The sequence below is a fragment of the Chlamydotis macqueenii genome, chromosome 11 (assembly GCF_036417535.1).
Source record: "Chlamydotis macqueenii isolate bChlMac1 chromosome 11, bChlMac1.mat, whole genome shotgun sequence".
In the NCBI taxonomy this organism is placed as follows: Eukaryota; Metazoa; Chordata; class Aves; order Otidiformes; family Otididae; genus Chlamydotis; species Chlamydotis macqueenii.
This window is the reverse complement of record NC_141566.1, coordinates 8,439,200-8,583,378: the sequence shown is the minus strand read 5'-3', so window position 1 is coordinate 8,583,378 and position 144,179 is coordinate 8,439,200. Positions and strand designations below refer to the sequence as shown.

Sequence of the window (144,179 nt, the reverse complement as noted above, 5' to 3'; positions counted from 1 at the left end):
AACTGTCTTTGCTGATTTAGCAATGCAGTTCATTCTTGGGCACAAGACTCTCAGCAACTGTGGAATTCCACTGACTTCATATTAATCATTAACACAATGTTCTGGGGAGGCTCTGCCGAGCTAGCAATAAGGACTATATTGAAATTATTTTTTTTTTTTACTGGGTAAACGTTATAGACCAAGATATGTTTACAGTATGAAGTGTTGTTCACAGTCATAAAAGGAAAATATATGTTCCTGTTTATTTTTTCCTCTCTCTTCTAGTTTCAACAATAATATTGGAATAATAAATCTCCTATCATGTCTGATGGGAAAAGATGGTCTTTTAAATGAAACTCTTTCCTTAACATTGATCTTACACCGTACCTTCTTTGAGGTCTGTGCTGTAACCTCGCAGGCATGACAGATTGTTAAATTCAGTGTCCAAAAGCCTGTGAGCCTGGAATCCAATCTCTATTAACTTCAAGGAGATTGCTCCTGATTTACATGAGTGTTACACATCGCTCAGAATCTGGCCCTTTTCAAAAGATATTTGAAGAAAAGACAGCCACTTTTTTTTTTCCAAACTGTTGTCCAAAATTATTTACAATAGCCTTATACATTAAAGATAGGATGAAATCGGGGCTTTGGGCTTTGTCCATAAAACCAGACTTTTAAGTACCCAGCTCAAGCAGAATTTTGCAGGAGGATGTCAAGATTCTGGGGCTGTATTTTGCAAGAGGCTGGAAACCTTGTAGAAATTAGATGAAGTTTTTTATGAATTAAATATGAAAATGAATAATGTAGTCAGAGCAAGGGCCATATCATGTTTTTTCTTCCAATATGATATTCAGTGTATCTCATAATGGCTTGTCCGTCCTCCCCGTTTTCTATCTGTGGTGTTGTACTGCAAATCCAACCGTTTTTGGGGCTGAAAATGCATAACTGCCATACAAAATGTCATGTACAATGTCAGTGAAGATCACAGTTAAGGTCTATGGCACATGTGGATTTCACATGTGGAGGGAGATGGTATGGAATTTATGGGTAGACATATTAGATAAATGTTTTTGCTACTGCTATCAGGTAATGAAATACTAAACTTTTCTTTTTTTAACTGTTAGGTTTCAGAGTTAGCCCATTACAAAGAGGACAGTCATTCGTACTTCCTGGAGCAGTTGTTTGCAAACTGAGAAAGAATTAATCATGGTGTCTTCAACTCCTGATTTTGAAGTTAGTGTTTGCCCAGTTTGAGAAATATGTTCTTTCAGCTGAAATCATACTGAAGAATAATTTCCCCCAGATTTGTTCTTTCCACAGGTCTCTCATTCTTTTACCAGCCTGGTGCTGGGCCAGTACCACAGGCGTGAGCCATGTTTGTTGTTTCGGGTGAGGTCAGTGCACACATTGCTGTGCCAGGCGCTGCTGTGAGCTGACTTGAGCCTGTGGCCATGGCAGCTACTGAGGATTTTTTCTTAGGTGTCTTCTGCAAAAAAAAAAACCCCTAGAAATAACGGGAACTTTTCTCTCAAGCAGTGTCTGGGAATGGTCTCATACGCTGTCTGCAGTCAGGAAGGACCTTTCTCTCACTTCTACGCAGAGGTCTCCGCGTGACTACGCAAAGAGGCAGCTCTATCTAAACAAGTTTCAAATTTTTTGGAGGCAGGTATCTACTATCATTCCGTAAACGGCTTGGTGAGACATTACAGTTGCCTTTATACTTCTGATTCTGTGTCCCCGATGCTGCCTTGGCATGCTGATAGCATATGAGACAAAACATTGGAGGCATCAGTGGAAGAGTCAGTAGAAACTGGATTGTGTGGCTGAGTTACCGTACCCAGGTACCAGTATTCCCTGGTCCTTTCAGCAGAGCTCTTCTGCATGCCAAACTTACCATCTCTCTGCATAAAAATACACAGGTCTGCAGCTGGAGCCTAATTTTGGACATGCACTGAAGTATCTCTGATACAGTCTACTTACATTTATTTTTTGCTGGTACAAGATCAGTATCAGTCTGAAGCAGGCTGGTGTGGCTTGCTGGAAGATTTTCAGAATACCCAAATGCTTCACTGCAAGTGTGAGTGGAATAGCTTACGGATCGCTTAAGGAAAGGAGCAAAACTTTGTTACTAGAGATTTTAATCTGTCACTTTAAAAGATAGTGAATGTTTCCAATATATGCTCCAGGATGTTTCACAGTTGGCAGAGCTGATTTATTTTGGAGGCCTGTAACCCTGCAAGAAATCAGAAGTAGCACACTTGGGGCCTCTGATTTTAAGTTACAGAGTACAGATGATGGAGATTTCCTTGACACAGTTTCTCTCTTTTCACTTATAGTAGCTGGGTTTGAATATTGAGCGCAGTGGTGCCCAGCTGCCAGCCACCTGATTATCATAGAATCACAGAATGGTTTGGGTGGGAAGGGACCTGTAAAGCCCATCCAGTCCAACCCCCCTGCAAGGAGCAGGGACATCTCCAACCAGATCAGGTTGCTCAGAGCCCCGTCCAACCTGGCCTTGAATGTTTCCAGGGATGGGGCATCCACCACCTCTCTGGGCAACCTGTGCCAGTGTTCTACCACCCTCAGTGTAAAAATTTTTTTCCTAATATCTAATCTGAATCTACCTCCCTCTATTTTAAAACCATTACCCCTTGTCCTATTGCAATGGGCCCTGCTGAAGAGTTTCTCCCCGTCTTTCCTGTAGGCCCCCTTGAGGTACTGGAAGGCCACTATAAGGTCTCCCTGGAGCCTCCTCTTCTCCAGGCTGAACAGCCCCAGCTCTCTCAGCCTGTCCTTATAGGAAAGGTGCTCCAGCCCTCTGATCGTCTTTGTGGCCTCCTCTAGACCTTCTCCAACTGGTCCATGTCCTTCTTATGTTGGGGGCTCCAGAGCTGGACACAGTACTCCAGGTGGGGTCTCACCAGGGCAGAGTAGAGGGGCAGAATCACCTCCCTCGACCTGCTGGCCACGCTTCTCTTGATGCAGCCCAGGATGCAGTTAGTCTTCTGGGCTGCAAGTGTGCATTGTGCAATGCTGCAATATGTTCCTCCTGGAGAAGGACATGGAATAGCCAAAGTATAAACTGAGAGAAGGCTGGGGGTTTTTATTGCAACTAGGACAAAACACAGGTTTTATCGAAGGAACCCACAAGCATGAAACATCTAACTTCTACATTTTGTTGGAGTGGAGTTTCCAATTATATTTGACTCATTTGAAAATCCAAGGATCAACAAAAGTCTTTATTTTAGAACAAGATCTATTACAGACTGCTTTTAGCCCTATGCTGGTTTTACACCCATGTTCTCACTCCTTCAAGCCGTGACCTCATGTGATCAGAATCAAACCCGCTGCTCCCGTCTGCCATTCTGATGCTGCAGGAAAAGCAGGGAGATATCTGTGTCTTTCCTGATAGGTAAATATCTCCCTTGTTTGTATGTGAATCTTCTCCGTAAACCTGGTGGCCCTATGTACTGATAATTGCCACATTTCAGCATTTATAGGAAAAAGGTTTTTCATAAGTATTAGATTTCCACTGGTAAAAATTTTAAGGAAATGTAATTTGATGCCAAATATCTATGCATATCAAACCTTCGTGACTAGTCAAGACAAACATCCATGGTAACATCTGGGATGTATCTACGCTTTAGCCATTTAACCAGCCTGGGCAGAAGTTTCAAGGCAGTGTCCATCTGGCCCTGAGAAAATTTTTTTAAGATTACTGGATGCAGTTTGAGGCCTACAGACCACCTCCTGAGATTAATGAATGTTTATGGCTTTCAAATTTCTGCAGAAGAACAAAAAAGCAGAAACCTTCACAGACTCAGATATTGTAAGACCCACTCAGTGATTATTGGGAGGATATTTTAACTAGATACTATAGAAATGTTTTAAATTATGAATAACAGCCAGTATGGTATATCCTCACAGGAGGTGGTCAAAACTATCAGTACTGAAGATATGCAAAGAGTTAAATAAGACTTTCTCCAGGCTGATGAAGCAAGTGTCTCTGGAACCTATTAATTCTTTTCCCAGAGAATATTGCTGTGGTATTGGGGCATGATTCCTAATGGACTTTGGACTGGGAAAAAAGGCATGTTTAGATGCTGCTGCTGAAGGCTGCTCTAACTTATGCTTGGGGACTGTCGAGCAACTAGCTTGGGATCAGGGGATTTCAGAAGTCACTTTTGCACCTCCTGTTTTGAGCTGCAGTGTGCATTTTTGTCTTGTACCCCAGATCATACCAGGGTGGGTGACTGGAGCAGTAATTTACTGTATTACTTTTCCCTACACACCAGTAAATAGAAAACATTTTGTATCTTTTAGAGATTTATCCTTTTGAAATAACTCCAGAATTTAGGATTTGTACAATATTTGTCTGGGAGGAGAACACCTTTGCACGCTTTTGCTGTTATATATATTTTTCTAAAGATCCTTAACGGAACACGATGATTCCACCTGTGTGTCATCACTCAGTGTAAGGGTAAAGTTGTCAACAGATTGTGCAGGGAGATGAGCACTCTGGTTCCCTTCATGTTAAAGTGAGATATATGTGCGTTTTTTTCCTTACATGTCACCTGGAAGGTTTCCCCTGAGAATTACCAAGTCATGCAATTAACACTGCTGAATTCCCCAGAGAGTCTACACATCTAATTTTCTACCCATCCTAAGACAGTGATTTCAGCCCCAGAGTAGCTTCAGTATTGAGTAACAGTCACATACAGGAAACTAGAAAATTTGAATACGTGTATGTATGGCAAAGGCTTGTCTAAAGCAACACAAAGCACTAGCTTAGAATACAGAATGCTTTCTCTGTCTTCCCTTTATTTTTTCTTTTTTTTTTTTTTAAGGGGGTGGGGAAATGGGAAAGAAGAATCTCTTAGGTCAAGGTTGAAGACTTTGTAGCACAGAACAACAAAGCTTGACTGTGATAATCTACAGAGCACCTGCCCTGAGGATAAACAAACAGTTCACTTTTCAGTGCTTTCAAGTGTGGTATGGGCAAAACAGCACAAGCAGAAGACTCGTTTGAACCTTATAGAAAAGGAAAAATGGAAATCTTAAGAACAAACAAAATGGTATTTTATATCCTCTGATGGATTTTCTGTTTAAGAGAAGCTGCAGCATGCAAATAAAGTTGATCAAAATCAACCATATCATTAAACACACGGTTGGATCCAAGACGAGAAGCTGTTCTCTCAGTTTTTACCAGCTCATTCTTGAGCATAATTTTATCTTCCGTGCGATCCTGGGCGGCCCTGAGCCTCGCTGCTGGCAGAAGAACACTGCTTACCTCACAGAACACGCCTGCCTTTAGTCCCTCACAGCCTTTGTTTCACCCCGGTAAGGATTCCAAGTTCTAACCCATGAATTAGCTCTGCGCTGGTATTTTCGGTCAGGGTAAACCTGTTCTTGTTTCACTCTCTGATCCTTTGAGCAGTGCCAGCGCGTACAAACTGTAACTGTAATGTGGCCAATTGCTTCGTTTTTTTCTAAGCTGACTGAACAAGATTTGTGTTAACAATCTCATTCTCTCCTACCTGGTTTCCCTTAAGCAGGGTCATTTTTTCCAAAAAGTTTTGCTAGTTGCTATTCTTTAATATCTTTTGCATGTACTCCAGAACTTCCCAGCACTCTCTATTCCTCATAGACTGAATAATCACATTTTTAGACTTTGCTGTTCTAAAGCCTTCTCCTAGCTAGCAAAATTTGCATAGCTGACACACCACACACCGATGACGTTGCATGCTGGTCGTCCCACTGACACACATGCTGGTTTTTCGTCCCTTTTCTGGATTTCACTCTGCTGTTCAAATATGGTGTTGATGAGACTCCAGGAGAAGTCTTGCATGATCCCTGCTTTGTGCGTGATACACTCCAGCCTTTGTGAAAATGTTATTTGGGATAATCCCTCAAGGAAAAATATTCCCTTTCAAGTCTGTGACTTTGGTCTCCTAGCACAAACACTGAGCAAACAGGCTTCTGATAACTTTAATTTTACTTCAGATGATATTCTGATATAGATCGAAATGATAAAGAACTGAGGAGAGAGCGCACGTTCACAGACTGAAGAGGGGACAATTAGCCAAGAGCATATGGTTCAGCGTGGAAGGTGAGCTGTGTATTGTTGAAACACAGGCAAAGCGAAAGGGAATGCAAGCCTCAGAAGTTCACGTCAGCCTGAACAGCAACGACCGAGTCCAATGAACAGACAAGCTCGCGGGTGTCCCAACAGTTCTTACGGACTATGGCCAGGCTCTGTCTGATCCCACTGGAAATGCCTAACAAAACTCTGATTTATTTCCAGGGCTGCACAGATTGGCTGATGTGATTATTTCAAGATTTATTTGATAATAACAGAAACATCTATATGCACAGAAAATGTGTGTGTTTACGATTCTCCTCCGGGTTCTATTTTCTCCAGAATTGAAGTCCCAGTTCCCACTTCATGATGAATCAAAGTCTTCAGTTCAGCGTCACTTCTGTTAGCACCACGGAGAAATCTCTGACAAGACAGATGTCTGCAGCCACCAGAAGCACTAAATTGAACACCTAAAAATAGGAAGCTACAGAATTTGTAAATATTTTTGCAAATCAACCTTTTATAACTAGCCTCCTTTTCTAGCAGCAGTAGGTAGCATGGAAATCCAAGCGTATTTCAGCAACAGAGAAAGCTGACAAAGCAGCCCAAGAAATTCTGCAGAGTTCTGCAAATTGCAGGAGGCCCAGGGAAGGAAATCACTGCATGCCAGATTTTCCCACTGATTCCTGTTGTCTCTCCTTATCATACGTAGCACTAGGAACTCACTGTGGAGGGCTGTATCTTCCCCACAATTCTTACCTAGCTCATAGCCTGATTATGTTTTATGACTTTGTATTCTCATGCAACATAATTTACTCTTGAGTTAGAAAATATGACTGTCCCCAGAGAAACATCCAGCCCTTTGTTCTTTTTGTTCACAAATCAGTTTGGAGAAGGATCGACTGGCAGTGTAGAAAGCCTGTATTAGATCTGCTAAGATCTCTTCCTATTCAGATTTGCTTTCTGTTGCTGGAGGCTACTCTTGATATTTATTTGGAATGAAATATTGTTCATCCCCTTAACAAAGAGATCGTTGGCCCCATTCAGTACTTCCATGAACCTCAGACAGTGTTTATATAGCATGTATTCAAAACACGCCAGCTATTTCTTACCATCATGTAGTTTCTCTGACCATGGGCTGGGTTTCTGTTTTATCAGAGGGCTTCTGTTTACCAGGCATCTTTTTTTTTGTTCTTTTATATCTTTCTCTTGCAATCATTTCCTAAACTGCCTAAGTAAATATGATTATGAAGAGGAAGAACTGCAGAATTCCCCTGCAATAATTCTTTCAGCTTTCCTTCCAAAGACTCACTCCCCTCCCCCTTTCTCACACCTCAGGTTTGGATACCCCCATGTAGCTCCTCACAAAACCCAGTGCTCCCTTCTTCACTTTCCTGATGCCAGTGTGTGGATGTTGCTGTGAAGCCCATGAGCAAGTCACTGTGGATGATTTCCATTTCTATCTGATGTCTCGGTAAACCTCCACCTGAGGACCTGAGGGTGGTAGAACACTGGCCCAGGTTGCCCAGAGAGGTGGTGGAAGCCCCATCCCTGGAAACATTCAAGCCCAGGTTGGACGGGGCTCTGAGCAACCTGATCTGGTTGGAGATGTCCCTGCTCCTGGCAGGGGGGTTGGACTGGATGGCCTTTAAAGGTCCCTTCCAACCCAAACCATTCTATGATTCTATGACTTCTCTCCTCTCCTGTGTATCCCACAATCCCTTTCTTTCTGGTTTCACATCACTACTGGAGTGATCTGTGCCAGACAGAAACAAAGTCAGGAGAGTCTTTTAAGTAGAAAGTAACTCACCCCTGAGTAATTTCTACTTCCAGGAGAGGTGTTTGCTGTTGAATATAACTCTTGAGGTTGATCCATGCTACCAAGAGTTTTCCAGGGAAGTCAAACCAGTAAAAGCTTCTTGAGAAGGATCAAGTTCTGTGTATAAAGACTGTCTGTGTTGCCAACCAGGCTTCCTAATTGCATAAGCCATCCTGCGAAAGATGTCTTTTGCTGCTATAAATCATGCCAGCCTTGGTGATTTCCTTTCTAAGCTATTTTGGTAAAACACTGCCTATACAATGCTTTGTAGACTCAACTGATCCCTTATAGAGGTTTGTTGGTTGTTTTTTTTTCAACCAGGTGAATTCTTTCTGTTGGCCCACTATGAATATCAATGGAAATCTAACTTGGGTCACACCAAAGCCTTTGGTTGAACCTGCAGGAGTGGGAAAATGAGAGGAGGAAGGCAAGAGGCACCTTCACTAAACTTCAGTCCTAGGCACTATGGACAAAAAAGCCCCTGGCAGATCTCAGTATGGCTAATCCAGGTGAGTAGCCCATATATATGTGTGTGTATATTTATATATCAGCTATCACCAGAGTATGTGAACGGAAACGGTGCGCATGCTTCCTCTGCTGTGCAATTAACTCATCATGGACAAGACATATTAGGCATTTTCTTACGTTTATGCAGGCCGTTGAAAATGTAGGGCCAGACGCGCAGCTGCTTTAGATCAGCACTAGTGCACCTATATTACAGCTGCCAGCTGACAACCCACTCCACAGTTCCCGAAGTGCTATTTATTATTTTATTTTGTTTGCTAGAGTGACAATAGAAATGACATTGATACACAGGTCAATTCAATCCTGCTGACACAGCCTCAAGGGGTTTTTTGTTTATTTTTTTATTTTTCCCTTCTCCCAAGAGAATTTCCTTTACAGCTTTATTTTTTGTTAATGTTTATTTAATAAGATCAGCACATTGGCAGTCTCATAAGCTTGTTATTTTATGTATCTCTCAATTTCTTTAGCTTTATTAATCATCGTGGTACTTGAAGTTGCTAGCACAAAAAATGCACTGTAAGAATAAATAATCATTATCAAAGTGCTTTCATAAAAATGATCTGTAGGATAAAATCCTTATTAGAGCAGCATTATTGATCGTGATTATTATTATAACATATTAATTAGCAGTACTAAGATAGTGCAGCTTTCAGAATTATCTTTACCAAAGTCAGTTAAATACGAAGGTTTAAAACTTCAGCAGATTTAGTGGTTTAGGACACGGTGGTGGGATTACAGTTAATATTACTCAGTTCAGTACTTGCAAAGAGCTGATGATGTGCTCAGTGCTGTGCACAGCAGACCTTGGTGCCTGAAACACATATTTTAAGAAAGGGAAAGGAAATAGTTGCATCAGAATAGGTCTTTTTTTTTCTTAATTCTGCAGTCCGGGAGTTCTGTGTTGTTTATGGCTCTGTCATTTCCCGTGTCTATTAAATTTTGTGGTTTGTCATTTATTTAATCTTTCTCTGCCTCAGTGTATTGATGTGCATAAAGTATGTCACATTAATTAATATGTAAAGCATTTTGAATTATAGGTACTATGTAAGAATGGAGCATTTTTTACCATACCTGAGAAGCTCTCGTTTACATGGATTGCCACATTACACGGCTGCGTGTTTCTCAGAGATGTGAATGTATCTGTGAGGTGACATGATAGGCAGATTGTGTACAGCATACTTCTTTCCTTTTCTTTTATCTGCAATGATACTATTACTTCTTCCCTTTGATGCAGTAACCGAGTCAAGCTTCAAGAGACATAGGATGAGAAAAGACTGACAAATAAAATATTGTTATGGCAGGTGTCATGAGATGGGGCTGTTATATAAAGTCTTCCAAGTTCTTTTTTTCCCACCTTATTATGTGAGCCAATGTTCAGTCTTGGGAAGACACGCTGCATTTGTAAATTTTCTTTTGCAAGGTCCTGGATAGAGAAAGTCAAATAAATAATTTGTTTTGTTGCCTCAGCCGCTGGATGGAGTTGTTCTGGAGACAGTCACTCCCCAGTAGACAGGCGTTAGTACTTGGCTAAAATTCCTGAACAAAGCCATTGCCCTGCTGTTGCCATCTCTTTTCCAGGTCTAATTTTGCTTATTGCCTTTCCTCTTTGTGTCATGCCCCAGATTTAGCATCCAGGCTTTTAAGAGCAAAGGCTCTGCGTTAGATACAGAAATCCAGCTTAGGCACAGACTCTGCCTGCAAAGCAGGAGCCAGGCTGGGTACTTACAAATGCCAGGCCCAGGAGCCAGCGTACTGAAGGGGAGCCAGTGAGTGAGTCAGGAGGAGATGCCGGGGAAGGACAGCCTTTCAGCCCGGCCTCTGAGTGCACAGGTGTCACCTGGGATTCAGAAATGTCTCTTGAAGGTAGGTACCCAAAAGAAGTTGACCCTTCCCTACCAAAGCAGAGTGAGGGAGAGACCATTTTGGTTTTGATCTGCCAGTCTGGCATCTTCTAGGAAACGGGAAGCTAAATGTCCCTCTGCCAAATCTGGCATATGGAATTAAATTTCGGTCTCCCCTATCTCTGGGTGGCTCTGCCCACCAGGCTTTTTGAGTGCTGTGGGCTCTCTCAGTGGCACTGCTCCAATTTGCACAGCCAGTGAAATACCGGCCATTGAAAGAATTACTTGATGAGATGTCCTAACTTTGTCATCTGCCACGTGAGCGATGTAACCGTTGGTTTACAGGATCTTCCTCTCATAACCCTTCTGTCGTGAGAAGAGCCTGACACTCCTAAGAGATGGAAGTGATGCAGGTTGTGATCTCCATCCATGTGAGACAGAGTAGGGTTTAAAATGCTGATCACCCAGATGACAGGCAAACACCTTAGCTCCTAGAACATGGTTTTCAGGACATGTTTTAACGGTATCTACCAAACCAGTCCCTGTTGGTTAGTAAATAGGAGATCCTAAGGTCTACTGTGCTGAGCAACCTGGTCTAGATTCTTGTCATTAGTGTGCCATGGGTGGCTCAATGTATTATGGACATAATGGCTCTTCCTTTAAAAGCACCAAACTCCTCCTGCCCTCAGTGGCATTTTGGGATACACACGGAATGCAAGAGCAGGCTGCTGAGAACGGCAGCCAGGCATTTCAGCAGCCTGAACTTTTTGCTTGGCTGCCCTATTTAAAATGGGTACCAGTGGAGCAATAGATTGGCATCTGATGTGAGTTAGGAAAAAAACCTCCACACTTAAGTGATGCAGTAGCAAAGTGATTTTTTAAAATCTCTGGAATTAATAACTACAGCTATTTGAGAAGAGAAACAGTATCATTCATACTGAAAAATATTCTCTTCCCTCCCACAGGGGAAGCCTGTGTAGGTGTGGAGCTGTAGTCTGGGAAATTAAAAAATGCAAATTAAAAAATGCAAATGTAAAAGAGAGGCATTGCTTGCTGCAGTGCTCTAAGGGTTTTCTTGAATAGCAGCAAATTAAAGAAATGCTATGTAATCAAAGTTTATATCAAGCCTATCAAGGAAAAGCACCATTATCTCTAAATATAGTGGTGGTACTCTCTGCTCCTGATCTTTACATTGTGTACATATTACCAGTAAATTACAAAGACACTGTACTGTAGTTTTCAACAGGTCCTTGAAGAAAATGCACATTACCTTTATATATGCCACTTTATTCCATTGTATTAAAACATTATTAATAGGAAGGAAGGGTAGTTGGGCTACTTTTTTTTTTCAACCCAGTTAATTCAAGTTTCTTCACTCCATGTCCCTTTGCTGCTCAGTACCAGTGAGGGCTTCCCAGCTGCAGCTCTTCACTGCTGATACTAATACAGTTCAGTCACATGAGCTGCATTGATTGATTGTATGTAAGTTTAGACAGTAGATATGTTCCGTCTTTCACATCCCCTCTCGATGTAGCATCCTATCCGCTGGCTTTTCTCAGCTCCACATCAACATCATTTGTGGTCCGTTTGCAACATTTCCCACAAAAGGTCAACACAGGCCATCTAAGAAAAATAAATGTATATGCATGTATTACCTGTTCAGTATTTCAAGATAAGCACAACAGGCCTTACTGAAGAGTCTCTCCTTGTCTTTCCTGTAGCCCTCTTTAGGTACTGGAAGACCACTATAAGGTCTCCCCAGAGCCTCCTCCTCTCCAGGCTGAACAACCCCGACTCTCTCAGCCTGTCCTCATAGGAGAGGTGCTCCAGCCCTCTGATCGTCTTTGTGGCCTCCTCTGGACCCTCTCCAACTGGTCCATGTCCTTCTTATGTTTGGGGCTCCAGAACTGGACACAGTACTCCAGGTGGGGTCTCACCAGAGCAGAGTAGACTAGGGGTAATGGTTTCGAAATAGAGGTAGATTTAGATTAGATATTACGAGAAAAAAAATTTATAATGAGGAACAGGTTACCCAGAGAGGTGGTGGATGCCCCATCCCTGGAAATGTTCAAGGCCAGGTTGGACAGGGCTCTGAGAAACGTGATCTGGTTGGAGATATCCCTGCTTCTTGCAGGGGGGTTGGACTGGATGGCCTTTAAAGGTCCCTTCCAACCCAAACCATTCTATGTTTCTATGAATGTAAGCCACATGGCTAGTTAAGGACTTCCCAGCATAAGGGTACCCTGGGCAACATCCAAATGGCTTAAGAGCACAGGGAGTGGGCAATATGGCTGAGAAAATGAAGAGAGAATCGGGTAAATGGGGCATCCTAGCAGCATCCAGGTAACCTGTTGGTCTCCAAGGCAATATGTGACTGGTTTTGAGAGTGAGGAGATCATCACCAACTAAAATGACAAATAAGCCATGATGGAAACATAGTTATTTGATTGGTAATTACAAGTCGACTCTCTTCCTCCAGCAGAACCCAGGATACTTTGGGCACGGCTAAGGACACAGGCACAGCCATAAACCATGTAGCTGGGAATTTCACCAAAGGTAAGTTAATGCTATTTAAGTTTTGATTCCTCTGTTTGCAAGAACTTGTATTGCTTTGTGCTGTGATGATTGCACAAGTGTCACTATCTTTTTGTGATTCTTGGTCATTCCTCTTTGACAGAAAACTGACTGGGGCCAGAGATGTGTACAAGAGTGTCTCTGGGCTCCTGCGGGATTAGGTGGAAAGTAAACTAGAAATGGAAGTTTCATGGATGCTTCTTTCCTCAAATGTTGCAAGGGAAGCTTGCAACCACAGCAAGTTGCCGAGCCCAGAAGTTGTGGACAGCAGAGCAGAGGCAGAAAGAGCAGATTTGTATAAAAGGAATACAGGCCCTACGCAAATGCTTGTGACCAGTGAATTCAGATTCTTTCAGCTGAAAATGTGCCCGCAGCCTGAGCTGTACACAGTATGCAGGTCTGTGGATTTGGCAGATGGAGGAAATGAAGACTTCAGCAGAATCTCTAGGCGCTTGAAGAAACTAGGCCAAGCATACCCAGGTAGATAGCCACTGAATAAAAAAAAAAATTTTAGACCCTGATTTTAATTAAAATAAAACATAACTACCCCACTGTGACACCAGTACAGTTTACAATTCTTTCTTCATTTATGTAATCCGTTAAAGCAGATAAGTCAGCAAGTCGTGCTTGCAAAGTCTCCTAGATTGAGAGATGAATCTCAGATAACCTTCACCAAATACATTAATAAAACCAGAATTAGCAGATTTCCCCAAATACCTCTATGGATGAAAAATACTAAAGGGATTTGAAAACAGCTCTTATCAATGGTTGTAAGTAGCATATATTTTTAATTTAATACTGTAATACAGGATATGCTGCTTATGTTCTTACTCATTAGACAGTGGATATGTGAATAAAAATCAGGTCTGAAATGAGATATCCTGCAGTAGAAAAAAGGTGGCATTTTCAGCAGCTGTTATCACCATGATGTGGTGAGGTGAGCAGACTCTTCCAGGGCATCTTCTTAAGCTACATCTTGTATTTCAATGACTTTCTCTTTCTCTTGGTCTGTCAAAGAGGGAAAAAGAAAACCCACAGAACTGCATTTAGGGTGCAAAACACTCACTGTTAGGACTGTGGAAGTCACTTATGATGTGGCCTTTACTATCTCTGAGTGATGGGATGGTGAACTTCTCCAATCTCAAATCGATTACTGCGAAGGAGAGTCGTCATTGCTGTTTCTCCACTCACATACTGTATCTTAACAGACTTCAGTAACTAGTCTAGCTCTGCTTCCAGAGTGGCAGTTTATTAAAAAAGAACTTAAGTGTTTCCACAATCAGTATTCCAAATACTTCATGGTACAACATACGAAATGCAAGTCTACATGTCCTTTGACATTTTAATACTAAATTGAGACAGCCACTTACATTTTACAATCACCAGTGTCTCTCTGCGGTGTGCATTTAGCAGCCTTGAAATTCTTCCAAATTGTCTGGCTGTAGCTGCTTAGAAGATTCCATTACTCTCAAATTCAAATACCATCATAAAAGCTGCTATAACACCAGGGGTCCTCAAAAGGTCTCTGTCCAATTCACCTAGCATGATCAAAGTGCTTGTAACTGGACATTTATGTTATATTCCTAACTTTAGTCTATTTTTAATGTAACTGGCATTAGGAAAAGATGGTGGGTTTCTCAAGGTCTTAAAAGAATCTAAAATACCTTTTCTATTGGGTCTTCTGTTCTTTTCACATTGTTTCTTGCTCCTGACAGCTAGAGTCAAGTTCTGCTACCAGCAGTTACTGGTTTTACAGGTGTCAATATTAGCTGATCTGCAGCCTTTAAAACTGCTGAAGAAGTTATTGAAGTCTTTATCATTTCTGTGGGGCAACACAGGCAAAACAAGTTGAGGTGAGAGGCTCATCATTTTCAAACCAAGTAAATCATACCTTCCTGCCCTGACATCACTGGAATTATCCAGCTGTTTCCTGCATTTTAGTGCCTTGTTGATCTGAGGAGTGCCTTGCACATGTTTCTTACTCAAAGTGAAGTCCTGAAGCACATCAGCAGGCACTGAAGCAAGCTTGCAGCTCCTGTTCGGTGAAAGGATTGAAAGATTTTGGCCTCTAAAGCTATTAATCTTGTAACTTCCAAGCACGGAAATCAATAGTGTTTTGGAAAGTCAAATTGTTCATAAAGGAACTGTGGGTGGTGTCAGTGCAGAAAAAAACCAACCCATCTTTACTGGAACATACAGAGAAACATATGTATTTATTTTATATGGGGTGGAATGTATCAGAAATGTAAGAAATATATCTAGCAAGAAACTAAGGAAATCTTTGTAAAAGCTTAGCTGGCCAAGGAAAGGGGAAAACTGATCTAAAACCAGAAGAAGCAGGGCTGTAAGAAATAATAAAATCATCAAATGCAAATAGTAACTAGAGCTGGACTACAGTGTGTAACCTTTTCCTTCACATGTGGATTGAAATCTTTCCAAATATCAATTAATCCCTAATCTATCATGCATTTCCTAGTTGCTTCCTGTGCATTATTAATGGGCTGGTCACCCTGAGATGAAGGTAGGAAGTAAAAGCAATTAAATTCCTCTCCCACCCCTGCAGATACAATTGACCTACAGGATTCAGCTACAAGTAAAAATGAAAAAGCTCCAAAAAAGAATAAACATGTGCTTCTTGCCTGAGCCAGACTGTGTAGTTTAAAAAGCAGCAGGCAAGAGGAACAGCAAGCTCCCTTTATATTAACCATCCAATTCTAAGATCCAGGGCTGATCATGGAAAGGAGCAGGTGCCCACTCTCTGCTGATTTTTCCTGGTGTTGTTCTGTAGCTGAATGAATACTCTGAGCCAGAACTCCAGACACTGATTCTTTTTTCAGTGCAGAAAAGAAAACCCCATCTGTCTCTTGAGAGGTATTGATCCCATTTGCATTCGAAGAAACAATTTTAACTTCATGTTTTTGTGCAGGGTGACGGCCACAGAATTCAGTGAGGCTTCTGACTGTGTACCAGGGTTAACGCTGGCCTGAGAGGGATGCAGTCATCCCAGCCTGCAATTATCGTACAGATCAGTCAGCAAGGATAACAAGGAGAGCTCTGTGGTGGCTGTTTGCGCTCCAACATTACAGATTCATGTTTGTTTCCACAATGTTGTAACGCTGAGGTGAAAGTCTATCCCTTTTGCCCCGTTCAGCATCATTGGAGATAACACACTAAGCTAAAACAGGCATCTTTCCAAATCACCCTGATTACCCTTCTATTGAGGAAGAGTCTCCTAGCTTAAGAAAGATTATTTTACCAGACTCAGGGTGTATGAAGAACTAACTGGTAAGGGAAGAAGAAGGAAAACACTGACCGTGCCTACATAGCACAGGGAAGAACAGGGAACGAGTGGTGTCATGTGGTTCCACTAATGCAGAGGGTCAGTTCTGAACGTCTAAAAATGAGGTTCTTGGTTATACCCATCCTGTACGTGACTGGAAGAGTTTTGTCACTATTTGTTTTCTATTTCTTTCTCGGTTTTTTAGGACCATAAAGTCTCTGGGAGCACGCTATTTCAGGTGAGTGGCAGGGAGAAGAGAGGGAAGGCAGAAGAAATTATAAAAAACATGAGCTGGACTTCCTTTTGAGCTTGAGATCTAGTGAGCCATTTGGTCTTTCTTATGATAAGAGGTCTCAGAAGGGTGGTAACAGGAACACAAACAGAAACAGAACCAGTGGCACTGTGGACAACCAGATCATAGGTTTTGTTGAACCATTATTTTGCTCGCGATGATAAAGGTTTTGACATCAATATATGGTTCTCTGAATCTGCGCTGCTCTCAGGTGAGTCCGTCACACACAGTGCCTGCCCTTCTGGATGATTCTTTTATTTGGTTTAGAAATGAACACCCAGTAGTTTTGCACAGGAGCCCAAGATCTACATGAAATGAAAGATTCAAATATGATCATTGTGGGGTAAATCTAGAAATTTAAAGGTTAGGAAGAGCCAAGTTTTAGGGTGGCCATGGGACCCTGACACGGAAATGGCCAGAGGAGCGAGGAGGATACTGAAGTCCAAAGCAAAACCATACAGGAGAAGAGCTGGGGAAGGGTAAAGTGAAGGAATAAAGTTCCTGGAAAGCAGCCATCCTAGGGCTTTGTTGAGCTGCTGGCTTTCCACATGGTCATATTTATTTCTTTTGTAACAATTTATACCTACTAGAAAAAGACATTTTGAGTAACCAACTTTGGCATACCTTTTCCATTTTCTCTTTGCATGTATTTTTTTCAGATTAATTTATGATACAAAGTGCAAGTTTTTACAAACAAATTAATTTCTGCATAAAGACATCAATTACATGGCCTATTTTATGGGACTTCATTAGCTCTTTTGGGATAGCCGGTAGACGTTGCCATTAAGATCTACAGTGAGTGAATCAAGTACAGCTCTCCTTGATGTGAAATCCTGATGCAGTCGGAGCTCCAAGAACAGAAACGAGAGCTGACTCATGCTAGAAGGGTGAGTTGGGCTCACAATGGAGTACGGTTCAGTATGACTGGAATGGGAAACAGGAGGTGCTCGTTTTGCATCGTAATTAAGAATGGCAGTGGAGGCAAGGAATGCAGAAAGATGGGCTACTAGCTAAGGCTGAAGGGACTGTAAAACCACAGGCAGGGTGCAAATTGGTCTTGCTATAAAATAACTCAAACAAAATGATATCAAGTACTACAAACTAGGCTTACATGGCAGCAAGACTAAAGTAAGAACCGAGAGAAGCCACAGAATGTGAGCCTTGGTTGATTCTGTGCCTTTTAATAAGACCATTGTGCCTGTTCTTCATAACAACATAAATTAAGGAGAGATCGTCCGCTTTGATTTTGGATTTCCATATGTTTGTCAAACTGAATTTCTAAAGCAATTTTTTTTTCTCTTTTTATTTTAAAAGCATAAAAAAAGATGGAGATCATATTATATTCTAATCACTTGCCAAAATTCCTTTTAAAAATCAAAGCTGTTTAATGTTCAAGAATCCTTTTTATGCATATAAAGTACTATGTTTTACTCTTCTATGATTTAAAACTGGTTTTATTAATATTAGCAAAAATGTCCCCACAGACAGGCTGAACTCTTGTGCTGTAACTCAAATCTCAGCTAATTATGGCTCAGCTGTAAAGTTATAAACCCTTGAAAAACAAGGTTTATAAGAGAAGTATTGACAAAGTCTTAACTATAGCCATGTGAATGGAGCCACTGTAATATTGTTTGGAAATAGTGTTCTAAAAGGGAATCTTTTATGAAAAGAGATGCCAGCTGTTCACTTTGGAAACATTTATTTCATTGGCTCATGATAAAATTGGCTGTGGAAGATATTATTCTGAAACACAGCGACTTCTTAATTTCATTACGACCTGAAGTCACTGAGAAAGACATGATGCCTAGGAGCTGTGTAAAAGGATTGTCACTGTGTCTTTTGCTTATATTGCTTTTCTAGAAATATAGACATTTTCTTAGAATAATTCAGGTTGGACAGGCCCTCAGAACTTCATCTAGTACCTCCTGCTCAAAGCAGGAGAAAATATGTGATATACCATTTAAATTTCATTTTTGGAACAAAGATTTTCTTTTTATATATATATATTAAAAAAAAAAATTAGGCTTAAGAAAGCTTGCTTTTTAACTGTATTTTTTGGCTTTTGGCAATAGTTTGCCAGACAAGAGCTGCTTGCTTTGGTTTGAGAAGGCAGAAGTCTACAAGCATGGCTAGAACCACCTGCCAACGCCAGCCGTGCTCCACAGTCCAGGATCACACATTAATAGGTGGCTTTAACCACAAAACCCCAAAATCGAAAGAGATAAGTAAGAAAAAACTGAGAGAAACAGGGAGGAGTGTGTCCTGTTGACTGGCTCATTATGATCTGCCATGTGGAGTCTTGCTTCTGAGTCAAAAAGGTTGCTGGGTCTGGAAATGAGACCCCGAATCTGAGATGGGAGATGCCACAGCTGAAAATGCTGCTCCAGTGATATTTTTCCATAGAGAACCTAACAGGAAATAGCTGTCTACCCTCAATAATAAGATCTGGTATGATTCTCTTGTACATCAAATGGAGCTTGTTCATCTGACAGCATCCCCTTGTCCCAAAATTAAAGGAGAGGTATGAGTGGTATTACCCGATATGTGCCCAGGTGTGAAGTCACAGAATCACAGAATAGTTTGGGTTGGAAGGGATCTTTAAAGGCCATCCAGTCCAACCCCCCTGCAAGGAGCAGGAACATCTTCAACCAGATCTGGTTGCTCAGAGCCCCGTCCAACCTGGCCTTGAAAGTCCTGAAACTACATCCTATATTATATTCTATATATCTTATATCCTATTGTAGATCATATTTTAATGATGCAATGCTCTTGGAGACGCAGAGGAGGAAAGAACTGTTTTCCTGAGTTATTTTTCTGTAACGTACAGTGCAGCGCGAAGACACAGATCAGTGTGTGTCCTTATTGCTACGTTTTCTTGTCCTTGAGTAGTGCTGATGAACTTCTTGTACTGGCCAGCATCTGCTGCTATTATTGACTACAATCTCTATCCTCTGCCATGTCATTGAACTTCTATCACCATTGGCTTCATTAGCAATTATTGTTTTGGTGAAAAAAAAATCCTACACCACATATTATGGGATGACCTGAGGCCATTATGGAACTGAACGTTCCCATAAGGATAATCTAGCCACAATATATCAAAGTGCTGAGAAAATATCCTTTGTCTCAGGTCACGTAACCAATGTGGCTGTTAAATGTTTTAAAAGCAGTTATATAACTGGTATTTAAAATGTTTTATTGAAAACCCTTAATGCTACTGTAACTAAAATGACCTTTAGCGGCGTAAAACACATCACACCTTAAAATGGGATTTGATTAAAAATATCAAATGTTATAATGTGCTCATGGCTGTACATGCACCATCCTGTCATACCCACCACAGAAGCAGACGCACTAGCTTTGGCTTTTGAATGTTATCTTCAGCGTAAACTTATAACCGAGCTACTTTATAAGGAACGATTGTTAGGAACTTTTAAAGATTCCTTGCAATATTTGGCATATGAGCACTTTATTATTGGTATTTTTTTATGAACAGGTGCTATCTTTTAAGGCAGATGTTCCCAAACAGAGCACATTTGATCTAGGGAGAGCTGGCTGATCAGAGGATTCTCACTGGCTTCTCTTCTCTTCCCATGCTATGATTAGATCTTTCTGAGAAACAAAAAATGCATCCATTAATCTGCACTGTCGTAGAAGAAACCACAGAGCTGCAAGAAAGTAGAGAGGTGGTTTTAGATGCTAATGCAAAGCAAGATAGCCATGGAAGTTTTTTTCTCTTAAGAGACTGCCTCAATTTTAAAAGCCCCACAGAGCAAACTTACAGGTAAAATATATTAAATGTTATGTTACAAGTCATATACTACTGATGTCTGGAGATCTGAAACACAAAACCATCTGAATAGTGAGAGTGGAAATGTTTTTGAACTCAGGATAACAAAGCTGGAAGTAGAACAGATACACAACTGAAAAAAAAAAAAAGAAAAAAGAAAAAAGATTCCCTGGATGACAATTGAAATGAGAGATACTTAAAAAAAAAAAAAAATGGAGAAATGCACTTTCTGATACTATCTGGCCCACTGAGAAACATAATCCTTTTTTCACTTTCAAGTACTCTGAAGAGGGATAGGTGGAAAAAAACCTACTCCAACCTATGAGAGCAAAAATTCTTTTTATCTTTCTGCTTACTTACCTGTCTATAGCTCTTTCCCCACAACCTCATGGGCACTGGCCATTCCAAACGGATTATTATCCTCATTATTTTACAACTAGGATATTGAGCCCTATAGAAATAAAGCAAGCTGTCCAAAATCACCGAGAAGCCCTGTGACTGACAGAGTCAGGGGCTGAAGGGAACAGGGTCCTCGACACGTGCTTTCATAATATAAATACTCTCCCCTTCCCAAATTCCACTCCCAGTGCCTATGCAAATATCTCACCCATAGTGAACTGATACATCCAGGACGAGCAAGACCCCTGTGGTGTATCAGATGGTCTGGAGCAGGATACAGGATCCCAGAGAATGAATTTGTGACCAAAGAAGATGGTCATTTGCTGATAAAGTGAACGTGTCTGTAAGTGTGGCCAAAACAGACATACAGCTTTGAAAATTCCATACAGAAAGACTGGAAAAAAAAGTTTGTCAGAGGTGTCAAGAAAACAATGGACAGGTAACAAAGTTTTATGTTTAAAAAACTGACTTGATAAATTACCCATTTTCATTCATGCTTTCAGACAGTCACCTCTACACCCACAAAGTTACAAGATACAGCCACAAGCTTTTAAACACATTAGTGCAATTCTACTAATTGAACACTCAAGGCGTTAATTTAGCAACAACTGTGGCAAATAAGGGAGGGTCCCGCAGGGAGGCAAAGCTTTTCAGGGGAGCTGGGTGCTGCTTGGGAAAGGCTGCAGGTCTGCAGTGGAGAGAGAAAGGCTGGACAAGGAGCGCTGGATGGATTCCAGAGTATTGGAGGAACCTGGAACCACAGATGGAAAAGATGGGGAGCATGAGGTGAGTAAGAAATCCTAGCAAAACCAGTGTTGTACTGGAAGTTGTTTGAGAAGGGAAATGGTGTTTCAGGTATCAAAGTGTTTTTCTGTGGGCTGGCATTTGACTCAATAGTGTAAAAGCTGGCTGGAGGAGATGGAGTTGGTGCTGGTATTATCAGAACTGCTATCCGTAACCATATCCATATCCATAGGGGTGATCTTTGGAGTCACTGGGGTGCCCGAGGAAAAAGTTTCCTCAGAAAAGTTTACAAGTTGCAGGAAGTTGAGAGTCCTGTTAAATACATTTAAACAAGAACACAGAGAAGGCTCTAGTGTGGGGTGGCGATTGCGCAAAAACCTGGAAGTTGAAACCAACCAGGTGGTAGAGAGAGGGGAGTATGGGGGAGACTGAAAATAACTCGGACTGTGAGAATCATACTGAAGAGTCAGATCAGCTTTTGTGCTCAGTCAGACCAGGACCTGTCTGCCAGAGAGGTTGATTTTGCAAAATGAGAACAATGGAATCACGCATGCAAAAAATGGTTCTTTGTGGAGGGGAATGTTGTAGTCTCTTGACCAAAAGGAAAAGACGGATGTAGGCAGCACGGGCTAAACTGATGCTTAATATATATATGTGCACGAGAAGAAATAGGAAGAGAAATGGAACAAACAAAAACAATACTATCCCTGAATAAACAGCTCCAAAGTCACTGGATAAAATAGCAGGCATAATGGTGGTGGCCTCTATATGGCACTGAGGTGCTGGGCCACAGTGGAGATATCAGTCTGCTTTGCTCATTACTCATTTTGGTGTCTTTGCAATCGTAAATGAGTAGTAACAACAAACAAGGAACAAAATAGATCCAAGAAATGTCACTATGGAGCTGGGGAGCCGGTAGGTTTCCCATGGAACTTCTTCTAAAAGGAAAACGTTAAATAACCCAGAGAACAGTAAATCCTAGTAAATGTTTACACACGAAACTTCACACTCTGATGTGCAGTTCAATCCCCCTCCACTACAGGGCCCTGGGGTGGAGCTGGCAATTAATCTACAATTGCTTGGGAGGGAGCAGTTCACAGCTGAAGGGGCTCTGTGGATTATAAATTTAGCAAGCAAAATGGGAAGTCAGAGCCCTGGTAATAAAGGAAGTGCCAATAGCTAAAGCTATAATCATCAGAACTCTAGGGCAGATAATCGACACCTATATGGCAATTTTCAATTCAATAAATAAAGCTAACCGAGTTGCCTAACAACGCCATTGAGCTGCGATTACAACTGGCAGCGTTATGTAACTGTGACAACCAGACGAAGTGGGAAAAAAAAAAACAGAGAAGGAGAAATGCATCTATATTTCCAGTCTCAGTTACTGAGGGAGTCTGGGGGATGGAGCCCCATATTTGAAAGCGGCAGACAGAGGACACTACAATCCATTTCAGATACTCATCAATACCCCAGGGACGCGCACACACACACAAAAAAAAAAGCAGATTAGACAAAGGCACTTTTATTTTTTTTTTCCCCTACCATGAAAGTGGCACCAGAACAATATTCTTTCCATTCTTTAAATAATGCAGTCCAAGTACAGTTAAAAAACCCGGAGGCATGGCTAGCCTCGGCTCAAGCCACCAGTGTGGAATTTTGCACTGCAATGTTCACATGCTCAAATTTACCATAGCAACCTCCACATCACATTTAATACACAGAGACATCCCTCCTCTTGCCTGTTTAAAGAGCCCCTGTTAAGTGGTTTTGCTGTATTTTAGATGCCAAGATGTCGGGAAGATTGATGGAAGGGTGCACAATCAAACTTGCAAGGAGAGCCTAGCATCTAGCTCATTATGTAAGAGAATTAGCAAGGCAGTTCTTTTGACATGACAGTCCATTATGGCGGCTGTCAATCATACCTTAGCATATGCTTTTTTTGTCCCCTTCAGTGATTTTTTTTTTTTCTTCAAGATTGTTCCATTCCTGTTCATCAATAAGGCAGAGCGTAAATGCTTGGTGTGCACGCACAGTAGCTGTTTCAGTTCTAGATGGGCAGTGCTTTCTCAGCAGTAATCGCTGGGTGAACATATTATTATGCACGCATGTGTAATCCTTACTCGTGCAACTCTTTGTCCCAGTTGTATGTGCACAGAGGCTTGAATCTTCTATTGCTTCTCGTCCATCTAATAGTTTTGGTCCTTTCATATGAGATAGTGGTGCTTAGACATTTTGGTGCAGAAAGTCTAGGCTCATGCCCTGAGGAAAATCCATCTAGAAGGGCAGCTCTATTTATTCATTCTCCCTTCAGGAGAGGGAAGGAAAACTTGCGCTAAGGGCTGTCTTAAAATGACAGAATAATATCCGTGCCTCTCCCACTTTTCATAAAAATACTTCCATATAACAAAGGGAGCTTAATGAACTAAGCCTGGAAGATGTGGTGGTGTAGTAGTTGGTAAGTGGAGAAACAGAGGCACAGGGAATCCCAAGTTTCTGACTGGAGTTCGATATCCTTCCGGAACCCTTCTACAACTGAGCCATCTCCTATTTAGAAAGGAGCTGAGATGGAAAGGAAACAACTTCTGAGAAAGGCTCTTTTCATCTCCAAAAGAACATCTGAGTGGGGGGAAGGGGAACTAGAGGCACAGATTGCCTCTGAAAAATGAAGAAGTTCATCTGAAAAGCCACATTTGACTGGTGTGCTCATTTGAGAGAGATGGTAACTGGCAGTAATGCGTACTAGGGAGCCTTAACACATACCAAACAATACTGCATTTGCAAACGTAGAATATGTATTGAGGTAGAATTATCTTTGTGTTATTTTTAAGGAAAAAAAAAAACCCTCTACATTAAAAGGCAACTCTTGTAAATTGTAGCTATACCTGAATTTGATTCACACGTGTATCAAGCAGTACAGCTGAGACTAGATGCACACTTTACTAGAAGTGGTTTTGGTTCACTTCTGGTAACACTCAGGTAAGTTGGAAAAAGAAGCTTCATAGTTGCACATCCATCTTTCTGCCACTCCTTCCTTCTTAGTGTATCTCTCTTCTGCCCATGTAAAACTATATTATTCTGGGGCAACATGAAAAATAACTAGTAACACAAAGCTGCAGCAATGGGAAAGATGTACCTCTGTCCTAGTAAAGATGAACTTCCAGCAGAAGGTTAGTTCACTGGGAAAAACAAGGTTCAACATAGTAAAATGCTTTATCTTGGTTATCACCTTTATTAGGGTGAGTAGGAAAGTGGGATTGGACTTTAAGAGCACAATGAGAAAGTAGATATTTGGGAAAGTTTCTTCCTAAAGTAAATGTTTTCAGGAAAGTCCTTCAAAATGTTCTCCAGTTGCTCTCCTCTTAGTTTATCTGGAAAGGAGAGATGTGTGACTATTTAAATTATCTGCTCATTAACCTTGAGATTATTTATATCTTGCTTGTTTTTATATTGATACTTATAATCCTAGATAGGACTGGGGCATCCTTGTATATATACACCTTATAAATACAGACAAATTACACTCTCTGCCCCAGGGATCATACAGACTAAGGCTTTGGTCCTGGAAATTGCTGGCTAAGGCAAATACTCCTGCTCACATACATTGGCAATGGTTTCAAGGGGGTCCACCAGAGCCAAGGCTCAAGAGATCTTGCAGAAGAGCAGGTTTTGGACAATTAATGTCATAAGCATTGGCCTTAGTCTTTCTGCACAAATGGATTGAGCATCATTGACTTCACTGGTACTGCTCAGATGGGCAGTGGTGTGCAGATGTTTTCTTCTGACCTTTCTAACATTCTTTTCCATTAAAAATAAATAAATGATGCCCTGAAATACCAAAAAGCAGTCAATTCACATTATTCTAGCTGACTGCAGGTTAGATTTTTCCCTTCCATGCTATTATTTGATATTCCTTAAATAAATACTTACTCTTCTGGGGGCGGGGGGGGAATATATATATATATATATATATATATATACACACACACACACACACATACAACCTGTTAAACAACTTCAAGAATGCTTTGTTCTGCTGTTTCATCCTGAACCAGCCGTGTGGTGACTCTTCTCCTGATCTGGTCTGCAGTGAAATCAATGGGAAGTGTTCTATTAAATTCATTTGGCTTCAGATTAGATGCTGCCATTGAAAATCGTAATATAAGCAGCCTGCTCTTTGTGATAGCTGCCATAATGGCACAGTGTGGTCCCAATCCTGCAGTCTTACTCTGGGAAAATCCCTATTGACTTCAATGAGAGCTCTCCTTAACTAAAGATTTCACAATCAGGTAATGAGACGCAATGAGCATACGCTGCCCTCTCTATTAGATCCTGTAGTCAGACTACTTCTGATGGGCTTCTATAAAGTGATTTTCTATGGCAATCTGTGCTTGCAGCAGCACCTGCTCTGTTAGTCTCTCAATTCTTCACTTAACAAAACAGCTTGACACCGCAGGTGAAAGATTCTGAAATGTTTTAATTAACTAGCTTGAGCACCATTTGATTTCTGTCTCCCTAGATGTTTCAGAAATTCTAAACTGCTTGGTTCCGTGACTGCCATCAAACAAGATCTGAATGTATGCAATAGGCTTCTATAAGATGAAGAGATGATGAATTTTTATTGGAAAGTTTGTATCAGTCCACTGTAAACAGTGTGTTTACACAGCTCATTATCGCTGGGAGATTTGACCGGCAATAATTCTTGGACCACAAGAACAGTTCTAGAAATCATGGGCCAAATCTTAGAACTCTGATTTAGTCAAAACTCCTATTGATCTCAGGACTTTTGGTCTGGGGCTCATCTTGAGTTTTAGAGAATGAAATAAAACATCAATGGGAAGAGTGGGGAAAAAAAAACCAAAACCAAACAAACCCACCTGGGAGTTTTTAAACTATTCATTTTCCAGGTTATACAAGAATATGCATTTCAGTGAGCTGACATTGTACAGAAGCAATCGGAGCCCTCAGTCATAAAAGAACCTCTCTGTCATACAATGAAATAACTACTGAAACGTTCTGGCTGTATTAGCATAGCTCAGTTCAGTAGGTCAATGCTGTGCACCTACTACCACACAAACAGGGATCAAAGCAAGGCAATAAAACCCAGTGCCGGCAATCTTCCTGAGACAGCCCGCACCACCGGCTGCCGCGCCTTTCCCGGCCGTTTGCCACGGAGTGGCAGAGCTGGAGATAAGGGCTGCTTGTCTGAACGCAGAGAAATGGGTTCCTCTCAAAGGGCTCAAAATGGACTTATATTTAGCAGGGGCATAATCTAGCAGGAGTAGCTATTAGCTTGGAGAAGACTGTTTTATTTGCATGTATCAGCCTCGGAGTGACTTGCTTATGGGATTTGATACCAGGCTTCTGAAAAAATGTGAAAAGTAGGCATGTGCAAGAAGGGAAAACCATCAGATGTCTGTCACGGCCAGCGGCAATTTTTTTTAGTCCTACCAAAATGGTAAAAATACACCTTTAGTAAAAAGATAAAAGCTAAAATTCTCCTGTAGTAACTTGCCTCAACAATCTGAAATATCACAATGCTCATAAAGGGATGAAAGCGTAACAGTCTTACTGGTACAGCAGCAAAGTCACAGCGTACATTTGTGGAATCCAGGATTTGAACATGACTTAGTCTATATGGAATGAGTTTTAAGTGCTCTACACATGGTAAGAAATACCAGTTACCAACAAATCTTTAATAATCAGTAAAGTGCTGCTGGGAGAAAAAAAAATAGGTTGTTTTTTATTTTTTTTAAATCTGGGATTATGATACAGGTATCTTTGCAGAATTATGCATATTAGTGTTCTGAAGTCTTAATCTGTAGGTTTGTTTCCCCTCACATTAAGCACAGTAAGCTAAATGAAGTGTTTTGTGCTCCATTGTGCCTTTTCATAGCTTCTGAACAGAAGCCAATTTAAATAGTTAAAATCCATTTACGGGTAACGTTCCTCACAAACACTGCACCACTGAGACTATTTGTCTTTCTGAACTTGTGCTAGTGCTTGCTGCATTAGCAGTTTAATCAGATTTGTTAATGAATAATGTTTCACTCGCAAAGTATATCTTACATGCATTAGGCTCTCAATTGTGGAGTTGCCACAAACCCTGGATAAAAGGCAGAGCGCACTGAAGGAGCCGGGGAATCCAGATCACAGCTGGGTTCCTGCTCCCCCTTGCTCCTTGGTGTAATTCCCACTGGCTGGGTACCAGACCCCAGTGAGCCCATTTGGGCTAAGCTGAGGTCTACTGGGTGCTCTGAGCAGGGGAGGCCCACTGCCTGCTTCCCTCTAGCCCTTGGTGGGGCTGGGAGTAGCGGGGGCAAATAAGATTATTTTTCTGGTGTGGGGTTTTTTGTTTTTTTTTTGTTTTTTGTTTTTTTTTTTTTGTCTGGTGGGGTTTTCTTTGTTTTTTTTTTTTTTTTTTGGTTGGTTGGTTTTGGGGGGGGTTGGTTTTTTTTTGGTTTTTTTTTTTTTTTGGTAACTTGAAACAGGGGAGAGTACAGGGATGCTGACTCCAGAAAATGACAATTTAACCCCACAGAGTGGTTCCTATGTTGCTGATGACTGATGTGTTTTTCCCTACTGACACCTCTGCTCTAGCCTTGGAGTTTTACTTTTGCTCTTTAACTTAGCATTATAAGAAATGAACCAAAACACGGAAGTTTGATGTCAGTCTTCAGTAAATGTCTTGAACTATTTTAGCCTGATATTTTTAATGCCCGGTCCTTATTTTCATCTCAAAGTTTCCTTCATGTCTTTTTCTTAAGTGGATTTAATTTATTAGTCAAATACATTTATGGTTGGGCATCACAGTTCTACAAACTGGGCAGTCTTTTCTACTAAGGTACAAGCTAGCTTTTGCGTTCTGACTAATGACAGATCACAGTATTGTGTATGAAACTAGTCATTTAATTGCAACGGAGAACAGTGGGACAGAAGTAGGAAGTGAGATTTTATTTCTCTTTGAAGTTGAACACTCCATTTCTCATTTTCTTATCATGTTTTCAGTTTCACACGCCTTTGAAATAGAGCTATTATATAAAACATTGGTTTGAACTATGTCAGAGAAAACTGCATGCCAGATTTTTTTTTTTAAGGCCTGGAAGTGCATATAAACGTAAGTTGTTTCGCATCATATCTGATTTTTGTAGGTTTTTTGGAATACAAACTAGAATATTGAATCAGAGTTAGGCACCTGTTTAAGGACATAATGAAATCTAGCATTTATCAAGAAGGAAATCAGGTCCTGAATCCAGGTATTAGTGATCAATTCCTTCCTCGGGTTTGGTGGCAAAAACTCCTGCAATGTTTTTAATACATCCATTTTCCTCCATGGTGATTTAATTTTTTTTCTAGGGAGGACCAGTACGGCCTCAGGTTGGATTATCTTAAGGTGCCTTCCTTAAGCCATCTTTTTCAATATTGTGAATTGTAACTTTTGTTGAATTATTGTGAAATCTGTTTGACATCAAAGAAACAAGAGAGGCATGCTTCACCGGGGCGGTTTCGTAAGCTGTCTGCTTTGTGCCTTTGCTGTTGGGCTTTGGCCCAGCAATCTGAGGAACCCGTGGGCTGCACGCACACATGGGCTGAGAGCGGGCAGCTGCAAACTATCCAAAGCACCCGTGGCCAGTAAGCTGAGCTGGGTGTTCGCTGTCCCTCACCTCTGGTGACACCTCGGGTGGCTCAGCTGTAAGCAGAGGTGAAGCAGTACATGCGTGGGGGACCACTCATGAAGGCCAACGCAGATCTTTGGCGCCAGGACCTCTCCCCCTTTCTTCTCTGTTGACCCTCAGCAGTGGAGCTGTTGGGTCCCAGCAGCTGAGCACTTTTTGGGAGGCAGCAGCTAATGGTCCTCCGCTGCCTGAATGGGAGCAGAAACCATCCACAGACATCTTCCTCCAGGGAGGCAGCGGTCTCGGGTGAAAGGTGGTGCTGACAGCTGGGACTCCTGGCAGTAGCAGGAGCTGCTTTTTCAGACGGGCTCTGTATTAAATGTTCCCCTCCGCCTGCGTTTGCTCACGTGCTCCTGCCCTTTCCCAGCTGATACTGGGAATCGCCCTGCTCAAGTGGTGCTAATTCTGGAGTATGGGGCTGGCATGCTAGCCTGGATCTGTGAAGCTCTCCTGGGTTTTTTCCTCCTTTTAAAAATAAATAAATAGATTACTTTGGGCTCTCCTGCAGTGGTTTCCCAGGTCTGGATTAGCTGGTGGCACTGCAGTAATGTGGCACTGCGGTGGCACGGCTGCTCCCCAGGCAGGGCTGGAGCCTGGGGCCCTTCTCCCGCGAGGCTCCACCACCAAGCACCACGTCCAGCTGGCGGGGGCCACCACCGGCGTGTCCCCACGGCAGGGGTGAGGAGCAGCCCTTGCTTGTGCAATCAGGCTCCCGCCGCAGTGAGGGCTGACGCTTTAACAATGTGCACAGTGAGTGAGGCGGGGCACGGGGCCAGCACAGAGCGGGGTCAAACGCACGCTGCGGACGTCACCGTTGCTGACTGCTCTTCTACTGGCCTTCAGGTCCTTCCTGGTTTTATTTATTCCTTGTGGCGAGCACCAGCTGAATGCTCTGTTTTATCCCTAGCAGAACAGGGCACGCCCAGTGAGGAGAAGCAGAAAGTTCATCGTGGCTCCAGCCAAGCTGGGAGTCTCTGCGGGGCTACTGTCAACAGTAGCTGGTGGGGCTCATTTAACTGGGGAAATATGACAAGTAAAACTTAAAGTAGGAGGCAGAGCCAAACCTGTCAGCTCTATCCGCAGCAGAGCTACGTAAAGCTCCTGTTCATCAGGTTACACCAGCTGCCGTAGCCCCTTTTTCCTAGCGTAAAGGCACAAAGAAACCAGATTGTGACTGAAAACCTGATTTTGTATGTTTGCTGCTCAGGTCCTGTATTTTGGTGGTTGGAAGGACAGAAATTGTTGAAATTAATGTATATTTGACTGCGATTGCTCTCATTGTCTGTACTTCTCTGATGCTTACACCCTGGTATCTCTCGCTAATTCTGAATTGAACTTCCTTCTGCTTTGAGATCTCTGCACAAGTTTATCTGGCTGCTCTTCCTAATCGCTGCAAGGCTTTTATTTAGTACCTGTCACTGTGTCAAGTTCTCTTCATCTTCTCCTTTCCAAATACAGTCTGTGCTTGGGAGGCTGCTGGGCACCCCCACCCCAGCTTGCCCTCAGGTGATTCCTCTGCAGCCCTGTGGCAGAGCATTTCAAAATGTGGCTAAGCTGACGCCGTTTTTCTGCAAGCTTCCCTCGTAAATCCAGCAGACTTAGAGGAAGTAATTGCTCCATCTTTGGCTCAAGATAACTTCTGACACCATGTAATGTTTTATAAACACTCAAGAGGCAGGTTTTTCAGGAGAGAAGGCACACTACCTGTTATTAAGTGCATGAGCAGTCAGCTCTGATTTTTATTCTGGTGTTTAGAAACTTCTGAAGCTTTACTACACCAGAACCAGGATTTCACCTTTTTGGTAGACACAGGACACTCTCAACAGTTCAGCACAGTCACATCCACACCAAAATTATATGATTTCATTCCTTAGTCATGTTCCTCCTTGCAACTAGATACCTCATCCCTAATATTCCTGGGGTAGCTCTGGTATCTTTTTATATACAATCCTGTTTCCTTTCTGGACACGATACTGAAACACAACCGGGGGCTGAGCCATGGTGCCAAGGTATGAAGTGCATAGGAAGAGCGGAGTAGCTCATCGGCACAGCGACTAGTACTAGAGCCAAGAGCCTGTGTACAGATTACATTTTTGAGTGGGCTGAACTATGCTATAAACACACAAAAGAGAAAAATCCCAAGTCAATGAGAATACTGTTACATAAATAAAGTCATTTATTTCTTTGGCCTAAGAAAATGTTGTGACTAAAACACTGAGGGAGATCAAAGAGGCAAAAAAACCCTAAATAAAACAGTAATAATTGGTGACTCCAGCTTCCCTCTTATAAACTGGTCAAATGGAACAGAGCAAAACAAGTTCTTAAGCCCTTCAGTAATCACAATTGCAATGACTAGCTGCAGAGCACACACGCGGGGCGGCTATTCTTAGCTGTGTCCTAACTCACACAGACAAGTTGGCTAAAGATGTGGCTCTAGCTGAACCGGTACGCAGCAGGGAGTACAGCGAGTGGTGCTGTGGTTTGTTTGAAAACAAAGCTTCCTCCTTCGTTAAGAACACAAGGAATACCTGAGGAAAATGTGATTTTTAGAATACTTTAGGAAATGGGCAAATTGGGTGCATCAGGGAACTCTCAAGACACCTTTAATCATTACAAAGTCAAATGCCATGCAAGTTATGGAAAGATACTTTTCTTTTAAGCTATGGATTATTTTTTTTTTTCACTGTTTTTCTGGCATGTTGTTCCCAGTCAGAGGAGTGGGAGCCTCTTCTTCATCTGCCTGCAATGCTGGGTCTTGCTTGCTCAGGACTTTAGCAGTGAGTGAAGTTGCTCAGACTTCATACTCACAAAGTTTTTTTTTTTTTCAGCCCATGTGTAGAACAAAATATTGAGCCCTTACTAGTAATCAAGAAAGGACAATTAAATGCTCAGAAACAGGTCATGAGCTTATCTACAGTGATATTAACTGGGATAAAAATCTTAAGAGATTTAAATGCTTATGATTCAGAGCGTATATAAGTACTGACTGATGAGACTTAAGGAAATATTTCCCTTTAGGGCAGGCTCTTCCATAACCAACCATTACAGGCACACTTCCTCTGGTCCGCGACACCAGACTGCAGGGACAGCTAGCGCGATCCCGGCTGGCAGTTCCCATCTTCCTGCGAGGTGAAGTCTGTGGCCGGCAATCCCTGTTCTCTCAGAGACATGCCTACTGCTAATGCAGAGTCCGCTTTTGGGCTTCATCAGGCAATATAAGTTTTTTTTTCTACTTATTTCTTTTTCCCCATTTCAAGCTCCTGCCCAGGTAGCCTGGTTCAAAAGCTTTCAGAATTACGGTGTGCATTGATTGTTGATCTGGTGTTACACCCAATCAGCCAGTGACTGGTGAGAGCAAGGACTGCTTGCGTACGTGTGTGTTGCTATTGAAGACCAGGCTGGGGACAATGCAGGATGTAATTTCAAGAGGACTTCCCAGTTAGCCTGGGAGAAAAAAAAATCTTGGCTGTATTAGGAAATTACTTAGCGTGATCTACTTTGGGCAGGGTCTTGCTTCTGTAGTTGTCACCTGCCTTACTTCAAGCCCAGCAGAAAGTGCAGGTGGGACTGGCAGGAAAGCACGTGGGATTTTGAAACACGTATGGTCCTGTTAGATCAGCCATGAAACCTGTCCTCTCCTGCCACAAAAGAGAGCGGTCCTGTCAGGCTGCTGCATCTATATCGTGAAACTAATGTATGGCTACGTTTGTAGGGAAATGTAGGGGTGTCTGACATAAGCAAATAATGAGGGTTCAGCAGCTGGCGTGGGTGCCTACATCTTGCACATCTAAGGAGCAGCTTTGTACGCTGACTGAAGCAGCAGCAACATGATCTGTAACAAGTCTCCTGTACCATGAAGGCATTAAAAGTTGAAATCAACTCCCTTCTCTGTTGACAGATCTTTATGATCCTCTCACTGGAAATACTGAAGTCTGCAGTTAAAACGGAAATATGTTTAAGAACTATACTTTTGTCTGTATTTTATTTGGCTAGAGGCTGAAGTAAGTACAGTGTGCAAGTGTGATGCAATAAAAGAGGTTTCAAGGAAGAAAGGAGCATGAGATGAGTGTGTTACAGATGTAAATATCACTGGCAGAGCTGAGCTGCAGAATAAATTGAAAGGTTTATAATGGGTTTCTGTCAAGAGGTTGCATAATGGTTAGAAAGGCGATACACGGTTCAAATTCACAGTTCAAGTCTAGAAATGGCAGCAGATGGAAAAGTATTGATTTATATTAGCGACAGTAGAAAAATAAAGGAAATAATTGAGCTACTACAGCTAGTTTCATGCTAAAAGAACAGTGCTCATGTTCCAGTTGCTTGCTGCTACTGGGTGTCAGGGTGACTACAGTAGATGTGTGTATTTCAACCACTGATTTGCATCTTTGAGCTTTGAGGGCCAAATACTTTAATAGCTATCAACACTGAATTTAATGGCATTACTCTGTATTCAGCTAGTGCTACTGGAAGCATGATTTTGTCTCAATAGGAAACAAAACAAAACAAATCTGTATTTCTACCAATTCTCTCTAGTAGCACAATTCTACTCAGCATTGCAGAATGGGGAAGATGTCAAAGATGCAACTATAACTTCCTGTATGCTGATCAGTCCATACTGACTGACCCTGGATGACTTAAAAATGATCATGAGATCACTCCAGTCTACACTATTGGAATGGAGTTTACATGACATAGAGAATCAGTGGAGCAGAGCATCCCAAATACTCCCTTGTTCCCATTTAAAAGCCTTAATGAGATTGGAAAGGCACAGAAATCACTTCCACTTGGCTTTATCCCCATACAGAGGGATTTTTTTTTTTCTGGTCACTTAAAGTAAGATCTGTTCCTTTGTGCCACTCGTGCAGGGTCTGAATTTAAGTCACCTATGGGGGCTGCACCTAGACTGAATGGTTTAGGAGAGTTCCCAGTGGGTCTGAGTCCCCCAGTCACCCAAACCAGTTCCCTTCTGCCCAGGCAGCCAGTCTTCTTCCTGTGAAATCGGGAGAGCGCATCGTGGGTTGCTGGGTCTTCCCTTGACACGGGCTAGCAAGACAGCTGAGGCAGGAATCTGAGATGGGAACGTGCTCCTGTATCTTCCAGTTGAGCCTGAGCCTGTGGCATAAGCATCGGAGAATATCTAAGCTGAAGAGCTGCGTGCAAAGTGACCCCCTCCTCCTCTTTCCGCTCCCTTTCTCTCCATTCATTTCTCGACTGCCTTTTCCAAGTGGAAATGCTGAGCTGGAGCAGGCCAGGTTCCAGTTTAGTTGTGTCTCCCACAGGTATTGAGCTGCCTTCTGTTTCTTGGAGTTTGGACAGAATTCATCTTGCTTAAATGCAGCTTCTCTTGCGAGTGTAGCTGCCTGGAGAGGTGCACTGGAATGTACGCCTTGATGCAATTTAGTCCTGAACCAATAAAGGTTTTGTAAATTAGGATTAGGACTTGAAATCTGATCCAAAAATTATCCAGGAGCCAACTAAGGATGTGAAACACATTTTGAAAAAAGATGTATTTTCATCAGCTGCCTTTGCACGCTTAACCAGTAGATACTGACTCCTGTAGCTGAATTTACACTATGGCGAGGTAGCTTTCTGGCAGCAGTAGCCACAAGTCCACATTGGCAGAGTGAGGCCTAAATCACCTTGCTGGTATTCGTTCGGAAAGATCAGGTGTGCCCAGTTCTGAGGGTGCTGCTGACAGGAATGCAGCTGACCCATCCTACCATTTTCCACCGGTCCATCTGCCCCAGTAAGGGACAACGCAAAGTCACAAAGATTGAGTGAGACCTCTGTGGAGACCTAGACTTCTTCCTAAAGGACTACTGATACTGGCTGCTGCAGGAGCAGATGGGATTTGTAGGAACCCCAAGCTCCATCTGTTCACAATAGACTTGATGAGCCCAAGATCCAGGGTGCAGCTGAATGCCACAGCCAGCCCAGCGTTGTCAGCTGGAGGTGAAGAACAAGTGGGTCAGAGCAGCAAGATGAGAAAACAGGCTGTAAAGGCTTCTGTCTCTAGAAAACACTTTTAACCGCTGTTGAAATATACCTGTACTAGAACCAAAAGCCTAGCGAGGCCCGCATCTAAATATGACTGGCTATCCTGTGAGCAGCCTTCTTTTACCTTCGAAGGTGCATGCAGTTGCGGCCGCGCTGAACAAATCAGCCAGCCGACTGCAGCGTGCAACCTTTTACTTAGTGGGTGGGGCTGGCACGGCAGCATTTGTAACCTCAGAAGCTTGAATAACCCAGTTTCTAAAATAATCGTGCTCGCCAGCCTATGCAAAGAACATATAATTAGAGCAGCCTTGACTATTTCTGTTGAAACAGCTCTTGCAGCTTCTTGTTAGTTCTGATAACAGGAATGTTGCTGCTTCTGCACTAATTGCTCTAACAATATTCTGAGGGCTCAATCCTGCAGTTAGTACGTACAGTTCCTGCTGAGTGTGCTGCTCTAGGAGACTGTCAGCCCTGGCAAGAGCAGGGAGCAGTGCTGGCTGATGTTCTGCAAGGTTTTTCTTGCATAAGAGCTAGAAAAGACATTATTGCTTGCTATTGATACACTTCTTGACTGTAATCTGCTCAGATAAAGGTGTTTTCTCCATCAGGATCTCCACAGCTAGCTTCTATCAATGTTCATGAGCTCAGCTGTGACTTTCAGGAGCAGTCTTTCTCTACTGCAAAAAGCTAAGCCCCCTTGGATAAATGATGGCTTCATCTAGGATGGCATCCCTCTACTGATTAACTCACTGCTTCATATGGGGTGAAGACGCTAAGGCGACCTTAACTCTCCGTTACCTTTTACGTGCTTACCACTCTCCAGGATGGGAAAGCTTATGCCTTCTTTTGGCTCTGATCCTCAATTGCCACCTGGTATTTCCACTTCTGGAGCACCAGGGCACAGTTTGCCTCTCTGTGGCATAAATTTCTAGAACTGCTCAGCCTCAGATGAGGCCACATTTGCAAGTGAGCTTGTTTTCTCACCGGTATCATCTTGCCAGGGCAATCTCAAACTACACCTGTGCATGCACGGAAGACAAAATCAACTGTGTATTCTGAAATGCCTAGGATCATCAGAACTTTCCACACAAAAGGCAAAGCTTCCCTTTTAGAGCCTCAGCTGATGGTGGTGGGGTCAGGCTAATGCATTAGCAAGCCAGGATCTTGCCCACGTAACATAGGTTAGAGTAGCGTATTTGAAGTACTTTAACACAAATTTATCAGTCACTGCCTCTGGGGAATTTGCCTGATATGTTGCAATCATCTGGATATTTTAACAGAGTTTCAGTAGACTTGCATCAAAATCATTTTGCCATCATCTTGACATAGTAATGTAGTCTCCAGTGACTGCAGTGACATTATTTTGCCATCATTTTGATATCATCTGTTACAGCATTGTGGTCCCCATGCTCTGGCATTGCTGAGTGCTTTGCCTCATTATATTATTTTCATGAGCTTGCTCTGAAATTAGTGCAAAATAGCTGGGGTTTTCATAGCAAGTTACATGCAAAGGGGGAGTTCCCTGAAACCAGAAAAGATATTTCAAGTGTACTGATCCGCTATTTTAAGAACACTCAAGATTTTTAACATTTTTTTCCTTTAAATGACCAAAATGTTTAATTCATACAAAACTGCCAGAAAAATGTTCACTTAGGAGGTAAACGATGTTTTACTCGGAGTTTGGCAGGAGTACTGAAACTGGTTCCAAATTATGCTTTGTTCAATTCTCCATCATTAAAAGCAACACAAACTTATTTAATATTTTTGGGTGTACACTGGAGGAAAGATTGCTCATTGCAGCCTGAAATAGCCGCAGTATTCTTATGTTTGTGATCCAATGGCTGCTATGTTTGGGATCCAGCTTATTTTGAATAACCTCAGTCCTTGACTATATCGTTTTAAGTCTTGATCACAAACCTATCCCAAATATCTTCACAGGCACAGATAATTTCAGAAATGGATAGTCTTGATGAGTTTTCTTGGATAGGGAGAAGCTTGAGTTTGGGCTTAGCGCGGCCAGGTTTAGCTAAAGCCATATTAAAGTCAGCCATTTTTTGTGGTTAAAGCAAAACCATGGGATTGTTCATGCCGGTATGAAGGATGCATGTAAGTACTTGGAGAATCCAAGAGTGCCAGAGAGAGATGTAAAGATTCCCACTGACTTTAATGGCTTTAAAATGGCTTCAGTAGCTTTACATCAGGCCCTTAGAGAGCTTCTACTTGTTAATATTTGTAGAAACAGGAGGAAATTTTAAGCTTGGTGCATCAGTCAGCGCACAACAGTAAGCCTCTGGCAATCCTGTAAGTACTGGCGTTTGAAACTTAAGTATGGGAAATGCTGTCTGCGGTATTTCAGCTCCCTGTAAACACTAGGAATGGGGAGGTACAACACTGACATTACTGGAGAGCCAGTTGACACAGGACCCGATGCTAAACAGCAGTTCATATTTTGCAGCCTTTCTGTCAATTGCTGTAGGGTCCCTGCTTCTTAACACCCTGCCTTGGTGTTGTCACATCTCTGTTCCACCGGTCTCTTTTTCACCTTTTTAGTTAATCACATTTTCTAAAGAAAACAGCAGTTAAAAATAGGTATCCAATGAAGGCATTAATCCTTTTTTTCATGCCTTCATAGGAGGCCATCGAATTATAAACATGAAGTTGGAAAAAAAATGAGTCTGATTATTTCTTAATCAGGGGGAAAATAGCTGGGATTTCTTTTTTTTTTTGCTATTGATGTTGCCCTTTTCAAAAATACACACATAGTAGGAGTTTTAAAGTTTCAGCTTTTAAAGTATGTTGTCTCACATTCCAGTACTGATCCTTGCAGTATTGTCTCTTGGTTGGCTGCCCTTTCATTTCTCTTCAATTACAGCTCCCTCAAAAGCTGTATAGAAAAAGATGCAAAAGAATAACACAGGCCATTATTCTAGGCTTTCAGTGGTGATAGAGTCCGCTATAGCAGACATTCAAATAATGACTGAACTATCACTTCCCTCAGAAGCTGTTCTAACAAAACACCACCAACAAAATTCATGGAGTTAGTTAATGTTTAATTGTGACAAGTTATGGGATGGTATGGAATCAGTTTTTGTTCAAAACCAGAATTACCTCATGGTTCTGTTAGCTACATTAAATCTTCATTAGTCCAAAAATGAGACTGAAATCAGGCTATTCATACACTGACATCTGCTGAGCTTGCAGATGAATAAAACTTTGTGCTTCTCCCCGACATTCAGTGGGTTGGCAAACAAATAATTATTTTCTGTTTCTATTTTGTTCATACAAAGCCACCAAATCTTGGTGCAAATACATGCAATAGTAAATCTCCCATTGTCTCTGACCGGAGCCATGTCTGGGTCCATCTATATGCGAATTGTTAAGTCTGTCCCAAAAAAAGCTGCCCAGTAACCCTGTTAGTATGCCAGCAATCATAAATGTGGTCTATTTTATGGGGCATGCTGGAAAACTACTTGTGCTAGGGAAAAAGTTACTGACAGAAGCAGCCGCTGTCCCCAGGATGAGAACGCAGGCATGTCCATTAGCAATTTCTTTGTCAGTAGAAGGAGCAGCTTATCTTCATACCGCAGCCAGGGGAAGTCTGAATTACTATCAGGAAAACAGGCGAGTAGCTACTGCTATAAGCTGAGTGGGAGGAGAAAGAGAATGGGGAGTAGGTCGCTGGGACTCTTCTCTTCTGTAGGGGAGGTGAGAGGGGGGATAGATAAAATAAAATAGGGCCAGTGTCAAAATGAGGATGTTTAATTAAGAGGCAGCAGAGGCAGGAGAAAGTGGGACAGAAGATCACACAAGATAAAGGAATTGTGGGGAAAGTAACAAAGTCAAAAAGCTCAAGGGTCGTCTTCTAATTCTCTGTTGTTGTTTTTTTTTAACAAGGAGAAATGTCACTTCTGGAAAAGAATCTGTGCAGAACTTCAGCAGTCATACTGGTAGGAGGTAGGAGCTGCAGGAGGAAAGTCTGAGGGGGTTTCACTGATCCTCAGCGAGAGGGGGGACCCTGGGGAAGGGGACATGGCTGTTGGAGGAGAGACAAGGCTTTGTGGGAGGAACCCTTCTGACATTTCAGTGTAGGTGAGTAACAGTAAATTGTGATGGTGGGGACAGGCAGGTAGAGAGCCCCGTTTCCCCAAAGGCAGGGAGTGGCTTTTGTGATCCTGTCTGCTGAGGCTGGTGAGATGAGGTGTGTGAGGAACAGCTCAGCATGAAGGAAAAAGGGCTTTTGCACTGGGCCCCTGGGCTGAAGCACAGCACAGTGTTTAAAATGCTTCTGCCAGGCTCTGCTCGCATTTTTCATTTTAAAACAATGAATATAGTGATTCCTAATTTATCGTAGGATTCTCAGAGCTGGCAGATCATCAGCGTTGTTTCTTTCCTCCTTGGATTAACCCAGCCAGCGCTCTCTGTATTTCCCTGAGCTGCTGCTGCCAGCGTTGTTGTTTTGAATCCTGCAGCACCAGCTAAGTCAATCAATCACCACAATCAGTGCTGGCATTGAGACACAGAATAACATGGAAAAAAACCCGCTCTGTAACCCAGCGGAGGGCTGGGTGGCACTGTGAATCCAAGAGCAGGCACATCCTGCCGCTGGCTACCAGCTCTTCGTTCCTGCTGTGTGTTTGTGTGTGCAGGCACGTGTGTTGCGGCTTTTCTCTTTCCTGCTACAAGTTCGAGAAACTTGGCCCGATAGGCTAGAAAAATAATCTACTAAAACAACAAAATATTTAATGCATCCTCTTTATGCCTTAAATCCAGTCCATGCTAGAGCTGAATGGGGGAAGGATTTGTGGTTAAAGAATTAGTTTAACATATTCTTAATACATGTTTTATTAGCACATAACTAAGTGTTATTAATTGAATGAAATATGTTGTGTAACAGAACAAGATCCTTTACAGCTGCCACCCTAAGAAATACATCAGTGCTTGAACAGGAGGGGAATGCGAGAATTCTTCTACACTTTGCATTTACCAGCAGACAAGCCCTGCCTTCTTCTGATCCCCCCCAATTTTATTATTATTGCAGCAATGTCAGCTCACACTGTGTAAGTTCAGATACATTAACTTTCTCATTTATTAGCTTTTTGCAGCGCTGTGGCTTCAATGGGCAGAGTCTGGGACTTCTGTGGGTGGTAGGAACGTAAATATCTTTGTGACTGAAAAAACGATCAGAGCCAATTTTAATGGAAACATTCAACAACTGCATTACTCACTGTGTTCCGCACGTGGCTAGGTCTAGGTTTAAATGCAGGGATAAGTTCCTGGCTTGCGGCAACGATGCAATGTCTCCACTCGGCGTGTGCGTTACCTGCGGGTCGCGCAAACGCTCCCAAGCAGGCCGTCATCTGCCACAGGAGACTGCGACTTGGGCTTCAGCCTCTCTGGATTTTAATGACAGTGTTTGGCAGTTTTCTTAGCTAAAGCATGGCATGCGGGTTACATTTCCTACCAGCAGTTAAATAATCTCTGGAAATGTGGGGCAGAATGATGCGTCGGATAAAGCCCCTCTGCGGCCTTCAGAAGCGCTCCCAGGCTGCGCACGCTGCCACAGGTCCAAGCGGGAGGTGGTAAAAACTTGGACAGTTGTGCCGCAACCTAGCAGGGAAAAGGCTGTCAGTTTAGCCCCCCGGATCCATAAAGCGTTGAAATGTGTGTTTGAGTACAGAAATGCCCGCAGGAGGGATTGCTGCTCTGCTCGAGGTGAAGGACCTGCTTAAGCGCGCTGCTGAGGCTGCGACAGTGTGAGAGGGCTGGGACGGGGATTGCTGCGGTGCTGTGCCGCACCAGCAGCTAGGCAAGGCTTCCTTTTCACCAGGGTGAATTAGCCTTTCAAACTGGGGGGAAAAATAGTCCTAGTAAAGTGGAGTGGATTTTGAGAGGTCATCCAAGTCCATCTGCAACTTTAAAAGCATCGTTTCTGGTAAGTGCAAGTCTTGCATACTCTTGAAAATGTCCAAGCAGGTAGGCACTGCAGCCTCCCCAGGCGATCTTTTCCAGTGCTTAACTAGCCATGTTATTGCCATGTGTTTCCTAATGCTTAATCTAAATGTCCTGTGCTCCTGTTTCACCCAATACTTTTTATCCCATCCACAGTGGATAAGGAAGACTACTTACCCCTTTCCTCTTTATTAAACATAAGATTTTAAAAAATTATTTTAATTTTTTTTACTGTAGGGTGATTGAACAGTGGAACAGATTGCTCAGAGCACTGTGGAGTCTCCATCTGTGGAGATTTTCAAAAGCTGACTGGACGCAGTCCTGAGCGACCTGCCTGTGCAGGTGGGTTGGCCCAGGTGATCTCCAGAGGTCCCTGCCAACCTCAGCTATTCCGTGAGGCTGTTACGTAGCAGTCCTCAGCCTTTTCTGCAGGGTGTATGAGAACATTCTTTCCAGTTCGCCTTGCAGCTTGTTTTTCCTAGACCTCTGGCTGCTCTCAGTGCTCTCAGCTAGAACTTTTCTGTTTGGTAGCTTTTTTGGAAGCTGAAATGTGTTGCCCCACACTGGATACAGCTGTCAAAATCACATTGTATTCTAAGCAAGCATCCTCAGACAAGCCTGCTATCGCCTGTGCAGCCCTTCTCGCTTTTACTGTATGCAGAAAGTAAGTCACTCTGTTCTAACAAACAAGACTGCAGTAGGAGCATTTCACAGAAGCAAATCCAGGGCAGATGCCTGCAGAAATGTACTTAAGAAAACCCTTCCAGTTTGACAGAGAATTTTGTAGGTGGAGGGAGACCACTTTTTTCCTAGCTCACTCATGACCATGAGGAGGCTGATACTGGAAAGCTTTAATAAAGTTGAGATTTATCTGCTGGTTCTTCCCTATTCCCACTGAAGGAAATTAAATTGGTTTAACAAATCTGTGTTTTTGACAAAGCCGTGCTAGCTGTTACTCATCTCCTTGTTATTTCCTGAGTGGTTACAAATAATTTGATTGTTTCCGTATTTTTCCAAAAACTGACCTTCACTCACTGCTTTTTAATTCCCCATTACAATCTTTTCCCTCCTGGTAAGGAAACACACTATGTGCCATTTTTCTGGATATTCACCCATCTCACATAAGCTCTCAAAGATAAATCGCTAACAATTCTGAGGTTGTTTCAGACAGTCCAGTAGGATACCTTAGGACGAATTGTATCTGACCCAGCCAATTTTAAAGATCTAATTTATCTAAGTACTATTTAATCTGTTCTTGTTTTCACTTGTGTTTCTACCCCTTCCTGCCTGATCTCATTTGACCTTTTTTAGAAAAGACTGTAGCAAAAAAAAGCTTTAAGCACTCAACCTTTTCAGCATCACCTGTCAATAATTTTCCCTGTCTTGTTCAATAGCAGGCAAATACTTTTTTCTCATCTTCCTCTTATTATGAAGTATGTTTGCAGCATGTTTTCTTGTTGTTCTTTCTGCACCGATGTGTTCCCTGTTTTCACTTGACCTTCCCTCTTCTTTCATCCTGGTCTTCAGTAATCTGACCTAGGCTCAACTTTCTACCCTCTAATGGTTTTTGAGGTCAGCAAAGAGTTCATGACTTAGCTAAGGTGGTTTCTTACAACATTTCTAATAGTTTTGCTGCTTTGGGATAATTTGCACTTGCGCTCTTTATAGAACTATTTTAAGGAACTGTCAGCTGCTCTGAGCTTGCTCCTCATGAGATATTACCTATGAATTCTCTGACTTTATTTAAGCTGGCTTTCTTCAAGTTTGTTGTTTATATTTTGCTTTTCTCTTTGCCTTCCAGGAGCTGTGAATTTTCTCATTCTGTGATAACTATCACCCAAATTGCCTTCTATTTTCATATTTCTAAACCTGTTTCTGCTGACTCTTAAAATCAAGAGTAAGGAGCCAGCCTTGGTAGCAAGACATTGGCAGCATGGAGTTTGTGTCCTGCAATACCCTGTGTCCCAGCAGGTATCTCCATTAGCCTCCCTGCCATGTGCCTCCATCATCTTCAAGCCCAGTGCGCTGGATGTATGATTCATCTTGTTGCCCTCCGAAAGAAGTAACTCCGTCCATCTGTTCTTTGTGGCTTTACTCTAGACACCCTGCACCCCCCCATCGTGACAGCACCTGTGTTCATTCCCCCTGTTATTATTAGCTAGGGACTTTCAACTGGTTCGTCTCTGTCTACATTTTACACTGTGGAGTGAATGTGTCTGTGGACAGCATTTCATCCTCCTTCTCCCTGACAAACTGTACTGTCTATATTAATATTCTAGTCATGTGAGTTATCCCAACAAGTTTCTCGTGCCAATTAATTCACAATTTTGAGCACGTATTGAAACTTCCAAGTCCTCCTGTTTGCTCCTCATATTTCTTGCATAAGTTCTTGTGATTACTTTTTGTGATTGCACCCAGCATATATCAGGAGTAACTCTGTGAAGTCAGTGGGTCGTGTTTTGCTGTCGTTTACATGAACGTCAATCCAAGAAGTTATTTCAGATTTACTTGCATGAGGGTAAAGGAAGAATTTGGCCCATTGAAATGAATTCTGTGTGAAACAGGTCTAGGCCAGCAGGATTAAGCATGTTCCTCTAACTGCTAGATGTGTTATATTGTATGTAACCACTGTAGTGGCAATAAAATACTATTGCCACACCCCAAATATTTCATCACTGAGCTCTTTGGATCCCTTTATTGTCCTTCCCTCGTTACTGTGCTCACATTAATAACGTGCAAGGTTTTACATAATTGGAAAAATAAATTTTAAAAAATTTTAGAAGAGAACGGTAGCTGAGGTGTGTGTGCAAGCAGACTGTAGTTTGTGCTACAGTGAAGCAGCAGAATTTGAGGTAGAAAAAGTTGGCTTTTAAGGTTTTATTACTTTTTGCTTTGTGATGACTGGCTTCGAGCCCACACATTTCTTGAATACACAATAGGGAGTTGGGCAAGACTGCAGAAATAAATTTTATTAACACACAATCACTGCAGCACCAGACAGAATAATCTCCTTTAGTCTCCTCTAGCTGGCAGAGTCCTCTTTGTACCAGGTCAAGTCAATTAGCAGTATAATGTACGACAGGTTTTATTTAAAAAGGGTTTAATTAAAGTTTTGTTACAAAGCTCATACAAACTAACAATCTGTCTTTTAGGGATATGTATTATCTAGAAATTGATTTTAACTTAAACACTAATTTATAGAATGTCCCCTTTAATAAGTATAATTCCTTGGAAGATATTAAGGTCCTCCTGCCCCAAATAAATTCAGGTCCTGATTCAGCAAAACACATAATTACTGAGGACTTCAATGAGGCCACTCATGCACTGAAATCTGAAGGTGTGCTTCAGCACTTTGCTGAACTGGGGCCTCACTGTATAACCACTGCCCTGATTACACACATTGTTCAATTCAGGCTTGTCTTTACTGGGAAAGATGTTTAAAAGAATTAATGATGTCTTTAAAGTATCTCGTACAGGCCATTAAAGATGGGAACATGCCCCTCTGGTAGATGTAGATTATTTTTCACTAGTCCTGGCATCTTCTCAGTTCTTACATCTAAATATATGTTTTGTTTTTCCCAAAAAATATTGACACAGTAATCATTTTTTTCCCCTTTCCACAAGAGGCTGGCTCCCAGGAAGATGTAGCTAAGCATAGCTATGTTAACTTACATGGGGCTATGTCAGTTTATGCCAACTGAGGATTGCACCCAAAAACCTTATTTAAGTAGACTTTCTTAATTAAAACTAGCTATGTTATTCCACCAATTACAAACTACAAACTTTCACCTTATTCTAATCCCTATAGAATAATAATACCCCCAAAAGCTGAAGAATATATCACGTTTTCAGGGTAACTTATAATTCGTCATTTGGAGGTTGGACTAGATGACCTTTAAAGGGTCCCTTCCAACCCAAACTACTCTATGGTTTTATTCTATATGACTTTTTTTTTTTAATTCACAAGCTATATAATTTAGAATAAGAACTGAGTGGATAGAAAGGATTTCAGTGTAGAAAAGATCCCAGGTGTTTTTCTGGCTCTTGCCCAGGCAGTGTGGTTATATTACGTCAAAACCTCCAGATAATTAATTTGCTCAATGGTCAGGGAGGCAGGCAAACTGGGTTCTGTAATCAGCCTCAGAGACACCACAGAACGCACTATATGTTTATAGCATGTGCAGGAGCCAGGAATCCTGCGGGATCCTGCTGGACCCTGCTGGGGCAGCCGAAATGGGTGGGTCAGATGCTCGCCCCGTGCTCTGAGCAGCTCTGGGAAAGACCCAGCAGCACCCGTTTTGTCAGCCTACAGCCATGAATCCCCAGCAATGGCCACAGACATCAAGAAGCCTTAGAAGGCATCTATCTTCTCTTTATAGCATATTTGGGAAAGTTGTGCCTTTTTGTTGTAAAGTTTGTTACCAAAGCAAAGCCCCATTATTTTTTTTTATTTTTAGTTTTTAAATCTTTGAGACACATGGAATGGAGGGCCAGAATTTGCTTTGATTAATCTTCAGTCTGGTTCTACTGTCTTCTTCCCTGTGGTATAAATCTAGACTGCAGCTGGTAGGGGGTTGTGTGCTTTAAAAAAAAAAAAAAAAAAAAAAAGTCTCAGCACCAAAACATTCAAAGTAGCAAGGTTGCCTACTTCTAAGTCTGAATAGCCTGAAAACCAAAATATAATACAAAAATGCCTTTTTGTGCCGCCTCCTGCCTGAGCCTGCAGAGATGAGGCTGGGAAGGCAGGTATGTATTTGAAATGTGTGACGAAATAATAAAATGGGGAGCAAGCAGAGGGAGAGGGAAACAAGTGCATTCAGAAAACCTGTAGAAAGGAACAGAGAAAAACTTGAACAGATAAATAAATTCTGTGGGACAAATCCTACAGTGATGGCTGCCATCACAAATCCCCTGATTTTGATGAGGCCTCTGACACTGTAAGCTGCTCGGGCGATTTCGTCTTGATGGCCTCACCTGTTTCAGCGTAGCTGGTGGGTGGGGATGCCTGGCCCTAGTATACATCACAGGCTGCCTGCTAGCTAGAAGAACAGGCTTGCTCATTTAAAATTGAGTCAGGCTTTGAGCTTATGTTTGCAACAGAGAAGCATCAGACATTAAATAGTTTGCAAAAAGAATCTTAAGCAATCTGATAGATTCTCTTCAAGATTTGTCCAGGATTAATGCCCAGTCATCTCGGAAGTTAAATGCATGCCAGCCATTTTACCAAAACGGAAAGTGCCTATGATTTGTTCCACGAGCCCTAGCACACAATGGGGTGCGGGGTTCTGCTGGAACGACCGGCGGGCTCGGGTCTGCTGGGAGGCACAAGGCAGGACCTGTGCTCCTAACGAAGCTTACGAGGCTGAGGCAGCCCTGCCCCATGCAATTAAACAAATATTTTCACTGATTGGATTTCTTGCTGGGCAGTCAAGAAGCATGAGGTATTTTCACTTGCCGTTTTACAAGTCTAAGTCGATGTGTGACCAGGTTGTTCGCAGTACGTGGGATTATGGGAGACACAAGTATTTAAGGACACGAGTACTATTTTCCTGGCTCTGTGTACGTGCACACACAGGTGTGTGCTGCACGTGGTGGGACGGCTGTGTCTGAACGCGCAAACCCTCCTGCGCACGAGCACTGACCAAATGCCGAGGCTGACGGCTGGCAGGCAGGGCTTAGCTGCTGTGTAAGCTACTGTCTGGTGTCGCAAGACGCCGAACGCTGGCCCGTGCCAGGTGACTAAGCTTTCAGGTACACGGTTAACTTTTAAGGTCCCACAGTTTCCACAGAAACACTTGCAAGTTTAAAGTTAAGTGTGTTTTTAAAAGCGCAATTGGGTTTGGGGCCAAACTGATCAGCATTTTAAGAGCTCAAGCCCAGAGCTGTAAAGCAGAATAAACCTCGGCCTCCTCGTGCCAGAGCCTAATGCATTAGCCCACTCTTTCATCCACCCTTTCCTTCCCTCCCCTCCAGAAACGGTCTCACCCAATTTTACTGTACCGTAATGGAAAATAGGAACCAGAACGCATTTGGGCCTCCTTTACCCATTTTTTTAGTGTCCAAATAGGTCCCACAGAGCTTCTCACCAAGTGATTTTGCTTCTCTCAGTCCAAGTACCCATGAGGGATAAAATGCAAACAGCATTAATCCTAAAAGACAAAGTGCAGCAGGAGAAAGAGGTGCAATGACAATTAAAATATCTGCAAATGAATTTTAGCTAGCGTCCACCGTCCTTTTAACATTTGGAGTGATCTTCCTCTGGAAAAAAAATAAATTAAGGTCAACACACAAACTTCCTCTGCTTCCTGGAATTCTTACATATTTTCACTATGATAACATGATTTGTGTGTGTGTAAATGCAAGGGGAGAGGCGGCCGAAAGCTGGCGGAGAGCCCCCTCCCCCTCCGGTCCTGGGAGAATGCCTGAAGCATGAGCTCAGCTGTTCGGGCTCCATGCATGGTGTCATACACTTCCACAAGCAAATTCACAGTGACATTAAGAAAAGAAGATCTGGGGCCCTCGTCTCTGAAGTGTTCACAGTGCCCACGAGACAGCTCCTACATAAAGGGCTGTTTATTTGTTGAATTATCAAATTGTTCCCCATCAAGGGGGTTGAAAGTATCTGAGCAGTTCTGGGGTTTTCTTTGGTACGTGCACAAAAATGTATTCCCTTCCATGTTAGTTTTCTCTGACCGAAACCCGAGTCTTTGCATTTCTGCTTCTCCCCCCTCCTCCCTCCTATATAAATACCCTTGGAAAAAAAGGTAGCTCGCAATTAGCCATTAATTAAGTCCTTTACAGGTTTAAAATAAATACTTGATGAAAGCTTAGGAAGAGGATCTCGGCACAAAGCACGTCTGTACGACATGGTGTGCTTCTGAGAAACAGAATTTAAATGATTTGCATATGGCCACCTAAATATTTAATGGTTTTGCAGTTTAGGAAAGCAGGCTTAAAACGGTGCTGTGCAGTCTATGATCTTATCTGGCTCCGCTGGCTATGTTGGGTCAAACATGTTGTTATTTTTAGGGCCTGATCCTGGAATTTCAGAACCTGGCGGCGAGCTCAGCACCATTTTTAACTGAGGCTCCTCTCCGGTGTTTTATCTGCGCGCAGCGGCGGCTAGTACACGTTCAAGTTTCTAAAGCTGCTAGAGTGCCTGAGACTCTTTAAGCCAAAACCTGACAGTGTTGTTCCCTGCACAAAGAAGTTTCACACTAGCATCGTATTGGCTCTCAAGCTGCCTTACAGCCCCTTCTTTCTTTCCCCCATCCCCATCCCCCAGCCGCGGCCCACTACGTACATGCTCCCAAACTCAGCTAAGCATTTCGTGAGCGTGCAGGGCTGAATGCACATTCACAGGAAACAAAACCGTGAGATACTTTCAAAAATGCAGACGCACAAAACACTTCTAGACAGCTACAGGCAGGTGCAGGGTTATGCTTCAGATGACTGTCCGGTGCTAAGGCGCAGGACAGGGGCATTCTGAGGAGACGGCTCCCAAAGGCCACAGTGAAATATTAACTGAACAGAAAAGTTAAATAAAAAGAAGCAGCTCTTCCCAGTGGAATTGTAGCATTCTCTCCTCTTCACATTCTTTTGAGCTCATTCATTCCTTTGAGCTGCAATAACAAGTCAGCTATTTGTATATGGTGAGACTTGTAATGGAGAAGAGAGAGGAATTTGCTCAGAAGCAAAATCCTGTCTCACTGCAGTTTTTATAGTGATCACCACGGTTCTTCCCCAGCCACTGACAGACTTCTTCCCAATTCCACTTGTAAGCAGCCTAACTTTTTGGCACAGACACTCAATCCCTGTCATTTAGAGATCAGGTCGCATCAAAACAGCCAACGTTTTCAGAGCCCTCACTCCACGTTACCCCATCAACTAAATGCTGGAGCTGAGGAGGCCAGTAGCCCTGGGGGTTCTTAATATCATGCAGAGTCAGGTTTTACTGGCCCCAGATTTTCCTGGTTACCCAAAATTCCTGTTGACACCAATGGGAGTTGCAGGTGCTTGAAAACGTCTCGCATACGTGGATTGCTCATTCATCATTCAGCTGCAGCCTTGTCTGGACAGGAAGACAGTAACCTTTAAAGAGCAACACTTCACAACCATTAAGCAGCTAATATTTTATGCATTTGTATCACAGTTGGCTCCAAAGCCAACCTTGGCAAGTGTCTGGGGGTTTCTCTTGAGAGTCATTTTGTCTATTTACACTGCTGTTCTGTTTAAGGTGTTTAAGGGTTGTTTCCCTGATCCTTCTTCATTAGAGGTAATTGAATAGTTTAGAAGCCTGATCACTGTTTGGCTGAGTCTTCCAGTCAACAACCCGCTGATTGAATAATCGCTCACAAGATATGGAGGCACAGAAAGATAAGTTTATCACCATTTTCTTGCACTCAGAACATCTTCAAAGTGCTTGGCAGGCCACTAATTACATTTTTATAAACAGCTGTGGATTCAGATCTTGCCAAGACGGAGAAAGATTCCTGTAGCCCACAATTTCAATTTCCCCACAACTTCACTGGTGACTTAGACGACAACATCCTTTGCACAAGCTCCTCACTTAGGGAAAAATAATCCTTCCAGTTGCTTTGCAAGGAGGTTCTGTGAAACCCCAGGTGCCAGCCCCTTCCTGCAGGCTTCTGAGCGGCTCCGCGTTCTTTCTGTGCTAAGAAATTTCCTTTCACCACCCCCAGCGAGACGGAGTTTGCCTTCTGCCTGAGGCAGAGCTGCAGCTCAGCCATGCCAATTATAAAAGATGCCTCCCAAACGTGTATTCCTGGTTTCCAGAGTGACTCTGAGGTCCTACCACACCTATCTTTAGAGGGGCTACAAGTTACCAAGAGGGAATGTGGTCACAGGGAGTCACATACCGTGGTGATGAGCGTAACGTGAATTGCTAACTAGACAGTCAGGGACACTTGGATTCTCAACCCAGAATCCCTAACTGACAAAGGAAAATATCTGGGTTTTTTTTTTTTTCTCTAGACTAAAAATTATGTGAGTGAATTGTTGTTTGGCTGTCCTTGCATTCCTGGGATCTATCATGCCTCGCTTTCCTTGTGTGCGTTATGCCCAAAGTTATGCTTGCTGGTTTCCCCCCGCTCTTCAGACTGCGTGGGCAGTCCCAGCGTGGGGTGGAGGTAGCCAGGGGATCAGTTGGCCACGTTGCATGGACAGGTTTGAAATGGCTGTCAAACAGGGATCATCAACACAGAAAATATGAACTATCACATTCAAAGACAGAAGACCTTTCTGGAAAGAAATGTGATAATTGAACATTGTACCTACCGTGTTTGTATCACAGCTTAGCTGGCATCGTCTCTGTATCAGAGGTGTGCCTCAACCGAGAAAACCGCTCTTAGCTCTGTGCTGCTCCGTTTCATTCAGCTGTCTTGAGAACACTTTCCCATAACCCTACAGAAACTGCGATAAGTGTTCGTCCTAGCATCTTACGAAAAGCCTTCAAAATAGTGTGAATCCTGGTGAGTTCTGAATGTGTGATTGCTTTCATCCTAGGACTCCTGACTCCCCAAAAGCCTCAGAATCATTGAGCCAGAAATGGTATCAAGATCTGTGATAAGTGTCCAGAGGGCAATGCAGCTCGAGCAGAGTTGCATGACTACCGCATACAGGGAAGGGAGTACAATAATTTGGCTAGGGTTAGGGTCACCTGTGCTACAGGTATTTCAAATCCATCCAATTAAACAATATTAATTAGTAGTGGTTCTTTTTTCTAAATAGTCAGAGCTGTTCTTCCCTGTCTAATAATGGAAGAATGCCACCAGCTTCAAAAGTGATTTCTAAGGACTGATTAAGGAATATTTGTTCAACTTGGAGAACAATAAAGTCCTACATATATGTTAATACATCCCCACTAACACAGAATGGCTTTTTGTTGTTCTCCTCTGTCTGGAACGTGAGCAATTTATAGTCTGCTGCTGCCTCTAATTAGTGGATCTGATCCTTAAATTCAAGCAGTAGAGGCTTGTGATTTTTATGTCAAACATTTCCAGGCTCTATCATTGGGGGGGCGGGGGGGAGAGAAAGCTTCATCAGAGACTCAAAACATGAAGTATTATGGTATTTAAATGCTGAAGTCGGATACAGCCAGAAAATAAAGGCGGTTGCATGGCTGTCTGTTGTTTCAGCTTCACAACACAGAGCGAAGGTAAACTGCATTCAACACAGATATGTGGGAAAAACTTGGCCTTGCATAGCTCCTTCCTTGGTACTAGCCAAGATAAAAATACATCAGGATTACCAGCATCTAGGAAACTAGCATATGGTGCTACTGCAGAATGTAATACTAATATATTTCAGAAACCCATTATTTTTCTCTTTTTGTGCAGTTCCTCATTAATCTAGATGCCGTTCATTCTCTGCCTGAGTTTTTCCCGCATTTTTCCCATGAAAAGAGAGGATATGCTTGAATTAATTTAATTGCCAAATGTTTTGTTCAAATAGCTGTGGCAGAAATAACTTTTCAGAGCCAGGTTAAATAGCCCCCTTCACGGCAGCAGTTAACACTTATTGTTGCTGTCAGCCTCTCTGCCCTGAGTCAGGATCATGCCGCTATTAGCGTTGAAGTGCCTTGGGAAGTTGCAGTGCTTCCTTTTCTCTCTCTCTCTCTCCTTTCTTTTTCCTGCAAGAGCAAGAAGATCTCACCGTAATCTGGGAATGAACTGTTTTCAAATACTTTGGGAAGAGCCAGAGCGCTCAAAAGGAATTTAGAGGTTCATTACCATGCCACCTGAAAATTGTTGTTAAATGAGTGGGCCTGATCCTTCACTGGGGCAAATCACCATGCTTCCGTGGGGCTGTGCTGTTCATGTGAAGTAGGCATCAGCCAGGTGGCATCCCCTACAACTGAGCACTGTCCGCCCACCTGTCCCCTCCTCCATGGCAAAACACAGCTTCCCTCCGTTCCATACATGAGCTGCAATTGATGCTGCTCCAAATAGCAACGGGTACCCAAGAGCCGTGGAGCAGAGTGTGGTGATCACCACCACCTTTCTGAAGGGGGAAATGCCTTCCTCATCCTGACCCCAGCTGCACCAGCCATGGCAGAAGCTGGTTCATGTACCTCTCGCAGCCTTTACCTGCAAAGGTCGGACTGGCTTGTATGTGAGGGCAGCGCCCTTTTCTGCTGTTCCCGAAGTTCATCTGTTCTGCCCTGTACGAAACCGAGTGAGGGTGAAGTGACAAGACAAAAGAAAATGCAATCCTGTTGATTCTGTCATTTCTGCCACCACTGTCAGCCCTGAAGGTTTTGTATTTTAGGAAATAGAGAACTCATTATGACATGCAAGTGACTTGAGAAAAGTGATGGTAAAACAGAGATTTCTTTTTTTGGAGATAAATATGAAAACACAAACATGCTCTGGACACTGAGATGGGTATGCACCAAAGAGAGCATGCAGCAGAACGTCAGCCTCTTTCACTTAATCCCACAAATGCTGTTGAACTTCATAAGCAACTAATGACTGAACCACAAAGGCCCAAAACCTCATGGACTCTTCTGTGGGTCTGTGAAGTCCACTGTCCGTGGGCAGGTACCTGCTGCTGACTCCACAGTACGCGGTGGCACGTCCTGGGGGCAGCGGCGTTCGGCAAGCACTAAGTCAGAGCCAGAGTCGTCTCCACCCAGGAGCGTTTCCCTTGGGAAAGGTAAGGCAGCAGAGTGGGTAGCTGGGATTAGAGGTGTGAGCGCAGCAGAAGGACCAAGTCTTAAGGAGCAGCAAGGCCGAATGAAAAAAACACTGTGCAGGAATGCATGAGGTGTCCAGGAGCAGAAGATGGGCAGGAGAACAGCAGGACCTAGGGGGCCAGGCTGAGAGGACGCACATGCCCAAACTCCCAACAGCTCACAGTTGGGATATTCTCTTTTCTTTCTCACCTTTACAAGTGCCGGCAATTCAGCTATTGCTCTCAGCCCTAAGGAACAGAGAGTTACTATCCCACCATCCATTTGCACTTGCGTGTTGTGTAACTTACTTGTGACAGATCTGTACCTAAAAGTAGTTAAATTCAAGCTGTTTCTTGAACTATCTGAGAAGTCTGAGGCTGTACTTGTCTCGTAATTTAAAGATTCTCTGTGAAATCTTTTGAGTAATTTCCTTTGGGGGCTGAGGGGCGAGGGTGGTGCAATTTCTCAGGACAGTGCCTTCTTATTAATTTCAGAACAAAATGTCTAATTCTGGGTGGGTGCTGCAGTTGTGCAAGTCATGCTGATATTATATTGGACATAGAAATGTATCTTAATAGCTGATATTTGTTCCTGCACTGAAGGGAAGTAGAGCTTTATTTTTTGGCTCAAGAAATCTGACACTAGTGGAGACAACGCACATTTTTATACAAGGCTGCAGCCGCTAGCAAATGGTTGCATATTTATATGACAGGATATGCTCAGTAGCCCTGGGAAACCAAGATTTGAAATCAATAATTTCTGGTAAATCACAAACTGACATTGGCAACATCCTAGTCTGGCTGAATATCTGTATCATCGCAGACACTCTGCTTTAATAAACAGAACACACGATGTTTCATGCGTTGCTTTTGCATTTTCTTGACAAGTGCATAAAAGTATAATTTCTATGCTGGATCCAAGGAATCTCTGACAAAAGGAAGAGGGTAACATTTGTTTCTGTGGGCTTTATGGTTTTAAATCTCAGGGCCAATTCTGCCATCAGGTAGTTTATGAATATTCATGTAAATTGTTTTGAGTTGAAGAATATGTAACTTTGCCATGTATCTGGCATGGAAAGAGTAGTTTGACAGTCATGGAATAGAGAATGCTTTAAAAAATAGTGTCAGCTCTAGCAGAGAGAGGACAACTCTAGGAACAAAAGGGAAAATTAAGGAAGAAAGGTGTGTGTTTCCCGAGATAAGCAAAATTATGTGATTCTGTCTAAATGAATATAGAAGCCTTTTTGCAGACAGAGATATTCGAGCAATTTGGAATCTCTTGTATCAGGTGTGGGCCAGAATCTGTGTTTCTGTTGACTTCTAGAGGAGTTGAGGCAGGTCCATATGTTCCTGATCAATGTGTGTGTGTCTGAACTGTACGATCCAACAGTGAGAAAACAGCAAAGCTAGAATTATTACCAAGCCTTTTTTACATTATTATATCTTCTGAGTGGTGCCTTACTTGCAGTCAGGTACCAGAGTCAACTAAGAGTGTCCAGTGCCTATTGTTAACTTGGAAATTTGGCATGTGACGCCTGTCACTGTTTGCTCCTGGTCTGATACCCCTTCCGTGGGCTGGAAGCTGCTTCTGTGCCTGCTTGGCTGCTGGAGCTCTGCAGCAACCGACAAATGTGAGAACGCTACCGAATGCAACGCTTGGAGAACAGGCATCTCCTCGGTAGTGACAGGCATTGCAAACACAGGCTCATTTAAATGGTGCCTGTGCATTTGTGCATTTGCATGTGGGCTTTCGGTTGAGCGTATGACGGCTTTTATTTGTAGTTGCAGCTGAGGCTGCAGGTGAAATGTGCCGTGGCCTCCACCCTGCCACCCCACGCCCCTACAGCCCAGCAGCTTCAGTGGGGAAGGCCAGCGCGGTCTGTGCTCCCCAGGCAGAGCCAGCAGCAGCCGTGCTGGGAGTGCGCGTCGTAAATCGAGAGGAAAGACTTTTTTGCACAAGTCAGAACTGGAGAAATGCCATTAATTAGCAAACTTTTTCAATGTATCGTTGCTAACAATACAGCTATCAAATGTGACATTTTGTTCATTTGTATCATCTTCTGTATTTTTAATGGAAGATCTTATTAGCAGCAAGATGATCGGAATTGAAATGACCATAAGCACCTGTACAAAGACAGTTAAGCATGGTCATAATTCAGCCTTTCTGTAGAATATTTTGGCCTTGACGAAGGTGCATCAGGTATTTGATATTCTTCTAGCACTGCTTCCTAGGCTCAGTCATGGTGGAGATCTGCGCTCAGAGCGCTTTGCAACTTTGTACGGCCTGATGGCAAGTAGAGATGGAGATAGGTAAAGTATTGCAGAGCTACATCCTGCAGGCCAGATTTCACTCAAGTAAAAATGAAATGCCTGGCTGAGATCATCGGACTTTTGTTTACACAAAAAGATTTTGAGTAGTGGTATTGGGTTTGGGATGTCGGTAGGGCTGGGATTTTGCCTCATGCAAGCAAGACGATCACACCAGTGCTGATGGCACAGATGTATCCATGTGCTTACCTAAGCACTCGAGTAATCCCCTCAGTTTCTGAGAGCGCCATACATAATGTTAAGCATGTGCTTAAGAGATCTCTGAGCGATGCAAAGAATTTATTTCTGTATTTAAAATAAAAGCTCAAAGTGGATCAATTTGGAACAAGCATTTGGCAACCAAGGAGATGCTAACAACTTCACTTCAACCTACACTTTAATAGCAGCTACATACTTTATGCTATGCACCTTTCTATGAAAATATGAAGAAATTACTAATGGTGGTGTCATCTGTTAACTCCTAAGCACAGAGATTCTGGCTAGATCTGTGTCTGGTTTTCTGTGCAAAAGACAAAATCAGCATTCACTTTGATTTATATGATTCTAAACTAGTTCACATACCCACTGAAATGTTAGCATGCCAGTCCATCCTTTGATGGTTTTACCTAGATGCTCTTCCATAGACACTCATGTAAATAATGACCTACTGAAGGGAAAGTTGATCAGCTGTGCTCTTTCATGTCCAAATCCATGAAGGCCATGCTGAAACCCTTTAGTTAACTTCTCACAAACGAAAGCTTTTTCCTTGAAGCTTCCTATTTTCCTAAAAGTAATGTTTCTTTTTAAAAATAAAGTCAATATATTAACAATTATACATATTTTTCTGCATAACTTATGAAATTATGTAATGTAGCAAGCAGTAGTGAGAAAATTAAAATTGTTTATTGGTGTAATTTATCTATTTTCAGGTATTTCCCATATACTTTTACTATGAAAAGAAAAAAAGGGCTTCCCATTAACCACATTCAGAAATGACCTGAGATGATGTTTTACTCAACACAAAATGTTACCTATGCTAATAGTATAACGGGTTTCAGAAATGAATCGACATTTTGCATGCCTTAGAAATCTCATCCCCTATTTATTATAGTGTCCTATGGGGGAAGTACACAAAGGACACAAGCCGTCCCGGTTCTGGGCATCAACCAGCTACAAATTGTCTATTCTTAGGAAGAAACTTGCTAAGAAACTTGCACTGCTCGGTGCAATTTGTCCTGCAATTGTTCAGTAAAAGTTTCTTTTCTATCCTCTGAAGCATCAGCTGTTGCCTGTGGTCAGAGATGAGGTACCAAATTGGCTGGATCACTGATCTGATCTAGTGTAAGAAATGCAATACTGACCAGTCAAACCGAAGGGTCATTTAGAATCATAGAATAGTTTGGGTTGGAAGGGACATTTAAAGGACATCACATCCAACTGAAGGGATTACATCCAGTTCAACCCCCCTGCAAGGAGCAGAGACATCTTCAACCAGATCAGGTTGCTCAGAGCCCCGTCCAACGTGGCCTTGAATGTTTCCAAGGAATGTGTAGCCCAATATCTGTGCCTAGAAGTGGCTGCTACTAGACCCTTAGGAAGGAACCTGCTTTGTACACAAGCCATGGACAGAGAGAGTCCTTGCTCCCCTCATATGGCCTGCCAGCTTCCAGCATTTAGTGGTTCAGAACCAGAGGTCACGTCCAGAGCTTCGTGTTAAATAGCCGCTGATGAATTTGCCCTCCATAAGTACTTCCAATCCCTTTTGAACTCATTTATTCTAAAAATGTCTGTCCCTGGTAATGATCTCCACATAAACATTAAGTGCTTTTGGAAAATGGATATCACTGATATCCCACAAAAATAGGTGCACCTTTGATCGGATGGAAATTCTTACGTTCTCAGTTATATTATGCTGACTTGTGATTACGTCACAGTTGTCTTCATTCCTTAAAAGCAAACATGGCTGGATTTTTGTGGGCTTTCTGTCCTTTTCTATCAGAGGAACAATTTAATATTTTTTTTATATTCTTCCTTATCACTCTGCTTATATTCTGCCTAATAATTGTCTTTGCTGTGGGATGAGTTTGTCCACAGCCCAGTTTACACATCTCTCCCTTCTATTTTGCACCTCATTCTCAGATGCTAAGGGTTTGTGTTTTGGGTAGAACTAGGACAAATTCTTGTTTTAGCTTATGGAGGCCTGTGTAGATCTGTTGCAGTCCATATGATTTTACTCCCCAGGAGCTTTGCTTTGCATTTTACCTCCCAATAAACATACACTCGAAATGTATTTCAGCCAAAGCCATTGATTTTACCTGATTTCAGGTCAAAAAACATGCAAGTAGCAAGCATCACATGATTTCCATCCATCTGATTCTGGGTCACTGACAAATTTATGAATCCTTCAGTGAATCTGTGGTGAATCCTTCAACTGCTCAGTCATTGCTTCCCTTCAGCATACAAGATGTGCTGCGGAGCAGCCCCTGTCTGCTTGGACTTTTGTTATCCTTACTGATGTCAGGAACACCCAGAAGCCAGCTGGGAGCTGGGTGTGGTTCTCCTGGGAGAGCAGAGTCCCAACATTTAGGTTACCTGGATGTTCAGTTTAGTTCATGCCCACCTAAAAGATGTAAATCTTTTCTCTAGCCCTTGGCCATCTTGTGTCAGCAGTGCCTGTTGCTTGCACAACTCATCAAGATTGTCTCTGAGTGCGTGATCCTTTCACTTGGTGAACATAAAATACGGCAGTTATTTAGCGCATCGCAGCTTTCCAACTAACCGCTCTCCTTAGATAGGTAAAAAGATACTGCTTTTTCAAAAACCATGGGGTACAGGACAAGCGTTGGTCCTGTTTGGTTTGTTGTTTTGTGTTGTTTTGTTTTTCAGAAAAGATACAGTACTCCTTTCATCGGTTTGCTGTTTGTTAGATAACGTGTCAGCTCTCAGACTCTGGCTTTTGAAAAGACATCTCAACTTGGAAAGAAATTACGCTTGTTTCATTAACTGAACAAAGTAAATTATATTTTCTATGGATATTCACGATGGTAAGTAAAATATAGCAAACTCATGTAAAATTGATAAAGAATAGGATTAATCCCAGCCAGTCAAGCCTAGGTTTGATGCCTAGCCGTGGGGAAAGCATTTGAGGTACTAGAATACATTCTGGCAAGCCCCAGCCTGTGGCCATAACAACAGCCTTGATGCCGTTCAAATTGCCTCTCTTCTGCAGGATCCCACAGCTCACTTTTTCAAAATAAGACAGAAGCACAATAAGATAGTCTGCAATTTGCTTAGGGTAGGCCTAACCTAGGAAGATAAAATACTGCCCTGAAGAAGCCAGTGGAAGTTTTATCATTGATTCCAGAGCAGCCAGGGATTTCCCCAGGTCAGCTATAGTATAGATGCCTAAAGAAAGGGCTCGTAATTTAATCACCAAAGACCAAAATTGCAACCCTGAAATTCCCTTCTTAGCCATTACCCATCACTGAAAATGAGTGATCTCTGCAAGGGATTGTTAAATGCTCACACTGCCTGGAATTAGGCTTCTGCGTACACCCAGAAGCCTGGCATCCTTGTTGTGATGCTGTTGAGCACCCGGGCGTTTACCCTACAGCTTCGCCCTGCGTGGGGACACCTGGCACTGGGCTGCCAGAGTGAAACCCACACCTCCAGACCTTGCGCAGCTTGAGCCAGTGTGTTTGAAAGAAGAAAATGTGGCCACAGTTCTGTTGTGGACAAACCAACTGCTAGAAGCACCTCTCTCAATTTGATTTCCAAGTCCTTTGGTCTGGTTTTATGAGGTGAACAAAGCAAATGACAGTCCTCAGGACTTTTGCCATTCATCAGGAACTCCAGATGTTTGGCAAGAGTCACAAATGACATGGTTTGTCCAAAACTTCTGGACAAATGCCTAGTGTGCACTGTAGGTGCCGCATAGAAAAACTGACATGGCCCTACCCGCGCCTTCATCATCCGAGCATGGTGTTTGAGTGGGTCCAGTACATCCACTGAATCCCTGCATGCCCCACATATTTAATATATACATACTTTAGTCCAAAAAACTCCAGGGAGCCCTTACACACACCCATATACCCTCAGGGGAGGGTTCCAGACATTGCATACTGGGCAGACAGCGGCACCTCCTTGCAGGTGGAGCTTAATTCACACATGATGAATGCATGTCTCTGCTGAGCTTGCTCATTTTAGGTGACTCCTGCTCAGCATGTTGGCTCTTTTAGATCCCACACTGATGCCCTAATGCTGTGTTTGAGCCCCAGCACCTCAGGCAGGGTTGTGGATTCGATCCGGGCAGCTCAACAAACCCAAACATTGGGTGTCAATACACCTCCCCATGGACACCGAAACCTTTTGAGATCCAGCCCTCAAAGTCTGTAGAATTCAGGCTGCTCACACCCACACAAGTTTATTATTTTTGTGTTTCTTTTTTTTTCAATAGACAAAACACATTGAAGTAATTTTAAATAATACAGAAGGAAAAATCATTAGAAAAGCAAACCACTAAACTTCCAAACAGTCCAAACTGCAGTAACACAAATACTGCGCAGGGGAGTGGGCCCGTTGTTACAGCAGTCACAGGAAAGCTAGAGGCTTCAGCAAAGGTGGAAATGATGTTTTCTCTGTTGATGAACTGATACTCGTGACATGTATTAAGTCAGGGTACAAAGACGGGTTTGGTCTATAAGTTAACTGCAAGTTGAAGGTCATTGCTGTGTGGAAAACTTTCAGGAAAGTGAGGCCAGATTCTGGCTCCCCTTGTATGTATTTGGCCACAGTAATTGGATTTTATTCAAATACCTTTCTTCTTAATTTTATAGAGCATAATGTACTAATATTACTATTTTAGGAATGATTTTTAAAATTAGACATTTTATTGGTACTATGGTACTATTGGTACTGTGTCTTCTGCATCTCATCCATTGAGTCAGCGTACTGGGACAGGGTTTTCAGCATCTCCAGCGTATCAGGACAGGAGTGACACTCGTACTGATTTAGCAAGGTAATGAAATGAAATTACACGAGCCGTTATTTGTGTTCTCCTAGCTGCCTGCAGCTTGCTTTTCCCAGTCCTTTCTGCACAATCCAAGAGGAGGGCTGAATTAGGCTCTCAGCTTTCAGTTGATGGTCTGTCAAAATTAATATTCGGAGGTGGCAGCTTGTAAAAAGCACATTTATAGTCGTATGAGAAGTGCGTGGTTTTATGGAAGCTCTCAATTCCGAATTGTGGCTGTCTTCAGAAATACATCTACATAGCACAAAGGGAGAAAATGAAACAACTCTGCTGTTTCCTTCTCGGTAACCTGGGTTCACCTGTGTGAGATGAGTTTAACCCTTTAATGAGTGTTAAGAGTGCTGGGTATCGTATCGTAATGGCGTAAAGAGACGCCACTAGACTTTTTTAAGAATAACTCAAACTTTACACTTCATGCCTCGGGCTGTCTTTTCAGTGATTTGTACACTTTGATTTAGGGGGAAAAAAATTTTCTTTAATGGCTAGTATCTTTCTGAGCTACTCTACTTTTGTATTAAAGGAACTTGAAGCTCTGCAAAAAAAAAAAAGGCAGTAAAAATGCTGAGCAGCTTTTTGCGTGTTTAAATGCTGTCCGGAGGCTGCAAGGTTTTGACCTCCATGCACATAAGAGAGAAAAAAAAAAATTAAAATGTTTGGATCGGTGAGGTTTCCAAAGAAAGTGTTACTGCCCCTTTAAGGCCGGAGCCGTGAGTGTGTGTGTGAGTGTGTGCGTGTCTCCTCCTCTTTGAGTGACACAGCACTCAGATATGCCTATCAGTAACTTAAACCCCGCAAACTCCACCTTCGGAGTGAGGAAGCTGTGGGTTGATGGAAATGTAGTGAGCAGATTGAGACAGACAGTGAATCATTAGCGAACTGCAACGCCAGGATGAACTTGTCTGGAACCTGAAGGGAGAAAACAGCCTTGGCCGTGCTGGGGTTTTTTTTTTTGTTTTTTTTTTTTTTTTTTGCTAAATACAGCCAAAGTGGATCTAAAAGCCGGCTGATCCCCAGTCCAAGATGCTGCTGGTTTCCCAGCGGGTAGAAGCACCACGCATGGAGCCGCATATTCCGGTAAGGAGAGTTTCAAATCCATGCGGGTTGGAAAAGTAGGAGTTGGTAGAAAAGGACTTAAGCGCCCGCGGAATGGTCGCTCGGGGAGGGGGCTGTGAAGTTTGTGGAGTGGAGGGGGGGAAGGTGCGGGCTGTGGCCGGCCGGTCCGTGTCTGCGGGGAAGAAGAGAAACCAGAAACTTGGGGGAAAGATTTCGCCCTCTTTTTGTGGTAAGAGCCGATGTCAGCCCGGGGAGGGGAGGGGAGGGAGTGGGTCCGCGGCATTTAAAATGGTGGTGACCAAGGTGGTCTCGTGGGGTGGGGGGTGCTCCGTGGGTTTTTGTGTCACCGCTCGTGTGGCGCCTGGCCGGGGTGCAGGAAGAGCAGGAGGCGGCTGCCGGTCTGGGTGCCACGCCGGGGGCGAGCGGGACGCGGGCAGTGCCGGCGCTGTCCCTGTGTAAACACAGCCGGGCGATTTTCATTTAAACTTCGGTCAGGGAAGGAAAAACCCGTTCTCGAAAGGGGCTTCTCCGGGGAGGGCTCACACGCAGAGGGGCTAGCGCCGGTCTGCAGCATTCGGCTTTTTTTTTCCTAATGACTCCTGGTATTCGTGTCGGCAGCGGCGTGCCGGGTTATTTTGGGAGTCCGGGGCGCGCGTTACAGAGGCAGGATTTTGCAACAAAAGGCTCCGCCGAGCCCAGAAAGAGCCCTGGGTTATTCCTGAAAAGTGAGGAGCCCCGCGTTCGGCCTCCCGCCCGGCGCGGCTGCGTGCGTGTGCGGGTCTCTGCGCGGGGGAACGGCCCCGAAGTGAGGGAGACGCTGCGAGCGCCTGCCCGGCGGTTTGAAACAAAACGCACGCTGACTCACGGCTCGAACTGTTTTGGTTTCTCATCCTGTGATTAAGATCGGGGGTTGAGAGCGATTGCGGGGTAAAGGCGGCACTGCCTGACTCGGTCCCGCGTCTCCTCCTGAGGCAGGAGCAGCTCCTCTCCCCCAGCAGCACCCCCCACCCGGCTCCCCGGGGCTCGGCGCGGGGGTACCCCGGCTTTTGTTCAGGTTTGGCTTGGGGCGGGCGGGGGGGGGGTCACCAGGGTGACCCGGAGGGATCCCGGGGAGAGCGGCTGTTTCTGGGCAGAAAACGAGCTTCGTTTTCCTTTCACACCGCTCCCCCGCCCGCCCCATCGCGGAACAATAAATTAAAAGGCCGCTTTTGTTTTTCCAGGCTGGGGGCGGGGGGGGGGGGGAGCGGCGCTGGGGACCGGTTCCCGGGAGGCGCTGGGCGCGGACGCGGGGTCGCCTCGCCGCTTCCCGTCGGGGGCCGGAGCGCCCTGCGGGTACCGGCCGCGCCTCCGCAGCCTCCTGGCACCAAGAGCCCGCCTCCTCCTCCTCCTCCGGCACCAGGGGAGGGGGGACGGGACACCCCGCGGTCCCTCCCCCGATCCGGCGGGGCGGGGAGATCAACTGCGTCTGGCTTCGGGCCGGGGGCGGAGGCGCCGCCCCCCCGTTACCGTGTGCCCCCCCCCCCCCCCCCCCGGCTGGGGAGGGAGGGGTGTGGAAGCGCCGGGAGGGGCGAGAGAGTCCCCCCCGTTAGATAATGTGAGTGTTTCCCTGCTTAGCCCGGTAATCCCTGGGTAATGCCTAATGCCCGTGCCCCGGGGGTCCGCCCCTCCCCGGAGCTCCCCCCCCTCCCCCCGCCCCGCTCCGCTCCAGGCCGGGCTGATGGGGACATAAAGCTGCCGCTGTGCGAAACGGGCCAGATGGTGCCTGCGGGGGAGAGGGAGTGGGAGCCGGGCCGGCCTTGGACCTGCCGGACCCCGCAGCTGTTTGCTGGTCTCCCCCGCCCCCCCCACCCCGGGCAGCTGCCGGGCTTCCCCCCCCTCCCCCGGGCAGCGGGGGCTTGGGCCCGGCTCCGCGCCACCCGCAAAGCGGGCTGCCCCAGCGGAACGTGGGTTTTGGGGTCTTACCGGGCGAAAAGCCGACTGAGAGTAACGGCGAAGGGGGTGGGAGATGCTCGGGAGATCGCCCCACGCATGGGTGGGAGAAGCTCCCGCGCCCGGGGAGGCTGCTTGCCCGCGCATCCCCGAGTTACAGGCAGGCGAGAGCATTTGGAGTAAGTTACGCTCCAGCACCTAAAAAAGCAGCGATCCCGTTCTGGCACTGACCATTTTCAGTTCTCTCCCCCTGCCATATGTCTGGAAGGGGAAAAAAAAAGAGAAGAAAAGAAGAAAAAAAAAAGGGCAATTTGGGAAAGATGCTCTCAGCTGAAGGGAGGAGGTGGGCTGGGGGAGCGAGATAGAAGGAAATTCCATGTTAGGAAAGCATTAGCAAGGGGTGACTTCTAATGTTTTCCTGCCACTGACGTTGACAGTGACACACATGTGTGGGCTGAAATTGGAACGTCACAGAGTTTTTAAACTCAACCAGGAAATAGTCTGTTGCTCGGGGATAAAAAACAAATAGTATCTATTGTAAGGCAGGTAACAGGCAGTTAACAGCTCCTCTCGAGTGAGGGAAAAGCTGTTTAACGTTCAGAATTGAGCAGCTCAAATTTAATTTAGCTTTTTATTTTCAGAGGTTTTTTTTTTTTTAACTTGAGGTTTTTCATCTCTATTTTTAAGTCTTTTAACTAATACTTCAGAATCAGAAAAGCAAATATTGACAGGGCTTCGCTTTTAGTCCCTTGTAACTAAGTAGTTCAAACCTGCAGTCTCTTGGATTTTTTTTAAGGCTAAGGTGGTTGTTAAAGAGCTTGGGGGGGGGATTAGTAATTGCAGGAGGCAGTTACACTTTAAAAAATCCTTTTGTATGCCTTCCTATTACACAGGTAGAAGTGTTTTATAAATACAGCGTGTTTAGTTTTGGTTCTGTACCGACCTTGTTACAAATGTTACAGTGCCGTAGCGTTCAGAGATTTAAATTGGGATTAGGGAGCTATTGTGCCAGATGCTTTCTGAACATGCAGGAAGATTTACTGCAGGAGTTCTTCATCCAAGGTGTCAGGCTGACACTCCTGCCCTGACCTAAACGGTGGTGAACCTGCCTGGATGGGACTGCGAGACAAGGGTGGACCTGGGAATTGGCTTCAGGAGAGAGACAAAAGTTAGGGAGGCAGAAGGTAACCCAAGGGCAAGGATGACAGTAAGTAAAATCCCTGAGTCGTTCTGTAGGTTAAGTACAGTGCAACTCACCAGTTCCCAGTCATTTAATCAATAACTCTTCTATGCTACTTTTTACTCTGATGAAAGTCGCCTTAAAATAACTTTTTTTGAGTACGTAGGCATGGGAAAGTGAAGTAAATCTTGCAGAAGCTGTGAGAAATGGATTTATCCAAGCTGGGGGATGGAGTAGTAGGAAGTTGTCTGAGCTCCGTAAATAGGGGGAAAGGCAGGATCCCCAGGTTTTCATTGTTCCCTCGTGCTGGCTGTTTCTGAGTGTCAGCGTTTTTCAACATTTAGGCAAAGGTGACTGTAAGTTACAATTCCTTTGTAATGGGCATGGTCTCCAAATAAAGATAGCTAAATCAGTTTAAATGATGCTGGCACCTCTCCAAAGAACCCTCTTTGTACTGACATATTTGCCACTCACTTCTTTAAGGCACAGTTAATATTGTACACTCCTATTTTTTCCTCTACGGGAAGAGCAGTCGTGTAACTCATTACGAAGGCTTTCTACCTGATGTTCCAGTTTGACTTGCTATGTTTAAAAAAAAAAAATAAGGTGTTTTGAACTGAAGGAAGTAGAAGATACACCAAGGCTTTGTGTTGAACTGTTTTATATCAATATTGATTTTTTAGGGGGGTTTGTGTTATAAAGAGGGAGCTTTTATCCCCCTGAGCTCTTTGGCAATTATCTTCCTGCCATAAATGTTGATACGCACATAATGGATGTAACTAAAAAATCTCCTTATCCCAGCAGAAAAGGCTGACTGTTTGTTGGAGCAGAGAGAATGCTGAGAGTGTGAATAGACAAACCCATATGTCGCTGGTGAGAGAGATAAATGATGGACGAACAGGAGTTGGTTACTATGGATCAGCACAATAAACCAATTCCCGTCATACACCTCTCTTAATAATATCCCAGTTTCAATGCCATTGACGGGTAACCTAGGTAGCACCAGTCAACTGTAAGTTTTTCAACTGTTCTTTTATACATCTCCAAGAACAGTTGGGACTGTTCTAATTTTTTCAGATGTTGAGGGCTAAAATTATGCAGAACTTCCTTCCTTGCCAGTAAATTTGAAGGGGAACTTCAGAGCAGTGCTGTAAAATGCCAAGCGTGCACGATACCGTTGTGCGCTCGTAGCGAGTTTTGTTTTGTGCACCCGTAAAAGGGGTGCACTCAGAAAGGTGATTGCTAAACAAATATGTGAGGAAATTGTTTAGGCGTTCAGTATTACCCTCATTAGTGTTGTTTCAGATGGGACTGGATACTGGAAGATTCTGAAGTATTGTTTTAAGTGAAAATAGCAAAAGAACAATGCTGTTTTATTAAAACAAACAAACAAACAAAACCAAACAAACAGTCCTGCAGAACAGGCAGTGATCAATAACACAGTTTTAACTTTCTGTAACCTATTTCGGGGCTGCCAGCAGCTGAAGGGAAACTTTGCAAAGCAGTCTGTGCTTGCGTTGCGGTCTCCTTCCCATGCTCTTTATTGTAATTGCTAGCACTTTGCCCAGAAAATTGAAGTCTTTGTCCGTTAAAGGTTTCACTTTATGTCCTTGTCTTCTGGTAGGTATTCTTCATTGCAGTTGCTGTGGACTGGCCTGTTACCTCTGTTCAAAATGAAAGTGTATCTCAGGGTGACAGCATAAGCAGGGCTCGTGGCTCATGGCTCTTGGGATACGGCTCCATCGTTTTCAAAGTCACTGGTTGCGCTACCAGTCAGAGAGGGATAACTAGCAAATGCAAATGAGCTATGAAGAGTCTTTATTCCTCTTGGGAAGCCTCCTCACTGATAATAATTTTCATTTTTTAAGTGGAAGAAAATATATTACTAAGTTATTACTTTCCTTCAAGAGGAAAATACTTACTTTTTTTACACTGAGGGTGGTGGAACACTGGCACAGGTTGCCCAGAGAGGTGGTGGATGCCCCATCCCTGGAAACATTCAAGGCCAGGTTGGACGGGGCTCTGAGCAACCTGATCTGGTTGGAGATGTCCCTGCTCCTTGCAGGGGGGTTGGACTGGATGGGCTTTACAGGTCCCTTCCAACCCAAACCATTCTGTGATTTTATTCTATGATTTTGTGCGGCATTTACTTGCAAAGTTGCAGTAGCTCTTTTTAGAGCTATTTACTTTAGTGGGTGTCTCGGATGAACTGTAAGGTGTTTGTTAGGCCGGGCAGTGGGAAAGTACACCAGTCTTTCTCCTCTCAGGGCCCAGCCTCACAGTCCTTTTCCATTTTGTAGTGCATGAGGCTCAGATTTGATCCGAGAAGTAAGGTGTCGTAGTTCAGCCCTGAACTGTTCAAGGATCAGGCCTTTGGGTAGGGAAGGGGAATATTTACGTGTCCCTCCCTGCTCACTCTTGCCTGTTGGAGGAAGTGAAATGGAAACGAAGCAAGGCAAAGAGAATTGTCTCTGCAGGCTGATTTTTAGCCGGCCCTTTGCTCCTGTGGAGGAACAGTTGTGCCCAAAGGGTAGAGCGGGGGAAAGAGTTGTGGGTTTCCTTCCTCCGCTCCCTGCCGCGCGGCCCAGCCAGCCAGACTGGCAGAGGGATGCAGGCTGTGCCCAGGGAGCGGGCGGCCCGTGGCTCTTTCTGTGGGGCCGGTGAAGTGCCCAGGGGGCCCAGGCGTGGGAGATGCAGGGGGATGCGGGTTTCATGTGACCCTTCACTTGAGCGCCGCCTCGTCTACAATGAGCCATTGATAAGCGCTGACCTGATTAAAGGGCTGCTGCTCACGGGAGGCTGGGGTGCGCCCCGGGCTTCAAGTGGGGGCTGCCGGCCTGACCAAAATCGCTCTTTGGGAATGGGTGGTCGGGCTGAGAAGGGGGAAACCAGGATCCATCGTCGTACCCTGTCTGAAGGCAGGCGTCGTATTGTGACTTGTTGGAATCTGCTCTGTTTCCCCCTGTGAGGGCCTTGGCAGTTTTATTGATAAAGAAGTGTTACATAAGTACCCCATCAGGCATGGCCTAATTTGTTAATAATTGATGATCTGGGTAGCACAGAAATACTGGTGGTGCTAACGCACTGCCACACTGATCTGCAGTCTCCGCAAGCCCCGTGTTCGGCTTTCACTTTAATAGGAATAGAGGCATTTTTTCCTTTTTATTTTCTTTTGAATTTACCTGGCGATCGGACCGCAGCTGCCTGTTGTGCTCTGCTGTTCAGGCAGGGACAGCTGGGGGCTCAGCCTGTCGCAGAGACGATCCGGATTACCTCTGCAGGGGAGAGTGGTAACTCCCTTGTTGTTTTGCCCCATGTCATGCAACCTATTGAGTGGCATCAGCATTAGTCCAGGGGGAAGCCAGATTTTTTGCACCTTCCACCTTTGGAGGTAAGGTGTACGTCGAGTGGGACGGACGCGGTGGCGCATCTGCAATTCCCACGCCGGGATTTGTCAGCACAGGGAAGCCGGGGTGCTTTTTGCATGGCACAGAGCAAACACCCTTCAGTTCCTTCCCTTCAGATTGCCGCCTGTATTTGCACGGGTTTAAAAACCGGCTCCTTTTGTCACGCCACAGCTAGAGAGATCGGAAACAACATTTACTTCTGTTGACACGCACAAGAAAGAAGTACTTACTGGATATCATCAACATGATCTGGCTGCCTCTGTTGTCTTGCGTTGTTTTTTCTTTCGTGTTTCTGTGGAAGTTTCTTTTTCTTTAGAATTAAGTACCTCAGAACCTCGAGCAGGTTCGGGAGTTACACCCACCTGAGCCATACCTATTTATTGTTTTCAGAATAACACAACGCGTTTACTCTGTTGTGGGCAATGAAACCCATTCCCAGCATTAAAATCAGAAGCAGCGAGGTAACTTTCTAGTTATGTTGTGAAATATAATGCCATTGTTCGCTTTTTATTAACGTCTCGAGGTTGATTATATGGCTGTTAGAAGCCTGTTCTGCTGCGCGAAAGGCTGTCTTTAATTTCAGGTGGTTGATCCTGATCAGGCAGTCAGAGCGGCTGCAGCAGCAATTGCTTGGAGCCCGAAATCGCGTTTGTCACAAGATGGGCCTGGTAGTGTTGGCTGCGGGAAGACGTACTCCAACTTTTCGCTTTGGTTGGATCGCAGTGGTGAGGGACTTGCCAATCTCGCCTGTTCTTTGTGCCTCATTCTGAACGACTGGCAAGCTTTCTGCGATGTTTTCTGAAGAGGCCCCAGCTTTACTAAGCTGCCTGTCTGTCAGGGATTAATTTAACCTCTAATTACTACATTTTCTTCACAGTTTGCTGCACATGAGCGTGTTATAACAAAAGCACAAAGAAGTATGTCATTTTATTTAGCCACTACTCTGAAATTAATTTAGGGGGTATAGAGTCGGATCTGACACACTTGGTGTTAAAATAATTGTGCTGGCATTAGAATTAAAGTACATAATCTTGTTGTTTCTAATGATACAACAGCACTAGTGTAAATAGTGTTGTTAACTCGTTAGTCATAGCCGCAGTAATAGAAATGATATCTAGTTACAGAGAAATACTCAAACAAGCATGGCAGCAAAAGTTGCCCCAAAATAATTCATGGTTTCTGCTTGATTCCCATCCATGGAGTTGAGGATTACATGTCTAAAAGTAGTTTGTTGTTTTTTCTTAAAAGGTTTTCCAAATTGCCATAAACAAACATTTACGATGGCTTGGGTTTTTTCCAGCCTGGATAATGATTTTTTAATTTTTAAATTTTTTTAACATGCAGCATCTTGGGAACAGTACAAAAGGCCATATGTCCTCTTCTGCCTGCTCACGCTGACATGAGCAATGCCGCAGTTCGCATTGCATTGAGTAGTGTGTAGTCTTGATGGAAGGGAGTGAGTCTCTTTCTGTTATGAAACACAGGATGACTTCCTTCTTTTCCAGGTCTGTGTTCTGTAATATTTACAACAAAGGTGGTGATTTTTTTTCCTTTGGGAAGGTCTGGATTGGGAAATGTAGCTCATCTCCAGTTTAGATAAATATAGTTAAACTGTTGTTACACGAGAAATTTGCAGTAGCTGTCTCTTCGTTCCACCCCGTGTCCATCACCTCTGAGTGGGCTTGTTGAAATGCCATTGAAAATGTTATTTTTCACATAGGGTTGGGTCTGCAAAATCATTGCTTGTGTACTGACGATTTATTTCTAGTGGAAACTGAAGATCGGTTTTATATTTTTGTGTCATGCATTCAAGTTATAAAGCGTGGGCCCAACTCTGTAATTCTCCTTCAGTAAAAAACTGTAACTGCATGTGATGGGAAGCTTTCCTCAAAGATTCCCCAAGGTCAGACAGGACACAGTTACAGAGTCAAATCTTGTAGTCCCTTTCTCAGAAGGAGAATTAATGTGGCATCGTTATCCAGCCTTGTGACAACAGTGACACAGGATTGCCAAAAAGACTAATGGAAGGAGGTGGATGATTGATTCTCTTTATAGTAGTGGATCAGGTTATTTCTCTGAATTCTTTCTTCAGTTCTCTCAATTCCCAAACTGTAACCAGTTACTGTAATTATTTACTCTGATAACTTCCAATCTACAAGTAAATTGAACATAAGATCAACTGATGTAAGGGGTGGGATGGTTCGGTGCGCTGACTGTAAGGTATGGAGATGCTTTTGCTGATTTTTGTTTGGTGTGGAGTGACTTGGAAGTCTCTGCCCTGATTTTTGTGGCTTTGAATTTTCATATAAGAATTTGGAGATTTCCTAAGGTAGAAGCCAAGCTGGAATAATACCTACTCTAATTTTAAAACTGTCAGATTTTTTTTCAGAGGGTCTGAATATCTGTAGCCCCACTGGCCTCCAGAGGTGGAGGCAATTTTTGGAGAAAATGGTTCCCAGGTTCTTAACTGTCCATTGCAAAATGGGGATAGTAGTGACTTATCTTAAGGGATGCTTAGTGTGAAGATTAACTAGTTAAATATTTTGTAAATTTTAAGTGCTGAGTTACCAGCTGAGTTCTTAGGGAACTTTTCACATAGTTGGAAATTATGTTCAAAATAAAGGCAGGTACATTTTATTTGAATACCCTCTCAGTGTGGATGATAGTTTTATTTCTTTGATTTAGCTAGAATGCTAATGCAGGTGGATTATTATTATTATTATTATTATTTATGAAAAAAGTGGCATCTGCTCTCAGGCATGTATTTTAATGTTTCCTTCTCAGTCACGGGTCTTTATAGGTTAAGTTTTGTGCAAAGAGAAAAAAACAAGTCTTTTACAAATACCCTTCATACACAGTTCCACTCATCCACGAGAAGCTTTTCCCCATTCATCAGTATGTAACGTTTAGTATGTAAACATTTTTGTTAATTTAAGAATAATTATTCAACACTCATTTCATGTGGTGATCAGAATGGATACTGAGTATAATTTCATTTTGCTTTGACTAGTTACTTTAAATCTTACTAGGATTTTTACAATTCCAAATTTATATACAAGAATAATTTCTGAATTCATCCACTATTTCAGTAACACACTAGATTGAGCTGATGGTCAGGTACTTTAAGGACTTCACTTTTCCTGTTCCTTTAACTTACTTATTTTCTTAATTAACAGTGTTGATTTAAAGTCACACAGACTGAAAAAAAAAAACAACCCAAGTTATATACAATCCTGCAGTCAGAAATACAGGCAAAAGGTTTTGATCTCTGACTGCCAAATGGTGACTCATTAAAAAGGAATTTTTGTTCCTCCCTTTTCAAAGGGTTACTCACTACCATGCAGTAAATATCTAGTTTGGATGCTACTGCATTGAAATGCCTGACATTGTTACTGTAGTAAGTCCCAACTCTGTAAGATTATTTGGTCACAGGCTCCATGAAGTTTTGTTTTGTTGTTTTTCTTGATTAAAAAAACCTGTTGGGGGATTTTCTTCCAGCTTTTCTCTGTCAGTTTGAGTGCAATCTAAAATGAAATATGTTTGGATTTTAGTAACAGAGCACCCTTTCCATACTTTAAGCACTGGGTCATTCAGATTATTTTTAAACACACAGGACCACGCAAGCACTCATTTCTTTATAATTTTGCATTAGATAACATTAGATATGGACATTGGAATTTGTCTAAATTAAAAAAATTCTCTTGGTCTTTTCACATCAAGGGTTGTGTGCTAAGCATTTTCTGATATTACATTGCACAAAGCTGGAAATAAATTGTACTGAAGAGAGACAGTCAAAATCCAACCAAGGGCATGCCTTTTATCTCCATTTCCATATCAGGCTTGACTCTTTGAGCTGTCTCCTTTGTCTTCATGTTTTATCTATTCTACACATTTGACGGAAGGCCAGGAAGGCATGTTTGAATCCTGCATCTCATCTCCTCTTCTTATTTATGGATGGGTTGGTTTGAACTTTACATGGTGTTGGAAGGATGTTTTCTTGGCTGCAGCAACACTTGTGTTTGACTTGAAGCACAACGAGAGCGTTCGGGCTTTTCTCTATGAGACGTGAATCTTGGTCCCTGATCCCAGAAGGTAGATCAGCCTTAATTTCAAGTGAAAGTCCTGCATCTTCAAATAACTTCCCGTGTCAGTTAAAGTTCAATATTCTTGAATTCCAGAGATATAGATGAGTTGTATCTGAAGTTTAGAGCAAGTGTGAAGGATGTAAGAGAAAATGTAGATGTTTCTTCTGATGCCTCTCTCCTCTCCCCTTCAGGGCTCTTACAGTCTGTCAGATGTAACCGAGTGATTTGATTACTTTGTAGTGTTAAGCTAAAAGAATAAATCTAAGTGCCTTGGGAATGGGGAACCAATGCAACAATCAAAACCAAACAAGTTAATAAACGTGAAGCATTTCTGCACAGAAATGCTACTTCCAGAAATGCTTGGGGGCAGCCAAGGCTATTGGACCAGTCAATTAGTGTAAGTATGTTTGCTGTACACACCACCATTAATTGGATGCTGGGGGGTGCACTCTGTGTTTTGAAGAAGTGCGTGTCTTCTGTTGGTTATAAATTATGAAAATCTTGAGTGTCGCAGGCCGAACTATTTATTTCTCACCCCACTGCTTCCCAGTCACTCTACCATACCTGGAAAAATCTTGACTTGGGCAGTCTTAATTGCCCTTTCTTTAAGATCATTCTGGCTCTCCACATCTCCTACAAATTCTTTTTTTCCCCTTGACAGCTCTTCTTTCCCCTCACTCGAGCCCCTAAAAGTCTGGCTGGATTTAGAGCATTTGAGTGACTGTCCACAGAGGCAGTCTGAAATCCAAATTAGCCACTCGGACTGGTTTTTGATGCCCACGTGCCAGGCTACCTACAGTCTGGAGTTGTTTGTAAGGACAACATGCATGGAAATGTTGTGAGCTACAGCAACAGTGTCATGTGCTGGTGTGTAAGAAAACCCCTGCTACTCGCCTGCATGGAACTGATTTTGGATGTTGGTACTTGTGTAGATAAGGTGCGGATTAATTACCAGAAGTCTTTTGCCAGCCCGTAGCTTTTATCTTGTCACATCTAAGAATGAGACAATGGTGAACTATCAGGTAAATGACCGATTCCGGCTGCTCACGAGTCCTCCCTTTGGAGCATCTGTATTGGTAATGACATGTCTGTTATTTCAGGATTTAAAATGGTCACCCACTTTGCAGCTTTCAGCTAGTCCAGCAAACACCCTTTCGTTGACATTTATATTGTGAAAAGAAACAAGTATAGGCCTTTGTATGAAGACCGTGGAAAACTCACCATGGAATGGCTTGCCCTCTGCTACCCAAAATGTAGAGAAGCAAACTGTTACACTTCGTGTTGAGCTTAGGGCTTGATTAACTTAAATTACCCTCCTGTTGTACGTGTTTGCAATGCCGAGGGGATTAGGTGGCATTTATTTTCAATAAATACATGTTCATAATTAAGAAAGGTTAAGCAATACCATCCAGTGGTCATTTCCTTTTGGAGCACAGCTCTGCCTGTAGCGTAATTTGTTTGTTTACGCATACTGCTGGATGCTGGTGAGGAGGCGGACCAGCACCGCGGGTGCGAGCTGAGCTGCTCTGCGGCGCCGGCTGGCCCGACTGCGCGGGCTTGTGCCTCCCGAGCCGCTGATGGAGAGCCAGAGACCTCTGGGAATAGAGGTGAAGAGCTCCAAAGTTAAGAGGAGGCAATGGTAGGAGAAGAGAGCGCTGGGAGAGGCTGGGGTGGGCTGGGACCGAAGGGAGAGCAAAGCCAAGGAGGCAGAGGAAAGAGCTGAGGAAGCTGAGCCAGGTATCTGGGGGGAGGATGGTCAGCAGGTCCAGGCTCACGTTGGGAGACTGGGATCCCTCCTGTGCCTGGTTCACAACGTCCAGGATCTCCTATTGCTTCCACTCAAGCAGTGAGGGTTTCCTGTGTGCAAACTCGTTCTGTGCTCCCGCAAGACCGACTCACAGACAGTGCTTCTCCTCATCTCTGTTGCCTTTTTTTAAGTCTGCGACTCTTGCTTTTTTTCCTTATATTTTTGCTTTCATACCTGTGTTGCGATTGTTCTGCTGGAGAAATTGCACTCTTAGCAGCAGTGAAGCGATGCTCCGGGGAGCTCACCCCTTAGGGGCAGGCAGCAGGCTCAGCGCCGGGGCCACGCACCTCTGACTGCCCTGTCATCACGGGCGGGCGTTGCTTTGGGTTATTTTGGGAGAAGGATTTTCCTTTGAGCAAGCGGGGTGCTCAAGCAGCCCCACCACTGAAGAGCTGACCGAAGCACACAATTGCTATTCAGTGTGCAGCTGCGGTCCGTGCCGGCTGGCTTTGAGCCGGTGCAGACACCGGGACAAAAGTGAAGGTATCCCTGCGCTGCTGTCCTTGTGTAAATTCACTGGTTCAGGCAGAAATAGTGAAGACTGCTTTCACCTGGCCAACCTGCTGGTTACTGCCAGGAGGACGGACAGCCACGGTTGCATGAGTTAAGTTTGAGCTGCAGAAGTTGCTTAAGACATTAAGTAAATAATCTGGCACTTGACGCACACGGGAGAGCAGAAGTGCCCGGAGCAGCATCGCTAGCTTTCCCTGGGCCAGCCTCGCGGGCACGTCCGCATGAGATCAGTGCGCCTCGCTGTGCCCGGGAAGCTGGTTTAGAAGATCAGCTGAGCTGCTAATGAACATTCTCTCGTACACCTGGCTCTGAAGCAGTGTAGCTTCTCCAAAGTAAGAAAACATAGTTCAGTGTATACAAAGGCAGACAGGAAAGTAAAAGATTCTTTGGTTCTCTTTGAGGGCTTTTTCACATGCAGACAGAATGAGTCACTCAACATTTCATTATTGAAGAGGAGCTGATGTACACATGTGTATGCTCAAAGATGCATGTCGGTGGATGGACTCCTAGAGTTTCCTCCACGACCATGCAGTAAACGGGCTTCAGTCAGTTTGATCTAACACATTCTGTGGCACTGTGCTATCTTTTGAAATGGGAGCCTTCTCCTTCTTATGAAGGCTAGAAGGCCGATTAACATGGAAATTCTTGATTGGCTTTAATTCAGTTCTACTACTCCAGGAAAGCATAGTTCCTGAATTGTATACAGAAAGACTCTTCAAACACGGATCCAAATCAGCATAGTGGAGATCCTGTTGGTAGGTGTGGTGCCTATGATTAATATTTACTTGATGCCTTTCATCTTCCAAGTTCTTTACACAGAACAAGCATTTCATCTTCACAAAAGATGCGTGAGTTAAGTGAAATAAGTTTTACTGTCTCTGCTTTATTAATAAAGGCAGGGAAACTGAAGCAAAGAGATTAAAGTAGCTTGCTCATGGTTACAAAGAAGCCCAGAAACTGTGTAATTTCTGGTTTCTCCTTCTGCATCCAGACTAATATCTCTTCTTTGTAGGAAGAAACGGGAAGACAAACTTTTGAGTAAGAATATCCTAAGAATTTAGGGAGGTGACTTCACAGATATTGCAGTGGCACCTGTGGCACTTACACTGGTGCCCTGGTGAGCAATGCACTGTTCCCCTCTCTTGGCACTGCAGTCTCTCATCCACCCTTCTGGAGGCATTACTGCACATGGCTGCTTGAGTTGCACAGCATCCGTGGACCTTTTCTTAGTCTGATAGAATGGCTCCATTTAGTCACTCGTCTGGCTGGACTATTGGACACCTAAATATGTGTTGAGATTTCTGGAGTAAAAGAGTTTCTGCTGGAGTGAATGTGAGTTGGGGCTGTTCAGTCTGGAGAAGAGAAGACTCTGGGGAGGCCTTATAGCGGTCTTCCAGTACCTAAAGGGGGCCTACAGGAAAGACAGGGAGAAACTCTTCAGTAGGGCCTGTTGTGATAAGGTGAGGGGTAATGGTTTTAAAATAGCGGGAGGTAGATTCAGATTAGACATTAAGAAAATATTTTTTACAATGAGGGTAGTGAAGCACTGGCCCAGGTTGCCCAGAGAGGTGGTGGATGTCCCATCCCTGGAAACATTCAAGCCCAGGTTGGATCAGGCTTTGAGCAACCTGATCTGGTTGGAGATGTCCCTGCTCCTTGCAGGGGGGTTGGACTGGATGGCCTTTAAAGGTCCCTTCCAACCCAAACCATTCTGTGATTCTATGATGAGGTGAATACATGATTTTTCTCAACTCAGTGACTTCTTGAAATGTTCCTTTGGCAGTGCACTAGGAAGTGCTTAAATTATATTGTTGTATTTTAAGCATGCAAGTGGTCTCATTAATAGGGAAAAATTATTTGTTTACCTTTGGTTTGGATATATACGCTCAAGTGCGTTGCTGAATCAGGGCCCTGGTTAGCAGCAAAGGCTGCGTCACTCTGAAAAGCAGACTGGCAGAGAAGTTTTCGAGGGCTCAAAGGTAGTTTTTTGTTTAAAGAGCTTCCTATCAAAATGAGTCAGTGGACAAGGCTTAACATCTGAGAAAGTTCTTATCTGAGAAGACATCTGACCTTTTGAAAGAGAAACCTCCTTTGTAGACGCGTACAAGTTGCATGCACCCTCTATCAGATTGTGCAGCCGGCTGGCTGTAATGGAAATCCTCACCTGGGGAGAATCCTCACTGCGTCAGCCTGGCCGGGAGCCTCCTTCCCTCTGTGCGGGGGGCGTTTCAGTCCCCTCAGTCCCACCTTAATGAAGGAAGAGAAGATGCCCTTGCTGGAAACTGCAATCTGCTTGGAGATGGCGGCTGTAGAAGCCACTTCATTTGGTCTAGATTTGACTGTAAATTCCGTCTCCTGTTTCACGTGGAGTAACGATTTTTACGCTGCGGTGAGGAATCACTCAGCGAGAGAAGGGAGACAGGAGAGCAGAGCAGTGCCGCCCTGCTCTCCTTGTAAGGCCATGGTTCAAACTGTTTAATTAGTTGTTTCGAAACGGTGGCTCTTCTCCTTTGAGGAAGGAATGATACATCAGCAAAAGCTGACCAAATTGATGTAGCAAATCAATTCTATGGTAATCCGTTTATTTAAACTTTGGTACTTAATTTTATAAGCTCTTCTCAAGTGTTCCCGTGCTCCCGTTCATTAGCCGGTATTCTTTTATGCTCTTGCTTGGAGGTTTGTGCTGCAGATAGTGAAATGGCCAGGACACGCCACTCGAAACTGCCTCGAAATGTTATTGCAGACCTGCTTGAATTACAGCGCTAAAAGAAGAGCTATTTAGCGGCATTATTAATGGGCAGAGGGTTCAGGCAGGATTATGAAAAAGTAAATTTTTATTAAGAGTGGAGGAGCTAGAAGAATGGACTGATTGCCCTGAGTCCTCTGGGCCCTCGAGCAATCAATTTCCCTTTCTAGTATTCAGTTACTTGCTAATTGTATTGATTTTTATCAAATATGTGTACAAATCAATTTTATATTTTAGTGCTGTTAAAAGCTTCCTTCCTTCCTCGCAGGCAGTGGTGCTCTGATCGTTCTCATTGTCCTCCTTTATTGTAATGCTTTCATCCTAACGCATATTTTCATTAGGACACGCGTGTTTTTCTGTAGGGCGCTGAACGGGGTAAGGGATGTTACACAGATGCTCAGGGCAGGAACAAACGGGCGGCGCTCGGACCAAACCTCTGTGAACCCACTGGAACCGGCTACTTCGGTAAAAATTGCAGGAAAGGGATGTGCTGTGTCGTAAAATGGGTGGGTGCGAGTGGCCATGGCGTGTGACCCGCTGAAGAGCAGGAAGCGCCGCTAGCGCCGGAGATGGATTGTGTTGCGGAAAGAGTGTAGCTAGAAACAAAGAAGGGGATAAATGCTGAACATGATGCTCTGTTAACGAGGAAACACGAGAACAAAGTTGGGGTGACAAAAATTAAACCCCTGAAATAAGGCGAGCTGTTTTATGAGCACAAACTCCATCATTTCTGAAAACTAAATCACTCGGGCACTTCAAGCAAAGTGGATGCTGGAGACATCTCTAAGCCAAATGAATGTATTGAGCTCTGAACAAAATAAAACAACATTCTCCATTTGTGTTTGTTTATGCCCATGGCGGTTTAAATTGTTCCTGTCAAACGTACCTATTTTCTGAGATAGCACACGCTCGCTTTTTAATGTAAGCTGCACAGTTTGGAGTCGCGGAGAATCTCTCTGGCTGCGTGTGTGAGCCTGAGAAATTGACTCTCATAATTGAAATGTTTGGGGTATGTACAGTGCTGCCGGAGCCGGTGGGAGAGACTTTGAACTTCTAATGGTGTGAGCAGTAGTCATGAGAACAGGGAGAGGGAGAGCTCTGCTTTTCCACTTGCCTCTGACTTAATGTTATGCTGTGGAGTTTATGATGCTGGGTTTTCTGCTTTTATTGCCAGAAAAAAAAAGAAAAAAAAAAAAAACCAAGGAAAGAAACCCCAAACCTTTTATCCTTTTCTTCAAGAGCGAAGAGTTGCATCAGCAAGTGTCCAGGTGTATACACATATCTGGTAGAAATACACTTTTAATTTAAAAATCTAATACAGTGGTAGAAACATAAAGCATTTTATATTTCACGTTGATTGCTTTGGTCTTTTTGGTTTTGTTCTCCTCCCTGGTTCCGCTGGTGTTTCTTCACTCCACAGCGACGCCAGCTGCCAAAGCCAGTAGAAAGCTGCCTGCCAGAGGCTCTCCCAACAGAACTGCGGTATGAGCTGACGTACCCAAGCCCTCCTGCCAGTTCGGTTGGTGTGTAGGGACCTGGCCGGTGGCTCATCGGGAGCACCCAGAGAACAGCTCAGGAAGGACCAGGTGTCCTTTGTGCCCCGTAACACCATCTTGCCGCACTCCCTAGCAGCCACAGCAGCTTTTCTCGCTACGCGGTGCTTCGTATTTTCAGCTCCAGTGTAGGCACCTCAACCATAATAATCAGTATGATGTTTTAGAAAGCTTGTTGGGAGAAACTGGTCTTGTTCTTCTTTGATCTCTACGCACGGTGAGATTCCTCGCTGCGTTCCTGGTGAGAGTGAGGGGGGACGGAGTCTGGGTGTGTGAACATCACTGCCTGCCCATGGAAGCTTGGCCAGCTCCGCGACCCGATGGGCACGGGCTCAGCGGGAGGAGAGCCTCCACTAGTGCCGCCTTCGGCTCGGTGTCATCTTGCAAACTGTGAACGCGGTTTTGTCGTTCGCTTTCAACAGCACCTCTCGTACGAGAAATCACCAACTGGGTAAAGCTGTGCGAGGGGTCATTATAACACAGAGAAGATAAATGTACCGGTTCTGCTGGAGGCTTGTCCTCAGGCTGTTTGTTATGTGTCCCTAACACTGTCACTACATCACACACTTCCTCGATCTCCGTATTACCCTACAAGCCTGTCTAATGGGTTGCTGATTCCGGCTTACCCTGACCTACTTCTTCCTTGTGTCCCAGCAAGCTGTCAGGAGCTATCAGAGCACTGGGAGCTGAAATAAACACTCACTGAGGGGAAAAGCAAGGCTGTCTCCAGTGAATTTAATTAGCTTTGTTTAACTGGCTTGTTTGCTTTGTAAATCACATCATTTTTAGTCAAATTTAAGGGATAAAAAAAATCTGTAATTAAAATAAAATGATGCACAACCTTATTAAAAGTCAAGGGCTTTAGAAGTTCAGTACAAAAAGTCATTTAGTTTGTAACACGTCTGCAGTGCTTTGAATATTTTAGGGGGAAGAATGATGAATTTGAGATGTTTTTTGGTTTTGGGGTCTTTCTTCAGACAGGGAGGAGATAGTTATTGAGTCAATATCTTTACCTTTCCTTGAATTTGAAAAAAAAAAACCAACATAAAAAAATCACTGTTTTCTTTAATTAAGACCTGAGTATTTTCATCAGTATTGCAAGCTGACTGGGTAAAATTTTTTGAATCCAAATAAAGATTCTTACTGTTTCATTCTGTCCTGTGGCCTAAGCATCAGTGTATTATCCATAGTTTGAATCCCTGCTGCTATGTGAGGCCACGGTTTAAGTCATGGCTTCCCCTTGCACTTCTGTAGCATTTCTGAGCATTAGAAGATAAGTCATTGTCTGCCAGAGCCAAAATTACAAATGAAGCACTGGCTCGGCAAGTCATCACTGGGTTGAATTTGAAAGTGCTTACAGTGTTTTTATCAGACAGTATGTTAAGTCTTTCAGGTGCTTTACTGTATTTCGGTGTGGCACGTATTTCTTTTAACAATGGATGTTCTTGCTCTTTGTCAGTATAGGGTCTAATCCTCTTGCTGCTGAAAATGATAAAAGCTCTATGAATTCCTAATATGTCTTATCAAAATCTGGCTAAAATATAAAGCGTCTGACCCCAACTTCTGATTCTTCTTCAGCAGAATTATATTTCTTCTTTGCACCATGCGTGCATATTGATAGAGCCTCCCAAGTACGTGGCTTATAGAAATACACCCGGCCTTGTGCTGAGCTGTGGCACGACCAGAAAAGGATTAGGGGACCACTGAGAAAGAAATGGGTATGGATGCACTTGCAGTGTGCAAAAAGGTAAAATACAGGAGACAATGACTAGCCAAGAGTCTGAGAGGAATTAAAAATCTGTTTCACAAAGCCACGGTACTTCTTCCAGTCCTTTGAAAAGGATGTAAGATTGGCCAACCTGCGCTGAGAATTACTGGTGGTAGTAATTTCATTGAGGAGTACAATGAGCGGCCTGATTGCTCGATGACTTCTGAGCCACTCACTAACTTACTGATCACTGTGAGATTTCAAAGAAGGAGAGATGTTCTTTCCTCAGTAGGAATTTTGGAGATCGCTTGGCTCCACTGGAGCGCATGGGGCCGTAAGCTCACTGCCGTGCCGGGGTGGAAGTCATGGAAGTCTGACCTAAAGAAACACATTGGGAAACCTCCATGGTTTGACAAAATTGAATCAAAACAAGAGTAGCCAGGTGAGGGGTAAACCGGCGCTACGCTGTTGAAGTCAAATGAACTCGGTTTGCTGAGTTACAGCAGTGGGGAACAAGGCAAGGAAAACTTGAGACATCCCAGTTGAAGAATTCATGTATCTTCAATGACTCCACCGAATGGAGACCAGAAAAACTGAAGTATTATAACTTCCAAAACTTTGCTCGCATTCTGCTGCTTTACCGGATCCTGTCTCTCCCTCGTGGATTGGGGTCTTAAGTATTTTTGGCATCCGTAGCTGAGATGTGTAGAGTGGGAGGGATACAAGTACTCCTGGGACATAGCTCCAGAAAAGTGGGTGAGGTGGATGTCGTGGAGCTTTTATCATAGGCAGGAAGCAGACGTGTTTCATAATCTGATCCAGTATGAACAGCAAGAAAAATGTTATGGTCTTAATACCCTAGCAGGAAGGTGCGTGGTGGAGCAGAAAGGTAACGGGGGGGTGAAAGCTAAATGCTCATTTGGACCCATCGGCTGCGGAGTGCAGTGAACCAGGCGTGAGGACAAGGAGACTCTGGCGCTGTGGGAAAGTGGAAATTTAGTGTGTTGAGTAACAAACGTGATGAATAGATGCGTGCCTGTCATCTCTGCGATAGCACCGTGGTCCCTCCATTCATTTCCCAGGCTGCTGGGGGAGGGGAGCGGGAGAGTTCTCAATGCGCGGAGGGCACATTTGCTCCTGGGGTAAATCAGGAACAGGGAAAGGGATCCATTCCGGTGCCTCTCTCTCTGCGCTTCGGAAAGTGCCTGGCGTGCTTGGGGCACCGCTGTAATCTGAATAATAAACACTTAATTTCCAGCTCCTCGCGTTTGGCTGAGGTTGTTCTGTTAAATGATGCTTTGCGTAGAGGACACCGAAAGGGGCAAGTGCTCAGTAAGCCTTGAGTCGTTTAACTTAAATCAACCTCCTCCCACCCGCTATTGACATCTCAAGAGAAGCAATGAGCCATGTTTAATTACATATGCACCGAATTTACAGTTAGTCTGCAGACTGTGATTTTTTTTAATTATTTTTTTTTTTTCCTTCTGACACAGCAAGGAAAGATTTGATTCTGCAAGAGATCTTATTAGCTGTAATACGAGCAGGGCTGGGGTTTGGGGTTTTTTTTTCAGTTTTAAATGCAAGTGGAATGTTTTTATCTTCTAGGTCAAATGATTTCAAATGATTTAATCTGATGCTCTAATGTTACATGGTTTAGCAATCCTTCTGCTCCCCTTCTGCTTGTAATAAGTGACAAAAGTATGGCTTCTTGCTTGATAAATGGGTTAACAGCATTCAGAAGGCAGGTAATAGAAATCCATGTTAATAGGTGGAAATTGGCTTTTGATGCCAGGCAGGAGAGTCTAATGAAAGTATTATTGTTTTAGCTTCCACCTCCTTTGGAAGCTGAAAGCTGAATGCCTGTATTACATTCTTATTACCTGTTTATCACACCGTATAGCTGAGTGGATGTTTATTAAATTACATTCATGTTTAATGCCTGTTTGTATAATTTTCACTGAACGTGTTCTCAAAGGAAATTTTCTGGAAGCGTTTCATAAATGCACAACTATTTTCCCATTCTCTTTTCATAAAGTAAAACCATTGTTGCCAACTGTCAATATACAATTGGCTTGGAAATTAAATTGTTTCCTGCTAAGCTGTAAGAACTAGCTAAACCTCCTCTATTTAATATAGGAAATAAATATTTAAAAATCTGAAAAACACATGGTGTTCTTGGGTAGTGTCGATTCTATTCTAGTCTTTGAAAATACCCAAGATCCCAAGAGTTGGGCTTACCTAGTTTCGGCTTTAATTTAGCATTAAATTGCTTCATCGGGGATTTTATTTATGACCTCCTGTATGTTTGTGATTCTTTTGAGAATATTTAAAATAGTACTGAATACCATCAAAGATAAGAAATTAGAAGCCTGTTTATTAATATACTTACTGTGCTTCTCCAGTGATGCATTCTTATTTTTTTCTTAAGCAGCACTTTCAATTAATTCTACCTAGATTAAAAGAAAAAAAAAAAAAAAGAAAAGAAGAGCAGGAGGAAAAATGCAAACCCTAAATCCTAAAATCCAGCACAGCACAAAGATTTTCACCTAGCTTTGACTTGGAGAATGCTGGGATCTCAAGGGCTTTTTTCAATTTCTGGTGGGGGGGGGGGAGGGAAGGAAGGTGGGCTTCTATTTCATTCCACCTGTATTAGCCACAGCTTGTACCCCTCATCAGAGCACCGTAGGGTGGTGGGAGCGATGCAGCTTCGGTCACAGCATGAGTCGGGTGAGGACCATGGCTGGTAGCCAAGGGCTCCTGGTCTCATCTCTACCTCGTTGGAGTCGCACCACTCCCTTTCCTGACCCAGCATCCTGCCTGTGTCCTGTACTTACAAACCAGACGTGAGGGATGCCTGGCTTTTCTGGAAGCTGTGCTTACTGGTCCTGGGCTGCAGACGCCCATGGCTGAGAATCTGTGCCGGTTTATTTAAGCAATCCCAAACAGGAGGTTTGACTCCCACTCTCACACCAAGAAATGTCTGTAACGCGTAGAAATCTGAAGGGTGTATTCTTTCCCTTCACCAAGTTATTAGCAGATGCCTCAGATATACCTGTGACTTGGTGCAGGTGACTCTCCTGTGCTTGCAGAGAGCCTTGGCAGCTCTTGCAGGCACCATGACCATGGCTGAAAGCAGCCCGAGAGCCCGTGAAATGCAGGGGCTCCTGCCTGTGAAACCCTGCTTGGACATCAGGCTGTGAGATCTGGACCCAAAGGAGAAAGACCAAGGGTTTTTTAATCACAGGCTTTGATAGCTCCTGTCTGCTTGAAGTCTAAGTTCAGTGGAATACTGCATTGATCCATCAATGCAATCTGCTAAATACTGCAAGTTGAACTATGCTTACTTGCTTATATTGAGAATAAATAAATAAATCAGAGCTGCTACCTGCATTTCAGCTCTGTGCTGTGGAGATAATGATGCAAACACTCTCACTTCTGTAATGAGCAGGTTAATCGCTTGATCACTTTCACTAAAATTTTGCTGCCCTTTAAAGAGCTAATCTTTGTCATTAGTGGGTCCTAAAAATGCGCAGTGAACATACTTTCAAGTTAGAGAGGCTGAAAGAAAGCTCTATAAAAGAATGTCATGTAGTGCCCCATTTAGTACTGATTAACATTATGAATTTAACAGAACAACTCCAAACACAGTTGTAATCATGCTACTGATTTTTTTTTTTTTTTTTTGAAATGGTGAGGAGAGAAACAACAGATCAGTACCTGGAGCATATGAGAAAGCAGTATTTCAAACAAATTTTAGCAGGCTTATTGGGTTTTGAAATTTTAGCTGTCTTGCATCAGCAATCTATTATTAACGCTTTAAGAGCCATTTCAAGTGTTCCTTAGATTTTATATATATATAAAAATGTATATACACTAAGAAAAATTAATATCTGTGTGTGTTTTTATATATAGAGAGAGAAATTCCATCTCTGTTAAGCATTTTAGATGTCCTGGGAATAGGCTCTTTAATCTCTTATTCTTTCAGTTTTAATAATCTGAAGTTCCTTTTCAGTACTTGCACCTCTGCTTTACCTTTGTGTTCACTCAGTTGGATCAAGACTCTATGGACTAATTAGTTTCATTTCTGCTTATGGCTAGTCTCTAATAGTTTTAATTCTTTCGGCTTCTCCGATCTTGATCGATGCTTCAGTATATTCAGTAAGCACTGCAGGGATTGTTCTCTTTTCTCTACCCCAGTAAAACACATTGCAATGCTTTACTTGTTCTTTGTTTTGTAACACCTTTAAAATATGGATCTGTTTGAGTCAGAATGCATACAGTGCTTTCTTAAATCGTATCGATAGAAACGGTGCGTTAGATCCTTTTTCATGTAGAGTAACAGTACAACAGGATTTATAGCACTGGAAGTCAGCTGAAAGACTTCCATAATAACGCTGGTATTTTCTGACCTACCTTAATTTCTTTTCTTACTCTAGGCGTCTGTAATTGGCTGTGTTAATTTTTTTCCATGAAGTTCTTTAAGATGAGATTTTGCCAATTGGTGTTCAAGCAAGTCTTTAATAAGATTTTTTTTTTCCTTTCTAAAGTTATTATCTTACTCTCCAGCAGTTTGTGCATATTTGAGTTATGTGAGTTTGGCTTCTGTCCTTGGAAGCCAACATCAAGTACTTAGCATGAGGTAGAGATCTTGTAGATCCTACGTGGAGCATGAAAGCAGCTCGTGGGACTGCAAACAGCAAAACCACTTACAGGCTTAATATGTTTGGATAGGGAATGCCCAATGAAATGTATTTCTGAGCCCCGCGTTGTTTGTTAAGTCACGCTGACGCACAACCGAGGGCCTGAGGAAAAGTTCAGGAACAGCAGAGCTTGGCGGTGTAGAGCGAGGGAGAGACTTGTCCATGGAGCATTGCTGCGGCGCTCGTTTGTCGGCTGTTTATTGATTGCGCAGGTCATTGGTGAAAGGTCAACAGCTCTGCTGTGTCGGCAGATAAAGATAGAGGAATGGCATGTTGAGGTCACATTGGAAAGGAATTCAGTCACGCTAAAGAAAGAGCGGTTTAAACCTTTATTTACTCAAAAAGGGTTGTGAGGTATTGAGCTTGCACATTTACAACCCTTCAGTGTAAGATTAAGAAACCTTCTTCTCAGCTTTCCCTAGGAGTTTTCCCCTTCGCTTTACAATCTGCTTTTAAAGTTGAACAATTTTTAGCTTATCTCTGTAAGTCCTTGTGCCTGCTTTTGTTTTTTTTGCAGAGGATATTTCTTTGTGCAAAGCAAGGCTGGTAATTTTTCTGAACTACGAAATTTTGAAGCAATTATGCTTTGATGATTTTTTTTTTCTCAAAGTGCGTTCATAGAGTGCTGAGCACTGTTTGTACAATTTATTTCTGTTCTGTTTTGCTTTTACCCTATTTGAAGGTAACTATTGCATGGCAGAGCTGGGATTTAACACATCTGAGAGGTAAACTTTTATGTTCAGGACAGAATTTAAGTCAGGAGGACTCAGGTCCTGTCTGAACAAGGCAATTACACTGGCCATCAGCTAGTGCGTGCCAGGGTTTAGGCTGGGTGAAACCACTCCTTTTCATTTTATTTACCTCAGTGAGGAACCAATGTAAGTGAAAGCTAATAGGCCATTGTTATACTTTAGAAAAAGCGTTCTTACAAAACCAGCTTAAGTTCACACTTTGAACTAATCCGCTGCAGATTTGTGGTGCAGGTGAGGTGTAAGTAGATGGCTAGCTGTTTTCTGAAGTTAGGAGCCAAAACGCCTTTCAATAAGCATTGCACTTCTCTAATGCACAGTCCTGGTCCAGACCTTCCCTGTCAGGTTTAATATGTTTGGACATTAAATTCCACTTCATCCCTGGCAGTGGTGCAGAGCCTTTTCCGTAGAGGGAACTGCACCCAGAGACAAGGATAACCCTGTAGAGAGACACTGGCAGTCCCTTGCGAAGTGGGTGGCAAAGAACATCCTTGTTTCCTTTGTTGGGTTTGGCATAAAGGCAATATGAGAATAAGATTTGCCTTTATAGAAGGTGTGAGAAAAGGTTTGTATGTTGGAGACAGGGTTGCTTTGACTGATGATTTTAATATTACCACTTATTCTGGGCTTCTAAACTCCAGAATTACATTAAAAAAAAAAATCCATGTCTCCCTCTCCAAACTCAAAGCCCCTGAGTTTACAATCAGGGTAGATTTTTAAAATATTTTAATATTAAAACTAATAAATCCTGCCAGTTAGGTCTTCCAAGGCTGCTCAGGTAGTTTGCTTCCCCCTGCCCTGCCGCCAGCCTTGATGTGAAGCACTGTGTAGAAACACTTCTGCTTTCACGCAGTTCCACAAAGATACTCAGAACTGCTCTAGAGAAGATGCTGAGGAGCACGTCCAGGCCCCGGCTGTGTCCCCACCAGCATCCTTGTGCACTCCAGCATAACCACTGCCAACTGGGGCTTCTGCTTGCTCAGTTTTACAGGTTGATATTTTCAAGTACAGTCAGTTACCTTCTGTACCTCACAGGGAACAGTAAAAAAATAAATGTTTCACCTGCGTTTTGCAATCGCCTTATCTCTGCTCTTCCCCAGCAGCCCCTGTATGTGTGTGGGAGATGATAGCGTTCTTCCAAGCTCTGCCCATGGAGCAGGGTCCACCGGCCGGAGGCAGCTGATGCCCCCTGCTCTGGCGCAGTCGTACCGGGACAGAGCAACAGAGAAGCTGCTCCCAGCTGTTGGTGTGAGACAGCTGTGGTGGGGGCTGCATTTTGGGTAAAATTTTGCTAATATGGGGAAGAAAGCTTTTCGGGAGCTAAGGCCGATGCGGTGCTGCGTGCAGGATTTATTTAGTGTTATTGATGTGTGGCAATACTGTGATTCCTCATAGGTCTTCTGAATACTGGATGAGGGGTTAAGCAATGTGTGTGATGTTACATCAATAGTGTCTGTAAAAAAAAAAAAGACCAAAGTGAAAAATTACTAAACTGAATTTTCGTTTAACTTATTAAAAGACAAGGAGTCTAGAGGATGCAAGGGATACACTGCTAGTTTCCTGTAGCTGCTGAATCACATCCTGCTCTGTCCAGAAGTAACTACCTGTTGGCATCTAAATGCTGCTGAGTCACCTTTGCAATATGATTTACATTCATACATCAGAAAAAGATCTCTGTTTAATAGTTAAAAAACAAACAAAAAAAAATCACTTTTGCAAAGGGCTGCCCCAGAAGAAAACTCTCTGGAAGGGGTTAAGATTTCCATTGGCAATAGGCAGGGAAAACTTTGCGAGGAACCAGCCCCACGCAGCTGCTCGGAGAAGGTGCGGAGATTGCAAACACCCATCTGGCAGCGTTGGCCAGGAACACGTCCAGGAGCCCGGCGCTGGAGGTGCAGGAGCTGCAGCTCTCTCCTTTCTCATGATTGCCTGGTCCCGAAGCCTGAAGCGGAGCGCGGGGAGCAGACTCCTACGCTACCGGCAGAGTAACTTGCCAGCACCGTGCCCAAAACACCGTGACCGTGTTTTCTGGTGTGCGTGCCCTCCTCTTGCAGAGAATCGGGCCTTTGTCCCAACGACTCCTTTCTCCTTTTATTTTCTTTCTGAAGTTTTCAGTTGGCGACTGGGAAGGCGGGGGGCAGGGGAGCAGCCTGCAAAGATGAAGCAGCTCATGAAAAGAAAGCTGCTGAATAGGCAAATTGTTTTATCTGGATGGGTTTTGTGTTCCTGACCGTGTTGCAAGGGAAGGTGCAGTAGGAGCAGCGCTCTGGCTCACGCGCTGCTGCTCCAGTCAGGAGATCGCTGTTTCTCCTGCTGCTTCAGATGCTCAAAAGCTCTGAGCGTGTGTTATCTTTTTTTTTTTTTTCCCCTCCTCCCCCTAAAGAAATCCATTTGCTGCTGATGGCATTTCTATTTAGGAATGGCCGTGTTTACGCTCCGTAAAAAATGTGAACTCATCTCAAGGATTCTGCAGCTTTGTGCGCCCCCGCAAAGCGGTATTTCCTATGGCTGCGGACTCCAAAAAGGTCCTGTGTTCCCAGCCTCGTTTGCTTAACAGTCTGGAAGGAAAACTGCAAAGTTGAGGATAAATCATCCACGTGAGCTTTAGAAAGACATTTGAAAGCCCAGGCGTGGAGTGGGGATCCCCATTTGCTCTGGCATTGACTGAATCTTCTCCTCCTTCTCTCTTCTTCCTTCAAAATAACTTGAGGAGTAGCTGAGGCTCTGGTCGGCTGGTGGTCGCTTCGGCAGCCCGTGTAATCCCAGGCTCTGACATCAGATGCGTTGATAAGTCTTTGAAACGGAGAGGCGGTGGCCTCTGTGTTATTAAAGGTCATCAGGCATCTGGTACGAGCTGAAAGGATTTTGTGCTGTGAAGGCAAAAGAGCAAAAAGGATGTATAAATTTCTAAAAGAAGAAAAGAAAAGAAAAAAAAAAAGATGGTAAATTCAGTGCCTCAGCTTCAACACAGGAAGGTGAGATATGTGTGTCCAGGCACAAAAAAATCCTGATAAAATAAGTCCTGTTGATTCAGGGCCCTTGAAAAGAGAATTCCTCATCTGATGCGCCTGGGTTTTTCTCCATCCTGAACTGTGTCAGTGAGACACTGAAATCCTCATCCGCGGTGGGGGAGAGGAATGGGGCTGCTGGCTTCTGAGGTGCTGAAATCATAACTTAAAAAGAAGGGGGGCTCTGGGGCTGCTGGAAGTTTTCTGGCTTTTCCTCTGAGAATAAAGTGCTAAGGCATCCCTCCTCCCACTCAAAAGTAGAAAAACAGTGAGCAGGACTCTCCGCAAACACAATGGCTCTATCTTGCTCCATTATGCCACAAAGGAGTGGCTTGCTTAATCTCCGAAATTAATAGAGCAGAGAGGAAACGGCTCTTAAAGAGATGTGTGTCTGCTTCCTTCCTGTGCCTAGCGCGGGGCGCCCGGGGCTGTGAGGTAATGTCATTTCACATAACTAGAGGGCTCTTCTTATAAAGGACAATTACAGTAAGTGTAGCGAGTCTGGAATTTTTGACTTTTCAGTGTTTTTTTTTTTCTTGCTACAGTGGTGGGGATTTTTGTTTAAAAACTGACATTATTTTGCTGAAAGATGATGCTGTGAGAGTTTGTCCCACATTTGATTTCCAAGGGGTTTGGTTGTTTGGTTTTTTGGGGGGGGGCTGCCTCCTATTTAGTGACATGAGAGAGAAACCAGCCCGCTGCTCCGTTCCCTGCCACGCTTAGCACAGGAGTCGAAACGCGTTTTTGAGCCGTTGTCCTAGGAGAACGTCAGTTCACCCAGAATTAACGGAGTGTATTCTAGTAGAACAGCTCTTTTTTCACACTGTGTTGGCCCTTTATAGCAGTGTGTTACTCTTGGTGTGAAGCCAAATCGACTGATAAGCAATGGACGAGATTTTCCTGCACGTGGTCAGGGCTGCTCACATCTATCCAAATATTTTCAGTTTAAGGAAAAAGACCTAGCACTTACAAATCTAAACCCCACCTAGCCGTTGTCGCTTGGGAGGGAGTGAGAGAAGAGAAAAAAAACGGCTTGCCAAGAAGCCTTAAAAATTATTAATTGCTTCAGGGAGAAGGATGGGAAGAGCAGGACGAGATGCCGTGGGGAGCTGGGCTCCTGGGTACCAAGCTGCCTCCAGCCCGTTTGACTTGGGCGCAGGGGGGTGATACTCAGCGTGTTTCAGGAGCTGGATTTAGTTGCACAGATGAAGCTTTGCTCTGCTTTCATTCCTTAACTTGTGTTAATAATTTATGTGTGATACTGCCCAGTAGAAATATCCCGCCGACAGTGTTGTAAACCGCTGTCTGTAGCAGCGTAACATAATCCAGCCATGTTGTGCATCTTGTGCGTTTATTAAAAAGAAAGGATGCATGAAGCATTTGTTTTCTGAATCAAGGGGAATCTGTAATAAAATTACTATCTGTGAAGCGCAGGACAGTTCGTTCTCTACCATCAGCATGATGTATTTTACATATGAACAAGAGTAGGTTGCTTTGCAGAAAATGTGTTTTTGATATAAAGATTATCAGTGCTGCCACCCCTCTTCCCTCGTTTATTATTGGACTCACCGCAGCAAAATTGCCGAGCTCCAAGAGCTTTTTCAGCTTTCATTCAGCTGCATGATTTGTAATGACTGTTGTGAGCTGGGGAAAGGAGGAAGTTTAAATTTGGGCAGTTGTGCATCTATCCGCAGTTAACGAGGCATCTAATTTCTCTGCAAATTCAATACAGCTTTACCACAGCCCTGGCTGTAGCTGCAAGTATGCTCTAGTATTTTTCAATTTGTTTCTGTACCTCTGCTGTTATCTGTGTGTGTTAAGCTCCATCTATTTTGAATTTTATTTATTTGAAAGATGAGATAAAGAACTGGCTCTTATCAGTGCTGCTTGCGAGGGGCCAGGGAGGCTCAGCAGCATTTTGGCTGCCTGACTCCATGCTGCCTATGGACCAGATGCCGAAAAGGGCCGATGTTCAGTGACGGTTGTATCGCTGCAGTGTCCTTTTCCTCTTCACGCGCTTTCAGGAGCACCAAGTAGCTACGGTCTGTCCGAAACATCACTTTAATGCCCTGCGCCACGTCTCCCTTCCGAGTGTCGATAACGCTTGGCTGCAGAGTTACTGCAGGCTCCTGGGGGCAGGGGCCGTCTTTCTGTCTGGTGTTGGGCAGGTATCTCACATCACATGGTTGTGAGCCTGTCTGTCTTGCAAGGCATCGCTGTGATACACGTCATACTGCCTTGGAACGGACGGCAGCACCCCACAAGGTGGGATGGCTGCAGTTTAAAATAGAAGATGGCATAGTGAAGTCCTTAGGCTAAATGCCAATATAAAATTAGCATTTAACCTCCTCCTTAATATTTGTCTGTTAATTGGGTGTCACCGTCTCTATTGGCAATGTTTTTAGAGATTGTTACAGCAATATTAATGTGAGTGATATGCATTGCATAAAATTATAGTTTCCATCAAAGTTTTCTCCCGGTGGGGGCTTAGATCACCCAGCCCACAGCTGGGAATGGTGTTATTTTACTTGTTCTATTATAGACACCCAGACACATACGCAGCCTTCAGACTTTCAAGAATGTGTCTGCAAGGTGAAATAATAAGCATACACTAGACAGTCCCCAGGATTATAAGGCTATTTAAATGAGAAGGAAAAAATTGCAGGCAGAGATGAGAAAGGAGAGAATTACATGGCTGGTAATGATACTCTCTTTCACCTTCCAGCTAGGATTTCTCAAACCAGCTCAGGGCACTGGGCTCCAAGCATCCTGTAGCAGGTTGGATAGAGAGGATTTCCATTACATCTTTTCTTTGGACTTTTTTTTTAACTAAATCTTGATGCAGTGCCTTTCATGAATTTTGATGTCAAGTTTCACCAACTTGCAAAAAAAGTTTCCGCTTCTGGCTGTTCTCCCAAAACAGACGTGACCCTGAAATGCTGTTGTTGGGCTTCTCTCTGCAGCCAGGGTCTTTCTGAAATCCCGTGAAGTTCTGGGATCCAGTGGGTGCGGGGCCACCTGTTCCTTACCTCCCATTCCCATGCAGTCGCTGTCGCTCTCTGGGGGCCCCTGTGGCGTGGGGTCCATCCGGCTGGCCTGCGAGAGCTCTGCCTGTTCACTTTCCCCAGCTCCATTTCTCTCCCCCTCGTCACCGGCGCGGGGTTAGAGGGAGGCTGGGGCTGGATGCAGGCTCTGGGGTCCTGTGCCGTACACCGCAGCGGTACCAGAAGGCAAGCAATTTGCATTTTAATAACTCCCTCATTATGTATTTGTATGATCTTGTCAATATTTTGCATTTTTTAAATTTTGCTGACTGCAGACGTTGTGGACTATCAAGTCGATAATTAGATTGCCTGATTTTAAACACCTCCGTTCTAAATCGGAGCAGCCCATTTCTACAGCCCAGTGCTTTGCCTGGAAAGCAGCTGTCCTGTATGTGGAACCCAAAAGATTTTTTTTGGGAAAGCATTGCACGCAGATTTACTGTTGTTAGGAGTTCCTTGATGAACATACTTAAAATGTGGGGAATTGATCCTTTTTTGGAAATAAAAATTCCAGAAATTAAATCTTTATCACAGGATGTAGCGTCTCCTTGCCTCCCAAGTGAGCGTGGTTCTTCCCGCACCGGGTAGGAGTGCCACAGACTTCACCTTCAGTTTATTCCACCTCTCTAATGAGAGGTTTGGGGTTTTTTTTGTTTCACCTAAAGCTAAAACTTCAGCTACCGACAAAAACATTAAATGCAAATTGCACTTTCAGGGCCCTCTTTGAATCACACAGCACAACTTGTACGGCAGTTGATGCTAGGATTTTTATCTCGATTGTTGTCTAAAGCTTTGGAATTATAAATGTTTGTGTAAGACGCATAGTTCTTTTCCAGGTAGTGCAGTTCTTTGTATTGCACATGGGGTTTGAGACATGTCAAATATGGTGAGAAACAAGAAAATCTCTTTACATGCACAGGTATGCAGAAAGTGAGAATAAGCACCAAAACCGTTATAAGAGATGTGGCGGTCATTTTGTTCTCAAACGAGCTAACTCTGAGTAGATACACAGAGAAACGCCCACTGAAGTCAGCTGGAAAGTTTCCAGTTACTTCAGCAGCCCAGGTCCGGTTATGAAACAGAACAGAGATTATTCTGCATGTAGAATGTCACAAAGACAAATTTCAGAGAGGAAAAGACCAAGTTTGCTTTTATTTTAAAAAACATTACTGGCAAACGCTGAGATACCCACACAGAAACGTGTTTGATGCGTGAGGCAGTGGAGAGCCTGGACCGGTGAGATTTGCAGTTGGCACTGGACCGTGGCAAAATGGGTCCTGGGAGGACATCTGCACGAAGGAGCACCTGGGAAGAAGTGAGCGTAGGAAAAGGCCAGTTTTGCTTCTTTAAATTTGTTTCAGAAACCAAGGGAAAGTTGTGTGCAAGTGTGTTGGAGAGGGAGGCAAAGAAGCATTAGAGGTTGAGTTATCACTTACTGTAAGCAGCTTTTTGTTCAGCATGGAAAGGCAGCAGCTCTTCCACGGGGTTGTTTGCTGTTCTCACATGATGGGTCAGCTCGTTAATGGACCAGGTTCCTATTAAAACTATTTAGTTTGACAGCCACGTGCTTCAGAAGCCAGAAACGTATTACGTGCTGGGGAAGGCTGCTGCTGCTTTCTCCTCTGGAGATAAACACATTTTTAAGGGTCAAGAAAAATTTCAACTTGTTCTTGGATTACCCTTAGTTTCCATTCGCAACGAAACGAAATGCATTTGAGGTTAATTCTTCTTCCCTCCCATTCAGTCCATGAGCTTCTACACATTTTAGGGAGGAAAAAAAAGTCAGTCTCTTTCAGAAACCCAAAACTAAGATATGGCAATGAGAGATCCAGACTGTGGCGACGTGAGAGCTGTCTAGGAATCCTGTTGCAGCTCCATGTTGGCGTAATTGAATGGGCGGTCCCGATGAGCTGGTGGTTTTCAGAGTCCTTGTGCAAGAGCTGGCAGCAGTGCCCTCCCAGCAGAGCCCTGTCCTGCTGGGTGCCGCGGCATCCATCCCGCCCTGGAAGCAGGAGGTACTGACTGGTGAGCAAAACCTCGTCTTGCGCAACTGCCGGGTGAGCAAACGTGGTGGCACGGCGTCTGGTCGGCTCGGGCTGCAGTCCTTGCAGGAAATCACGTTTTCTTCACTGGGTTGAGGAATAGGGCCCTGCGCTTTGCTGTCAGTGCAGCTCACTTGCAGGCAACCCGATAAGCTCCTTCCCCGCAGTTCGGTTTCAAGTCCCACGTTAGAAACACTGCATTGTAAATGAGCTAAGTTTATTTTCAGGGAGTTACTCATATTGACACTTCTGACTTCGTGTCTGTCTTGTTACAGAACAGATTTGTCTTGCAAAAACCAGAAAACGCCATGTAAGGGAACACACGGTGTGCTTCTGGAGAAGAAACTTCCTTAAATCCAGAGTCTACCCCGATGTCACCCCATTTCTCCCATGCGTTGTTTTTGGTCTCTTGTGTACTAACAAAGTACTTCAAATTGGGTTCAGTATTGTGAGTTAATTGGTCATGACCAAATATAATGCAGACTTGATTTTTCAAAAATGATCAGCAGTACAAATGGCATCATCTGGAAGACACTGACTGATCAATTAGAACCTGTAGATTCTCCAGTGATAAAATAAGTAATGTTTTCTTGGCAGTAAATAGAAACTACTAACAGGTAAGATGACTATTGTGAGAAGAAAGGACTAATCCAGGAAGGAGGAGATTATTTTATTTTTTTTTTTAATTGGAGGAGTGATAAATTGTGGTACATTTTTCCTTTAAAGATACACTTGACATTTATCTTTCCCTGCTCATATATAACTAATGGGGAAACAAAAGAGGAAAACTGTATTTCAATTTAAGGTGTTTAAGGGGAAAAGAGGAGTAGTTTTGTTAGAGAAATACATGCTGTATCTAATTCCACTTCCTTACTCCTTATGCTGCCATTTACACCTGGACAAAGTGGATATGAAATGCTGCCAGGTTAGAGAAGTACTATTTTACATCCATCGTCCAAATGACTGTGCGAAGAAGCAAGGTGAAGGACTAGGGCTTCGTTAGTTTTCTGCTTTGGATTTTTTAATGGAAGCAAAATTAAGACGACTGGAAGAGGGAGAGGGAGAAATATAACAGCCGAAACCTCCTAACTCATGTGTTTAATCATCCTGCGCCTTTTCTGTGCATCAGCACCTCTCATGTCTGTACAGAGCTGCAGTAATACCAGTGCTTTAACAGTCTTTACACTGGTACCAGAAGGAGCAAGAAAATAGCCTGAGTTTTTATATTTTTATTGACCTTATAAAATTCATGCAGTTAAAAATTCACAGTTTGTTTTAGATTTGAATACAAATAGGTATGAAACAGGGTGTCAGCCTTTTTCGTTTTTAAAAAAAAAACAATTGAGCAGTGTGTTTGGCTTTTTATTTTGGCTCTAGATCTGACTCAAATGTTTGTGTAAGAAAGGCTGCACTAAAAAGTGCAAGGTCAGGTCTTGGTGTGCGGCTCAGATGTGGTGTGGAGGGAAGGGGAAGAATTGCTGTGATACGTAACGTTGACGTTTCCTGCCCGTTTCCTATGTCATGTCTGGCAAATCTAGTGACTGAAGCACGGGAAACCAGGTAAGGTTTCTTTGTAGTCCCCGCAAGCAACTTCAATAGGAAATAGATGTTTTGAAGAACTGGAGTTTTTTTTCCTCCAAAGCAACCACAGTGGTAGGATGAGGTGTACTGGGCTGGGTACATGCTGCGGTGTGGTACCAATGGCGCTGGTGGGCACTGGGAGGGACTCTACTGAAAATTTGGTTCAGAAGAGAAGTTGGCGCTCCATTAGGAACTTGGGAATGGGAGACTTGTGAAACACATATTGATGCTCGTGATGCATGGTGGAAATACTGTCAAGGACCAAAGCTAAGCTGCAGGAGCTTTGCGTAGTGGTAAGGGTGGAGGTGAGGGGTTGCAGTAGTGGTAAGCACTGGAAGTGCTCAGGTTAGTCCATTTGAAGAAGTTGCGTTCCCTTCTACAAAGGAGCCTCTGTGCCAATATGAAATGAAATGGTTACCCTCAACCACTTCTTAGTGGCTAAGCTGTTTCAATCTCAATTGCATTTGCAGTCAGTGCCTCTCAGCTGGAGTTCAGCAACCTCCACCTGGGCGCTGTCATTTCATGATACAGAGGACAGTCATCTTGCCATGCCTAAGACATCCCTGTTCACCAGCACTGAATAAGCTAAGGGGAGTTTCTCTCGGTGCAATTCAGCTTCAGATTGCTGAGACTACCTGGGCCCAGCGTACGCAACCTCCTGCTGAGGTCCCAGCATGGCCCAGTGCGGTAGGTCGCATTAACGCAGGGCTCATCTGTGCTAATTAGTCCCAGAGGTAGCTCCGGGCAGCCTTGGCTTTGGGATGCCTGAGCCCTGGGGAGGGAATACAGTGTAAAGTGATGCAGTGACCTCAAGCAGCTCTGTTGAAATGAGGTGAACCTCACCTCTTTGGGCTAGGGTTAAACTGGTGCTCCTTCAATTCCCTTAACGCCTTGAAACTTGAAGGTGGCCACAACACCATGTTTAGTGACAGATCAGAGCACTTCCAGCAAATCCAAGCTTTTGCCCCAAGTTTGCAAGGTCCTCGCAGCTCTGCAGTAACGCTCCATAGTGCCATCCGACAGTCGTTTCCTGATCGTTACAGCAGTTATAGCCCAACTAGACCATGTAACTAACTGAAAGAGGAAGTTCCTCCCATTCTTTCAGAAAAAAATGAAGAGCTGCCCGGCCTTGAGCTCTGTATTTTAGGAGATTTCATAGTTCTTTTTACGTTTGTGAAGTTTGGTGTGAATGGTCGCGTGTGGCTCGCCTGGGCAGCAGCTCCCCATGGGCTGCTATCTGGGCAAGTCGGGTTCCTGCAGCCCCTTCTCCTCGAAGGTGGACAGGGCTTCCGCAGGTGCGCGTCTGCTGGTGGCTGAAGCCCTTTGGGGAGGAATGGCTGTGTTCTTGGCAAATCATTCGATTCGGTGACAGCTGTGATAAGTTAATACAGAAAAAGAATTTTACCTTCGCTTTCCAACACTGGGAGAAAAGCCTGTTCTCGGGCTTGAAATCTTTTAGGGGAAGTAGTGTAATTCTTGTGGGTAAACTGAAATGTCATAACTAAAAGGCAACAACAGGTTTTTTTTCATCCTAAACTAGGTACATAGAGTTTAAGTGTTCTGACCTTTCAAGAATGTGTTTGCTCAACTCTAGACATGGTGTCTGCGTTAGAAAATGGAAGGATAATTTACTGTTGATGTTTGAAAGTATGCAGAGAGTTTTCCTGTAATATCATTGTTTCTTAGTACAGGCCAAGTCTTGCAACCCATGGCTTTCAGTTGAGGAGCCCTTAGTGGGATGAGGGCCATACCCCGGGATGTCAGCCTCGCATCCTGGGTGGAGGGGAGGTCTCTACTCATTTGAAAATTATGTCCTGTAAGAAATGGCTCAGAAAAAAACAAAGTACTTGTGGGTTTTTTTCTTTTCTCCTTAACCTGATGCTCATGTTACATAATGCAAACACTTCGAATGAATAACTGTGACATTGATATTCTTGACTGAACACGTGCTATGCTTAAAAGGAAGAAGTAATTCTGACCAAAAAAAAAAAAAAAAGAAGAAGAAGAAAAACCGCAGATGTGTACTGTAGACCTAGTGCACAGTACATGCTGCTGCCTGGCCACTGCCTCCTGTGCGTTGCAGCCTTGCTCTGGTGCTGCCTCCTAGCCCTGCTGCTGGTTCCTCAGTTCTCACACCTCCCAGACATGCGGTCGCAGCTGTGGGAGGGTAGAGGAAGCTCATGAACACGGTTTGTTTGGAAAGTCCCATTGTCATTTACAGAATTTCAACAGCAGAGTGTTTGATAGCATGTCGCAGCGGGGGAGAAGGTAAGTGTAATGGGGAAATGAGGTACCCGTTTGTGAAGCACTCACAAGGTCTGAGGATTTCTAAGGGTTTTCAGGTTGTCTTGTCCCTTCAAATTAAATTGGAGTCAAGTATCTAGACTCATGTGCAAACCTCAGCTAAGGCACTTAATGAAAAAAAATAGTTCCTTTACATAATTCCCTTCCCTTCACCATTAATATATGGGATTCTGCCAGTACTTCCTCTGTAAATCAAGATATCAGAGGTTATTGTCTCCATATGCAGCTCCAGCTCGGTTTGAAGAGCATTTCAGATCTGAAGCTTCAAAGGTCAATCATCTGATTAAGACTGCCATTCCCATTATGAGTCTTTTCTCTCTCTGTGGTAAACCTGTAGTTCTGAAACACCTCACAGGGATGACTCTAAACACATTTCCTATGCACTCAGACTTGCCCCAGCTCTGCTGTAGTTGTCTGTTGGAACTGGTGGTGCTGCAGCCGTTTTTCTGGAATTCCTCTAGGGAATGAAGGAGCAAGCTTGGGCCCATGCCCCAGCTGTCCAGGAGGCTTCTGTGAAACAGTCCCACTACTCTCGGCCGTAAGTTTCAAGCTCTTTTTTTTTTCCACCCTGCAGTATATCTCCTTCCTAGAGCCTTACAAAGAGACCAGGACCACGTAAAATATTCCCGAACCGAGCAGCATGCTTCATTCTGTGTATTCAAAACTACCTCCTCTGTTATGACAGATAACTGCAGTCTGGCTACAAAAATCTGTAACGGGGATTGGTAACCCTCCAGGATGGTACTTGGCACTCAAGAGCTAACACATGTTTTTGTTACATGAGCAGGAGTCTAATAAAATGGCTCACTGGTTTAATATGCCTCTCTGTAAAAACAAGATGCAGTTGGATTTAGAAATTGTGATGATTTGGCAAGTTCAATTATTAACTTCTCTTGCAGGGTTAAGCTTTGACCAGAAATTTGCCATGAACCCATGGGCACATCCTGCTAGGAAACAACACGCAGAAATCCTTCACTGTCCTCCTTGATTTATCTGCGTGCTGCAAACTCGGAGTGGAGAGCTGGATTTTCCCTGGAGGAAGTCACGGCAACCTCCATCCCCGTTCCAGAGCAGAATGCTCTCATGTTTTAATGTTGTAGTCCTTTCATACAGCTCTGCTCTGCTCAGGACACTGCATCTAAGGAAATTTTGGCAGGTGCTGAACTGGCTTGTTGTATAGCCTGCTTTCACCGTGTTTTGGGAGAAAAATTGAATGCGGTGAAGAGCCCGAGCTATGTTAGCTATGCAGTGTCCTGTGGGATTGTTTGTGAACACGGCAGCTAAAGATAGAAGTGCACCATAGAGATGCTAAAAATACTGTCCAACTCTACAGTGGTTGTTTAGCGTTTGGAGAGCTATAGTTGGCCTTACGCAGACAAAGGGAAGATGCAGTTTTCTGATTTGAATATGCAAATGAAACCCTGATCTTGCAAATGTGCAATCATATGCTCAAATCTAAAAAGACCGCTTGTATTCCTGAAGTTAAGCATTGCCAAGATTAAGAGTTTAATCAGTCAAATACGGTGTCATCAGAAGTTGGTGTGATTGCATGGCAACATGGAGACTTTACTTAAAAAAAACAACCAAAAAAATCACTTTGTGTGATTAAGATCAGATTTTTATATTCCACATGTTGATACTTGGAACCGTGTTTTCTGATAAATCATCTCTTATTAACGCAGTAGGTAGCAGTTTCTTCTTTACATTGATATGCATGATTTAGTAAATAGTATTTTAATATCAGTGGGAACACATGCCATGCTTCATAGCTTGCCACCGTGTGACCTTTAACAGCAGAACAAAGGCTTAGAAATTAGAGTTTACATACAACTGAGAGGTGTAGAAAGCTTGAAAGGCTGCGTAATTCACTTCTGCAGCAAGAACACCGTTTTCTCTAACATTGTTTGCACAAGTCAGCATTTATGTTGTCAGTTTGCAGTGATGAATGTGTGATTAACATTACTTCTAGGACAGAGGGGGACTGGTATCTATAGCAAGTTGAGAGGTTCTCTGGTTAAAAACTGAGTAATTTAAGCGTTGCGTTTTCTGCTGGAGAGAATTTCTCCAAATCCTGTGTATTTTTAATTCACTCCTTTAGTTAATAATAATGAAAGAGCAAAGAGTGTAATCCCATCCCTGCTGAAGTCAGTGCCCCAAAATATTTATTTCATTGAGGCCAGGATTTCAACGGCTTTATACAGGATGAGGACTTCAGGGGTGAGGCGATGGTCTATGTTTGGTTTGGGGTTTTTAGTACTATTATTTTGCAGAATCCCTTTAAAGCTCCCTGGGTAAGTAAGAGATACTGTTCAAAGAGTGTGTGTTGTAGGAGCCAGAGCTGCGTGCTGGTCCAGGAGGAAGGAAGCCTACAAATAGCGCGTTGCCAATGAACCGTGTTCCTATTCCAGTTAATGCATGCTGAGAATAGTGGAGCTGCTCTGTAGGTAAAGATGAAAGAGGTAGGATAAAACGAAGTAGTCGGAAACAAATTAAATATTCACTACCAGACTCTTCTGCTTTACAAAACATTTCTGCTTCTGGCTGTGTAAAGACTTCTCTCTACACCCAGGTTCAGTCAGAGACTCCGTAGATTCATGGTCTTTTTACTCTGAGCGAGGCTTGTTTGTATGGTTCTGTATTAATCACTATCCTGTTTATTGTTTCATTTTTTGAAAGGCAGAGGAACATCCCGGAGGCTAACAAAAGCCCCGGATGAATGGGTAGGAGAGGAGCTGTTCAGGACGTTTCCTTTCCTTGCCCCTTCTTCCATCCTCCTCAGAGTTCTGTTCCAGTTTCTGATACCACTTAGGAGACACTTCAGACTGCTCTTTTAAATGTTCTGACCCCACCAAGCCTAGAGAAGAGCTCTGGAGGTGGTTACGCATTGCTTTCCAATAGAGAAAGTAAGGAGAAGGCCACTGGGCCGCCAGCCGTAAGGCCGCACCGTGCGAGCGTTCAGGCGCGGCTGCACAGCTGAGGTTGGAGCTGTTATTCTTTGGAGGAGTGAGTGTGAGTGCTTCAGCTGTTGACACAAAATGCCTTTTTTTTTTCAGACTGAAATCCCGTTGTTTCTTATTGTTCTCAGAATTTGAGAGCCTTTTGGCCCCAGGTTTGACCTAATTGAAGGCTTTGCCTCCAGGCTGTTAATTCCCCAACCAATACCTTCTGACAAAATGGAACCTGTAGTTTGATAAAACCACAGGAGTAAGTCCTCTGAGATCTTAAATAATAATGCAATGTGTAGCAGAAAAGAAGTGTCAGACTGGATTTTAGCTGGTTATCTAGTAAATGGTAAACCTACCTCATAATTTAGGAACGTTTACAACCTGTTTTCTATACTTAGCTCCTGTTAACTTGTGGTTATTGCATAACTGTGCCAGTATTAGGGGCTGGAAAAGAAGAGGGAAAAGTATTTTCCAAATCCCAGTAGACCCAAGTAGCAAAAACATAACTTTTTGCTCAGTGGAGAGGATCTGCAAATCTCCAGCCTAGCTATTGCCATGAGAAATTAATGTAGTCTACAAAATTACTGCTAAGTGTTCCATAGGACTTTGAAATTAATGGTCTATAAAAAAGGATATAAAACAATACTGCTGGTATTAAAACTGAGGTAAGATGAGGTAATACTGATGGAAAGGCGTTGAGTCTAAGATTGATCTTGATTTACAGCCAGATATGAAAGAAGTGCTCTTGTACTACAGCTCAGAAACTGAGAGGCAGAGAACTTGTTCTGTCTTCAGCTGTCTAGTTAGTAACACTTGTCATTAAATGGAATGTGGAAGTTACAGGCAAACAATGTGTGTGACGTGATGGCTGTAAGTCTTCAGATGACTAATTAAGAGGCATCTGTACAGAGATCTCCTGCTAGCAGTACAACACAGGAGCAAGCAGTAGTCTTGTTCTTCCAGATCCATTTGTCAACAGCAATTTTTCTCCTTGAAAAATTTCCATTTTAACAGTGCCGTTAATACCAAAAGCAGATGAATTGCTAAGGAAAGACAAGATGAGAAGGCTCTGAAGGTTTGTTTTGATAGGGCAGATCTCTGTTGGTGCCTTCTAAATGAGACTGGTAATGCTGTCTGACCTGAAAAGTAGCAAAGCTACTGGTTCAGAGTTTTTTTTCTTTTCTTTACGGTGAATGTTGCTTGGTCTCTTGCACACGGCAGGCTTGTGTGGGATGAAAAAATAGGTATATTCTTGGCTATGTTTTTTTTTTTTCTCCTTGCAACTGATCCTACCTTGATATCCTCACCTGGACATTAGTGATGTTGCCTGTAACTCTACACAAGGGTAAACAGAAAAACCTTGTTCACAAACTTCCTGCTGTGTAGCCTGTAAGATGTTCCAGTTAAAGCAGGATATACATCACATATATTTCTGTCACACAAATCAGCGTGAGACAATCACACTTGTAGTATTTCCTTCCCTTTAATTTTTGGTTAAGATTTAGAAAAAAAAGCTAATACCTTAGGCTCTTGGTAGTCCAGGTTGAATTTCCTGTTAGTTTCTGTGGTTTAAGCTTATTGTAAAATCACATCTTTCCGGTTTTGTAGAGTCATGATGTTTTGGATTTTTGTGCTTACCAGCGAGACGGTGCAGTTCTGAGTATTTGCAGCCAGGATTACTTCCTATGCTGCGCGGTGGCTTGGGGAAGAAGGCCACGTAGACGAAAAGGAAGTGCCAGGTTGGCAGTCACCAGTTAGAAGTTCACATTTATTCAACAGTCAAACGAGAGACCTGTTGTACTGCAGCGATGTAACGGGGAAGGGGAATTGATCATAGCTCTGGAGCAATGGTGCAAGCAAGCAAAACCTCATGTCATGGGCTCTGGGGACGGATGCGACTGTGACTGTCAGCCCAGATCCAGGTGATGCCTACGGCATGGGAGCAACTGCCCTGTTAGATCCTGTATTTTTGCACTCACAACAGGGAGCGTTGCCTCCTTTATTAAGGGAAAGAACACACCTTGTTTTCTTCTTTCTCTACTAACACAACTTGATGTGTTTGTTAGATTTACTGAGGGAAGCACTGGAGAAGATCGCAATGAGTGGTGACAGTAACGGGACAAAGGATCACAGCACACTCCCGTCAAGTCAACTGGTGTTTGCTGTGCTGATGGGAGACCAAATTCTGCAAATGTAGCAGTGGTGGTCAGGAGGCGTTTTACATGTGCATAGCCTAAGTAGCAACTTCCAATCTATGTTAATATGCTTGTTTTAAAGATGGCAGGTTTCATATTGCCACTGTAAATTATAACTTGGGAGAAGCTGTAGTTCCAGGTAAAAATAATCCACATAATGCATGCAAGCTAGCTAATAACCAGTGTCCTTTCACGGTTAAAACGACTGCTTACATGCCTGGTTCCTCTTCCTACGTCCTCCCTTCCACTTGCCCATTTCCATGAGCGTGATGAATAGAAGGAAATCCACCCCGTGAATTTTCCCTGTTCATAAGCTTTTTTTGCACTGCCACACCTCATTATGAATGGATCTGCCACCTTTCCAGCCTACAGATACCCAACAGACCCCAAAGCAGACTTTACTCTGGTACTCCTTACCTGAGGAGTTGGGGTTTTGCTATTTTTAAGTGTGGTGAAACACATCTCTGGTAGCTTGGAATCGCAATGTGATCTCTTTTCTGACAATGTGAAATGACAACTTTACGTCCATCCATGCTGAAGTCACTTGAAATCAGACGGGTCAAACAGCCTACAGCAGTAGGAAGAATGTGATTTTAGCTTATGTTTAATCTAGGTACGGAGAAAGTGAATGGTAGTGTTAATTGCTTGAGCCTCCTTGAGTTCTCCTTGTAGCCTGAGATGTGACTTTGATAAAGCATAGTTTATGTTCCTCATCGTCACGGACCGCTTTGGCTATTCGCTGCTCAGCAGGAGGCATTTTTTCTTGGATCTCTCTACATAACGTGAGTTTCTGTTACCAAACTGCAGCCAGCATGCACGAATGGAGACTTGCAGATGTGCTAAACGCGCTTAACGCGGTGCCAGGTTCTGCTGTCGTTAAATGGGATCCTTGCCCATGAGCATTTGGGGTTTGTTGCTCATGTGCAAGCCAGCTTGCTACCGAAAGCATTGCGTCTGATAGTTAAAGCAGGGCTGCAAGTAACTGCTGCTGTTGGAAAGGTGATATTCTACCAGATCCACTTCCCAGCCTTCAAACACACAGTGAAATTCTCACCTTTTTTCATGAAGTGTCCTCAAAGATCAGTAGGTCATTAAAATCTATCTAGAGCATGGATAAATGAGCAATAGAGAGCGCAAACCTTTCCACATTCTGCATTTAAAGCACAGGAGAGAAAAAAATGTGAAGTTTTCTTGGTTTATATGGAAAATTGCCAGTTTCATTTTCTCATTACATGACCGTTTTTGTCAGAACAGATAGAAGCATTTTGGGCTGATGGGCAGATAGCTCTCGCTGAAGCTTGTTGAAGCCACAGAGACTGAAGTCTTGATCGCTGAATGCTGCAAACAGTTTGCCTCTGGCAAATACATACTTCCCGTTTTGGCAGTGTCTAGTGCTTGAAAGAGACAGAGAATTATAGATTCTCTGGTCAGCTCAGTCGAGCAAACCATAGACTCAGGTTTTATACTTTGTAGAGGGGAAAAAACAGTTTGCAATATACCTTGAAAAATACTGGAAAAAAGACGGCTTCTCATCTCCGGGTGCTGCGTTGCTCAGCCCTTCCACCAAAAATTAAATGTGCTCTCTATCAAAATAATAAAGATATGCCAGATCTCAGTAGCCTGTTGGTGACCTGGATTCCCCAGGTTTCTGAGGCACCAGTGTCTTGCTCTGAAAGGCTTTGTGCGGAACTGCCACAGCACTAGCAAATCCCAGTATCTGTGTTGAGACTGAAATGTTCCCCGCTCGTTTTACCATCATTTCTCTTTTTTCTTCGATCAAACAAACAGAAAAGCCAACACCTGGGATTTCCCCAGAGTCACAAGGGTCTTAAGATGCCCAGTGAGAGAAGGTTACCTGACTCCCATTCTGGATATCCCAGTCATGGATCCATAGATTTCATGTTATTAAATCAAAAGAATCTCCAGCAATGATGGTGGTGGACACTGGACATGGAAGAAGCTGGACTAGGCGCCAAAGGTGGACGCGACGCAGACTCTACCGACATCGGTTGAAAGCGGCAGCGTCCCATCGGGCTCGGTTCTCGCTTGAAGGAGCTGCGTAGGTGTGGGAATTGCTGCTGTAGGCTGGATCTCTCAGTGGCCCTGAGTGGGGTGGGGTGGTTGCAGATCAATAATCAGCACCCTGCGGTTGCTGTGAATCAAGGCTTGAATCTCTGACAGGCTGCAGAAGCCAGGAAGAGGCACAGACATACCTCACCTAACGTTTTTTCTCTCTCTCATTTCTGCATCATTTTGACCTAAATAGGAATCTCCGGTTAGATCCGCCTTATTTCTGGTGAAGGGGGATCGTTGAAAGGGTGGCGAAGGGAGGCTCTCCCGAGTAGGCCGTGGTGGCTCCTTCCTCCTGGATACCGTGGGGGCGAAGGAGCAAGTGATGGGTGGAGGATTAACAGAGGCTGGCAGCAGGGCCATGGGGCAGCCCGGCTCACATGGAGAGCTGGGGTGGCAACTGAGGACAGCTTATGCATTAAAGGGAGGAGGGAGGCTGAGTGACAGCGAGGCAGGGAGCCGGTCCAGAGACACCTGTTCAGTTACTGTTAAAATCAATGGAACCACCACAGTGTATACTTATTAACAGTTTGATCTCTCTGCTTCAGTTTTTGCCACTTCCAGCCTTCCTGTTTCCCTTCATTGAGAAATGGCAAGTTACTCAAGGCCAGCACCACTTCTTGAGTTTGGAAAGTGCCTGGCGCCAACAATCACCTGAACGGGCAACTTCAGAGAGCTCAGTCTAGGCGAGGGTGCAGCCGAGGAGCAGTTTTGCTTGCCGAGTCCACCTTCTCTTCCTTGCACAAGAGAAGCCTGCAGAGCGCTCTGCCCTCACGTAGGGGATTGGTTCTGTGGGAAGAGGTAGCGTGTGACAAATGAGATGTTTGTAACCACAGCTATAAGCTTTCTTGGACAGAGCACGGTAAACAGTTATTATTTATTCTCGTTACACTGCCATTGCGAGCTAGCAGCACTACTCGTTTGTAACTTGGGTCTTTCCCAGGCTGTTGGTTTTGAGAGGATAGCAGTGCTGGAATCATCTCACTTCTGGAAGCAAACCTGAGAGAACAGAGATAATCAGATACTCCCCGAACCGGAGGGCCCACCTTCATTTCCCAGGTGTTCCCAAAGAGAAGTTAGCCTGTGCATGCTTATGCATTTAATGAATTTTGACAAGGTCGCAAGAGCTCCTTTGTTGCTTGTCTGCTTCGTCCTTGCTTGCACACGTGAACGAAGCTTTCCCATCCATAGACAGCCTCCGGCCAGCTTGAGTGTATGTGTGTGTGTGTGTGTGTGTTACGTGTTTCTGAAATATTTCTATTCACTTCTCAAGTGTTCAGTTTGAAACAGAGCTGCCCAAAAGACTAATCAGCAGAGAAAGAGGAAGAACATACTTTGGTGCTCTTCTCGTTTCTGTTGGTTTTGTCAAATAGCATAAGGCCTCTCGAAGAAGAGGAGAAAGAGTTGTGGAATAAATCAGCTCCTTCCTGGGGAATCCAGGGCCAGATGAAGGAAAATGGGCAGTAGAAGTGATTTCAGTAAGGGAAGAGTCTAGAAAAGGATAGACAGGCTTTAAAGAGATGGTCTTGATACATCTGAGAGTGCTGGATGAATGATCTGCAACGAGCAGCTTCTTGAATTAGTTAGGTCAGGAGCTCCTGGTCCTAAAAGTCATAGTGCCTCGGTAATGATCTCCTGCCCCCATTGCTGTGAGGACATCCAAGCCAGCCAGCATCTCTGTGATATGAAACTGAATTACCGTCCCCTGCACTGGTCAGGGCTGCCACAGTGGCACGTTCGTGGAGAGCCATTGCTGGGAGCTGGGGAGAAAAATGCCGGCTCCTCACGGACAGCACCAGCACAGAACGCGCTGCGCGGGCATAACAACCACACGTGTTTCAGTGGGGAATGCCGAAGAAAACTTCTCACCTAGCCTGTCCAGCCCAAGAAGGGATTTCTGTATGGAGCTGATACTTCATCCTTAAGTGCCTGGTGAAATACTGTCGTCTCTTTTTTTTTTTTTTTCATTTGTGATGTGCTTGAAGCAGAGGGCTGATGATACCCAGGTGTCCCTTCTAACCAAAATTATTCTATGATTTGTTTAGTTGCTGTAAGGACAGTATCTTTCTCTCTCAAATTTGGGGCTGTAGCCAAATGTATCTTAAGCAAAATCAATGCTGCTAAATGCTAAATTGTGTGGAGTTGTACCTGCCTGCACTGAGGGACACTGATATTCTGGATTTTATGGCCCTTGTGCAAATACTCACCTGGGAAATAGGAGTCTTGCTTTTCAATAGAACAGAACACCCCCCAGCTGATTTCACTGCCTCTCTTGCAGCCAGGCTTCTCACAAGGGCTAGGCAACAGCATCCTATTTAAAAATCCTGTCCCAGTTTTGGAATGCCCGTGCCATCTGAAAGCTGTGGCCTTATTTTATCTGTTCATCTCTAGTAACAGTCTTGGGGAAATGGAGTTTTGTTTTCCCATCACATTTACTCCCCAGTGCAAGAGTTAAAAACTATTTTTTTTTCAAAGTGTTTAGAAAGCCCAAATTTTTCCCCAGCAACTCGGAGCGTCGGAATGTCCTATGGCAGAGGCAGCACTGGCACGGACATGCATGCCAGCATGTCAGCTGGCCAAGGATGGGAGATCCCCCACCGCTTCCTGCCTGAAGGTTCCCAGGGTGCAACTTGGGAACGCGCTGTGTTTATTTTGGATGTTTGAAGCCCCTGTAAAGATTTTCTGTACATGTTTGGGTTTAAATACATGTAGTTATGCTCTACCAACATGTTTCAGCCTACACAGGGCAACATCTGTTGAAACATGCAACTCTGGCTGAGTTTTATCAAAGAAAATGAAGGTAAACAACTTAATCCATCTTGAGACCAACACTTGGGAGAAGATTTAGACCTTGTTCCATTTCCTAAAGCTAAGCAAATTTTGGCCTCATCAGCCCAGAGGAATAATTGAATCACTGATGCTTCAGCTGTCGCAGGCTGTGATGTAAAGGCGGTCTCCGCAGAGCAGCGGTTCAAACCACGCGTGGCACTGCCGACCGAAAAGGGCTGTCAGGTAACCAGCGCGTGGTGCGCTGAGAGCAGCTCTCCTCGTTCAGCGGTGGTTCTCACTTGCCAGGGGTTTTTGAGTGCAACCCATGTTAAGGCAATGCAATGGGAGGTCACCGGGGAGAAGCGTTTATTGCTCTAGTGAGAGAGAGCTCTTAGAGAGCAGGGGGAAGATATCCACGTAGAAAGGTCTCTTTGTCACAATGCCGTTCAGAACTGCTGTGTCTATGGATGGAGGGTAGGTGAACTCCTCTTAAAACCTGGTCAACAGCTCTCCGTAGTACACAGACCTGCTTTTCCTTCTGCCATGATGATCATGTACGATTAACCTGCATCCTCTCAGTCTGTGTAAGCATGGTGATGTCGACACTAATCCTAAACTGCGTCGTGGCCTAAGCAACTGTAGGCACAAATCTGCCCACCGATTTAGAAATAAGCTATGAGAGTGCACTCGTGTGAGTCCAGCTGAGTGAGCCGCTGAGCAACTCTCCCATGTTCCCAGGTCAGAACCATGCACATTCATGGCCGATTGCCTGAAGACAGGCGGAACTTAGGGGTGGATGTTGGCCATTTGCACAGTGACCTTCGTGTGCGTGTTGCAGGAGGAGCCGCAGGTGTGCCCACCTTGTGCCCCGCAGCCTCCGCACACCCTGCGGCGATCGTCCCGTGACGCTGCTGTCTGAGAGCACCAACATTGCCGGCCGTTGTGTAATGACTCCTGGGCAAAACTGTGATGTGTTTAATAATTAGTGTAAAACTTAGAAGTTAGTCATACCCACCACGGCTCTAGAGTGGATCTGGTTACACTGGGGTGAGGTGGTGGGGCTTTTCTGGTGACAGGAGCTGTTACTGATGTGAATTTTTTTCATGGTGCTAGATGACTGACAGCACTTCAAATTGTAGGCCAGGGCTGGGAGAGGCTTTACTGTGAGACGGCTTAGAGGAACAGTGACTTTCTATGGTTTTCCCATCGCCGATTAAATACTTTTCGAAATGCTGCCTCCCTCTGTTGATAAACAAGGACATAACGCTTATTTCTCTTAACTTGAAGCAGCAAAGTTAATGTCAGATTAATCCTATGACATACAGGTCATGCTTGTTAAAATTGAAAGCCACAGATGATCACATTTGGAAGAGATTGCCATATCATACTGAATTGGTATGAGAAGCATTGTTTTTAGTTTCACTTTCTTTATGTGTATAAGGCAGGTTTTTTCCCCAAAGATTTGTGGATTTACAACTCTACCATTTCTTGTAGATCCAGATATTTACATAATTGTATTTTGAAAACACTTCCAGTTTTCTGAATGGGTTGCAGTCCTTCAAAAGAACGAAGCCCATACTGCCTTAGACTTAGAAGAATAAACAAAAATTAAGAGGTTTAGCTGTTACTTACTGGTTTCTGAAATCTAAACCATCTGTGATTAGGAAGCTTGAAAGTCTGTTTAGATAGAGAGTTGAGAATTTGTTTTGGTTTGGTTTGTTTAGAAAGTATGCCAGTTATTTCAGATGTTCTGCCTGTAAAGAATGTAAAACAATTTAGTGTCTCAGGTCTGAATTTAATCTGAGTCACTGGCAGAAGGTCACTAAACTCAGTCCAGGGTTTCATTCAGATCTGCCGTTGTTTAGACCTAAAAAATGTTACCATAAAAATGTTGGCATGTTTGTTATTCAGGGAGTATAATGTCTTAACTGAAATGGTACCAGAAACTATTTTAAAAACTTCTATTACAGTTCACGTGACAGACAAGATTTTACAGCTTTAACATCTGTTTTAAGGCCAACATGTGAGATTTAGCCTTTGTCTGACTATAACTCTCTTGATTTCAGTGAAGTTGCACCCACTTAAATCCTGATTGAATTTGTCTCACATGATTGGGTTTTTTAATTGTATGATTTAATTTTCTTTATCTCCGAGGCAGTGCTACAGTATGGAGCTTCAGAGCATGTTAGAATAAGGTCAATAATGGATCCTTTCTTCTTCCTTTTTTATTTTCCCAGTTACAGGGATCCATTAAAAGAAAACTGGAAGACGATAGCTCTCCTGCCTCCAGTGGTGTGCCTGATGTCATTTTCCCAAATGACAGTAAAAGACTTTGTCTGGATGACGTAAACCTTGCCATGGGCCAAGGTGCCAATCCCAATGTGGCGTGTCCAGAAATGCAAAGTTCTCCGTTCTCCACCAGTCACAGCGCTTCTTCCCTGGGAGTCACAGGTCATTCGGTGCTCCTCGAAAACAATCACATGAATGGTGGTGGCATTGGTTCCCCGTTTTCAGTGCCACCCAACGCAGAAATAAATCAGAAGGGGTCAATAGGAGGGCAAAACAATAACATTGTCCACTATGATGAGAAAGGAAACAGCTTACAGTCTGTGGACCAAGAGCTGCAAGACCTATTGGAAGAGCTGACAAAAATGCCTGATCCTTCTCCCAATGACCTGGATCTGGAGAAGATTTTGTGCAGCAAGACTGAAGAGCCACTTGGGCTGAGTCACTCTCAACCAAGCATAAGTACCACTCCAAAGTCCTCCCCACAGACTTCGCACTTGGAGAACCATGTTGCTAACAAAGATTTTTCTCCGGGATGCAATCCAACCAGTGGAGGATCTCCTCAGATGAGACCATCATCTGCTGGAGCTAACTTCCAAGTTCCTCCCTCAAACAAACCTGCTGCATCACCCATCTCTACAGCAGCTCAGAACAAGAACCAGCCACCACCTATGCTTCCGGTACCCTTACCCAACATACCTGCCTCCAACTGGCACGCTCAGCAGCTAAAGCAGCTGGCAGCTAGCAAGCAAGTGTCTACTACTAAGCAACAAGTACAGGCTCCCAGCTGGCCAACTATGTCTCCTCCTGGTCTCTCTCCGCCTTACAGGGCAGGATCATCCCCACACCATCAACCTTTCAGTCCTCAAAATGTTATGGTGTCTGGCATGCCTGCTAATAATTTACCAGGGAACAACATTCAGAGTCCTCAAAACACTCTGCTTTCAAGCATGACTTCCAGCAGCACCCCATCCAATGGACCCTCTCCTCCTTATGGGTCCGAGAAGCTCTCCAGTCCGGCTCTGAACCAGCAGCCCTTCAGCCCGCAGAGCTCCATGCTGCCCACCCTGACGGCAGCCAGTTTACCAGCCAACAACATTAAAAGTCCACAGAACAACCTGGTTGCGAGCATGGCCTCCACAAACACTGGACCTTCTCCACCGTACAGGCCAGAAAAGCTGTCAAGCCCAGCTCTTCATCAGCAGCCCTTCAGTCCTCAAGGTACATTAATCTCTAACATCACTCCCACCAGCAACCCCACAAGTATGCAGAGCTCGCTTTTTAAATCAATGACTACAAACCAGTCCAAAAATATGAATATAATTATGCAACAGCCAGCCAGTAGCTTACAGCCAGGTCTGGTGAATGAGAGCCCTGTTAGCCAAGACCAGTTTTCTTTCAATAACACCAAACCACTGTCTCACTTTGCCTCAGAGTCGGCTACTCAAAAGATGTCACCTCTGACAGCAGGACAAGGGCAGCAGTCTCTCATTCACTATCTCCAGCAGCAGCAGCCGCCTCCGGCCGCGCAGCAGTCCCAGCAGGCTAGCAACAGCCAGTTTCTCCAGCAGCAGTTTCGGCAGCTGATGCAGCCACATCGGATGCAGAGACACATGCAGCCTGCCACGCTGCCATCTCAAAGCAGACAGGTGAGAACGTCTCTTCTGTCTTACGTGGCTTATGTGAAAATACTGAGTCATTTATTTTCTTATTTTTACTTTCCTTTGTGTTTCAAATGTGATGTCGCTAAATTACTGGGGTGTGCACAGCAGTGCACAGAAGATTTTGTGCATGGACAAAGCAATAACAACATTCTGGCATTCTCAGAGTAACTTTATTTATTTCTTCAATAGAAATGTTCTGTAATTCCACCACGCATTGTCTCTTCTAGCCTAGTGGACAACTTTGTGCTATTAGGCGAAACACATTTCATACCTCTAAAATAACTTATTTTTATGAGCATAGGTGGTATTCTTATTTAGCTTGTAAGCTGTAGAGATGTTCCCATAAAATGTTTCCCATCATCTTTTTAGTGGGGATTTTTTTTTTCTTAGTGCCCTTCAACAACTTCATCTCTGTGTTATGCTTCTGAGGGTAGAAAAGCTCAGGTGGGGTGAGAAGTGAAGTTAAAATACGACTCCTTCCTGGACAGCAGGTCAAACAGTACAGCTCCAGAATAGTAAAGAGGCAGACTTGAAATACCTGTTACCAGCATTTGCCAGAAGCAATGCCCTGCTTTGGATGAGGGCCATTCCCCACCCTCTGTCGATCCCTGATACCAACTGAGCTGGTAAACACAAAAATGCAGCTGGCAGGAGTGAGCCGCAGCCCTGATTTCTCTCCAGCAGCCTTCTCCCTGAGACTCAAGGAGCGGTGCAAAGCACTATCTACTGCCCCAGATAAGAGAGGTTTACTGTGAAAGGGGAATTCAGAGCAAGGAAGGGCTTGGGGACTCAGTCTGAGAGCAGCCTGGGTGTGAGGAATAGCCACCCATCTTTTTGTTACGAAGAACAGCAGGAAACAGATTGAACCTCAGCACCAAAGCCAAGTACCTTGTTAGGCTGAACTGAGACTCTGGAAGCAGAATCTTTCAAGCTGCTTAGCTGTGCACACAGGCACTCCATCAGCTCCTCGTGAAGGACTGAACACTCCTCACCCAGCAAACAACCAGGGCTGATCTCTGAAGCTCTGCTCGAGAGCGTGGTGCTCAGCTAGGGAATACGCTCCAGGGTTTCTTTGCTCTTCTTCCCTGCCAAGTGGCCAGTTCTTACACAGGTGGATTTCTTCTGTGTGGGTGACTTAGTGTAACCGTCTCCTATGACAGCAATGAGAAATAAGGGGATAGTTACTACATGTCAGCTTCTTAGGGGTAAATCAATGAGGTGCACTTCCACTGTGCCACTTCAGGATTGACTTGCTCTTTTCCGAGTCGTGCACGCTCAGTACTCCCTTGCTTCAATACAGCTGCTTAAAACTGACAACTGGGAAGGACTGGTGACTTGCTGAATTTGCTTATCCAAATATATAACATGTAACCATACGGCATATACAGTTCACTTTAAAGGGTAAGGCCCCTGATTCAACAAAGATCTGAAGTAATTATGTTGCTTTAAGCACGTGAGGACCCTGTTTGTGTTGAATGAGACCCAAATTAAACACAAAGTAGAGGGTCTCACTGGCTTGGGATCTTGGAGCATGGACGGACATACGCTGCAGAGTGAGTACGTTGCTGCATCTTTGTGAATTGCTGCCCACCAGATGTTTTGCTCTGGAGGCAGTGTGGGTGAAGAATATATTTGCGGTGTTTTACTGCATCTCTGATGATGGCTGGTAAGTTGTTAAACTGCAGTAATGTGATCACTTTTGATCGTATATCCAGAACCTTTGAGCGTATTTTTTTTTTTTTTCTGGCTCCCCAGCTGGGTGTGTGGGGTTGCCATGTCCTTTTTGGATTCCCGAGGTTTCCTGCACCCTAGTTTTCCCTGCTTTGCAGTTTCTTACACCTCCAAACCTCCTACATCATTGATTAGTCAAAAAAAAAAAGGAGAAAAATTCCTGCAGTGAGTCACTTTAATTGGCCAAAATAGCCCCTCTCCCAGCAACTTTCCCGGTGCTCTGCCTGTGCTGTGTTTTTAGCTGATTCTCACCATCGGAGAGAGTTGTTATAATTTGGCGGCTATCAGTAAAGATCAAGGACGGTTAAGACAGTGATTACAGGTGATGAGCATTTTACATTTTCAGACTACTTAGGTAAGCTTATGGTGCCTCCCTCGTTTTACAAGTAAGACTTATTACAGTAATTATACACCAGATGACAGTGCTTCGGTTTTACAGTCTGTTGAGCTGCCGAGGAAGGACGGTGGATGTTCAGGTGTGGAACATTTTGTTAGGGTTTGGATAACTTTACTGCACATCTCATGGTAGAAAATAGATCCTGAGTGCTGAATTAGAAGAAAAATAGAAGGAAAAAATATTCTAGGTGGGAAACCTTAAAATTCTGGGATACTTGCGACATTTCTTTAAATCTAGCATACAAATCCGTTATCTGTCTGCAACAGATTTCTTACTGACATTAGAAGATTGATACTGAAATTTTGGATCTGACCTGCTCTGTACCAATTTTACTCCATTATAGCGAAGTAGTTCCATTGACCGTGGTTTTGATTTCCAGCAGCGTACCTGAGAGCTGAATTAGAGCTTTGCAGAATCTTGGTGCCAGTCCTCTCCTGAGGCAGGTGATGAATAGGACTTTCCAAGGATACAGCAGTTGTTTCATTAAAAGGCAAAATGTTAAAGATTCAGAAGACAGGGGAGGCAACTTCTGCATCTTCAAAAATTAGTAACCTTCTGGTGGAAAAATTGCCTTTTTTAGCCTCATTCACAGAAATTCGCTCAAAGAAAAACTACAGCACTCCTTGGAATGTTGGTTAGTGTTTAAAAGTCATCCTCTTACTCTGTGTGTGTATTTGTAAATGTGACTAAAATTTATAAAAAGAAGGCATAGCACACTCTTCTTTTGAGCAAGAGGTGCAGCTTTGTACAGAAGAAGAATGTGGATGGTGGCCAGTTGGAGGGAGAACAATAAACCATGAAATTTGATCCTTGTAGCAGGCAGAGCAACACGGGGAAGAGAGCAGTGGCTAGGACAGACCCGGAGTGAGCTTTTTGCTGTTGTTTTAATGCGTATTAAAGCAAAAACTCCACATTCCAAAACCTGGGGCTACTAGCAGCACCTCACAGCTCTACCATTTTTGTACTGAATATCTCTTAAGCGTAATCAGTCTGCATCCCCGGTCCTGGACAACTGGTGAATCTGATAAGGGCTAATCTTTTCCCATCTGAAGCACTACGGTCTTTATTGTCGAGCATTGACGGATATTGATTGAGGCACTGACAGTTTGCATTGTGCGATCCAGCAAAGCCCGGTGGCGCTAACATTGCTCTTGCGGATACGGGCGGGTTTTCATCTCGCTCGTGTAGGACTGATGCTTGCTGAGTGAAATTATACTCAAAGGTCTGGCCTCATAAATCCGCGATATAAAGCAGGTAGTAAATGCCAGTGAGTCAAAGACAGTCTGTGAAACCATCACACACTGTTTGCTGGGCTTAAGCTTAGCCACTTGACTTTATGGGCTGTTTCTGGGCGCATGAAAAGCTGCATTTGCCCAGGCAAGTTGAGTAGTTGGGCATCTCCAAGGCTTTTCCAAGGCCAAGTTTGTCCGAGTTAAAATTGGAGAGCCCTGGGGACGAGGGCAGCAGTGCCCACTGCTCTGGGTGTAAAACGTTGAAAACCAACACACAACTTGAAAGCTTGTTTTGTTGGAGGGGGGTGGCTGTTAAATAGCCATTGTTTGGGTGGGACGTGGTGTGCGTTTCTGAGCTCCGCTCGCGCTGTAGGAGCCAAATGTGCTATTCTTAGAGCCCTGCATTCCTGCCGACATCCTGATAGCTGGGTACTGGGTTGTCGGCGAAGGGTGTATTTGTTTCAGCTCCATTGCCAAAAGTGATGGCAGAGGAAAAATGATAGAAGAGACAGAGAGAAAAATAATATTATTTGCAGAAAAATGGCTATATTTTACTACATGTGGACTGCATATGAGATAGCGAAGAAGACGCTGAAGGCTAAAAAAACCTTTGAGAAGGACTTGACAGTGTTTCTTTAACTGTGGTAACAGCAGCAGTACAGTATCTGAGTTGGCAGAGTAAATTATAGGTTGCAGAGAAACACCAAAACCCCTCAGCTAGATTAAATATACTAGGGGGGAAAAATTAAACAAAAAATCTTGTTTCTGAGCATGAGTTCTCTAAATATAGAAACAAAACTGAAGAAGAAATGCACTGTTTTAAAAAGCAAACTGACCCAGAGCTTAGATGTCAAAGGTTAAATAAATAAAATGGAATACAAAATACAGCTTTTATTAATACAAACAGAAACGTTAATACCACAGACTGATTCCTAGGTGTCCTCTGCTATGTGAAGTTATTTCTGCCCATGCAAAGTCAGCGCACCGTGACTGTTAGGTGAGGCTGTTCTGACTGAGCAGCACTACGTGTTTATAAGCGCTGATGCAGACTGATGACGACTTTGGAAAAGCAGAGAGCACAGGCCACAGCATCTGGGTACATCCAGTCCTCTTGTAAGTACAGGGGAAAAAAAAAAATCATGTTTTATTTGGGATTTCTGAGATGTCACAAGGAGTCTTCCTAACACATAAAATAATACGGTATCATGTATTATTAATAAGATCAGAAGTACGGGCTGGATTTCATCTGCAGTTTCAACCCCTCCTGCTCCTTTAAGTGTCAAACTTATCTTTAAAGCCACTTTGAATGAAGTTCCGTTGGTATTTCCCCCTCATCTTTTTTTCTTTTTCTTTTTCTTTTTCTTTTTCTTTTTCTTTTTCTTTTTCTTTTTCTTTTTCTTTTTCTTTTTCTTTTTCTTTTTCTTTTTCTTTTTCTTTTTCTTTTTCTTTTTCTTTTTCTTTTTCTTTTTCTTTTTCTTTTTCTTTTTCTTTTTCCTTCTTCTTTTTCTTTTTTCTTCTTCTTTTTCTTTTTTCTTCTTCTTTTTCTTTTTTCTTCTTCTTTTTCTTTTTTCTTCTTTTTCTTTTTTCTTCTTCTTTTTCTTCTTCTTTTTCTTCTTTTTCTTGAAAAAGTTTTTAAAATATTACTTTTTTTTTTTTCTTTTACTAATGCTGTGGAGAAGCAAAACAGATTTGATTTCAAAGGGCAATGGTAGCACAATACGGAAGCAAAGCCTTTGAGGGAGTAGAGAGCTTTTGAAGGCAAAGCAACAAGCCCTTCAGCTAATTAAGTGCCTTTGAATAGGCGAATAAAGGAAGCTGGTGATGAATCTGGATTACAGAGAGCAATAAGCCTGGAGCTTGACCTCTCCACAGATGTAAAAACATCTTCTTGAATGGTCATTTCTGAATTCATATTTATCTGTGCACTTGCAACTGAGTTAATTTTTTTTTTTTTCAAACTTGGAGGTTCTCCCTTCCCTTTCAAGAGAGTCTGGAAGGAGCTTGACTGAAACTATCAAAGTGCCATCTTCTCCCTCCCCTTCCCTTCCCTGTGAATAAATAATGTAAAATAAGTTTTGGAAAGTAAGGAGTAAACTTGTGGAAAGAAGTGGGGTGTTTGGCCTCAACATGCCAACAGTAATACAACATTTTCAGAAGCGCAGTGATCAAGATAAAAAAACCTTAGTTCTCATCTGATCTTCTTAGCCCACTGCTCTTTTGCAATGTTTTTTTAATCGTTGTCATCTTCTGTCAGATTACAGCTATTTCAAAGGCTTTCCCTGTTGTAGGGGAGTCCTAGTAGCCGTGTCTGAACCTTCCCAGTTCTTTGGCTTGTATTTTAAGATGTTCACAGGCATTGATACTGCGAGCAGCACTGCCTAACGAACGCACTCATCATTCTTTCCAGTTTAGCTCTCTTTTGTGCTGAAAGCACTTTTGGATGCCACATCCTCCCCGACCCTTGCCATCGCCCTCCTTTTGGATCTGAAATTAATGCAGACACTACATCAAAGCTGCAGCACTTTCCTTAATCCAGCTGGGTCTTTCCCTTAGTTATTCCCTGTTCGATAAAATGGAAGATGTTCTGCTCACAATTTAGCATTTAGGACACAGAGGACTCTATGGGAATCTCACAGTGGACAAATTAAAATCCACTTGGGAAGAAAAAAGAGACTTAGGTGGTATTATAAACACCAGCGAGGGGTGCTGGGAGGCATTCAAGAACATCTTTCTCTTGGTTACCTGCGGAATGATGAAGCAATGTGTGTGCGGGCTGATGTGGTACTGTCCAGGTTTTTGGTGGAGAAAGACAAAAGGAAGTAGCACTTGTGTGCTATGAACATGTAGATGGAAACGTGTCTTATCCCAGAGAAATTTAGGCCAAGGCGCTGTGTTTCAGCCTGACAGGCTGCTTTTAAGGAGTTTGAGGGTACCCGAGATGCAGGCCCTATGGCAGTGCTGGATCCCCCGGCTCCAGTGCCGGGCCAGGCCGCACAGCCACGGGTGAGCAGAGGAGAGGGTGCCATCGCAGAGAGGTTCTGCATTAACTCTAAAAAACCCCCTTGCTTTTGTGGTTTTGAGCTTTAAGCAACAGACAGTTGTTTCCTTCTGCTCTGCCGTGGGGGGTGGGTGGGAGAGAAGTTCTCTCCAAGGTGGAGGGAAAGCGGTGGTATCATGCTAAAAGTGTCTGATTAATTTGATGTGAAACCATATTCTGACACCCATTTGTACCAAAACCACTCTGCTCCTGCCAGCCTAGCTGGGCAGTTTCTCCTGGGTTTTCCAGGCAGCTTGGTAGCGATGTTCACAAGTTTTCCTGAGGTAAACATCAGATGAATCGGGCCCCAACTGCAGATTTTCTTGCCTTCTTTTTTTTTTTTTTTTTCCCCTTCAAGTAACCCATTTTGCTTTCTTTTTCACAGAAACCCCCATCCATATGCAGAAACCTTTAATTTATAAGCAGTTGAGGAAGAGGTTTTGAACATCTCTTTTTTTTCTCAGCTGTGCCCTTAGCTGCAATGAAGTTATAAACATCCCAGGAATCTTGAGGACGGCTCGGGGACCTTCTCACTGTCTGTTTGGCTCCATAATGAATGCCATAACTTCCTTCTGTGTATCATTCTTAAAAATAACAGTGTGAATAGTGGTTAGGGATGGGTACGACACACATCTGCACTTCCAAGTCAGTGCACCCGTAATTCTTACGCTGCAAAGGTGTGTTGATGGCACGGCGTGCTGATGGATAGCCATGAGGAAATGGTTTCCATGACCCTATCGTACACCCAGCTTGTTTCATCTGTGCTCTAAATTCTCATTAATATCAGAACATCTTAATTCAATTTTTCCCACATCAGTAGAAGATAGGTTTGTTTGTTCTTATTTTCTGTATCTTTCTTTAGTACATGGCAGTTTGGGGAGTTTATTTTGAGCTAAAAGCAGCCTGGCTTTCAGAAAATGTGCTCACTTCCCTAAAACCAAGCCCTTCTTACTACCTCAAATTTGATGCCTAAATCAATAATTTATTTTAAATTTTTTTTTTGCAGTGATACTGTGAGAGCATGGTTTGTACCCTTGATTTTTGAGGTGGTTTCTACTTAGTATCGCCTTATAGTATTCCACAAGGCAGAAATACTTACATAGCCAAAGTCTAATTTAACAATTAGAATGAAAAGCAAACAAATAAATGCGAGAGTCCCTCGGATGCTGTTAAATCATGTGCCTGGCGCCGGCCGGCGGTTTGGCAGGGTGGGGTGACTGGAGCTGCCTCCTGCGTCCTTCTGCTCACTCCTCTGTCATTTCTGCCTCCCTGCCGTAAACGCGGCACGCAGAATAAAAGTACAAACATGTTTTGTTTCAGATGCAATACCTAGAAATAACTTTCCTGGTAAAATGAACTCAGTCTCTTTTTCTTTTTCTCTGGGCATTTTGGAGAAATTTCAGTGTGTGGGTGGGGGAAAACAAAGCCGTGGCTGTAAACAGGAACTGATATTGTCTCCGTGTCTGAATGGAGAGAGAAACTGAACTGGCCTCGGTGGTTCTCTCGTACATCTGCGAGTCTGGAAACACTGGGATGATTCACAGTTTGCTGATTAGTACAGGAGCAAGCAAAATGGTGTGAATTAACAGCCATTACGGAGCTGCGCTGGATGGCAAATATCCCCCTAGAACAAATGATGTTTCAGGAAGATTGCTTAGAGGAAGAGGTAATGGGTCTTAAATACAAATTAGAAGCAGTCCCATCAAAGCTGTTAACATTAAGGTCTGAAAGCCAAACACTATTATGAGCTGTCTTCAAAAACTCTGTCCATTTAGGAAGCGTATCAGTCTGCTGTGTTGGCTGTGTAATATTTCTGTTTCGAGCACTTTGGACTATTTCAAGCAGCTGGCACTAATAATTGATAGAAATCCACAGTCGGAACGTAGCAGCTCTTCTTAGGGCTTTGAAGGCTAATCACTCTATTAGATGGACGGTTTTGAGTTAAAAATTTTATAGCATATATAAAGGCAAATGTTATAATTATTGTAGCATGTAATTCTTAAAAGCTCTACTGTTGACAAAAAGTAATCCTGTATTACAATTTAACCCTTTGCGTATGGGAATGTTAAAATAAGAAGAGAGGAAATACATTACTTGAGCATAAAAAGATATTCTTTATATGACTGGCAAAATTACTTAACATTTCTCATTGAAGTAATGAAAACTCGATACCTTGGATCAGTGTCATACAGATCCAGATGCGAAGGCAGGTTATGGACAAGTGGTGCCGAGCTATTTTTCCCCATTACAGAATTGATGAGAGACCCACAAGGAGGGTAAGCCCTGTAATGTAGACTAAAAAGTACGATATCACAGTCTAAGACATTGTATTAACAGCTTGATCTTGTAAAGATTCAAACACACACACCTACATTTACACAGTGGGAGGTCATTGCAGGATGACTGCAGGATTATTTCTGAGAGCAGAGTGAATCATGTCTGTATGTCTCTGTATGCTCCAGAAAGACCAAAGGTGGAGGAGAAGGATGCAGCAAAGGGCACAGTAATCATCGGCAATGGCGTATTAGTGCTGCGACAAAAAAAAAAAGAGGGAGTTGGAAGCTTTGATGCACTGTTCCCACCTTTGCTCGAGTTTACATTGGAATTATTTTTGGCTTTTCTGTTTTTGTTTTCTGGAGGTTAGTATCAGTATTTTGTAAACATGCCAAACTTTGAATAAGTTTGTTTTAATCAGTCCGGTGATTATTTGCAGTCCTCTGGGGTTTGTTTTTTACACTTATGAATTGCAGAAGCAAAATTTGCCTCTTGCAGGAAGAAAGGCTGCCCCCTCCTCTCAGGCACAGCAATAACAAAAGCAAACTAAGAAGAAATAAAAAATAAAATCTTAACAAAGACTTTTCCCGCTGCTTTTTCTTTGGTGATTGCAGGCTGCTAATATTAATGTACTTCTTCCCTTTCCAGAAAGATAAGGACATGATTTACTGTCCTGGGATACCAGTATATGTATCCGTGTCACACACAAATCCTTTTCTCTCAGTACTTAACTACTCAGGGCTTTTGGAAGCTTCTCGTTGCATAATAAATGTGTTTTTAATATTTCCTTTACAGCATTATTTAGTATAAACTATTTTTGTACTGGATTGAAGGGCAGTTTACATGGCACTTATATTTGGATAGTCTGTTTTGTTTTACCATTGCTCCAAAGGGCGTGTTTAAGGAATGAATGAATGATCGTGTAAGCATTTTTTTTTTTTTTCTGTTTCGTACAACCCCCTTTTCTCCTCCTTTCCAGCTCAGTCAGCACACTTTCTGCAGCAGCATTTTAGTTTTCTACATGGAAATGTGGCGTTTAGCAGAAGGGATACATAGCAAGGATGAGACACTTTCTTCTCCTTTCCCTCTTCTCCCAAGAGATACCCTGCGACTTCCTCTATTAGTCCATTAATCGCCGTAGCTCAAAATTCAGTCTGATCAAAGGAGCAGAACGAGGTTGAAAAGTGCAAATTCTGGCAATTGACTTGAGTGTTTAGATTCCCCGCTGAGCTCATTTAGAGCTGGAATTAAGCTATTCCTGCTGTATTTTTCGTCCTTGGCTCCGCAATGATGCTGTGCCCGTTGGGGGAGCGCTGAAGGCAGCGCAGCCGTTCCCCCAGCCTGGACCCCGCTCCAGTATCTGAAGAGCTGTATCTCCCTGTGCCAGGAGAAAGCAGAGTAATCTTGTCTTAGTTTGATAAGCAAGTCTGTGTTTAGATTGCATTCGACTGCAGAAAAAATGGAGAAGCTGTTAACGGAAGGTGCCGGAGTCAATATTGATGATTTTGTGGGGTTTTTTTTTTTAATGGAAGCATCAGGTTTCTGCCTCTTGCAGCTCTCTTTACCGAGGTTGGTGTGTGTGTGTGTGTGTTATGAGTGGGAAGGAAAGAATTAAAAAAAAAGATGTAAACGGGAAATTTGTAAACAACGTGAAGTTTCTTGTAAAAGTTTTCTTTACGAGGTAATGACTCACTTAAGGAATACAGTTGTGTTTAATGCCTGTTTATACGTGCAGTTAGAAGCGAGTGCTGTTTTCTCTCAGTAGTAGTCTTGTTGGTTCTTGTTTGCTTAAGGCAAAAATGCAGACTGCCCATACCTGTGTTGTTCTCTGCAGATTAACATCTGATTTTGCAATCCTTACACATCTCAAATTCCTATTGATGTAACCAGGAGTTACAAGTTCTCCAGGAACAGTGTTGGACTCTTGATGTCATTATTTGTGATTCTACAGTTCCCCAAAGTCTGCTAATATTTCTCAGAGATAGAGTAACTTGATGTGTAAGTTCTTATCTCATTAAAGTGAATTATTGTTACTGAAATGTGAATGGCATTCTATTATCAGAAAATATGATGTATTTAATGGTTTAAGAGCGCTTCAGGTCAGCAAGAACAGAGAAATGCTGATAACATCACCGTAGGCTGTGTGATGGTCCTGAAATGTGAGTAAATCTTTAACTGAAGAAAGTTTTGCGAGAAATACTGGTGTTTTCCCATAGTTTAGGACTTTGTCTAAAATCCCCAACATTTATTTATGTTGTACTTTAGGAGGGTTTTTTTTTTAAAAAAAAAAAAAAGAAAAGAAAACCTGACCATTTAATAAGAACTTTTTTTTAATTAAGAAAAAATATTAGCAGTGAGGGGGGGGGGAAATGGACAAATTCATTTCGTGCCCAATCCATAGTCTGAGCTTTTTCCTACATAGGTGGCACATATCTATGTGTCTATAAATTTTAATTTTAAAAAGAACTGTGACCTTCATCAGGGACCCTATGTGGAATCAGACTAGAAAGGGACTCCTGACTTGGGTATGCTGCTCCACTCTAGGTTGACATAATATAGAAAACTGCTGTGCTTTAGCATTATATATTCTCACAGAGAATTTCCTCAAATTCTGTACTTTATAAAGCATCTGTCCTATGGTGAGCAAAAATCTTGCACTCTCTGTGATTTCTTATTTTTTCTGCTTATGATAAGAATATTGGGGCTTTTCATAAGATGAAATGCGTCTAGCTGCATTTAAAATACACATTTTCGCCTACTTTTGTCTTGATTAACCTTGCGGGAGCACACCTACCTGCTGTCGAGATTACTGTCAAACTTAACTGGAAGTCAAATTGAATTGTACTCTGTTCTCGTAACAGAGCCTATCTTCTCTGTCCGACTGGGTACTGAAAGGCTTTTACTCCTGCACTAACGTTTTCAAAATAAAATGTTTTTTGCCAATTTCTGAAGAAATATCGGAAGTACCACCACCTTAGACATGCAGCAAGGAGTCCTGTGCCATAGATTGTGAACTGAAACAGTTGGCCAGAGTAAGGAATTAAAGTAATCCCTGATATTAGGAGCATGAAAATGAGATGACCTTCTGTATGTGCCCTGTGTGTGTTTCTAAGCCGGTGGCACTGTCGGCTCCCCTCCATGGCTGCTCCCCATACCTGTGCTGGGCGGAAAACAAAAGACCGGCCGCTCAGCTGGGAAACTGGAGCACATGCTTGCAAATATTACAGACTTTAAATGCATTGTATTTTTACCAGTAGTTCGTGATTGGAATGACAGGAAGGAAATGAGCAGAAAACATCCTATTCTATCTCTGTATAAAATCTTGCTTGTGAAAGATACAGTTACCGCAATAATGATCGGTCGCTAATTGATTCATTGTGCTGGGAGACAAGCGCTGAGCGGAGGAGCCAGCGGGGTCATTTTCTTGCTCCAACTCCACTTTGGTTGTTTGCTGAGGAAGGGCAGGAGAGGGTTATAAAGCTGCTGCCGCTACATTTAGCGCGTGTTTTTCTCAGAAGAGAAGAGACACCGCCAGCCAAGATCTCTTTCCTTTGGAAATTGTGGCTGGGAAGGGCCCCTTTGGCTCGGCAGACAAAGTGGGCAGTCAGACAGCCCCTTTCCTGAATCCCAGGCAGGCACCAGACGGCTGAAGGAAGAGAGGCACCAGGCTGAATTAGATTGCCTCCTGCTTTGGACAGTAAGGCAAGGAGGCAGGCTTAATTGCTTTGCAGCTGTTCATTTTTTCCCCTTCTCCCTCCCCTGCCCTCCTCTCCCTCCTCCCAGCTGACCCTGGCGGCTGCCACAGCTCCAGCCCCAATGTGGGGAGATGTGTCGAAGGTTCCTGGACTCATTTTTGTCAGCCTTTATACCCTTCCCTCAAGTCCAGCAGCAAATGGGGAGTGAAAGGAAGGCATGAAGGAAGAAAAGACTCCTTGGCATAACCCAGTAATTTGTTGCTTTTTTTTCTGGGTTAGTTTGTACAGTGGTTTCTAAACACGGCTGATGGCAAGGGGCAGGCCGGGCAGCAACAGGCAGACATCTCGGGTGGCATCCTTGCGGGAGAGGCAGCGGGGTGTCGTCGCTGGCATGTCCTGGCATCCCATCCGAGCGGACGAACTGGGAGAGCCTTCGAACGAGCCCGCTGCGATGTGGCACTCCCTGCAGCAGGATTTATGAGACATGTGAGATTTCCTCTCCGGAGCTGCGATACCGTTATGGAGATCTCCCAGACTGGTGCCTGGCAGCGTGAACGCCGGTTGGCGTTGATTTGGTGGTGCTCTCACCAGTAAAAGAGCCTTGCCACCGAGAAGTTCGTGACCTGACTATGAACAGAAAACTCAGAGAATTTGCAGGGGTCTCCAGCCCTCAAAAACTGGCTCAGGCCAGACTTGCAGATTCACATGTATCTCATAATCCCAAACGTGAACCTCCTGTTTGTGCAGAAAGCAGAGCGTGTTTTCTTAATTGCTGTCACTCCCGGATTTAAAAATTTAAAAACCTGTTTCTGTGCCTTAGCAATGAGGCTGCAGTCAGGTTTCAGCTCCCCTGCTTTGCAGAGAGGGGCTTTGCTCGTCTGCTGCTCAGTCAGCCTTCCTGGGCCTGTTCACCTCCAGCAGCAATGTCAAGCTAACCCAGTTTTGCAGCTGGTATCAAGTACCAGAGGCAAGGTTTCTAGATGTCTCTTTAATTCCTGCAGTTGTAGAATTTAGTGTATGTTTTCCCTCCAGTTCCACTGACTCACACACTCCTTGGGGGCGGAGGCAGGGGGAGAGCAGGGCAGCTGTAACCCAGGTCTAATTTACTCATCTGGTAACGTGGGTCCTGGGTGAGGCTTTCCCCTCTCTGTCCACAAAGATAGACCCTCTCAGGAGCCTGTTCGGCCTCCCAGTTGTAATTATGGCATCAGTAGTTTCGTACTTGACTGTTCTCCTAGGCCGACTGCATCTCCTCTGCCGGGCTGTCGTGTCTGGGTGATGGCATTAAAACATGAAATGCTCGGTGAGCCGACAGCATGATGCGGGGTGTGCAGTCCTGCATTGTTTAGGAGCACGGGCTTTGGTGGCACGCTCATGTCTTTGTACGGGATGTTTTGCTGCTAATTTTTTCTGATATCCTTAACAGCATAAACCAGAACTTGAGGTGGGCACCAGTGCAGGTTTTTGGCGGGTTTCTTTCAAGGCATAAAACTCTGATGGGGAGCTTTGCTCATGGCCGCTCGTGGAGGGTGTCATTCCTGGAAAGGCGGTGCAGCTACCAGATGCTTTGGTGTGGTCAGAGGGATTTGTGTCTGTAAGAAATGGATTTAGTAATAAGGTACAGTAGCATGTAAGTGACTTTTTTTTCTTTTCTAATCTGTTCAACATGCAGCCTACAATAGCTCTGCCGGGTAGATTTGAATTAAAACCGGCTCCACAAGCTACAAAGGCTCTCGAGCCTCATTGCCGAGACCGGAAATCCATTGTGGCGTCCTGATTAGTGCTGGTGAAATCGGAAACCTTTCTCAGGGCAGATAACAATCTCACAAATGAAAATATAACCTGTTAATCCTGAATTTTAACAAGGATGGTTATGCAGCTCCAAGCCAAATCCAGGATGTGTCCTATCCCTGTGCCCCTTGGTCAGAAAGGGTTTGCTGATAGGGAAGGGTGGGATTGCTCCCCTGCAGTACCCTCTCCCAAAAGCATCCCTGCTTTATGCCAGGCCAGGAGTGCCGGGGGGGTGAGGCTCAGTGCAGGAACTGAGGTTTGCATTGTTGGGACTGACCCCCCTTGAAGCTCTTGGCTGAAGTGTCTTAAGATGGGGCCTCTGTTTAATGTTCCTCCCCATGCCAGTCACCGCTGCCAAAGGAGGGGTGGTGGTCTGGCTGGGGCCATCATGCTCTTGCAGTCCCATAATAGTCCCTTTAATTATGGGTAACAATAAGTTCTGTTTTTTTCCTATGTTAATAACAAGTTCCAGGGTATAAATAACTCTGCAATTAAAACAAAATGCCGAACGATTTACCATTTGACACCTATGCAGTCTGCTGGAGCCTTGGCTGTGCAAGGAATTTTTTTTCTCCTGCCCTGAATATTTTATAATTGTTTTACAAAGAGCACATGGATGCTCCAGTCATTAAGAAATGCCAGCCAAGGTACATTGTGGCACCAGGGAGCAGAGAACAAATAGCTACGCCTGTGCTGAGCCCGTAGAGAGCTCTCCTTTCAGACGTGCAGCCGTGGTTTGTTTGAATACTTCTCTATATTGACCTTTGTTTTTTAAGAAAAACAGGAGCAATCAGGACTGCTTTATTGTAGGGCCCATTAACTCCTTCAGAGACTTTGTGGTGTCTGTTGATCAGAGCAGCACGCGTGTGGCCATGTACCGCAGTCTGTGAAACACCTCTGCCGCGCTGCTGCATTTGGGTGCTGCGTGTCCCTTGCTTTGTGCATTTGCAAGAGCCAGTCTGTACGTAAAAATATGTGGAAATAGGCCTGGGGGCTCTGATCACATTGGCCAAGGAGATAGGGGCCACGGGGAGAGGGGAATTCACCTCTGCTTTCAGTGGGGAGGCACGGAGCGCCGTCTCTCATTTCTGAGACTGGCTGTGATATGTGTGATGTGGAGCCTGTGAGTGGAGTGGCTTAAATATACAAGCGTGCCTAAAAATGTAAAAATAAAAGCAGTGCTATTTTAAGACTCTAGAATCAGGGATTATAAATAGCCCAGCCGGTGTGTTACTTCTTCTGGCTGGGTGTGTCGGTCCTAAAACCACCACAACTGTCACTTCCCTTTGAAGCAGCTTTTTGGCTAATGACCACGGTGGTGGAGCCTCCTCTGCTTTTCCATGTTCTCTTGATAAGCACAGGTCAGTGATAAGATGCTCTCCAGGCTGATGTGTCCATTACACAAGCCCTCCCTTTGCCAGCTTGGGCCTGCGAGCACACACGAATGGAAAGGTAGGCGCACGCTGGTGGGGAGCGCTGCAGAGCTGGGATTCAGTGGTGGGAGGTAGCGTTAGCAGGGTAAAGCAGAGCTCTAGACAAGCCATGGAGGCCTAGACAAAAGGCAAAATAGTTGTGTGGTTAAGCACTGGTTTGGGACTTGTGAGGTGTGGGTTTGGCGGTCTCCATTGTGAGCCTTCCACTGTGACTGGTTGGGATTCATCTTCCTGCTTCCATCATTTAGACTCCTCCTGTGGTCCGTGGAGGAAAAGGTCTTTAGAGGGTAATTTCATCTCACCCTAATGTGCACCTCCAAGATGTGATGGATGGTCTGCGGTGAGGGAAGCCTGGACAACACGCTTAGGCTTGGCCCATGTCTGCTGGAGGTACCTTTATTCTCCATCTTTGGAAGCAGCAGCAGCTGTGGTGATCCAACATACAGAAGTCTGTGAAGCTGAAAGTCGTATAGCTACCTTAAATATCTGACTTCCACCTCAAAAAGCATTTTTATTTCTATTTTTCCAGTGCGATGGCTGGAAAGAGGTACCTTTGATGGTGTTCCACCGCCTTAGTACCGTGGGTGAGCGGCTGGGGGACAGGCTTTTCTCTGGTGGCTGTTTCTGAGAGGAATTCTGGCTGACTCCTGCACAGAGTAACAATATGTTTATTTGCAATGTATGAAGCCAGGAGACGTCTCTTGTTTAATAGTCTCCAGATCCCTATCACCCAAAGAAGGCAAGGTTGGAACTCAAACTGGAAGAAGGCTTGTTTGGGGTCTAAAGAAGGCAACTATAAAATCAGGTAATGACGGTGTTCAAAAAGGTCTGCAGTGGTGTATCTCAGGACAAGGTGCAAATGTACCTGCCAAGCCCCTGCGCTGGTAGGATGCCAAAATCTGGGTTATTCATACAGGGAGCTCTAAGCAGGCTGTACCCGGAAGGTGAAGGAAAGGGAGTTTGTTGGCCGCTCCTTCTTTTCAGAATAGATAGAAATGGGCTGGGAATCTCTCCTGGTGTAGCTGAGTCTTCCCCAGAAAGAGGGAGCTTATTTCATGTTCTCTCGGGGGAGGAAAGCTTGCAAATAGGCTGTGTCTAGCATCTCTAAAAGAAGCAAAACACCCTGATGTCTGAAGGTTTCAAAGAGCTTGTGCTGAATTGTTCCTCTGTAGCCTGCTTCTAACACAGAGGAGCCGTGTCCTGATGTGATGCTCCCCTAGTGCAGAACAAGCCACTTGTATTTTATTTTGATAGAGAAGATGATTTCCATCAAGAAAGGAATGGGAACGACAGCAATGACAAATAAAGATCTTATGGGTTCAAAACCCGTATGCTGACGGCTCCATTTTCAAACCTGGATGCCTTGGACTAGCCGCCTAGAAACAATATTTTGGCGATCCGCTGACTGCAGTGGGCGCATCTGCAGTGGGGGCCTGGACAAGGATACAAATAGTTACGGTCAGTGCCAGGTCAAAACTTAAAGCCTTTGTCTAAAAGTTGAAGTTGTTACTTCATTCTGAGAATGGGGACTTCTCCCATTGCTCGCTGTGGTCACAGTTGCTCCTAGAGGGCAATAGGACTGATTTAATGCTCCGTGTCTTTTTTCTTTTACACTGAATTCTTAATTACACCTACATTTCACTGCAGATTAGCAGGGAGTGCAGCGTGGAGCCCGAGACCCCTGGGGTGCAGCGAGTGCCCGAATCTCCTCTGCCCGGGCCCTGGGGTGTGTTTGCAGAGGAGATCTGTGGCTGTGCGAGGGTGCACACACACGCGCACACTGTTACGGTATGAAGAAGCTCAGTTTGCTTTTTATTCCTCCCCCCTCCCTTCTTCTTTTCTATAATCATTGCAAAACAGGAACAAATGAGTGTGTCACTTTAAACCATGAAACCACTTAGTCCGTAAAGACAGATTTGGCGTCTTTGTGCTGGCAGTGACAGGCCAGCGCGGCGCTCCATAGTGATCCCACTGTTCTCCCTCTGCCCCGCACCCCGCCGCCACTCCCCACCCCCTCCGAGATTTGCTCCGTGTTTGCCTGCCTCTGTTTTTGTGGTTGGTAACCAGCAAAAGAATGGAATGGATTTAATGATTTGTTGGCTGCGGTGCCGGCATGATTAAGTCAATAAAGCTGCAAGCTGAAAACAGACAGTGTAGTTACAGTAGATGACTTTAACCTTGTTAATGCATGTTTATGTCCTCCTGGCCACTGTATAGCTGTACGTTGCATAAAGAAGATCTGACCAATCTTTAACCCATTAAATAATTCATAAAGTGAGAGCAGACATCAGCTACACGCGGAGCGGATCAGTAACCATGGGGTCAGCAATAACTTTGGCTCCCTGGACCATATCCAGCATGTTTAAACTCTGGTGATGTCACCAGGCGAGCTTCTAACCTTAATCATTTGGATGGGAACAAAGGGAAGTTAACTGTTGACGTGCGGTGTCTCCGCGGAAGAAATGCTCGGGAGTGCTCTACAACATCTCTGCCGCACAGGGAACGTGGACTGGCTCCAGCCTCCTCGCTTCTTTTATACGCTTCCCTCTTTCCTTACGGCAAAAGCATGGTTGGCCAAATGTTCGAAGGCACGTGTTTCCTAGACTCCTATTATCTTAGTGACAGAGGCACCAAAATCCCACAGAATTTCAAGGAGATGTTGGCTGTCTTGAGAAGGTGGTATTTGGAGGCACTGGGATGTTTTTTTCATCGTGGATAAATTTTGAATGAAAAGTATCTCCTGCTGTGTAAATGAAAGAGAAGGATATACAATGGGGATGGAAGGAGGCAGAAGCCCAGGATGCAGGAGAGGATGTGGAGTGAAGCAGGACTGTTCTCACCGCAGTAAAAGCTCTCACCAGAAGATATCAGGACTTGCAGGAAAATACTAGGATTTTCACCCATAACGACCTCAGCCAGCCTCTTCTCCTTTTTCTCACCAGTCAAAACACAGGGCTGACTCCTCCTAGCACGCAGCCCTCTTTACACAGCTCCCAGCTGGACACCGAGGGATTCTCCAGGTGCGGCCATGTCCGTAGTTGTTGCAGCGTCTCCTTTTGCTGGCACGTAAGGGGTGAGTCATGGGATCACAGGGCGTGTGGCTGGGACATGCTGCGCTCCACTGGTCTGTGCAGCCAGGCTAGAGGCCCTAGGGGACCATTACGAGTTGGTGTAGTTTAGTGCTGTTCTGAGATGCAACCAGCTGTGGCCGGACCCGGAGGAGAGATGCAGAGAGGAGGAGACGACAAAAATCTCGTGTGCGGAGTAAAGCAGAAAAAGCCCTTCCACCTCTTGTTGGTGAGCAGCGTGGAGCACAGTTCTGCTGCAGGTCTTTGGGGTCAAAACCCAAGGGCATGGTAGAGGCACTGTTTCAGGAGGCTGGAGACGTAACCTCCATGATGCCCCAGGATCTGACCCTCATCCTCCTCTTCAGGGAGTAACTTTTAATTCCTTTGGGGGGGGGCACTGAGACAGAGGGACAAGTGAAGTGACTTGTCCGTAGTCACCTGAAGAAACTATGTATGATGGAACTGGAAACTGAACCTGGTCATGTGAGCCCATGTCCGTGCAACTGGCTTTTATCCCGTGACTCAGTCATGAAACAAACTCACCTTTCAAGATCATCTCCTTTCAAGGTGGCTTGGGAGTTTGCCTTTAATGATCCCATTTTCTGCGTCTCCTTCTGACAAATTGCGTGCCCACAGTCTCATGGGCTAACCCTCCAGTGTGTCCAAAGGGACACGCACTTGTGCAGGTGAACTCATCGAAGGCTCGTGTGCCTGTCTGCACAGCACACATGCACGCGTGTTTGCAAACAGACTTCTAGGATGTGCACGTCTTCATGTCTGGGACTATTGGAACAAATCTGAGAATCGGCTATGTGAGCCCAGTAGTGATTTTTCCAGGTGCCAAAAGACATGCGCCTTGAGTTGGAGATTTGAGCTGGGAGCTTCAGTCTGCTGTTGCCAGCATCTCCGGCCAGAGACTGGGGGGGAGGCTACCCCTGGAGCTAGTGCTGATTATTCTCAGTTACTCAGTTATTCCCTATTTCTTTATGATTGTGCTAATGAAGATTCTCCCATTAATTTACTCTGCTTTTTTTCTTTTTTTTTTTCTTTTTTTTTTTTTTTTTTGATGGTTGGTTTGGGTTGGGTTTGCCATAATCCAGAGCAGCAGTCTCTGCATTGGAGAAGATGCTCCAGAATTTGTGGCAAGTCAAATCTGATCCGAGTAGAAATTCCATGTTCCGTTTTGTTTGGTTTTAGCTTGGAATGTTGTGTGATGCGTCTGAAGATCTTTCCTCACCGGTCTATTGATTTCAATGAATGGACCCGCATACACCTAGTGATGTTATATTATCACTCACCCACAATAGGGTATCTAGCAGCTGGTAGTTTTTGTGCATTGGCTGCATTTTTTTTCTGCTCGATGGAAAACAGAGTCGCTCCAAGCGTATGCTAATCCTGAATGGGAGGGTCCCAACTTCTGACCCATAGCTAATATCCTACAAGTCACGTGAAGCTACCAAGGATTCTTGATCTGGAGTTTGAAATGCCTGTGTTATCAGCAAATAAACACCATTAATTGCTTCTAATATGTCATGCTATGCAGTGGTTAAATGACAAGGCCCTTATTAATATGTGTGTATATCAGCCTTTTCTGTGTGTGTGAGGGGGAGTATGAAGTGGTAAAATTATTTAAAATTAGTGGGGAATATTTACAGGAAGGCATAAAGAACTGTCAGTTAAGGAAAGCAGCATTTTATGTTCTTGTCCCGGATGACCTTGCTCCAAGGACAAATCAGAGCTTGATGAAATGAAGCTGCAGATGGCTAGTGATCTCAACTCTGTAATAATGAAATGACACAAGAAAAAAATGAGACATCTACAGTTTGTAAATACAATCTGAATGGAAGGGGAAAATAGGAATTTTTAAGGGGAGATTGAGTTGACTTGGTTACAGCAGTTCAGCTTCGAGTGTTTTAATAATAATTTCCATTTTAAAAAATAATGGAATCGCTCCTTGTTCCCCATACTCAAGGTCACCTTAATGCATTTTTCTTTTTTAATATGTCAATATCTTGGGTTTAAAAATTTTATCAAGAGGACTACCTAGTAACAGCCTACTTTGTATCCTTTATTTTAGCACGTTATTTATCTCTGCATTTTGTTTTGTAAATCGTGGTGGCGATTTTTAGCACCTGATTGGGTGGACGACCCGATACAACCATTTTAGGTGTTTGAATAGTTTCATCTGTTAGGAAGGAGTAAGCTTGTGAGAGGCTCAATACTGAAAAAGTGATGTGATACTTGGTGCCAGAGTGTGCTTTGTTTGTGCGCTCAGATGAGAAATCAGGAGTATACACTGTTGGGTTTTGCATGTGGGCAGGTTTTCATGCAAAGGGTTTCTCAGAAGCGGTTAGGCAGCCAACTGCTATTGAAAGTTGACAAGACTTGGGCATCTGCCTCTGCAAATTGGACCTTTGCATGAAAAGGAAAAAGAAATCCATGGAAACATTAACTTAGAGAAATCAAGGGATTCACAAATCTCTGATCCAGACCACCTTGCTGCAGTTCACAGGGAAGTGGGCAGGCAGAGAATTAATTTCTCCCATTAGCTCAAGATTTCCTGACTTACGCTTTGTTAGAGTGAAATTTTAACTTTTTTTTATTCTTTTATCAGATCTTTCTGCTCTCCCTAATATATGAATTCACCACCCAGTCATTGCGTTTCTCTGTAGCAGCTTCTGTAGGGTGTCGAGCCAACCCGGCTCCTTTTGAATCTCATCGACACCTCTGAGAGCATGCCTTGACATAACACAAGGATTACTTGAGTCAAACCACTTCATAGATACAAGATGTTGTAGTTTGTCATCACAGCTAGCGCAACCTTGCAGAGACAGGCAGAAGGACTTCCAGTCGAAATTGGGTGAGATAAATACAGTTTGAGATTATCTCATTGAATTTATAGGCAAGCTGCCCTCCATGGGAGCAAGAGCATGGTGTCAAGGGTTGGAGAATCATGACAGCTGTACAAGCCAAATATAAATATTTTGTTCTTTGCAGAGAATTCAATTTTGGATCTTGACTTTATGTACAGACAGGTACAAAACACCCATATCGGCATCTTTGGGTGGATACACATAAAAACAATAACAGATACAGTTTGTGTTAAAGTGTGGTGGTACAAAGACTGGTGGGGATGAGTCCAGTTGCTCTCAGGTGGAAGAAAAGCATGTTAACACTGCAGGTACCCAGGTCCTATTGCCCTGAAGGGTCTGGCAGAGTCTCCGTGGGTCTCTAGTCCTCCTGAAAGGTTTGCCTTTCACTCGAGGTGGTGGAGCAAAGCTGTTCTCTGGGCTGCCTTCACCCATGGCCTGGGAGTTTGTCTGGGCCGAAGGATCTGTTTGCAGGGCAGCTGCTGTTGCTGTTGATCGTGCCTCCTCACAAGCCCGGCAGTCCCTGGCAGGCTGCGTGTGCCTCTGGTACGCCAACTCTCCCATCCGTGTTGTGTCTCGGGCTGTTGGCTGCTCCCAAAGCCGTTTCCCATGTTCTTTCTAACAACGTAGTGCTGGTAACAGCATCAGAGCTTGATTTCAACAAAGGATGCATTTTCATCTAAGAGAAAAATCACTGTTGCAATAATTCACTCTGGATTTTCTGACTTTCTGCTGCTCTGATTGTTGCTATTCTTCAACAGCATGTTTTGATGGATGAAACCGGCTCTGAAAATACTGTAGAGCTTTAACTAATTTGATTCATTTTTTTTTAAAAAGGGAAGTGCACTCAGTTTCCATCTTATTAAAATTCTGGGTGCATTTTTAAATGCACTTTGGATACTTTGATGGGATTTTGGTTTGTTTTGAACAGCATGCAGTGTAAGAGCAGCTATAGGGAAATTAGTGTTCCATCTGCTTTGCTTGAAAGGAGGAGATCCTGGTACAATTGCTAGCCAGGTGTGGTGATCTTGTCATTGCTCCTAGCAAAGGAGGAGGACTACCTTTGAAGGAAGCTGTGCATGCTTGTGCCTTATGAAAAGAAAGAAAAACTTAAAAGAACTTTTTTTTTAAAAAAAAAAACAAAGCCGTGTACCCATGGATCACTTACAGTCTTCAAACAAAGCCTTTTCCTGACTGACAGCCCACAAGATAAGCTTAGAAACTTGAGTCTGGTAGTATTTCACATGGTTGTATATCAAGTAAATGGGTGAAAGATGGGTAAAAAAAAGATCCACTGAGCTGCACATTTGTTTTATCAATGTTCATACATTGTGTTAAAGCAAATATACAAACAAAGAAAAAGCTTTGAAGCCTTTCTCAACTGAAAGGCTGTTTTATCTTGAAGAGCATATCTGAATTGTGAGCAGAATAGGGGAGAGAAAAAAAGACAGAAAACTTCCAAGGAGCAAACAGAGTTTTGTTAAAGGCAAGAAGCAGAAGCATACGTAACCCCAGACTTCTGCGTGAAGCAAATGATCATGGCATCTCACAGACATCACACTCTTGAGTGGGCTGACACAATCATTCTGCCAAACCATGACCCTGGATTTTTTTTTTTTTTGCTTTGTTTGTGTGCATTGGCCAAACAGATTCACCATCTTAGTATCTACTTGGATTAATAGCTGTGGAGGCAATGATCCTCCTTTGTAAAGGTGGCATTAAGGCTTTGTATGGGGCCACACAAGGTTACTGGGCGCCAGGAGTCTGTGTGTCTTCTCTGTAGATCTAAACACGAAACTCTTACAACCATGAAATTCTATGGATGAGGCGACTTTAATACTATTAATGCTTTAATTGCTTAGTTTGTAGTATTTGCAGATTAGTTGTGCCTAGGAGTCTTGGTCCTGGACTTCAGAGCGGTATGCTGCCCAGGCATGAAAGCCCCACCAAGGAGATGCAGCGCATCTACCAGACAGGAGACCATGCACCGGCAGGCAGGCGGGAGCGCAGGGAAATGCAGAGGCATTAGTTTGAAACCAGTATTTGCATTTCCTCAGCAGAGTACAGAGCTCCTCATACGTAACAGATGTTCTTAAAATACAGAACAAAACTCAGTTAATGAAACTTCACCCCAGCCCTGGAGAAGAGCTGTCCCTGTTCTGGCTACGATCCACGCAGAGTCCCTGGCCGAGCAGCTGATCAGGAGCACAGGCTCCTATCTAGTTCTATAGCCATGTTTTTCCTCTGTTTTTTTGGGGTTTTGGTTTTTTGGTTTTTTTTCTTACTATATGATGCCTCAGTAAATACTTCAAGATAAGTTATCTTTGATTAAAAAAGAACAACAAACTGGTGGAAAAAGCAGTTTGTCCCTTTCTCGTATTTACAGCAAACTCCTACCCTGAGCCACCCATTTCCTTTGGTCTTTTCCTTTTATGCTGGGGTGCTGTGGCTCATAGAATCATAAAATGGTTTGGCTTGGAAGGAACCTTCAAAGGTCATCTAGTCCAACTCCCCTGCGAGGAGCAGGGACATCTTCATCTCAACCACCCTTCTGGTTTAAGCTCTGTAATTTCTGGATGCCCCATCGAAAGTGGAGGGAGTATTTCTCAGATCAACGGTGTCTTTTGAAATGGAAGAAACTTTTAAAATGCAGGTACTATATGCATTTTTAATTAGACACGTTTCTGTTCTTCCACCGCTGCTACCTCTTTCAGTTAGGAAGTGCAGTTCTTCCCCGACTCTGCAAATATCTACGGAAATTTGCAAAGCTGCCTGTCTCTCTCAGTAACCTTGCTGTGACCTGGTTATCTGTGAGAACCACAAAGAATTCAGTCTCTAATTAGTCCATCTGTTAACTATTGAAATTCATGGCTTAGTTTTATTGTCTGGGTCTGTAACATAATGCTGAATGGTCTCACCTGGCAGCTTATTTCTTATAAAGCAAATGTGCCTTTCCAAGAGCCATTTTGGTGCAGATAACTGTCTTTTCAGCCTTGGACAAATGACTCTGTCTAGCAGCCTGCAGTCCCCTTCATGCCCTCACTGAAATAAATTGTACATCTCCAATAGCTCTGGGCTTAAGTCAATACAATTTAACATGTACGTTTCTTTGTTATATTCTTTGGAGTTACACCATAAGAGCAGATGGGAAGGTTTAATAATGATAAATGAGTTTAGTGTTTTCATGTAGTCCTAAAAAACAATGACTGCTCTTTATTAAAGATTAGAGGGGTTTTTACATATTTGCCAAAAAGCTATTAAAGCTCTAGCTCAGATCCTCAGAAAGTCTTGCTTTTAAATTCTTTTTGGACTGTTTGTTAATGAGGATTCAGAGGAATTAGGGGCCATAAATTTCTTTATTCTCACTTAAGTGAAGGCACCAAGTGATTACTGGTATATAACTGAGTGCTGAGGACTGGAGTTTATCAACCGTGTTCACACAGAACAATTCATCCCCGCGCTTCTTTGCTGCAGTTGTGCGTCTTGTACGTAATCAGATGTTGGGGCTGGGCAGGTCGAGCTCGTCAGTGGATTTTTAGAAGGATGTAGACTCATAAATGCACGTGGTGTGTCTCAGTGGGACTGTTGGCACACTTTGGATTAAGTGTGTGCCCAAATGTTTTGTTGGACCAGACCCACACTCACTACAACTGGATGCAGTAATGTGCAGATGTTTCTGCCCAGCCTGAACAACCTGCCGTTGTCGCTGGGCGACTGGGAGGGACTGGTTTCACTGGGCTGTGCTGTGGCTTTTACAATTACAGTCAGCGGCTGAATCCTGACACAAACAGTATACATTCCCGCAAACCTGGAACCTGAGTGTTTTCTCCTTGCTCTCAAAACCAGTGCATGAGATCCTAGGTCAAACCCGTGAAGCTAGCCCCAGTGCTTTTTGAACAGGAATTGCCACGCTGGAAAGCCCAGGGAATGCTGCCGGAGCTCCGGACCTGCTGTGTGACAGTTTGCCTGGCAACAGAAACACATGCTCTCAAACACATGCTCTGCTGCTCCAGGTCTGCGTAGCGTGCTGTTTGGTTAGGGATTCAGCCCATTTGATGTTGTCATATGAATTTCTGGAGGGAAAAATGGCAAACAGACTTTTTTTTTTTTAAGTTTGAAGAATAAGAACCCCCGGTAGCCATCTGTGTCCTCCAGTGTAGCTTCCAGCTGGCTCAGGCGCCCGACCCTCTGGGTGTGAGCCCCTGCTTCCATCGTCCTCGACGCTAGAATCCTCTCTTTGCTGTCTTCCTGGATTTTAAAATGGGATAGTCCAAACTACAGATGAGTTAAGATTATGGCTTGTTTGGCTTGGCCTTCCTATGGGAAGGAAAGTGATTTTTCTTGGGGAGTGATGAAAAGGAAAAATGTTTAAAGTTCATTAACCTTTGGTACAGATAGCAGTGTCCTTCAGAGTGCACCAGCGCTATTCTTGGCCGTGACGTGTCGGTGGTGGTGTGGTGCTGTAAGGGAGTGCAGTACTTCCCACTAGTGGTGAGAACAGAGAACTTTCCCCTTTTTCTCTTTTGGCTTAACCTGGATGTGAACTGTAGAACGCGAGATTTTGAATTCATTCCTTGTCTTCCCATCTCTGCTATTTTGTCCTAATTTCCCCCAAAGCAAAATTTTTATCTATAGATTGTTTCTTTACTGGCTAATTAAGTGTTATACAACTTTGCTCTGGAAAACTCAGCAACCCATTCTGTGTATTTGCAAATGAACTCTGCTGATTGTCATTATGGCTATAGGGTGCCTGCAGAAAGTCCCATATAATTAAGCCGTTGTACTGCCACAGCACAAGAGCTGCAGTTAGTAATGTGTGATTTACACTTCTTCACCATTAATAATATGGAAAAACCAACATTGTTTTTCTTGATGATGCTTAGGAGAAATTAGAATGAGGTGGACATGATTAGGAAAAGAGACTTTAATGTTATGACTTGTTAATGCAATAGCCCTGAGCAAGACATCAGAATGATTGTCCTTGCACTAAACTCATTTGCTTCAGTAAGCACAGACCCTCTGCACGCAACAAGACAAGTTTGGAGGAAATTGGAGAGATGGCAGGGATTTTGGTGGTATGAACGTTTCAGTGTCTTTCATGTGCAGAGTACACAAACTGAATCCCTGCACTTTCAAATATTCCCCTAGAGGCAATCTGCATTATTCAAAGCTTAACTGTGGCTGCAGAATCCTGTCTGACATGAAAGCAGAGTGCTAGCTTTACATGAACTTTCATATTTACATCTGTAGTAAATCGTATTTACTTTTTTCCTTCCCTCCCTCTTTTTCTATGGGCAAGAGGGAATAAAATGGGTAGGAGGGAAGAGGGAGGAGGAGAGATGTCCAGCAGAATCGTAAGCAAAGCACCAGTAATAAAGTCTAGTCTTAGGAGACTACCCAAGAATAGGAATGATAATGAGAGCAGTGATGAGCTGCAGGTTTGTGTCTTTTAGTAAATTATCTAGCAGGCATTTCATCAATTGTGCTTTTGCATAATAGACCGAAGTGCTACAAAAGGAGGCACCATAAAAATGAGTAATTTCAGTGGCCTTCCTGGTAATTGGTGTTACAAAGGATATCTTGGAAGGAGTTGGGTGATTCCTCATGGTGAAGCTGCTGTGGAAAGGCAGCTCAGGCCCGAGAAGCTTGCCTGGTGACAAATGCCTTCCAAGGCTTTCTTCTGGCCACTCTGAAACATGGCTCGTGTCCTGTTTTCTCCATCTGAGCATGCTTCTAATTGTTAGATGTCAAAAGGGAACAACCATTTTCTTCTCGCTTATCTCCTGATAACATTGATTCTTAAACAAAGGATGTGGGCTTCCATTCTGAAAACAAAGGAAGCATGGCCCAGCTAAGGATGCTGGATATCATATACATACTTCTCCCTGCCAATAATAACAAACCATCATAAATAATGTAGAAGCTGGATGTGAAAATGGAGAAAGGGGAATACACTGGTACTGCTGTTTCTGGGTGCAGCACTTACAGAGTCTTCTCCTCAGTGAGGCCTTGACTCCTTCCCTTGTTTTTCTCCTGTATTTCCCTGACTACCTGCCAGCTCCTAAGATGATTAGACTTCAGTATTTTAAAAATTATTTTTCCTTTTTGGCTTGTGTCTTCATCATGTTCTTGTGATTTTTTTTTTCTTCTCCCCACAATGTTCTTTTTTGGAGGCAAGTCCTCAGCTGGTAAAAAACTCAACTCAGATCTCTCATTGAGGACTTACAGCGAGGCCAGTTTGCAGCAGCCAGGAACCAGGCCTGCTGCGTTACTAATTTGTGCCCAGCCGTGACCTGACCCTGTGATTTTGCATGTTCTCCTCTCTTTTCACAATTAGCTCTCATCATTTGTTTGATCATGGAACCCACAAGAACCACTTCAATGCCAAGCCTACGACTTCTTTCCAGGTCCCTGGTCCGATGGCACCTTTTTCCCTGTTCTGCCTTTAGTTTGCCGTTGTCTTTTACTGCAGGCTTCTCCTTTATATCCAATTGCCAGATCCTACCCTGATGCAACTTTCCTTTCCTTATGTCTCTCAGTGTAACAGTTGGGGAACTGGTGGGAAATGTGTTGCTTTACTCACATCCCTTCTGCCAGCCAGGCAGCCGTGTGACTCCAGTAATGGCAGTGAATCAGCCTTGTAGCCTTGGGCTAGTCACAAAGAATTCCGGATTAACCTTTTGATTTTCCCACTTCTTTTTGTGCTGATCCTCAGAAATCAGAGCAGTCCCCTGCCCCTCACAGCCCTCACCGTGACGTGCGGGTCCATGTGAATCCTCAAGGTGTTTTGACCTTGGGACAGCCAAAGACCGGAGAGAGGGCATCAGCAGAGGATAAGGGCTTCTGTTGTTATCTCCCTGATGAGACTAATTTTCTTTTTTCATCTTTCTTGGCAGGATCAAAATGCTGGAATTGTCGCCAGACTTCAGGAACCGGGCTCCATCCCAAGCGGAGGCTCTGTGCCGGCGCCAGCCACGGTGAATGGGTACACGATGAGGAACCATTTACTGAAGCAGCAAATAATGAAACGACAGCTGATGCAGGTACGATGCCGAGTGCTTCTGTGGGTTCCTGTGCTGTCCACTTCACTGGGAAGGACAAGACTAACTGGAATGGGGAAATCACCAGTCAGCAAACACTGGAATTGCTGGGTTGAGTCAGACTAGGGCTGGGCTGAGTCCAGGATGTGATGTCCAAGAGAGGCCAGGCCAAGTGCTGCTCAGCAAGTCTGAGTGCAGATCTGCCCACTCGTATGCAAGGGAAGGATTCAGTCATCTCCGGATCATTGCCGTCATCCTTGGTCAGCCGCAGAGTTGGGAGGGAAGATGCAGAGAAGGGAGGCTTGGAAAGTGAGTCAGCCCCAGGAGAGATATTCTCAATGCTTGCCTTTCTCTCTGGTTCCTTGGGGATTTGCCAGAGCAGATGTTAGACTTTAGTTTGTCCTGGACTTGCTGGTCTCTCTAGCAGCAGAAGTCCCTGTACGAGGTTTGTAACATGCTGTGTGAAGGAGCTGGGATAGGGGAATCCCGCAGACGAGTTGGGTGAGGCAGTGTTGAACACGTGCCTCTGACTTTGAGTGTGCTGCTGGATTTGGGTCAAGGAGGCTCATTTCTTTGGATGGGAAATGAGATGAAAAGTAGCTCAGTAAAACCCTCAACCAAGTACTGTCCTGCTCACGAATCACACTCCCTTTCAAAGCCAACTCTGCCTCCATGTCATCAGTTGGCTTCAAGCTTATCTGTGCCACTCTAACACAGCGGGAGTTCAGTCAGGCCTCAGCTTCCACCGTCAACGGAGAGTTTCCCAGGTCATGGCTGCTGTCCGCAGCAGGGATGCGAGTGTGATGGTGGGTTCTGGGGTTAAATGGTGGGAGATGCAAATCAGGTCCCTTGGAGAAAGTCAGCAATGCCTTGCCCTTGCCCTTGCCAAGGGTCCCTGGCTTCCTGTGGCTCAGCGCTATGTTCTTGTTAGAAGTGGCAACCAGCATGAAAGGTGATGGTACACATGAGCAGAGCCATCCTTCAGACAGCGTAACGGCCACCAGCCATTTTCTGTTTGTCAGCGTGTCCCTGCGATGCTGCGACAGATTCTGTTCACTAGTAGACTTGTGGGCACCTTTTGTCCCTGGATCCAAGACTTCAGAGAACATGTCCAGATAGTCAGCACAAGAGGCACCAGGGAGATGCCAGGATTCCTGCAGCCTCCAGCTGTGCTGCACTTCACGCATAAGCTGGTGAACGCGAGAGTCTCCATGTTCGTCCAGCTTCCCTTGGGCCGCCTGCACAGAATCTGGTGAAGGCTGCGCTTCCTAATGCTGGGCTGTGGTCGGGACACCTTTGCAAGAAGGGGCATGGGAGCAATTAAGATCCAGGCTGAAATCAACCGTTTGGGCTGAGTCTCGTCAGAGGTGTGCGTGTGTGGTTACAGGAGAGGTTGTTAATGGTGGCAGTGGCTGCACTTCAAGTGTCTGCTGCGATTCTTCTTTGTCAGGAGACTGCAACTTGACTATTATGCCCCTCGTTTTCCAGGAAAAGCAGAGACAAACCATGCTGGGAGTAACATCTGAACAGAGGAGTTTGTTTGCGGCTCAGCAGATAAATCAGTTTCAAGGTAAGGAGGGAAACCGCATGCTATGAAAAGCCTCAAGAAGCCAGGGCCTGAGGCCTGATTAAATACAGGGCGCTTAATGATTCTCTGCCCTAAAATAAAAGCATTTCACACTTTATCACATATCATGAGATTTACCCATTTCCTTATTGCTCCAGTAATACAAAGAACACAGAGGAGAGGCCCATGTAATGAAAGAGAAAGATGGAGCAGCAGCCTTTTAAGGCTCTGCCATGTTTCCAGGGTGGACGTGCACTCACCAGCTAACGTGTCTCTTTGTACGCAGCCGTGCAGCAGCCCATTCCCACCGACTGCAGCCAGGTGATGCCAGCTCCTCCGCCCAACCACCGCATGCTGCCGTCTAACCCAGCCATGCTCCAGAGCACCTTGGGCTCTGGCATGGCCCCAGCCACCGCCAGCCAGAGCAGCGGGACGATGGTGATGATTCCACCCAACCCTGGCAAGCAGCAGGGGATTTTTCCGCCTAATTCTGACTTTAACATCCCGCTGCGGCCGAGCCAGAACTCTCTGGGCATGAACTCGGGGTGCCAAACAGTACACAGCCACTCTGCTGTGCGGCCGGGAATGCCGATGGCAGGCTTCAGTTCTGGTTCCTTAGCAAATGACTCTGCAACTCAGCAACACTTGAGGCAGCCGAGCATGCCAAGAATCCCTAACGTCTACCCCAGCTCCTCTGCCCAGATGTGGACGCAGACTGCTGTGCCAAGAATGCCAAATCAAAGCCAAATGGATACCAGCATGCAGCAGTTCTCCGGTAACGCTCTTTTCTCCAAACAGAATGCAAGACCAAGCGCACCGGGTCAGCAGTTCTCCCAGCAGGCCGTAGTGCCACCTAATCAGATCGCTCCCGGCGTCCAGGTCAGACAGATGCAAAAACTGAGCATGGGGCAGTCTGGCCAGGGCTTGAGCTCAATGAGTAATCAGAACTTGAGACACAATTTAACCAGAGGACCGTTGCCAGCTATGAATGTTATGAAATCCATGCCACAGGGAGTGTCCAGTTTTAACCAGCTCAATCCTGCCTCGGGCCTTGGCCCGCCAAGCTACCCTTCCACGGGCCAGCCGCCCGACGCCTTCAGCAGGATGAGCGCCGCTGCCGAGCTGCCGCAGTATGACTTTGTGTCCCAGCACAGCAGTTCGGTCGTGCCCGCGAACTGCAGTGACGCTGACTTCCTCGACTCCCTCATGAAGAACAGCAGCAGCAGCAACGACGAAGAGTGGTTAAACAATCTGACAATGATAGACGACATTTTGGGACAGCACGCTCAAAGCTCCAGACACGTTTAGCTCGGAGAGAAGCAGTCTCGTTGTAAATAACATACGTATGGCTTTTGAACATCACAGACAACCCGTGAAAGCCGCCGCCTCTTTCAATACAGAATGAATAGACTCAGCCAATTCTTTGCCTGCATCAAAGTTTAATATTGGCAGTTTTTCAGATGACTGTATATATTTGAATATTTTGTAAATTATGTTTTCCTAAACCTTAAATGTAGAAGTATTTATACTTCTTTGCTGGACTGTTTGTAAATAAATCTATAGCATAACTTTTGGTTTTATTATAGGGATTTCATTATACTTTGTTATAAATATGCAAATAATATTGTTAGTTTCAGTAATACTGTGTATTACAGCATAAAATACTTATGTTTTTGACATAACTTAACACATGAACTAGGGGTGTCGCTGCAACCAGACTAAGCAGAAATCAAACGTGGCATCTGTTCTCCCATATCAAGAGGAAGGATTGCAAAGTGGCATTAAAAAACTAAAATCCGTAAAAGGAGCTGCCTGAGTCCGTCATAGCTCAGTCTTGCAGCCTGATTCTGGTGTGTACGTCCCATCGGGGCTCCCAGTGTGTTCAGGGATCTACCCGCAGAGATCCATTTGCAAGATCCCGGGCACGTTCGCAACTTGATACACTCCAGCAGGTCGATTTGACGCTGACCATGCGCCGTCCGTTGTCCTGCAGTGAGCGTGTGTTTGTGGTGTTACAGCTGCTGACCGGCGCGTCTGCGCGCGTGTCCGGGTGTCGCGGGCGAGGCGCTGCGCTGCCTGACGTGGGTCACACTGGAGAGCAGGCGTGGGGCAGACGCTGCCAAGCCTCCCTGGCCACTGTGCCCTTCAGCGAAACGGCAGCTCTGGTTTGCGCACCTCTGCCATGTATATTTGTAGTGTACAGGTGATTTGTTCCTGGTTTTAAGGCTTTTCATAATTTCTGTTTTAATGTGAGACTTTTTTTTCAGGGGAAAAGTCTATAAACATTAATAGTTAATTTTTGATGTTTTTTCTGTCAGCTACTATTGTCCTATGTATATTTAAGAGTCTGTTTATAAAAGATTCACTGTACTGTAAACTTCTTAAAATGTTCATACTTTGTGTAATCATATTTTAATAGTCACGTCATACTTCGCAATACATTTGTAATATAACGTCAGCTTCAAGCACAGAATGTTTTTTTCTTCATACCATAATAAACTGCCAGGGGAAAATTGCATATACTTTATGTGCTCATTTCTCAGCTACAACATTTTGTACCTGCAGATATTTGAATTAATTTGATTTGTCCAGGATGCTACAACGTCAATATAATAACATGTACAAATGCGTGTGCTCTTAGTAGAAGAAACGAGCTAGATGAAGAATTGAAGTAGGCTTTAATTTTATTTTAAGATGGGATTTGTTAGGTCCTCTCTCCTTTTCCTGTGTAA

The 144,179-nt window shown here is 44.0% G+C and overlaps 1 protein-coding gene across 2 annotated transcripts; it reads left to right on the top strand.

The window, feature by feature from the left end:
* The first annotated feature begins 60,824 nt into the window (after positions 1 to 60,824).
* Positions 60,825 to 143,965, top strand: MAMLD1 (mastermind like domain containing 1). 2 transcript variants are annotated; one of them, XM_086756661.1, is made up of 6 exons: positions 60,825 to 61,048; positions 109,600 to 110,869; positions 111,083 to 111,297; positions 139,737 to 139,883; positions 141,369 to 141,450; positions 141,734 to 143,965. In XM_086756661.1, exons 1-6 carry the CDS (start codon positions 60,995 to 60,997, stop codon positions 142,753 to 142,755), a joined length of 2,790 nt encoding a protein of 929 aa, XP_086612787.1. In that variant the 5' UTR covers positions 60,825 to 60,994; the 3' UTR covers positions 142,756 to 143,965. The 2 variants fall into 2 exon arrangements, with proteins under 2 accessions (XP_086612787.1, XP_086612786.1); XM_086756660.1 differs by having other exon boundaries at positions 109,600 to 111,297.
* Positions 143,966 to 144,179: the final 214 nt, after the last annotated feature.

Bases quoted from the DNA above. Each gene is read 5' to 3' on its own strand.
- MAMLD1 (XM_086756660.1), top strand. From the start codon at position 60,995: ATGCTGCTGGTTTCCCAGCGGGTAGAAGCACCACGCATGGAGCCGCAT. The intron at 61,049-109,599 runs GTAAGGAGAGTT...TTATTTTCCCAG, and splicing joins GCATGGAGCCGCATATTCCG to TTACAGGGATCCATTAAAAG. The intron at 141,451-141,733 runs GTAAGGAGGGAA...CTTTGTACGCAG, and splicing joins GCAGATAAATCAGTTTCAAG to CCGTGCAGCAGCCCATTCCC.